The sequence below is a fragment of the Thalassophryne amazonica genome, chromosome 3 (genome assembly GCF_902500255.1).
Source record: "Thalassophryne amazonica chromosome 3, fThaAma1.1, whole genome shotgun sequence".
Classification (NCBI taxonomy): domain Eukaryota; kingdom Metazoa; phylum Chordata; class Actinopteri; order Batrachoidiformes; family Batrachoididae; genus Thalassophryne; species Thalassophryne amazonica.
Window position 1 is genome coordinate 83,300,177 of NC_047105.1, and position 134,381 is coordinate 83,434,557.

General features: G+C 42.2%; 3 protein-coding genes and 2 long non-coding RNA genes across 5 annotated transcripts; 2 read left to right on the forward strand and 3 right to left on the reverse strand.

Annotated features, from left to right (window-relative positions):
- Positions 1-1,763: 1,763 nt before the first annotated feature.
- b3galt6 (UDP-Gal:betaGal beta 1,3-galactosyltransferase polypeptide 6) lies at positions 1,764-4,537 on the reverse strand. Its single transcript, XM_034166989.1, has 2 exons — positions 4,279-4,537; positions 1,764-3,317 (listed from the first exon to the last, which is right to left on the reverse strand). The coding sequence occupies exon 2, from the start codon at positions 3,305-3,307 to the stop codon at positions 2,288-2,290; it is 1,020 nt and encodes a 339-aa protein (XP_034022880.1). The 5' UTR covers positions 3,308-3,317; positions 4,279-4,537; the 3' UTR covers positions 1,764-2,287.
- Positions 4,538-7,743: 3,206 nt separating this feature from the next.
- On the forward strand, positions 7,744-62,547 carry LOC117507177 (dnaJ homolog subfamily C member 16-like). The gene is made up of 15 exons (XM_034166988.1): positions 7,744-8,132; positions 10,995-11,061; positions 11,209-11,354; positions 16,345-16,514; positions 16,659-16,843; positions 18,537-18,641; positions 20,386-20,544; positions 24,059-24,189; positions 30,508-30,685; positions 33,528-33,710; positions 33,942-34,018; positions 35,494-35,574; positions 35,805-35,894; positions 49,189-49,359; positions 61,773-62,547. Exons 1-15 carry the CDS (start codon positions 7,951-7,953, stop codon positions 62,242-62,244), a joined length of 2,397 nt encoding a protein of 798 aa, XP_034022879.1. The 5' UTR covers positions 7,744-7,950; the 3' UTR covers positions 62,245-62,547.
- Positions 62,548-65,211: 2,664 nt separating this feature from the next.
- Positions 65,212-76,719, reverse strand: LOC117507179 (cytidine deaminase-like). Its single transcript, XM_034166990.1, has 5 exons — positions 76,596-76,719; positions 76,168-76,486; positions 75,797-75,908; positions 72,143-72,200; positions 65,212-65,790 (listed from the first exon to the last, which is right to left on the reverse strand). The coding sequence occupies exons 1-5, from the start codon at positions 76,599-76,601 to the stop codon at positions 65,674-65,676; spliced, it is 612 nt and encodes a 203-aa protein (XP_034022881.1). The 5' UTR covers positions 76,602-76,719; the 3' UTR covers positions 65,212-65,673.
- A 24,878-nt stretch (positions 76,720-101,597) lies between these two features.
- Positions 101,598-112,514, forward strand: LOC117507181. Its single transcript, XR_004559639.1, has 4 exons — positions 101,598-102,360; positions 107,536-107,540; positions 108,411-108,414; positions 112,504-112,514. It is a non-coding gene; the product is annotated as an uncharacterized LOC117507181 (long non-coding RNA).
- Positions 102,243-128,983, reverse strand: LOC117507180. Its single transcript, XR_004559638.1, has 4 exons — positions 128,973-128,983; positions 126,499-126,505; positions 103,624-103,630; positions 102,243-102,362 (listed from the first exon to the last, which is right to left on the reverse strand). It is a non-coding gene; the product is annotated as an uncharacterized LOC117507180 (long non-coding RNA).
- Between the last annotated feature and the right edge of the window lie 5,398 nt (positions 128,984-134,381).

Below are 134,381 nucleotides of genomic sequence, written 5' to 3' on the forward strand. Positions count from 1 at the left end.
CGCTTTTTATGCTTCCAAAAGCGATCGTGGCGTTAAACTCAAATTCAGCTTGTTAGCAGTTGCAAATGTATCAGAGACAATACTGCAATTTATCGGTTATCTGTAACTTCCGATACATTTTTGGGTGGTTCATCGGTTTATCTTTATCAAAGATAACTTCTCAGTTACCTGATTATCTGTTATTGAAGTAAATTTTTGGGTTATCTGTGCCCACCAATGGCTGTGACATATTTGACATACTTGAACCGGACAGCACACACCATGCGCCTATTTTATTTGTACAGATGACATTGCTGGCTTTGTTATTATTTCATCTTTGCCTCTTGTAATAAATAATGTCCACTTGAATGTGGATTGGGCAGCAAGTTATTTTAATTATGCCAGGATATAATCTAAAACTAAAATACAATGCAGATCATGTTATTTGGAAGTGGGTGCAGCTGTCAGTGTTTATGTGTGGGCGATTCAAAGACTCACTGTCTACTGACATCTTTAAGCCTCCTCTGGAAACATAATGTCTCCCTTTCTGTTCACACTCCACACTTCAAGTTCTGGTCACAGTCCTGCCACCGACAGAAGTTTTCAGATGACTCTGCCATTGTGGGCTGCATCGGCAGTGACCAGGAGGCTGAGTACAGGAGTGTGGTGGACAGGTTTGTGGAGTGGTGTGGACTCAACCATCTGCAGCTCAATGTATCTATGATGAAGGAGCTGGTGATGGATGCCAGAAGATGAAAAACCCATCTAAACCCAGTTACCATTAATAGAACTGAGGTGGACATTGTGAATTACTACAAGTACCTGGGTGTCCACATTGACAACAAAGTGGACTGGACTGTAAACAGATGCTGTGCATAAGAAAGGTCAGAGCTGACTGTACTTCCTCAGGAGGCTCAGATCTTTCAATGTCTGCAGAAATATGCTGCAGATGTTTTATCGGGTCTCCAGCATGATCTTCTATGCTGTAGTGTGCTGAGCAAGCAGGCTGAAGGCAGCTGACATGAACAAACTCAATAAGCTCATCAGGAGAGCTGGTTCTGCCCTGGGGGTGGAGCTGGAGTCTGTGGTGGAGGTGTTGGTGAAGAGGATGTTGAGAAACCTGCTCACCATCTGGGACAACACCTTCCATCCCCTACATGCCACACTGATGTCCTGTCAGAGCACCTTCAGCCAAAGACTGAGGCCACTGAGGTGTACCATAGAACACCACAGGAGGTCCTTCCTACCTGTGGCAATCAGACTGTATAACTCCTCCCCCTTCTGCAGGATGAATATATAATGGTTAGGGTTTTCAGTTACTCATAGCTAAGATTAGATTAGATAGAACTTCAGTGATCCCTTGGATGTGCAGTACTGTCAACATCCTTTGCAAGTGTTTTAAGTAATTTTCCAAAACTTGATGTGCTCATTGTTTTCACTGTAAAAAAAAAAGAAAAAAAAAGCAATGTTGACTGTTTAGGTATTCTGGCAAAACAATTTCCTTTGGGATTAATAACGTTCTTTCTTATTCTTAAAATATACACCCATAAGCTTGTGAAAGGTATGCAACACTCTTCAAAAAACATTTTTCAGATGTTGGAAGATACGAGCCTTGTAACATGTTAATATAACCACCAAGACATTAGTACATATGCACACAGCACCACTGTGAGCCGCATTGTGCTGCATTTGATGCCGCTTGTAATCGGCAGTAAACTGGTGATAACTGTATGACACACAACTGTAGACTGCTGTTGTGGACAATCGGAACAGATTACCTTGTATTTGAAATTGGGATGCCAATCGGGGCCACAAGTTGCCAATAGGAGACCAGTCTTACACATTCTGTGGGATTTTAAACACTTGACACCTGACTGTAAACAAACTGGATGAAACATGAGAATTCCTTATTCACACATTCTGTGAATAACATGACATTCATCAATACAAATTCTATTCACAAGCAGCAATGACATCCACTGGGCTTCTGTCCCAACTCAGTATTAGTGTACTGTAATTGCATCTGAATAAATTAAAATAAATAAATATACAAAATAAATTGTGGTCACAAAAAGTAGACATCCCAACAAGTTAAGAATGGGCTGTTTTCACCTGCTGTTTCATTATTCTAGCGTGGCAGAGAATTCTTTCTATACTTTACACATTTCCCGGTGTTTAAAATGTTTTGCAGGAGGTACAGCAGAAGGAGCAGGCCATCAACATGACAGGCTTGTGTTAAAAAGCACTGACATATTCAAGGGTCTGAATTTAGAAGGCCAAAAGAATTCACGGGTCAAAACTTCAAAACTTAAGGGATACCATCCTTCCGCTGGCAACACTGTGAGGGTGGCACACTCCAGTCATACACATAAGACAACCGCAGCTTCACTTCCTCTTTGCAGAGCCTCCCGTCACGCTGTAGAGTCTGGTGTTTTTCCAACATATCCTCCAAACTCTGCTTATGCGTCACCAAATATTTGTTGTTGCAACCTCGTGACTTATACTCTGTGTCAAAACGTGGGTCATGCATACGCCGAACATCAACCGCTGCCAGCCAGGCGCCCAGTGACACATCCTCGCTCTGCCATATCTTCAAGTAGCCTGCATTGAGGTGCACATACCGTACCAAGTCAGCTGATAGGATGTAGCCCCCACCTAGTGCATAGGGAAGGTAGTAGTCACAAAGCTCCCAGGAGCTTTCTCGCCATTTCCCAGCCGTTTTCACTCGCCCTCTGCCTGAGAAAAAGCCCCAATACAGCCGGTGTGGCTCTTTCCCCTTCAACTCCTCTTTAAGAAGATCTAAGCGAGCAAACGTGTCGTCATCTGCCTTTAGGACAAACTTGAAGTCCACATTTTGGTCCAACCAGGAGTACATGTGCAGCAGCTTGAGCGTTAAGTTCTCATACGAGTCTCGCAACTCGGGCAGTAAGAGCAGGTCCTTGTGCCGGCCTTGCTCTGTCTTAAGGTTCTGCAGATCCTCACTAGAAAGTCCCAGAGTGCCAACCACAAACATGGCCAGAACGTCAGACTCACGCTTGGCTAGCCAGGTGCTGCGAATGATACTCCTGCGCTCTGTATACTTGGGCCCAGTTGTGATGAGGACCACCAGGAATGCAGATAAGTCCTTGGATGTGGAAGGTGGGCTATGGTGCATTGGTCGAGACTGCAAAGATTTGGCAAGAGGGGCTAAGCCTGGAGGTTCTGGATGGCCCTGTTTTAAAGTTTCTGAAGTGCATTTGGCCAAGAAGACAAGAACAACAGCAAAGCTGCACACAGTGCCAATGACCACAGCTGTCTTGTGGCGGCACAACAGGCGTAAAAGATTCATGGTGCTGACCCTGTGGTTAAGGGGGAAAAACAAAAACAAACACAATCATGAGAGTAATTCAAAAATGGAGTGGGTATCTTTCTGGTACACTAGAACAATTAGTCTATTTTTCCATCGAAATATTGTGAGCTGGAAGTTATGACGTGACATCAGTTTGACTTCTGCTGGCAGTGCCATCATACCGCGTTGCTGGTGCAGTTTTTCTGTCTTTTAAGTTCGGGTTAGAATATATTGTATAAGTTATACCTTTATTTATTTTTAATGAATTGATCACATGACCACTACAATGTAGACCAATGTATTATTTATATTGTATTAATGTGTACAATATAAATTGTGGACTCCCATAAGTAATAGCCAAGCGGATTTATTGTGACCCATCTGTACAAACTGTTGCTGGTTTCTCATAACTTCAGCCAGTCCAAAAGCACCTATCTGATCCCATACATTAGTATTTCACAATAGTATTTCATAGTCTATTGTGTCACATACTTTTCTTTCTTCTTTTTCTTAATGTCTAAAAATACTCCCACTGTGAAGTTGACACAATAAAGCATGTATTTCCATTGTGGCCCTTGCAATGCAACTAATTGTCAAAACAGCTAATAGTTTCCTCAATGACTTTCTTGTGTTATGCAGATTTTTAAAATTGTACTACTGTTTTGTAGATTTATCATTTATCATATAAATAAAATCTAACCTACCAATGAGCAGTTTAGCTAACCGCTCAGGATGAACTGGATTTTACCGAAAACCCAAAGTTTCCTTCTGCTTGCAGACAACGGAGTTTTCACTGAACTTGCTTTTTGAAACAGACCTGATAAATTTGATGTTTACATTTTGTACACAAACAAGACTGTTACAAAAATGCTGCGTATTTATCATCCACACTCAGTAAATGACCTCTAGACCACGTTCATGTACTACATCAATGCCGTAAATAATCAGGTTTTGATAGTTAGTTCTCTTACCTTTATTTCAGGAAAAGTTTGTGAATGGTTGAAAGAAGCAGAGCTGCAGTATGGCTTATGTTAGTTGCTATCGCTAGCTATCAGGATAAGGCCTTCGGCGCACTTTGTAAACTCACTAAAGCGAACGCAAAAACATGCAGAATGTTCATATTGACCACAATAAAAATGAGAAACGTGCACCAACAAATCGCTGCCTCTAATCAGTAACTTAAATTGTACACTGCGCGAACATTTTGATGCTGCGGCTTCGTCTTCTTCTTCTTTCATATTCCATGGCGGACGGCACCACCTTAAGGTGCATTTACCGCCATCTACCGGGCTGGCAAGTGATCGCTGAGAGTTTACAAAATTTTAGCCACACTGCCTGTCTGTGCTGTGCGCAGTAGCGAGCGGTGGAGGATGAATTTAAGCTCCTGGTAGCTATAGTCATTTGTTCAGATGCGATGAAACAACAAAATGCCCCTTGGATATTTAAATAATGCTGTTTTTTGATGCTGCATGTTTTGTCTCTTCTTCTTTTTTAAGTTATTGGCCGCTTATTGCATGATTATTGATTATTATTATTATTATTATTATTATTATTATTATTATTATTATTGATGATGATGATGATGATTATTATTATTATTATTGCATTACCCTCTCTCAAAAATTCTTGAAAGGGTAGTTGTAAAACAGCTAACTGATCATCTGCAGAGGAATGGTCTATTTGAAGAGTTTCAGTCAGGTTTTAGAATTCATCATAGTACAGAAACAGCATTAGTGAAGGTTACAAATGATCTTCTTATGGCCTCAGACAGTGGACTCATCTCTGTGCTTGTTCTGTTAGACCTCAGTACTGCTTTTGATACTGTTGACCATAAAATTTTATTACAGAGATTAGAGCATGCCATAGGTATTAAAGGCACTGCACTGCGGTGGTTTGAATCATATTTATCTAATAGATTACAATTTGTTCATGTAAATGGGGAATCTTCTTCACAGACTAAGGTTAATTATGGAGTTCCACAAGGTTCTGTGCTAGGACCAATTTTATTCACTTATACATGCTTCCCTTAGGCAGTATTATTAGACGGCATTGCTTAAATTTTCATTGTTACGCAGATGATACCCAGCTTTACCTATCCATGAAGCCAGAGGACACACACCAATTAGCGTTCAACTGCAGGATTGTCTTACAGACATAAAGACATGGATGACCTCTAATTTCCTGCTTTTAAACTCAGATAAAACTGAAGTTATTGTACTTGGCCCCACAAATCTTAGAAACATGGTGTCTAACCAGATCCTTACTCTGGATGGCATTACCCTGACCTCTAGTAATACTGTGAGAAATCTTGGAGTCATTTTTGATCAGGATATGTCATTCAAAGCGCATATTAAACAAATATGTAGGACTGCTTTTTTTGCATTTACGCAATATCTCTAAAATTAGAAAGGTCTTGTCTCAGAGTGATGCTGAAAAACTAATTCATGCATTTATTTCCTCTAGGCGGACTATTGTAATTCATTATTATCAGGTTGTCCTAAAAGTTCCCTGAAAAGCCTTCAGTTAATTCAAAATGCTGCAGCTAGAGTACTAACGGGGACTAGAAAGAGAGAGCATATCTCACCCATATTGGCCTCTCTTCATTGGCTTCCTGTTAATTCTAGAATAGAATTTAAGATTCTTCTTCTTACTTATAAGGTTTTGAATAATCAGGTCCCATCTTATCTTAGGGACCTCATAGTACCATATCATCCCAATAGAGCGCTTCGCTCTCAGACTGCAGGCTTACTTGTAGTTCCTAGGGTTTGTAAGAGTAGAATGGGAGGCAGAGCCTTCAGCTTTCAGGCTCCTCTCCTGTGGAACCATCTCCCAATTCAGATCAGGGAGACAGACACCCTCTCTACTTTTAAGATTAGGCTTAAAACTTTCCTTTTTGCTAAAGCTTATAGTTAGGGCTGGATCAGGTGACCCTGAACCATCCCTTAGTTATGCTGCTATAGACTTAGACTGCTGGGGGGTCCCATGATGCACTGAGTGTTTCTTTCTCTTTTTGCTCTGTATGCACCACTCTGCATTAATCATTAGTGATTGATCTCTGCTCCCCTCCACAGCATGTCTTTTTCCTGGTTCTCTCCCTCAGCCCCAACCAGTCCCAGCAGAAGACTGCCCCTCCCTGAGCCTGGTTCTGCTGGAAGTTTCTTCCTGTTAAAAGGGAGTTTTTCCTTCCCACTGTCGCCAAGTGCTTGCTCACAGGGGGTCGTTTTGACCGTTGGGGTTTTTCTGTAATTATTGTATGGCCTTGCCTTACAATATAAAGCGCCTTGGGGCAACTGTTTGTTGTGATTTGGTGCTATATAAATACAATTGATTGATTGATTGATTACCGCCACCTGCAGTATTAAATACATGCAGTCTGTTTCTGTCGATTTCTATGACCTTGTTTATTGAGGACCATAACTATTTGGATAGTGACTTTGTTATTGTTATTATTTTTTATTTTGCCTCTGTACACCACGGCAATTAGATTATTTGTTCAAAAGGCATGTCGAAACTGGACAACTTTAAGAAAAAAAAAAAGATTCCACCTCACAACTGCATAAAAATCATGGCTCCCATCTCTGACCTTCAGTGCACAATTACTGAAAACCCAAGACATATATATATATAAGCTATGTGTAGCAGCTTGCTCTGCAGTATGTTGTTTTTGATTTCTCTTACTGGCTCCTCTCAGGGTGCAAACTCACAATATGGGAGGTAAGGCCGCAATCAATTGGCCTCTGTTTACATTTCCTTGCTCAAGTAATTAAAAATTAGTGTTTGCTTTGGATAGGGAGAACTTTTACTTCACGATCTATAGAGGACTCGGGACAATGAACCTGGCACCGTTTAAAGCTGTTTGGTAGTGTTGAAAGCATCGAGAGATCTCACAGTGGGACAAACTTGGCATGAAGGTACCCATTTACAGATGGGCATGAAAGACTCAGACAGAAGAGCAGGATTCAAACCTCAGTCTACATTTTGCAAGCTGAGCTGCGTGCGCTACACTTTTTAAAACCCACATTAACACTTACTAAGCAGCAAAGAATTCCCCTCACTAAATCTGTCCTTCCCTTGACTGGAACTGTAATTATGCTTTTTGACGGTCAAACTCAAACTTTGTTTAAATCACTTTTATTTTCAATACCCTAAACGATCTAATTTTTTTCTTTTTTTTTTTTTTGCTCAATGCAGTATTGGAGTTATGGAGTTTCCTCTCAAAAGCTTCATTCAAGTGATACACCTGCTGCTCAAACAGGCCTTTCACGCTGGGTATAAGCCTCAATATTCTAGTCTTCAATGACCTCAGGACACAAAATTATCATCCAAGTCCGTGCTTTTTTTGTTTTTGGCGTCTCAGAAAAACGTGAGCACGGACCGATTTCGTCACCCCTCCCCCCAAAACATACAGGCATCGACACTTCGCTTCAGACGAGGTTAACACACGTTTCGAAGGCTCATTCGAAGCGAAACCGGTTGGAAATATTGCGGCTGTCCGCAATTAGTTCGGAACATAGTGGCTACAATATGTCGTATTCAGACTTAATATTTAATAGCTCAGCAGACCTTAATGTGTGAGTTTTTATCGTTACGGCATTACTTTGTCGGCATTTACAGTGTGTTTGCTAGCTGACGTTGGGCTAGCCATGAGCAGAAGCAGTCGACAATCTCGGATAAACTCAGCTCTGCTCGCCATTTTCCTGCTTATTTTGGGTAAGCTGTTGGTTGAAGCAACATCTGAAAATAACCCCTATAGAATCCTGGGTGTCAGGAGGAGTGCCACCCATGCTGAAATTAAAAGGGCATACAAGAACCTTGCCAAAGAATGGTGAGTGGACCGACATCAAGCCACGACGTTAAAGAGACCTTATCTGTATTTGTTTACTTTGTTTTTAATGCTGGAGGTAATTAATAACATGCATTTCAGTTCAAAACGTAGTACTCCTGATTGGTCAAACAAAGTCACGTGATTACCTTTCGCTTTTGTTTTTTATTTGTTGGTAGGGCCGAAATTAAAATTTGAAGTGACTATCTTAAACACGTTAGCTGGTTCCAAAGTATTTGTAATTGTCTATGTTTATGATAAATGTCGTAAATGCATTTTAAACTTGACCTACAAAAAATAACCTTTAACACAAATGAGATTCGAACTTGGATCTCTAGCTTAGAAGTGTAACACTCTACTGCTTACACCACAGTGTGTCACACTCAGAGTTTGAAGTCATCATACATGTCAGGGAAGAAATCCTATTCTTAACCATAACATACAGCTACGCTATGTATGAACAGAATTTTGTAGTATTAATGTAGCTATGGGCAGCATGGTGAGTTCGTGTTTAGCACTGTTGCCTCACAGCAAGAAGGTCATGGGATTGATTCTCACCTATGGTCTTTCTGTGTGAAGTTTGCATGTTGTCCCCATCTTTGTGTGAGTTCCGTCTTCCTCCCCCATCCAAAGACATGTAGGTTAGGTGGATTGGAAACTTAAAATTTTCTGTAGGTATGCGTTCAGGTGTGAATGTGTTTTGTTTGTCTGTATGTGACATTTAGGTTCCAACTGCCCTGAACTACTGAATGAACCTTTTATCTTTTCAACTTTTTTTAAAATCATTTAATCACGTACAGCAACACTTTCAGGTACAGGTGCTTTCAAAATAAATATAAATATAGTTAAGCTATCAAATTTACATAATTTACAATACAATAATTTACAGTTTATGATCACTTATTTAATTAACTTAAAGCCTGATTTATGCAGCTGCAGCTCTGTAACTGTGTCATTCAATGACGTGCGTGACAGTTTTAAAGTTCTCCGTCTCTGCATTAAGCTTTATTCTGGACTAATTTGACCCTCAACAAGCTTTTCTTTCTACAATTATCACCTCCAATTCAAAGGTAAGCTGTACAATTTCCTCTTTACCGACTTTGTGCTTTAAATGTGCAGACTTTTCTGATCCATTTGTAATCAGCATGGGCACTGCAGAAACTAACTGCGAAGCAGTGAAAGCAGAAAAGTGTCAAATCACAGCCTTTTGTGTCTGATTTAACAGGGGCGCGTCAGGCTGCCGGTCTGAGTCTGAGCACAGTGTGAAAAAAATAAACTGTTGGTCTTTTAATCACAGAAATGTCCCACTTTACTCAAATTGGCGAGTGTCAGAGCACTGAACTTTAATTTGTACATCTGTTACTATGCAAGACCTTGTGTCTATTTGTGCCTCCAGATGCACAGCAATCCAGCATTTTCAGTGAATGAATAAATAAAATAGCTGGATTTACATGCAGACAGATTAGCAGTGAACGCTATATTGAACCCAAGATGGCACCAGGAGTCACGTGACGTTACTTATTATTATTTTTTTGTTTTTCGACTTGTCATGTCGTTACTCTCTCAATCAAGGACTGGCAACTTGTCCAGGGTGTACTCCGCCTCACGCCCTATGACTGCTGGGATAGGCTCGAGTCCCCCGTGACCCGTAATTGGAGTAAGCGGTTGAAGATAAGTGAGTAATGCAGCTATGTATAGATAGCTACTTAAGAGCGTCTTTGCAACCCGTGTGGTAATTCATTTTATATTTAATATACCAGTAACATTAAATGGAAAATTCACTCAGAAAACTGTCGTTGGGGGCTTCCAGCTTAATAAAATTAAACACAGTGTGTCCCAAACACAGTGTGTCCCAAACTGTAGGGAATTGCTCAGTCCTCTTGATGTTGTGGTATGCTGTGATATGTTGTTGCACCATCACTTTGTCATGATGTCTTAGGTGGGTCCTGCTGATGAAGTTATATTTTTGTGACAGCATCTTGCAGAGTTGTGTTTTCTTGATGATACCTTGGGGTATCACCTCTTCTACATCTTGGGGCAGCACAATGGCTTAGTGGTTAGCACTGTTGCCTCACAACAAGAAGACAATGGGTTTGATTCTCAACTGTGGCCTTTTTGTGTGGAGTTTGCATGTTCTTCCCGTGTTTGCATGGATTTCCTCTGGGTGCTCTGGATTCCTCCCACATTTAAAGACATGCAGGTTAGGTGAACTGGAAACCTTATACTGTAATTGTCAAGGTCTCCCTTTCTCGATTTCAATGGGACTAACCTGGTTAAATAAAGATTAAATTAAATACCCAAGGAAAAAAAAATTGGTGATGAACCATCAAGGAGCTGTGACAAAAGCAAGGCGAATCCCACCATTTAAGACACAGACAAGAATGTAGTCATTGAAAAATTTGGAACCAGTTCCAGTTGAGATCTGGTTCCAAATTTTTGAATCTATCAGAATTGTATGTTGCGAATGTTATCGGTTCTTCTTATCAGTGCTGGCCTGTTTTTCTGACAGTCTTTGCAAAATTCATGCATCATGGTGTCAGATGTGATGTCATGAAGTGAACCTTGTAATGTCACCAAAACCGGTATCAAGAAAAACTGCCACATTAATACTGCAGAACTGTGTAAGTCTACATTTTCCATACAGAAAATTGATCAGGAATAATGAGGAAATTGAAGAAAGAATGAGACCAATATAAGCAGGATCGATAATTGCATCAGTATAGGTAAAAATGTTGTCAACTGCCATCCCTACTAGCTTAACCATCTCACCCTCTATTGCTGTTCAGGATTTTTCCCTATTACGTTGGTTTACACAGCAGAAATTTATAATGACCTGTATACAATTTTACTTTATTTATTTTAAAGGCATCCAGATAAGAACAAAGACCCTATGGCTGAAGAAATGTTCATCAAGATTACAAAGTCGTATGAGGTGAGTGACAGCAAATGAAGTGTCATCACATTTGCATTGCTGCAAGGCTCTAGTTGATGGCACTGGTACAGTTTCACTTTTTGTTTCACAGTCTTTCCCTCTAAAGTGAAAAGTCATCTCACCTGTTTGTTTCTGTGTGGCACACAGATTCTGTCAAACCAGGAGCGCAGGACTAAGTTTGATCGCTACGGGCACATGGAAGACAACCAGCACTTTACACAGTCGCAGCATCAGGGCTACCGGAGCTTCCACAGTAACTTCTACTTTGAAGAATCTTTTTTCCAGTTCCCCAGGTGCTGTAATGGCTAAATTAACTTTTCAAACACAAAAATAGAGAAAGAATCGCTTTCTGTAAAATAGAAATTTAAAAATAGACTGTTACACAAAGCAAATATCGCCAGTAGTTTTCACCCCACACAGTTCTCATTTTCATGGTCATTGCCCACATTCTTTAAATACCTGTGCTCCTCTGTGCACCTACATGTGTGGACAAAATTGTTGGTACCCCTGTATTTTAGGGACACGTTTTAGTATATGGTCAGAAATAAATGCAAACAAAGAAATTTTGTTTAATCAAAATATTTTTTAAAACGTATAAAGTATTTTGGCAACAAGAACAAAACAAAATGCTTTCATAAAGCGAAACAAAAATCCTGACATAAAATATGTGCTGGACACCATTATTGGCACCATTTAATGACTTTACAGTAAATCATCACTTTTACAGCCAGTTTTCTGTAGACAAGTCAGGGGATGGATACATGCACATTTCCAAGTCACTGAATATGTCTTGGATGCCATTTCCCTCAATCTTTAAGAAATACAAACAGTACAGTATGGTATGGTAAATCTGTCTGGAGGAGGCAGTTTTCAAAAACTGAGTGATCGAACGAGGAGGAGACTAGTGAGGGAAGGCACCCAAGACAACTCTGAAGAAGTGATGCACTTTTGTGGTTGTGATTAAGGAAATTGTGCGTAATGCAACTTTTGTCTGTTGCACCACTACACATAGCTTCATAGTGAAGTGGAGCAGAAAAGGATCTTGATACAACAAAACAGATCAAATCTAGGCTTGCATCTTTTCGCTACCTGCTGGCAAACTGTAGCTGAAATTTCTTCTTTTTATCTTCTTTTTACACATATTGCATACGATTCCTGCTTCATGCACAGTTCACCACATTCATACTACAACTATGTGTGAAGGAGCCCTTAAGACTGTGTAGTGTTGGAATTAAACCTGTACTCCATTTTTGATGATTTAAGTTCCAACTGTGAATCAGAAAAGGTTATGGTATGGAAAATGCAGATTAAAAACAAACAACAAAAACAAAACAAAATGCTGTGATCTTTACATTTACTTTGAATTCTATTTCATTGCAGACAGTATGAACACAAACCTATTTCATGTTTTGTCTGGTTAACTTTATTTTGTCTGTTAATATGCATCAATTCATGCAATTGCGCATTTCTGGCCTTTTTGGCCTCCCTCTTCTCCTCCTGCCTGGTGGCTCCATCCTCAGCATCCTTCTCCCTATATACATACCCTGGTTCCCTCCTCTGCACAGGTCGAAATTATCTCAATCTTACCTCTCTAACTTTGTGTACAAACTGTCCCACCTGAGCTGTCCCTCTGATATGTTCATTCCTAAGGGCCCCTTCACACATAGTGCAAAGTTTGGTTGACGTCTGGTTAAAAATGGCGAAATAGTACAAAACAGTTCGAATTTGCACACCATGAAACATTGCGCCGATGGGCAGGCGTGCACGAGCTCAATGCGAGAGTTCGTGCACGCGACAGTGTCTTTCGAGCAGGAATAGTGCGAGGTACACCACATGATCGCGCCGCTTATGTGAAATAAAATAAAAAATAAAAACCAGCCGGTACTTGTGAGACCACATCACGGCGCTTATGTGGAATACATAAAAATTAAAACCAGCTGGTACCCGTGGGACCACATCTTGCTACTCGTGGAATTAAAAAAAAAAAGGAAAAAAACATACCACCCATAGGACGCGAAGTCGCGCCTTCCAAAAGCTCTGATTGCCAGTCAGAGACTTTAACACTGAGCTACGGAGCTGTTCTTTGAAAGCTGCAGGAATTTGCCTCATATGAGGAAGGACATGGAAATATTACAAAAAAAAGAAAAGAAAATCACACACCATATAAAAGCACCGCATTTATCAAGTGAGCAATACAAATATGATCCGTTCACTTCCTCTGTAGATGACCCATGGTCACAGACATACAGTCATGAAATTACATGAATGAGAAGCATTGTGCTCTGATGTCCACCATTACTGGACTGGTGTGTCCAGTCGGCTGTGCATGTGTTCTGCCCAACACGTGTGTCTTGTGGACGGCGTGCTACAGCACAGACACTGCATCATGTGGAACAGCGCTCATGTGGGTGACGTGACAGTCAGCTCGCCTGCTGCGTGTTCTGATCTGACGGTCCTTTTCAACCTGGCAGGCTCTCATTGTCCTCTCTCATTGTCTGTGCATGCACTCGCCGCTGCGGCTTGTTGCCATATGTTTTTATTATATCCAGGTAAGTACAGCAATCAGACACTCGCCTCACAGTGGACAGGTGTTAGTCCATGTCCGTCCAAACACAGTCAGTGTTATACAGCTGGGATGTCCAGAATGACAGATCATCATAGCCACTTCTGTCATAGCCACACCTCCTGTCAGTTCTCAGCGCACATACCAAAACCAAACTCGTGTGGAACTTACACAAACTTCTCTGCGAGTATGACAGTGGTCGCCTGCAGTCTGCTGTTGTATGAAAAGTGTGACTGGCCACACATTTCTAAGTGCCAAGCGAGCGGTCTTAGATGTTCGTGCGGGTCACCTGGAATGTGGCTGACACCTGCCGCGAGAGGTGCAATGGGTTTGCACAGGCACACTTTGTCATTCAGCTGCTGGTGTGTGCAAATAGTTGTATTAGCAGGTGTACGAGGCGTTAAAGACAGGGACAATTTCACACGGTTTGCACATGATTCCTGCGTCATGCACACTGAGTGCGCACTTTGTCCAAACTTCACACTATGTGTGAAGCGGCCCTAATCTTGTCCATCTCGTCACTCAGAGAATCGCAACATCTTCAGCTCTGCCACCTCCAGCTCTGCCTCCTGTCTTTTTGTTAGTGCCACCATCTGTAACTCATACAACATAGCTGGTCTCACTACTGTTTTGTAAACTTTCTAGTTTAGACTAGTCTCGCAGTTTCTGACACTAAAAAAACATCCCTATAGCATGATGCTGCCACCACCATGCTTCACTGTAGGGGTGGTGTCTGATTTCCTCCAAACATGATGCCTGGCATTCACACCACAGAGTTCAATCTTTGTCTTGTCAGACCAGAAAAGTTAGTTTCAGATGGTCTGAGAGTTCTTTAGGTCCTTTTTGCCAAACTCCAGGTGGGCTGCCATGTGCCTTTTACTGAGTGCCTTCCGTCTGGCCACTCTACCTTACAGGCCTGATTAGTGGATTGCTGCAGAGATGGTTGTTCTTCTGGAAGGTTCTCCTCTCTCCACAGAGGAATGCTGGAGCTCTAACAGAGTGACCATCAGATTCTTGGTCACCTCCCTGACTAAGGCCCTTCTCCCCTATTGCTCAGAGGCCACTGTGCTCATTCGGACCTTCATAGCAGCAGAAATGTTTGTGTACCCTTCCCCAGATTTGTGCCTTGAGACAGTCCTGTCTCAGAGGTCTACAGACAATTCCTTTGACTTCATGCTTGATTTGTACTCTGATGTGCACTGTCAGTTGTGGGACCTTCCATGTAGACAGGTGTGTGTCTTTCCAAATTATGTCCAATCATCTGAATTTACCCCAGGTGGACTCCAGTTAAGCTGTAGAAACATCTCAAGGATGATCAGTGGGAAACAGGATGTACCTGAGCTCAATTTGAGCTTCATGGCAAAGGCTGTGAATACTTATGCACACGTGATTCTTAGAATTTTAAATACAATCTTTAAAAACAACAACAACAAACAAAGCATTTTCTTCACATTGTCATTATGGGGTGTTGTGTGTGGAAATTTGAGGTGAAAAATGAATTTCATGTATTTTGGAATAAGACTTTAACAATGTGGAAAAAGTGGAGTGGATGCACTGTACTTGTTGAAAATGGTAAATGGACTGCATTTATATAGCACTTTTCCATCTGCATCAGAAGCTCAATTTACAATGCCTCACATTCACCCATTTACACAGATAGCCACACCGATGTCAGAGTGCTGCCAAGCAAGGCGCTCACTACACACTGGGAGCAACTTGGGGATTAAGGACTTGCCCAAGGGCCCTTTGTGATTTTCCGGTCAGGCTGGGGTTTGAACCAAGGATCCTCTGGTCTCAAGCTCAACGTTTAACCACTCGACCATCACCTGGATGGTCTAAAATGGATTTTAAAGTAATAGATGTGACTCGGTCAATACATAGGCCCCAGAATCAGTCTAAGTGTAGCGTGAACTGGTTGATGGATCAATTGTAACATTGAGTGTTTTGAATTAACCTTCTTTGCTGCTGCTTCATGTCTTCAAACTCTTGTAAAAGGTGAAAGGTTGGTGAGATGCTCTTCGGAGATTGTTCACAGGCACATGAATTTTATTTTTTGTTAAAACAAGCTCACCATGTCTGATGGTGATAGACTTTATAAATGTACTCCTTTGAACTTTACGTTCACCTCACAGCTTGTTAATAGTATTGTACCATGTCGGTACAGAATGGGAAAGGTATGATGTGCTCAAAACAACTGGCTTCTTCTTCTGGGCTTCTTTTGCACCTTTTGCTGTTAGATGTAGCACTGCTTCAGTGGTGAACAGAAGGTGAGCAGTAATTTTCTGCAGCACAGTAGCAAAAACCTGAAGAATATTCCTGTTTTTTGTGAAGTATGTATTTGAAGATAATCAATGCCACTTTTGTTTTTTTTTCTGATTTACCCTTGAAAGTAAATGTTGATATTAAACAAAGAATTGTATTTAATTGCATAGAATCAATTTGTTTCATAATAAAAACTGTAGTTTCTGAATAGTATGGTAGCCCAAGTATCTGGGTGTGTACTACGTATTTTATAAGGGAGAGAGATTCACAGCCTTAGTAATTATTACAGGAAAATATCAACGTAATTTCAAAGAATTATAAATGCCTTATCACCTGGATTTTTCACATATAATGCCAAAAGATGTTTTCCTTTAGATTTAATATTTGGCAGTACCCTGTCCTGTGGAGTTGGTCTTACAAAAGTTTACTCTCTTTCTTCTGGTCTTCTCCTCAACCAGACATTTTGCAGATAGCAAGTACCTACTTCACCATTCTCAGTTTAACAGTGAGGTGCTACCAGACAGCCACAAGAGGCCCTATCTCATCAAAGTGACCTCTGAATGGTGCTTTGCATGCATCCACATTGAGCCGGTGTGGAAGGAGGTGGTGCAAGAGCTGGAGCCACTGGGTAAGGCTGCGGTGGGGACTGGTTTGATTTTATCAGCTAAATTCTACAAAATAAAGCTGCAATTGCATTTTATGTTATTGCAAAACAGCCTAACAGCCTGTGTTGTCTTCTCAGATACATTAATTTGTTGTTGCCATTTAACAGGTGTGGGTATTGGAATTGTAAACCTTGGGTATGAGCGTCCACTGGCGAACCAACTGGGTGCTTACCGTGCTCCCTCCATCATCGGGTTGATGAATGGCAGGGTGACATTCTTCCATCAGGCGGTGGTTCGAGATCATCTGCGGCAATTTATTGAAGATCTTCTGCCCCAGATGCTGGTTGAAAAGGTAACTGTAAGTGGCATACTGTTGTAGGTATGCTGTGGACAACTGAATTAATCAAATTTTGCAATATGAGACAAATCTCTGGTTTGATTTGGTCTTAAAACTTATGTTCTAATGTAATATTTATGGAATTATATTTTTTATAAAGACTTTTAATAATATAGTTTTTCAGTTTAACAACAAAAGTGCCATGTGGAAATAGTCTGTCTCTTGTGAGTTTAGAAGTGACCTCGTGTTGCAGGGAGGATTTGTATAGGAGTTTGGCAAACTGGTGAACAGGGTACTCTGAATATCAGCAGGAGATGAACAAAATCTTACCTAGATTTTTTTGTGTGTGTGTGTGTGTGTGTGTGTGAGAGAGAGAGCGCACTTTTTCTGTCACTGCAACTTGTCATTGCAACTCCTCCTGAAACCACACAATGGTGGCACACAATATGAAGATACACATGACGAAAAATAATTCCAATCCTCATCTTCAAGGGGAGATAGTTGGACTTTTGTGTATTTGATGCATTTTATTTATTAAATTTGTAAGTACATCTCCTCCTAAAGCCCCTTTCACACTGGGGCTGCTCCCAGTTGCTTCCTGTTGTGTCATGAAGACGCAGGAATATCTGCGTCAGGTGCGCGCAGCAGGGGGCAGAGAGGAGGTGAGGACGCAGCCTGCAGTTTCTCTGCTCAGAGAACTCAGAGTGCACAGTTTGGCTGCAGACAGTCTGTGCACTCTGATTTCTCTTCTACTTTATATTTGTTCTTGTGCTGAGCTGCAGGTTTGCGCTCTGAGTTCTGTTATAGTTTATCTGTGCGCACGCGAACGAACCGTCCGTGAGCAAATGTGGAGATGTCTGGAGTTCTACCTGATGTTGACATGTCCTGTCTCTGGCAATCAGTCTGTGAGCAGGACTTATGTCCTTTTTGTCCTTTTTCTAACTGTGATGAGAGAGTTTGAGGGGAGAGCAAGGAGCATGCAGCCAGACAGTTTTTTTTCTTTCTTTTAATTGTTCACATGTGCGCGCGTGAACGAATCATCTGTGAGTGGACTGGAGATGTCCGAACTTTTTACTGGATGTGGCATTGTCACAACGACGCAACTGGGAGCAGCCCCGGTGTGAAAGCTAGGGGCTTAAACCAGTTTATGGATTTCAGTGAAAGACTAAATAGTGGAATGCATACCATATGAAATAAAATTTTTGTCTGATGTCATCAAGGGGAGATAATTAGATTTTTTTTTTTCTTCTTACATCATACTTGTCAATTATATGTATAAACAGACCTGTTGGGGTCTTGCAGGTCATTTTACCTCTATATATCACCAGGGCACAGTTGAAGTGGAATAATCAAGATTTATTTGTAGTGTATACTTTCAGATTTAATTCAAGGGATTTAACAGTAATATCACATTGCTGATTTAGAAATGATGGCTGTTTATGTAAAAATAATTAATTAATTAGAAATGATGGGTACAAACAGAAAATGTACACAAGTTTTATTTATTTGTTTGCACTTGTTCATGTTACTAGTTCACAAAGTAGGGTCAGTTGTCACTAACAAAATGTTTTAAACCTAATGTTTTAACCCTAACCCTGTGTTCATTTACATTGAATGTGAACATCATACTGGAATTACGGACATACAAGTTGTCTTTTGTATGCTGTGTTTTGTGCCTAATATTGAATTATTGATATAATTTCTTTAGATCACAAGCAGCAACTACCTGGCTTTTCTGAATAGCTGGTATGTGGAGAACAAACCAAGTATTGTCTTGTTTGATCAAGTTCCTGTTGTTCCATTGTTATACAAGGTAAGACACTAGAATCACACAAATCTAAATTAGATACTTGCTCGATGTTTAAGGTTGACAAGCCAGGCAAGGGCTGTGGACAGCGTTTGGGTCGGTGGTTCGTCTCCAGCTCCCAACCAGTCAAAAACATGCATATTGTAATTGTGTCCTTGAGCAAGACACTTAACCCACCTTGCATGTGTGTTAATGAGGTGGTGGTCAGAGGGGCCGTAGTGACAAAATGGCAGCCACGCTTCCATCAGTTTGCCCCAGGGCAGCTGTGGCTAGCTTGGCACCACCAATGTGTATGAATGAATAATGCAACTTGTAAAGTGCTTTGGGTGTTTTGAAAAGCGCTCTATAAATTCAAGTCATTATTATTATTTGCCGCTTGGCTTATGTATTTTTGGTCAGGGATGAATGCTGTGAAAATGGAAAGTTGATAGGACTAATATTTTTGGAGAAATGAGAAATTTTAGCTAACCAGTAAATAATGGACATTGTGCTGCAATGCACCATGGGAGTTGGGGGATTTTGGGGTTTTAAATGTTAATGTGGCTTATGTTAAACAGTCTTGTTAGTGTTATTGATAGTTTTTAATAATTCAATTGGTTTAGTCATTTTAGTTAAGTCTCATGTTGCCGTTACCATGACTGAAAAGTGTATTGCGTTTGATATGTTCCGCCACCGTCACCAACTTCATTTTATATACACCAATCCCTGCATTTACACCCTGCAGCACATTCCAAAACAAGTCAGGAAGAGGGCAGTTTATTCTAAATATACATAATCATTTTTACAGCCATTTTCTTGAGATAAGTCAGGAGATGGATACATGAACATTTCCAAGTCACTGAATATGTCTTTGAGTTCATTTACATCAGCCATTAAGAAAAACAAACAGCATGGAGCTGTATTATTAACTCTTTGTCAAGTAGGCAATTCTCAAAAATTGAGTGACCAAGAAACTGTGCAGTTATACAACTTCATGATGAAGTGTGTAAAGGTGTTTTTTTTTTTTTTCTTAAATTCACATGCAAAATTTCAATTGCACTTTGCCAGAACATACATTGGGAAACCCAAGCTTTGATTTGATCTATTTTCCTGTTTTATAATCTTTCTCTACTCCACTCTCAACATGAAGCTGTGACTTGGGATGCAACAGGCAAATGTTGAACCATTTCCAGTTACTCCTCTTACATCCATAGAAGCCTATAATTATTTTAGAGCTGTGTTATGTGGGTCTTTGGTGGCTTCTCTCACTCGTCTCCTTCCAGCATGGTCACTCAGTTTTTGTAAACTGACTAGTCTAGTCAGCCTGACCATATAGTAACATACTGTTTGTATTTCTTATAGATGTAAATAAAGTCCAAGATGTATCCATCCCCTGACTTATCTCAAGAAAACTGTTTGTAAAAGTGATCCATTTAGTCCTTACATTTAGAAAAAATTGCACCCGTCTTTTTATAACGTTTTTGTAATGTTGCAGGTCTTAAATGCAGGAATGGATGCATATTAAATGAAATGAAGTTGACCACACTAAACATGAAATATTTTGTTTTCATATCATCTACAATGAAATACAAGTAAATGTAAGAATCATGACATTTTCATTTATTTATTATAGTCACATTTTTCATATCAACCCAACTTTTTCTGGTTTGTGTTTGTAGACATGAGTTTTTACATAGGTATAGAATAGCTTTAACCAGTCTGCTTCTACAACCTCTGCATTTTAAGGTGCTTTTTTTACTTAATTTTCCAGTTAACAGCTTTTGCCTTCAGAAACTATGTGCGTTTTGGCTTTGTGGACCAGGGTGGTACGCATAGCGATGAAATAGTGAAGAAGTTCAACATAAACACATACGCCCCCACCATGCTGTTGTTTAAGGAGGACACCGAGAAACCTGTTGACATCATCCAGGTAACAGTGCACAGCCAACACCAGCAGCACCCTCACATGGTGTGTTACAAATGTGTTCAGCCTTCCTCAGGTACCGAGCAGGACCTTGTTGCCAGTCTGCTGAGCTATGACCATCATTTTACCATTTCCGCAGTAACTGAAACCTGAACATATTCCCACTGCTTTAAACCATGCTGGGTATTTTGTGTCCGGCAGCAATAGTTCATCATTCAACAGTGTATTAAATCTGGTTGTAGACATTCACTAGAAGCTCTGTCAGGGTTTTGTAATTTGTAAGTATCCTACTAGTGTAATGTAACCAAATAATATCATCACTGTGTGTTAACTGCTGGGGCTTGAAATGCGAGTTGTGTAAGCAAAATTTGCAAACCAAATGATGTCAGGAATAGTGTCTGTCATTGTCCTGTGTTATAAGCCAGATACAAAGCTTATGTAGGAGGAATAGAACTGTGACAATACACCCTCAACCTGGAGACTGACCCTGGATGTACATTCATTTATTTGATAATATGTCCATGCACTCCATGTTGTTGCAATCGCTGTTTTGGGGAAAAAGAGATAATTAACCCATCATACACATTCAGCGCTGTAGGTGGAGTTTGGGATTAACCCGTTTCATTCGGCTTCCTGGAGAGTGTTGCGTTCCTGCCACATTAGCCTTTATTTGAACCCATCAAACGGTACTGTTCTTGTTTTATTTTGTGTAGCAGAAAAACGCAAGTTTTTAATGCACAACCCAAAAATAACACCAGACATGGAAAAGCAGAATAAATGCCCTAACTTTGCAGGACTTCCACACCCAACTGACTAGAGTCTGTCTCGGAACCTTCAGCGGTGAGCACAGCTAACCGAAAAAGTTAGTTTTGATAACTACTAATCAGCTAACTGAAAAGGTGACTTTTATAATGCTAAACCATATAAACCAATAAAAAAATCAGCAGAAGCTTCATTTAACTGATAACGGATAACTTTCAGTATTGTCTCCAGTATACTCAACTACTGACAGGTCGGTTTTGAGTTTAAACACCGCCAGTAGATGGCAGTGTGAATGACTGGCATATTAGCACATATAACGCCTGGTTATATCACACAGTTGTTGCTGCCTGGCTGAATCACAACTTAATAAACAGAATTTTAAATTTTTCAAATGCCTTTTTTAACAAATAAAAAAAATGACATATTTTGCAAATACACATTTATTTGTAAAAACCAACACGCACGGATTAGCTTTTCAGATTAGTTTTAAAACCATCATCGGACCAATTGTCTTATGATGAATTTAGTTAGGATAACTTTCAGTCCGCTAACATTTTTGTGCTGGTAAAGTGAGAAAAGGTTAACAGTCAAAAACGTTTGTAAACCTTAAAATCAAACATTTTAATCCCTGTCGTGTGTAGATCAGTGGTTTATAGCAGACTGGCTGTTGCTTGCTGATGACGTGATTGGCCGGTCGACGCAGGCGGGATTGTGGGTAGTGTAGTTTAGGTTCACAAACAGACTAATTTTAACATGATTTTATTTCTTTGTGGCATGGGATAATTTAATCGCCAAGACTCGGTTGGAGAGAGGAGCTCTCATGGCGCAGCTGTGAGGGACTTTTCTTCACCATTTACACACCGTTTTGGATAATCAGGTTGCTTTATGTGGAATATTTTCTTCAGAATTTAATGAATCCCACTGAAACTAACAGGTAAGAATATATATTTACTACGTGTCTTTTACTCTGCCAATCAGTGCATTAATGGACATATTTCGGTTGTTTAGGCTGCAGGGTTCAAAGTGTGTGGAAAAAAGCAGCAGCTTTTAGTTCGTAAATGACGGTGTATATAATACCGAGATAAACTGTGACTTCTAATACTGCGTTTTACTGCTTTTGAAAGATGATGACAGTGTTTGTTTTTTTTTTTTTTTTATTCATTTTTGTGCGTTCTTTTTGCGTTTGTGATCCTTGAATTTACCCAGCAGCCCCTGCGGCGTTTAATGTGAAATGGTTCATCAGAAGCCGACAGTGTAATCTGATGTGGGCGCGTCGAATCAATAGTAAAAGTTTCAGTCATCTGTTATCTGTAATAAAGATACATTTTTTAGCAGTTTACCAGTTTAGTGTCGTAAAAGAAAATTTTTCAGTTATCGGATTAATGGTTATTGAAGCTAACTTTTTGGTTAGCTGTGCCCACCACTGCTTAAAAGCATATTCGCCACCACCTAGCAGACATGCCAGTTTAAAATGGTTTCTGCTGAAAACCCCATCCTCCAAATGGTTTGTGCTGACACTCCCACACTCTGTCCGGGGATTAGTCTTTCCCCACAAACAGCATTACTTCTAATGGAAAAATGGTGTACTGTTTTGTTTTTGACTGCAACCACCAATGTAATCGCAAAAAGTGCAGTTTTTTTTTTTTTCAGTTACCAGTGGAGAAGTGATGACAAGGTAAATGGGAGAGGTTGTGTCAGTAAGTGTTAGCCTACACACCTTGCCAGAGTAGTTGCATTCTCTTTCCTGCACAACCACCTCGGCACGTTTGAGCTCCATTGTCGCCAACCGAACGGTCTCCCCTAAAAATCGGTCTGCCCCGCCTTCACTGCGCATGCATCATTTCGGAACGTCAGCAACAATTCACCAATTATCACCTCATTTCTGCTTAAAACTGCACTCCATTATCCATCTCAGTGACAGATATCTGAAGCTTTTGTACAACAATCATTTCCACGTAAATTCAGCATTATATCATAATAAAACATGGGTAACTGATCAGAGCGCCACAGCAGCATGTCTGAGTTTGATGTGCTGCTGCGCCTACGTCATTTTGGAGCGTCCGTAGTGATTCACTACGATTATGCTATCGTTTCTGCTTAAAACTGACTTCAGTATGATTTTAAGAGGTTTTAATTTGCCATCTGATGGTTAATAATCACATTATTCCCTTTGATTGCTTTGGGTTTAGAGACTCGGACTGAGATGCAGTCTCAGACGTAAGCGCAGTGAAGGCACAATGAAGGCAGAGCGGACCAATCTTTAGGGTGGACCATTTGGTCGGCAACACCGGGGATCAAAAACAAACCACAACACATGTCCAGTTTTCATCGCATCATCACTTTTTCTTTGCATTTGCATGTAATTTGGCCACAAACTCAGACAAAGTGGCATGTTTCTGACGAGGGCTGTCCCCGGATGTGGAAAAATTTGCATCATATGCGTCTTATTTTACCCCTTTAGCGGCCGCCCTCAAACAAGACGGTGGTGCCCAGTAGTAATATTGTACAAGAATGGGTCTTGATTAACAAACCTAGACACTGCTAGTTTCATGAGTTGGTATCTGCATTCTGAAATCAACTAATCGCATACCTTGAAATGTTATCAGAATGTAGCAAGCACTGATACCAAAGCAGCATTTGCCAGTGGGGGATATTGTGCTCTCAGCATTACTGTTTGTTTATTAATCAGTGTTACCATATCCACTCCCTTTAAAACTTTTTTTTGTCTTTTACCACTGTCTTGTCTTTTCTCTCTTAGGCCAGAGGAATGAAACGACAGATTATGTGGGAATTTGTCTCTAGCAACAAGTTCCTGAAAGTGCCACGGCTGGTCAACCAGCAGCTGTTTGAAGAGCTGTGTCCTGTCAAACGGATCCACCAGCGGAGGAAGTACGATATTTTGACTGTGAAATTTAACTTCAGCTGTACAACCATATTCATTTCTTGCATTCAATCAATCAATCAATTTTTTTTATATAGCGCCAAATCACAACAAACAGTTGCCCCAAGGCGCTTTATATTGTAAGGCAAGGCCATACAATAATTATGTAAAACCCCAACGGTCAAAACGACCCCCTGTGAGCAAGCACTTGGCTACAGTGGGAAGGAAAAACTCCCTTTTAACAGGAAGAAACCTCCAGCAGAACCAGGCTCAGGGAGGGGCAGTCTTCTGCTGGGACTGGTTGGGCCCCCCACATAGTTCATGCTTGAAGCAATATGTTATTGAGTACTGTACACACATGCTGATGTGGCCACTTTTATTGTGCAGTTCAGGTGGCCTTAATAGAGGGGGCCACTGTATTTTGCATCACACTGGAAATTTAATCCAAACTGCCTTCCTGAAGAAGGATCTATTTTCCTTATGGACTAGGTGTATAGCGGATAGAGTAGGATTCCTGGAAGAGGCATAACCGAATAGCCATTAGACCAACTTTAACGGAAATCCTACAGTGGACAGACACTCCCTTTCACAGGAAATCTGTCATTGATTGGATTATGAGACCTATTGTTTACTTTGGAACCACATTCATGACAGTGCTTCACTTAACAAATATTTAAAATCGATAGATGTTAACTGTAGTCCAAAGGAACCATCAAATACCTTTCATCTTTATTCCTATAATCCTTTTCACTTTAGATTCTCTTTTAAGATGCATCACTGCTTAGTCACTGAGGTGCTTCACACTTTATCTGAACATTTATGGTATGTGTTCCTCAGCAACACATTAAATAATTCATCCATCCGCTTTCTATACCCGCTTACTCCAGTTAAGGGTCCGGTGGGTGGGTGGGTGGGGCGGGCGCCCATCCCAGCAGTCTTGGGGCATGAGGCACATTAAAATCATCTCTGAATTAAATTATAGCCTATGAGAAACTATCTATGTAGGCCACATTTACATATGATGGCATTTTTCCCACATACACAGACCTCTAAACATGCAATGTTTACACAGTAAGACTGAAATACACCTCTAGATCAATCCATTCAATTCTGTAAATTACACTCAAATCTGATTTGCACACGAAATCAGAAATGGACTTGACACTTATAACGACAGCTGTGTCATTTATCTGAATGATGGTGCCCTCTCACATCTTTGTCATATATTCTGACATGTTTTTATTTGCAAGGAAAAGCTATAAATGTGGGACACTGGAAAATGCATGTAATGGAAATAACTTGGAGCTTACAGTTTGCAGCAGTAAGTCAGTGACACTGTGCACATAGGCAGTGGTGGGCACAGATAACCAAAAAATTAACTTCGATAACAGATAATAAGATAACTGAAAAGTTATCTTTGATAAAGATAAACCAATAAACCACCCAAAAATGTATCAGGAAGTTACAGATAATCGATAAATTCGGTGTTACACGGTCCGGTTTTACAGTTACTAAAGAGCTGAATTGATTTTTAACACGATCGCTTTTGAAAGCATCAAAGCGGTTAAAAGACCTAAAGAATAAGCAAGAATGTTTGACCATGCTGCTCCCTGCAGGAAGCAGCACAGACAAATCCTGAGAGCACCACGAAATCAACTCTTTACTAATCATAATTATTTTTCTTTCAACATTCTGCCCCTGTGGAAGCTCTTGTTTATAACAGCGCTCCCACCACAGAGGCACACCAAGAGCAGCCATAAGGCCAACTCTTATCAATTTCAACACTCCGGTCAGGCGGAGGTCTTGAAAAATAAAGTCATTACTAACTTATGGTTTTTGAAAATACTGATAGAATAACTCTATTAATGTCAATTCTGTCATTTGTACAAAGATAAAATATAATATCTATTATCTTAATATTATATTATCTCTTATAATATATCTTTAAATGTTGAATAAGGCACTAATTCTGAGGTTTTGTAACAAACAGACCGCAAATCATTCTGGGTAAAAGTGCTAAACAGTGATTGGTTCAGTAATCCATTATGTAAACCAATACGTTAATGTGACGTGTGTCGTGTATTGGTTTAAAGATAAATGTGCTTTTGTAAAATATTCCATTTTTATTTGTAAAAACAGGCATTTTTACAGAGCCCTGGAAGTGTCATCGCAATTGCATGTTTTAAAACTTTTATGATGTTGTAAACGTGCACTCAATATTAGTAAGTAAGTAAATTTATTTATATAGTGCCTTTCACAGACATAAGGCCATGTACACACGTTGTCGGGTATTTGTAAACCGAATATCTTACCCTTTCAGTTAGGGGAAAAAACTTCATCCACACTACGTCATTTAAAAAAAAAAATCCATCCACATCGAACCGTATAAATGTGTTGTAATTAGTCTGCCAAACCTTTGGGTGGCGGTACTGATTAAAATTCTATCCAATCAGATCAGCCTTATTCTCTTGTTGTCACTTCCACAAAAACTAAAAACATGGCGCCAACCTCGTTCGTGTGGACCGATGAGTCGGAATTACTTCTAACCGTAGTTTTAGAATACAAAGTTAACATATATGCACACAAAAAGCGCCTGGACAATGGACAATACCAACACTTTGAGAGCAGCCATGTACCCAGACGTTTAATACTGCCATGGACACTCCTGGCCAGTAGATGGCAGTAGCGGCCTTGAAAAAATGTCAAACAAATTCCAGATAATCCGTGTCTGCTACATTTAAGATGCGTGGAATTTAACAAACGCAAATACACTAACGTCAATCAATCAATCAATCAATTTTATTTATATAGCGCCAAATCACAACAAACAGTTGCCCCAAGGCGCTTTATATTGTAAGGCACGTAAAAACCCCAACGGTCAAAACGACCCCCTGTGAGCAAGCACTTGGCGACAGTGGGAAGGAAAAACTCCCTTTTAACAGGAAGAAACCTCCAGCAGAACCAGGCCCAGGGAGGGGCAGTCTTCTGCTGGGACTGGTTGGGGCTGAGGGAGAGAACCAGGAAAAAGACATGCTGTGGAAGAGAGCAGAGATCAGTCACCAATGATTAAAAGCAGAGTGGTGCATACAGAGCAAAAAGAGGTGAATAAAAAGAAACACTGGGTGCATCATGGGAACCCCCCAGCAGTCTAAGTCTATAGCAGCATAACTAAGGGATGGTTCAGGGTCACCTGATCCAGCCCTAACTATAAGCTTTAGCAAAAAGGAAAGTTTTAAGCCTAATCTTAAAAGTAGAGAGGGTGTCTGTCTCCCTGATCTGAATTGGGAGCTGGTTCCACAGGAGAGGAGCCTGAAAGCTGAAGGCTCTGCCTCCCATTCTACTCTTACAAACCCTAGGAACTACAAGTAAGCCTGCAGTCTGAGAGCGAAGCGCTCTATTGGGGTGATATGGTACTATGAGGTCCCTAAGATAAGATGGGACCTGATTATTCAAAACCTTATAAGTAAGAAGAAGAATTTTAAATTCTATTCTAGAATTAACAGGAAGCCAATGAAGAGAGGCCAATATGGGTGCGATATGCTCTCTCCTTCTGCAACCCCTGGCAAAAATTATGGAATCACCGGCCTCAGAGGATGTTCATTCAGTTGTTTCATTTTGTAGAAAAAAAGCAGATCACAGACATGATACAAAACTAGAGTCATTTCAAATGGCAACTTTCTGGCTTTAAGAAACACTATAAGAAATCAAGAAAAAAAGATTGTGGCAGTCAGTAACGGTTACTTTTTTAGACCAAGCAGAGGAAAAAATTATGAAATCACCCTGTAAATTTTCATCCCCCAAATTAACACCTGCGTCAAATCAGATCTGCTCATTGACATTGACCCTATGCCATGACATTGACCCTATGTGTCTTTTTGCAAGGAATGTTTTTGCAGTTTTTGCTCTATGGCAAGATGCATTATCATCTTGAAAAATGATTTCATCATCCCCAAACATCCTTTCAATTGTCCAAAATATCAACATAACCTTGTGCATTTATTGATGATGTAATGACAGCCATCTCCCCAGTGCCTTTACCTGACATGCAGCCCCATATCATCAATGACTGTGGAAATTTACATGTTCTCATCAGGCAGTCATCTTTATAAATCTCATTGGAAAGGCACCAAACAAAAGTTCCAGCATCATCACCTTGCCCAATGCAGATTCGAGATTCATCACTGAATATGACTTTCATCCAGTCATCCACAGTCCACAATTGCTTTTCCTTAGCCCATTGTAACCTTGTTTTTTTCTGTTTAGGTGTTAATGATGCCTTTCGTTTAGCTTTTCTGTATGTAAATCCCATTTCCTTTAGGCGGTTTCTTACAGTTCGGTCACAGACGTTGACTCCAGTTTCCTCCCATTCGTTCCTCATTTGTTTTGTTGTACATTTTTCGAATTTTGAGACATATTGCTTTAAGTTTTCTGTCTTGACGCTTTGATGTCTTCCTTGGTCTACCAGTATGTTTGCCTTTAACAACCTTCCCATGTTGTTTGTATTTGGTCCAGAGTTTAGACACAGCTGACTGTGAACAACCAACATCTTTTGCAACATTGCGTGATGATTTACTCTCTTTTAAGAGTTTGATAATCCTCTCCTTTGTTTCAATTGACATCTCTCGTGTTGGAGCCATGATTCATGTCAGTCCACTTGGTGCAACAGCTCTCCAAGGTGTGTTCACTCCTTTTTAGATGCAGACTAACGAGCAGATCTGATATGATGCAGGTGTTAGTTTTGGGGATGAAAATTTACAGGGTGATTCCATAATTTTTTCCTCAGAATTGAGTGATTCCATATTTTTTTCCTGTGCTTGGTCTAAAAAAGTAACCGTTACTGACTGCCACAGTCTTTTTTTCTTGATTTCTTATAGTGTTTCTTAAAGCCAGAAAGTTGCCATTTGAAATGACTTTAGTTTTGTCATGTCTGTGATCTGCTTTTTTTTCTACAAAATTAAACAACTGAATGAACATCCTCCGAGGCCGGTGATTCCATAATTTTTGCCAGGGGTTGTAGTCCCCGTTAGTACTCTAGCTGCAGCATTTTGAATTAACTGAAGGCTTTTCAGGGAACTTTTAGGACAACCTGATAATAATGAATTACAATAGTCCAGCCTAGAGGAAATAAATGCATGAATTAGTTTTTCAGCATCACTCTGAGACAAGACCTTTCTAATTTTAGAGATATTGCGTAAATGCAAAAAAGCAGTCCTACATATTTGTTTAATATGCGCTTTGAATGACATATCCTGATCAAAAATGACTCCAAGATTTCTCACAGTATTACTATAGGTCAGGGTAATGCCATCCAGAGTAAGGATCTGGTTAGACACCATGTTTCTAAGATTTGTGGGGCCAAGTACAATAACTTCAGTTTTATCTGAGTTTAAAAGCAGGAAATTAGAGGTCATCCATGTCTTTATGTCTGTAAGACAATCCTGCAGTTTAGCTAATTGGTGTGTGTCCTCTGGCTTCATGGATAGATAAAGCTGGGTATCATCTGCGTAACAATGAGATTCTATCTTCTATCTGTCTATAAACCCAGAGAATATATTCACGAGAGTTTTAGGCACTAGAGTTTAATGCTGTTATCTGTGGACCCTGAACAGAGTGTCTGAAATGCATTTGTCCTGTCGTGAACGTCTGAGATTACCTTATGCTACCCATAATGCATTGCTGCCTGGCACAGCATGTGCTCACAAAACCTTAAAAATTAGCACATTACTTTAAAACAAAAACATATATCTGATATTTTCACTTCATAAACTTCAGACATGACAATAATTTTAAATAACTTGTCTAAAATGAGTGGTTAAAATTTGAACCATAAGTTAAACATGTATGCCTCTGGATGACTTGGTGACATTGCGATTATATTAGTATGGTGTTAAAGGAAATGATTTTTTTTTTTTGGTCACCAGTTCTCCTTTGCTTACAGACGATAGAGTGGTTTAGAGTGGGTAGAACAACATGCTTATTAGGAAACTTTTAACAGGTAGGCCTCAACAGCTTTAACAGTTTTAAAAATGTTTTTCACTGTTCAGCTTAGTTTAGTACGTTATCGGTCTAAAAGTTATCGGACGGTAATTCATCGGAAGATAATTAGTCCGATGATGGTTTTTAAATTTATCTAAAAAGATAATCCGATAATGAAAACATTATCTTCGATAATTATCTGTTATCGGATTATCAGAAGTGTGCCCACCACTGCACATAGGGTATTATCATAGTTGTCAAAATGAACTGAAAAGCATCTGGCAGAAAAAAAAAACTTGAAAATGAAATTGTGGCTTTAAAGTGAATTAACTGAATAAATTACATTTCAGGTACTGTGTGCTGCTGATCACAGGTGATGATCAGGTTTTTCATCCTGGTAATAAAGCCTTCCTGGACTTTGCTTCAGCAAACACAAAAGACGTGCTACGGTTTGTATACATCAACCAACGCCAACAGCAGCCATTCTGTCAGGCGCTATGCCACAACCAGACTGCACAGTCTGCTCAGGTCAGTCTCTTGCTCTCTCACTCACTTGTGTGTGCGTAAAAATAACAGCAATTTCTTGTGTGGTTTAAATAACATTTTTTTACAGTGAGTAGTCTGTTAAAATCAGCTTGTTTTTCAATAACTTGTAGGTATTGAAGAGGTGTGATGATAATGAAAAATGATGAATAATTATCATTTCCATGTCAGCAAGAGTGGCAGTACGATAGGTTCTAAAGCTCTTAGTCGCTATCGAGAATGCTACACTTGCTACAGTCCTGGGGTCTTAGTACCACTCTTGACACACGAGAGTCCAAGGAAATGACATTAAGAACTGAGGAAATGGATGAGCAGCCTTTCTTCTCAGGTGTTATCTGAAGTGTTGTCCTTGTCTGATGATAGCAGCAGATCTGGTTCAGCTGTCTTGTTAATAAACTGTTCTCCCTCACGTAACTATTCTCCAGGCACTTAATAGTTAACACTGGAGTAATATTCATTTTGATGATTTCCTGTCACATGGAAAAACATTAAGTAAGAACTGGAAAATTACTCTTAAAATTTGCTCAATTGTCTTTTTCCATTTGCAATTAAATGACAGCCCAACTAAAATGAGAACTTCATACACATATGTATATATGTGTGTGTATATGTATATATATATGTATATATATATATATATGTGTGTGTGTTAGAGGATGACATTTTTCGGGAATCCCCGTGGGTCACGTGATTCCTGCGGGATTCCCGTGGGATGGGAGTCAAAATTTTATCAATCCCGTGATTGGGATGGGACGGGAATAAAAATCAACGGGAGCGGGCAGGAGCGGGAATGCCAAAAATAGATGATGATTTTCATCTATTTAAAACAACCAAAACGGGTTCACACCGGGCGCGATCAGACGCTACAAATTTGCAGGGGTTGCTTGGCGACGGACGCGCCTCCTTCGCCCGGTGTGTCGCTCCGCTTTTGCTGCGAAAATTCGCCCATGTGCATCATCAAATAGGAGGAGCTTCCATTCCGCTTGCCGGCTCCGGTTGTCAGTCAAGTTAACATGACAGACCTTGATCACACGGAGCGAGTTGTTGTGGAAAGCTCCCAATACACAGAGTATCATTATTTGCTGCAGGAGCTGCGTCTGGATGACGGCCGCTTTCAGCGGTCCTTCCACCTCTGCAGGACCCAGTTTGAGGACCTCCTGTCCTGTTCACGCACGCATATGTAAACAATAAAAAAAAAAGAAACTCTGCTGCCTGCTATGGGACTGTAGATTGCTCTTCCCCCCAAAACTCTGTCATAATTGTATTTAGAAACCAGTTACCATTTGTTTTATTATACATCTGTGTAGTTAATTAATAAAATATTCTCAACAGGCGATTTGCTCTCGCGCGAACGTAAAAAAAAAAAAAAAAACTCTGCTGCTTGCTGCTCCTCGCTCTTTCCCAAAAACGTCTGTCATAATTGTGTTTAGAAACCAGTCACCATTTGTTTTATTATACATCTGTGTAGTTAATAAGTAAAATAATCTCCATGGACGATTCGCTCGCGCACGTAAAATGAAAAGAAAAAGAAACTCCGCTCCCACTGCTGGTGCTGCTGCTCGCTCCAAAAACTCTCTCATAATTATGAAATAAAGGACAAAAGAGACATAAGTCCTGCTCACAGGCTGCTACCAGATACAGGACATGTTCACATCTTCAGTCAAACTCCAGACATCTCCACGTCACTACATATTCAGTCCCTGATTGATCATCACGGCGCGAGACATACGGGAGTGGCATGGGAGTGGGACTGATTTTGAGTGGGAGCGGGATGGGATTGGGAGTCATCTTTACAGGAGTGGGACGGGATGAGATTTATTTTTTTACTGCAGTCTAGGATTGGGACAGGATGGGATTTTTTTTTTCTGGGAGCGGGATGGGACGGGAGTGAAAATCCACTCCCGTGTCATGCTCTAGTGTGTGTGTGTGTGTGTGTGTGTGTGTGAGAGAGAGAGAGAGAGAGAATTGAGGCAGGAAATCCAATGCAATTGGATTATTATGCATATATTTGTCCTATTGACTGTACAACCAGTGACACAGCACCCTTTTGGCGCATTTACCGGAATAGAACTGATCGGAATATTACAGAAGACAAAGAATTTTTACTTGACAGTTTGAAGTAAGTTTTCTTTGTTTCAGAGGGCTTCATACCTATTAAAATTCACTAGAATATACAAAATACTGGGGGAGATGCCCAAGACCCCCCATAATCAATAATGTGTTTTTACTTGACAGTTTGAAGTGAGTTTTCTTTGTTTCAGAGGTCTTCAAACCCATTAAAAATCACCAGAATATACAAAATTTGACTTGCTCTTTTAAAAAAAATTTCTGGGTGAGCACCCCCAGACCCCCATAATCAATACTGTGTTTTTACTTGACAGTTTGAAGTGAGTTTTTGTTGTTTCAGTGGACTTCATATCCATTAAAATTCACCAGAATATACAAAATTTGACTTGCTCTTTTAAAAATTTTCTGGGGAAGCACCCCCAGATCCTCCAGAATCAAGACTACACCCCACCCCCACCACCCTTTCATGTACCTTTTTGCTTTGTTTGTCTCTCTCTCTCTCTCCTTAGAGGCTATTTAAAATAGACTTGTATACTGTATAATGTGTTTATTGTATTTATTGAGGAAAAAACAGTGTGTACCCCCACTACGCCATATTTTAGGGAATTGCTGGCATTGATTTTTGCCAGGAAAAAAAATTTCAGTCAGATGGAAATTTATTGCTTTAACCCATGAAATCATTTCTAATTGATGCATACAGGGTTTGACTGTCAGAATGGATTAAATAAAAATAAACCATCTTGCCACTAATCACGGATAGGTGGTGATCCTCGAAAGGAAGAGCCAGACTGGTAAGGTCCTCTACCACTTTGTGAGTGGTGGCTGGAATGGCAATGAAGAAGATAAGTACCACCTCCATGAACACCTAGAGCTTCTGCAGAAAGACCCCAACTATCTGAGCTCTGATGCCACACTGCCAGACCTCAACAATGAAATGGCCCCTGTAAGAAACAACACACTCACACTTTGCATCTTTGTGAAAACATAGGGCAGGTTGGACATATAGTAGCAAGGGCATGTTAAAATGTCTACATTGCCCCTGTATTACAATTCCATTTATTTTGGGATCCCTCATGCAGACACACACCCATAAGTATGAGGTTGAAGTTTTACAAAGTGAAAGTTTTTATTGTTGTTTTTAAACTATCGTTTGTCTTGTTGAATTTTTCTCTAGATTTTTCTTGTTCATTGGATGAATGTTGCCCATGATTATATCCTTCAAATATATGATGACCTTCTCTACTCCAACTGGTAAGCAGACATGTATTAGGAACTCTACAGCCATTTGTTTAAACATCTAAACTAATTGGTGCAAAACGATGAAACAAAAAATCTGAGTTGTGTTTTTAGGAAAATGACGATCTGTAATTCTACACCAAGATACTGCTGCAGTCCCCTTCCAAAGTGTTGGAACACTAGGGCTAATTCAGTTGTTGTTACTCTACAATGAGGATATTTGGGATGGGAAAAACAGCAAACAAACAAATAAAAAAAACTGAATATGAGGAGAAAGAATTTCAACTTTTATTTCCCACCATTTACATCTCAATGTATTAAACAACATAGTTTCCATGTTGTATCAGACTGTTCAGTTTAGTGTACAGTTAACGAAATTAATCAGCTTGGTTGTTCCATTATGTGTGTGTGAGGGATCTACACAAAACTTTATAACATCTCATTGTCACTGTGAAGCATCTCATGAAATGATCACAAATGTAACTGTAACTGTTCTGTGTGGGCTGATTTGTTTTCTGTACGCTTAATTATTTGCACACTGACTGTTAGTAATATTTCATGAATGCAAAATGTCTACCTGGGCCCGGCTTCATAAAGCAGTCAAATGTTATTTAGTCAACTAAACTCATTTAGTTGACTGTTTTGACACTAGCCGCTGCACAAAATGCTTTGTCGGCTAAAGTTTTGCATTAGCCGACTAAAGATTTTAGCCTATTTTAGTCGACAGAACTTCAGTGTCTTACCTCAAAAAATGATAGCTATCATGTACTGCCACTTGATGGAGTAGGAAGGAAGAGAGTCTTGAGGCGGGAGCGGATGTTGTTTGGACCAGAATAATCCACTGGAGATGTTTTCGGATGCCAAGGCTGAGAGCACTTCTCCTCAGGGCCTGTTTCCGGCCATAGTTATAGCAGACGACCAACCCAGAAATATTCGCATTGGAGGCGTTTCTTGTTAACTCATGAGGCCGCTATGCCCGTGAAAATTGTCGACTAACATTAGATGGCTAATCTACAAGTTTAGCTGTTGATGTGAAATAGAGATTAGACAGCTAATGTTGGGGGACTAATCTTAGTCGACTAAATAAGTTTAGTAGACTAAAAGACCGCTTTATGAAACCGGGCCCTGATGATCTGCCACACTCCCATCCAGTGTTGTGGTGATGGTATTTCAACACAGTAAAATCACCAGTGTACAACTAACATTAACAGTGTTAAATTAACACTGACAGTGAACATATGGTCCCACTCTGACCAGAGTGGGAACATATGGTCCCACTCTGACCAGAGTGGGACCATATGTACACTGGCAGTGTTAATTTTGCTGTGATTTTACTGTGAGCTTGCAACACAACAAAGAGGGGGAAAAAAAAAAAAAAATCAAAATCTCACTTCAAAAGCCACTGGTTTTGTGATATAACTCTTTCATCTCTTTTCCTTATTATTGTGACTTAAACAGTAATGTTACATTTGAACATGTTTGTCTTAAAGGCGAGAGATGATGCCCATCCTGTTGTTGCTCTTTTCTGCACTCTTCATTTTCTTCGGGACAGTCATCATCCAAGCCTTCAGGTGAGAAAGGCATTGATCTTTTCAAGACTCCTAAATTCTCATTATATCCTTATTTGTAATTAATGATGCTGTCAAGTTGCAGTTGAAATTTGTTGATTTCAACTGTCTTAATATTTATTCCTGGGATTGACTGCAGGTATGGTACTTCAAATTTTGAGTGGCTAGTGCTGCCCAGAAGATGTCAGAACTGTTGGTGGTGCACTGATTTGCTTTTTGTTATCTGTGCTCAGCGAGCCAAATGAAGGTGAATTCCAGAAACCAAAGTCAAAGGAGCCACCACAAACTGAAGAGGATGATTTGCATAAAGCCAGTACCTCAAGGTAATACAGTGATATGAAATGATGAATTCTGACAAGGTCTTCCTTAATGATGGCTATTGGATTGTATTCATTTTCTTCCGCTTTATCCGGAGTCGGGTCGCTGGGGCAGCAGCTCAAGCAAAGCCTCCCAGATCTTCCGATCCACACACACACACCTCCCCCAGCTCTTCCAGGGAACACCAAGGCGTTCCCAAGCCAGCCGAGAGATGTAGTCCCTCCAGCGTGTCCTGGGTCTTCCCCGGGGCCTCCTCCCAATGGGACGTGCCCGGAACGCCTCTCCAGCGAGGCGTCCAGGGGGCATCCGGAAAAGATGCCTGAGCCACCTTAACTGACTCCTTTCGATGTGGAGGAGAAGCTGCTCGACTCCGAGCTCCTCCCGAGTGACAGAGCTCCTCACCCTATCTCTAAGGGAGCGCCCAGCCACCCTGCGGAGGAAACTCATCTCGGCCGCTTGTACTCGCGATCTCGTTCTTTCGGTCATGAGCCAAATCTCATGACCACAGGTGAGGATCGGAACATAGATCGATCGGTAAATCGAGAGCTTTGCCCCCCTACTCAGCTCTCTCTTCACCACGACGGTCCGATACAGCGACCGCATCACTGCAGATGCTGCACCGATCCGTCTGTCGATCTCACGCTCCATCCGTCCCTCACTCGTGAACAAGACCCCAAGATACTTAAACTCCTCCACTTGAGGTAAGGACACTCCACCGACCTGAAGAGGGCAAAGCACCTTTTTCCAGTCGAGAACCATGGCCTCGGATTTGGAGGTGCTGATTTTCATCCCGGACGCTTCACAGTCGGCTGCAAACTGCCCCAGTGCATGCTGAAGGTCCTGATTTGACGAAGCCAACAGAACCACATCATCCGCAAACAGCAGAGACGAGATTCTGTGGTTCCCAAACCAGACCCCCTCTACACCCTGGCTGCGCCTAGAAATTCTGTCCATAAAAATAATGAACAGAACCGGTGACAAAGGGCAGCCCTGGCGGAGGCCAACGTGCACTGGAAACAGGTTTGACTAACTACCGGCAATGCGAACTAAGCTCCTGCTGTGGTCGTACAGGGACCGGATAGCCCTTAGCAAAGGACCCCGGACCCCGTACTCCCAGAGCACTCCCCACAGGGCGCCCCGAGGGACATGGTCAAACGCCTTCTCCAGATCCACAAAACACATGTGGACTGGTTGGGCAAACTCCCATGAACCCTCGAGCACCCGATGGAGCATGTAGACCTGGACCAGTGTGCCGCGACCAGGACGAAAACCACACTGCTCCTCCTGAATCCGAGGTTCGACCATCGGTCGAATTCTCCTCTCCAGTACTCTGGAATAGACCTTACCGGGGAGGCTGAGGAGTGTGATCCCCCAATAGTTGGAACACACCCTCCGGTCCCCCTTCTTAAACAGAGGGACCACCACCCCGGTCTGCCAATCCAGAGGCACTGTCCCCGATCGCCACGCAATGTTGCAGAGGCGTGTCAGCCAAGACAGTCCCACAACATCCAGAGACTTAAGGTACTCAGGACGGATTTCATCCACCCCAGGAGCCTTGCCACCGAGGAGCTTTCTAACCACCTCGGTGACTTCGGCCTGGGTAATGGATGAGTCCACCTCTGAGTCCCCAGTCTCTGCTTCCTCTTCGGAAGACGTGACAGTGGGATTGAGGAGATCCTCGAAGTACTCCTTCCACCGCCCGACAACATCACCAGTCACGGTCAACAGCTCCCTATCCGCACCGTAAACAATGCTGGTGGAGAGCTGCTTCCGCCTCCTGAGGCGTTTGGACGGTTTGCCAGAATCTCTTCAAGGCTGACCGATAGTCCTCCTCCATAGCTTCCCCGAACTCCTCTCAGACCCGAGTTTTTGCAGCATGCTTGGCCTGCCGGTACCTGTCGGCTGCCTCTGGGGTCCCACCTACCAACAAAGATAAGTAGGACTCCTTCTTCAGCTTGACGGCATCCCTTACTTCCGGTGTCCACCACCGGGTTCGGGGACCGTGACCGGCACCAGAGACCTTGTGACCACAGCTATGAGCGGCCGCATCGACAGTGGAGGTGGAGAACATGGTCCACTCGGACTCCGTGTCTCCAACCTCCCCCGGGATCTGGGAGAAGCTCTCCCGGAGGTGGAAGTTGAAGACCTCGCTGACAGAGGGTTCCGTCAGTCGTTCCCAGCAGACCCTCACGATACGTTTGGGCCTGCCAGGTCTGACCGGCTTCCTCCCCTCCCAGCGGATCCAACTCACCACCAGGTGGTGATCAGTCGACAGCTCTGCCCTTCTCTTCACCCGAGTGTCCGAGACACGAGGCCGAAGGTCAGATGATACAAGTACAAAGTTTATCATCGACCTCCAGCTCAGGGTGTCCTGGTGCCACGTGCACTTATGGACACCCTTGTGCTCGAACATGGTGTTCGTGATGGACAAACTGTGACTAGCACAGAAGTCCAACAACTGAACACCACTCGGGTTCAGATCGGGGAGGCCGTGCTTCCCGATCACCCCCATCCAGGTCTCACTGTCACGGCCCACGTGGGCGTTGAAATCCCCCAGGAGAACAATGGAGTCCCCAGTCGGAGCGCTATCTAGTACCCCTCCGAGACTATAGGAAGGTCGGGTACTCTGCACTGCTGCTCGGCCGGTAGGCAGAGACAACGATGAGAGACCTGTCCCCGACCCGAAGGCAGAGGGACGCAACCCTCTCGTTTATCGGAGTGAACTCCAACACATGGCGACTGAGCTGGGGAGCAATAAGCAATGCGACCCCAGCTCTCCGCCTCTCCCCGTGGGCAACCCTTCTCCAGGAGTTGGGTACCAGAGCCCAAGCTATGCGTGGAGGTGAGCCCGACTATCTCTAGTCGGTATCTCTCAACCTCCCGCACAAGCTCAGGCTCCTTCCCCCTAGCGAGGTGACATTCCACGTCCCAACAGCCAGAGGCTGTGAGCATGGACCGGGCCGCCGGGCCACCCGCCCTCGACCGCCACCCAATCCTCTCTGCACCCGACCCCCATGGCCCCCTCTGCAGGTGTTGAACCCACAGGAGGGTGGGCCCACGTCGCTCTTTTGGGCTGAGCCCGGCTGGGCCCCATGGGCTAAGGCCCAACCACCAGGCGCTCGCGCACGAGCCCCAACCCCAGGCCTGGCTCCAGGGTGGGGCCCCCGCTCCGCCATACCGGGCGATGTCTCGGTCCTTGATTTTTTTTACTGGTCATGGAGGTTCTGAACTGCTCTTAGTCTGACCCGTCACCTAGGACCTGTTTGCCTTGGGAGACCCTACAGGGAGCACAAAGCCCCCGACAACATAGCTCCTAGAATCATCCGGGTACGCAAACTCCCCCACCACTATAAGGTGGCAGCTAGAGGGGGAGCTATTGGATTGTATTGTATTCTTAATAATAAGACCAGCATACATCATTTATTTGCTGGGTTGCTTGTTCTTTTGAAGACTATGTACCTGTGGGGCTATTCCATTATTTGATTACTTTATTCTGTCTGTACACTCCATGCTGACACGACTATGATATTCTCATTAAAGGGGAGATGCAATGAGGGTAAATATGTCAAAATGGGAGAGCTTGTACATTAAATATACGAACTCTCCCATCAATTTTTTTTCATTGATGTGAGAATGTGTGCAACAAAAATGTAAACTCATATGTTCACATTTTCATGTATTAAATATTCACACACTTAAACTATTAATTTGAAGTCAAGGGGGGAAAATACAAGAGCTTATATTAAAAAAAAATCTGACCTTGTAAGCTGCCATTTTCAGTGGTACAAATTCTTCACAAACCCATGAGAAAATATTTTATTTTATTATTTTTTTATTTTTCTAATAATTGCATAAACATAATGACAGCTGAAAACTAGTAATCCACGATTTACTCATGTATTATTTGTTCTTGAATGCGTTGTGACCCTTAATTCTCCCTGCCTCATCTGGTCAGGTTAGACCTTTCCTGTGTGAAGCACCTTGAGGCAGCATTGTTGTGATTTGGTGCTATATAAATATATATAGAGCCTATCCCAGCAGTCATAGGATATGAGGCAGGGTAGACCCTGAGCAGGACACCAGTCTGATGCAGGGCCACATACAGACAAACAAACACATTCACATCTGCACACACACACCGATGGATAATTTAAATTTTCCAGTCCACCTAACCTGCATGTCTTTGGATGTGGGAGGAAACTGGAGCACCTGGAGAGAACCCACGCAAACACAGGGAGAACATGGAAATACCACACAGAAAGGCAACAGGTGGGATTTGATCCCATGACCTTTTTGCTGCAAGATAACAGTGCCAAACACTAAGCCACTGTGCTGCCATTATCAGAATTTTTATTATTAATATTGCATGTTATTATTCTATTTTGTCAGTTGATTGTTAAATGGACCTCAATGGAAATAAGTGTATTTTATCACATTTACAATTATGTTATGCAGCTACATTTAACTTACTAAATAAAATCACGCATGCGGGTACTCACACACTCATGCTTTTAATATAAAGATGATTTACCGCCCCCCGCTGAAATGGCGTGTTAGTACAGAATGTAATTAGCAACGTTAGACAATACCTGTAGGTTATCCAAAAATATTAGTCCTATCAACATTCTGTTGTTGTGCCATTCATCCTTGACCCAAAATAGATAAGCATACCAAACGGCAAATTTCAGCTGTCTTCAGTCGCACGCACGCACGCACGCACGCAGAGCTTTTTGTTTTTTCAGCATTCTGCTGCAAGTAGGTGCTTTTAATTTTTACACACCAGGGCTCAACATAGCCATTTGCCCCCCTGGTTCAGTCCCGATTTGGCCCGCTTTCAGGCCACTACGGGCCAGTACAATTTATCAAGTGATGGCTTGCTCGGGCCACTACAAAAATACACAAAATTCTAGTTATTTTACCACATTTTGCGGCAGCAAAGTCAAATTTCTTCACATCTCAGTGTCATCAAACTTCACAGAGTCCGCCATGTTTGTTTGGTCTCGCACCACGGACCACATCTCGGGTTGGGTATCGTTAAGAAATTATTCGATCTACCGATATCAGTAATCTTTTTGCTTAACGATTCCCTTATCGGTCCGTCAGAGCGGCCGTTGTTTTTGAGGGTCTTTGTCGGGAAAATTATCATTTCTCTACGTTGATTGCAGACCCTGCAGTGGGTCTGTAATCAAAAGCTTCTGCAGAGCGACTGCACTTTGAAGCGTAAACCAATGAAGCAATGGTTCGATCCGCTGAGTCGTTGCACTTTATCTTAGTTTCTTAGTTTTTTGTATACCCTTTTATGTTAAACCAACCTGTTATGGTCTTCTGAAACAGTTGATAGATGTATTTTATAACTTAAAAACGGGACCGATGCTAACGTGTTAGCATGTCTATGGCCTTTTCAATGTAAAAGTTAGCATTAGCTGTTGGCATTTCAGCCCGTTTGTATGCATTTGTTTTCTGTATAATAATTAATGGCTCAGCGCTTGTTGTTGTAAAAGAGTCAAATGTATTAAAGTGTAATATTTTTTAATTATATTAATGATAATAATAGCAACAACAACAGCAATAATAGTAATAATAACTCTTCAGAAGCAGCAAGTCTGCTTCTTAACTCCTCTCAAAGCCATTAAAATGTGTCAGTCGTGACTGTGAGTCACTTTTGTGCAGATTAAAGTCGCAAAGTGGGATCTTGCCTTGTGGCAGTCAAGAAATGAGAATGGTCCTCCGTTCCGTTGGCACAGCTCCAAACGCTGCACGGCTCTCTGCCGAGACTTATAATAATAACTTCAAAACGAACTGCCGCTTTAAATAAAATGACACCTCTTTCCAAATGCTGTAATACAGAAAATAAACTACAATAGACTAAAACGTTTTTTTCTTCCCAAAATGAGACGTCCTGCATTCTTTGAAGTAAACTGATGCTGACATGAAGCACAGCCAGCTGCAAGAGGTATGGAAAGACATTCATGCCAGTGATGTCTGAAAGGAAATGCTTTTGACAAAAACTACAGATTTTGCTTATTTCTATTTATATTCAGAGATCAAGGAGCCACCATGTAGAGTTTATTTAGGTCCAGAGTTTAAGGATCCAGTGACCAATTTCATATTTATTTACTTTAAGACTCAGTAAAATGTTGTTGACATAGAAAACCTTTAAAGCCTACTTTGAGTACACAGAAAATTCCCAAGCGGTATCGATAAGGGAATTGATAAGGAATCGGATCGATAAGCGGAATCAATAATGGTATTGATATTGATAAAATCTTCTCAGTACCCATCCCTCACCACGTTCCATGCTCCCGCAGAATCTTGCGCATATTGAAATGTATGTTGTTGATGCGTGGAGTATGCGTTTGGCCGTTTCTGTCACTGATCTTCGACAGTATTCTTTATCATCTTTAAATGCGCGGGATGCTGCAGGAAATGAAAACGAACAAGACGCAGATCTAACAGAAGGCATTGAAATATGTTTAAACGACATCCACCCAAACCCGGACAACAACCAGGAAAGAGTTTTGCTAAAGGAATTGGAAGAGGAAGAGGAAGCTTAGTGATGATGAGTTAAGGGAGAGAGACAGTGTATATCAAATCAAATCAATTTTATTTATATAGCACCAAATCACAACAACAGTTGCCCCAAGGCGCTTTGTATTGCAAGGCAAAAGCCATACAATAATTACAGAAAAACCCCAACGGTCAAAACGACCCCCTATGAGCAAGCACTTGGCGACAGTGGGAAGGAAAAACTCACTTTTAACAGGAAGAAACCTCCAGCAGAACCAGGCTCAGGGAGGGCAGTCTTCTGCTGGGACTGGTTGGGGCTGAGGGGAGAGAAACAGGAAAAAGACATGCTATGGAAGAGAGCAGAGATCAATCACTAATGATTAAATGCAGAGTGGTGCATACAGAGCAAAAAGAGAAATAAACACTCAGTGCATCATAGGAAACCCCCCAGCAGTCTAAGTCTATAGCAGCATAACTAAAGGATGGTTCAGGGTCACGTGATCCAGCCCTAACTATAACCTTTAGCAAAAAGGAAAGTTTTAAGCCTAATCTTAAAAGTAGAGAGGGTGTCTGTCTCCCTGATCCGAATTGGGAGCTGGTTCCACAGGAGAGGAGCCTGAAAGCTGAAGGCTCTGCCTCCCATTCTACTCTTACAAACCCTAGGAACTACAAGTAAGCCTGCAGTCTGAGAGCGAAGCACTCTATTGGGGTGATATGGTACTAAGAGGTCCCTGAAATAAGATGGTACCTGATTATTCAAAACCTTATAAGAAGAAGAATTTTAAATTCTAATCTAGAATTAACAGGAAGCCAATGAAGAGAGGCCAATATGGGTGAGATATGCTCTCTCCTTCTAGTCCCCGTCAGTACTCTAGCTGCAGCATTTTGAATTAACTGAAGGCTTTTCAGGGAACTTTTAGGACAACCTGATAATAATGAATTACAGTAGTCCAGCCTAGAGGAAATAAATGCATGAATTAGTTTTTCAGCATCACTCTGAGACAAGACCGTTCTAATTTTAGAGATATTGCGCAAATGCAAAAAAGCAGTCCTACATATTTGCTTAATATGCGCATTGAAGGACATATCCTGATCAAAAATGACTCCAAGATTTCTCACAGTATTACTGGAGGTCAGGGTAATGCCATCCAGAGTAAGGATCTGGTTAGACACCATGTTTCTAAGATTTGTGGGGCCAAGTACAATAACTTCAGTTTTATCTGAATTTAAAAGCAGGAAATTAGAGGTCATCCATGTCTTTATGTCTGTAAGACATTCCTGCAGTTTAACTAATTGGTGTGTGTCCTCTGGCTTCATGGATAGATAAAGCTGGGTATCATCTGCGTAACAATGAAAATTTAAGCAATGCTTTCTAATAATACTGCCTAAAGGAAGCATGTATAAAGTGAATAAAATTGGTCCTAGCACAGAACCTTGTGGAACTCCATAATTAACCTTAGTCTGTGAAGAAGACTCCCCATTTACATGAACAAATTGTAATCTATTAGATAATTATGATTCAAACCACCGCAGCGCAGTGCCTTTAATACCTATGGCATGCTCTAATCTCTGTAATAAAATTTTATGGTCAACAGTATCAAAAGCAGCACTGAGGTCTAACAGAACAAGCACAGAGATGAGTCCACTGTCTGAGGCCATAAGAAGATCATTTGTAACCTTCACTAATGCTGTTTCTGTACTATGATGAATTCTAAAACCTGACTGAAACTCTTCAAATAGACCATTCCTCTGCAGATGATCAGTTAGCTGTTTTACAACTACCCTTTCAAGAATTTTTGAGAGAAAAGGAAGGTTGGAGATTGGCCTATAATTAGCTAAGATAGCTGGGTCAAGTGATGGCTTTTTAAGTAATGGTTTAATTACTGCCACCTTAAAAGCCTGTGGTACATAGCCAACTAATAAAGATAGATTGATCATATTTAAGATCGAAGCATTAATTAATGGTAGGGCTTCCTTGAGCAGCCTGGTAGGAATGGGGTCTAATAGACATGTTGATGGTTTGGAGGAAGTAACTAATGAAAATAACTCACACAGAACAATCGGAGAGAAAGAGTCTAACCAAATACCAGCATTACTGAAAGCAGCCAAAGATAACGATATGTCTTTGGAATGGTTATGAGTAATCTTTTCTCTAATAGTTAAAATTTTATTAGCAAAGAAAGTCATGAAGTCATTACTAGTTAAAGTTAAAGAAATACTCGGCTCAGTAGAGCTCTGACTCTTTGTCAGCCTGGCTACAGTGCTGAAAAGAAACCTGGGGTTGTTCTTATTTTCTTCAGTTAGTGATGAATAGTAAGATGTCCTAGCTTTACGGAGGACTTTTTAATAGAGCAACAAACTCTTTTTCCAGGCTAAGTGAAGATCTTCTAAATTAGTGAGACGCCATTTCCTCTCCAACTTATGGGTTATCTGCTTTAAGCTGCGAGTTTGTGAGTTATACCACGGAGTCAGGCACTTGTGATTTAAGGCTCTCTTTTTCAGAGGAGCTACAGCATCCAAAGTTGTGCTCAATGAGGATGTAAAACTATTGACGAGATAATCTATATCACTCACGGAGTTTAGGTAGTTACTCTGCACTGTGTTGGTATATGGCATTGGAGAACATAACAAAGAAGGAATCATATCCTTAAACCTACTTACAGCGCTTTCCGAAAGACTTCTACTGTAATGAAACTTATTCCCCACTGCTGGGTAGTCCATTAAAGTAAATGTAAATGTTATTAAGAAATTATCAGACAGAAGGGGGTTTTCAGGGAATACTGTTAAGTCTTCAATTTCCATACCATAAGTCAAAACAAGATCTAAGGTATGATTAAAGTGGTGAGTGGACTCATTTACATTTTGAGCAAAGCCAATTGAGTCTAATAATAGATTAAATGCAGTGTTGAGGCTGTCATTCTCAGCATCTTGTTGTGTGGGCTGCCAGAAGAGGAGGTACTGCTGGCCCACCACCAGAGGGCGCCCTGCCTGAAGTGCGGGCTTCAGGCACGAGAGGGCGCTGCCGCCACGGACACAGCCGGGAGTGACAGCTGTTACTCATTATTTCCTGACAGCTGTCACTCATTCTTCATCATCTCACTCCATAAAACCCAGAGGTCATCTCCACCTCATCGCCGAGATATCGTACTTCAATGGAGGTAATATCCTCAGCCATTTGTGTTTACCTATAATCTGTACATTGTGAGTGTTTGCAGGCGTACCGGTCCCTTGTTTTGTGGAGGCTGAGTGAGTGCAGGACGGCACTCTTTTCCTCTGAGGGATCACTGCAAACTCATCAGCATATTGAGTGAGAGGTGGAGGTGGCATTCCCACCGTTGTTGTTACTGGGTGTACACACACCCACACTTGACTGTCTTTGTTCTTTGCCGGCAGTACCAGATCCGACAGTCAGGGACGGTGATCACCTGGGAATTCGGGACTTGGCGGCTCCAGTATTCACCAAGTTCGGTGGTGGCGGAAATCGTGTGGTTCTGGCTCTTCTCAGGACAGACGTCTTCTATCCTCGAGCCTGCCCACACGTCACCTTTGTGGATTGACTGTAATCATATTCTGAGATTGTCTGTGTATTCGTTGTGCACCTTCACAACATTAAATTGTTACTTTTTGGCTCATCTATTGACCGTTCATTTGCGCCCCCTGTTGTGGGTCCGTGTCACTACACTTTCACAACACATCTATGTGGATGTTAAATCGCCCACTATAATTATCTTATCTGAGCTAAGCACTAAGTCAGACAAAAGGTCTGAAAATTCACAGAGAAACTCAATAACGACCAGGTGGACGATAGATAACAAATAAAACTGGTTTTTGGGACTTCCAATTTGGATGGACAAGACTAAGAGTCAAGCTTTCAAATGAATTAAAGCTCTGTCTGGGTCTTTGATTAATTAATAAGCTGGAGTGGAAGATTGCTGCTATTCCTCCCCCTCGGCCCGTGCTACGAGCATTCTGACAGTTAGTGTGACTCGGGGGTGTTGACTCATTTAAACTAACATATTCATCCTGCTGTAACCAGGTTTCTGTAAGGCAGAATAAATCAATATGTTGATCAATTATTATATAATTTACTAACAGGGACTTAGAAGAGAGAGACCTAATGTTTAATAAACCACATTTAACTGTTTTAGTCTGTGGTGCAGTTGAAGGTGCTATATTATTTTTTTATTTTTGAATTTTTATGCTTAAATAGATTTTTACTGGTTATTAGTGGTCTGGGTATATGAAAGAAACAAGAGGAAGAGAGGTTTTGTCCTGACCTGGCCACAGAAATGGCCATGGCTTGTTCATGACCAAGAGAAGAATGAGGTTTTCTGCCAAATCTGTGGGGCCTATCTGTTGTATGCTGACAAGTAAGTAAAGTATACAACCCCTGGCAAAAATTATGGAATCACCGGCCTCGGAGGATGTTCATTCAGTTATTTAATTTTGTAGAAAAAAAGCAGATCACAGACATGACACAAAACTAAAGTCATTTCAAATGGCAACTTTCTGGCTTTAAGAAACACTATAAGAAATCAGGAAAAAAATTGTGGCAGTCAGTAACGGTTACTTTTTTAGACCAAGCAGAGGGAAAAAATATGGAATCACTCAATTCTGAGGAAAAAATTATGGAATCATGAACAACAAAAGAACGCTCCAACACATCACTAGTATTTTGTTGCACCACCTCTGGCTTTTATAACAACTTGCAGTCTCTGAGGCATTGACTTAATGAGTGACAAACAGTACTCTTCATCAGTCTGGCTCCAACTTTCTCTGATTGCTGTTGCCAGATCAGCTTTGCAGGTTGGAGCCTTGTCATGGACCATTTTCTTCAACTTCCACCAAAGATTTTCTATTGGATTAAGATCCGGACTATTTGCAGGCCATGACATTGACCCTATGTGTCTTTTTGCAAGGAATGTTTTCACAGTTTTTGCTCTATGGCAAGATGCATTATCATCTTGAAAAATGATTTCATCATCCCCAAACATCCTTTCAATTGATGGGATAAGAAAAGTGTCCAAAATATCAACGTAGAGTTGTGCATTTATTGATGATGTAATGACAGCCATCTCCCCAGTGCCTTTACCTGACATGCAGCCCCATATCATCAGACTGTGGAAATTTACATGTTGTCTTCAGGCAGTCATCTTTATAAATCTCATTGGAACGGCACCAAACAAAAGTTCCAGCATCATCACCTTGCCCAATGCAGATTCGAGATTCATCACTGAATATGACTTTCATCCAGTCATCCACAGTCCACGATTGCTTTTCCTTAGCCCATTGTAACCATGTTTTTTTCTCTTTAGGTGTTAATGATGGCTTGCGTTTAGCTTCTCGGTATGTAAGTCCCATTTCCTTTAGGCGGTTTCTTACAGTGCGGTCACAGACGTTGACTCCAGTTTCCTCCCATTCGTTCATTTGTTTTGTTGTGCATTTTTGATTTTTGAGACATATTGCTTTAAGTTTTCTGTCTTGACGCTTTGATGTCTTCCTTGGTCTACCAGTATGTTTGCCTTTAACAACCTTCCCATGTTGTTTGTATTTGGTCCAGAGTTTAGACAGAGCTGACTGTGAACAACCAACATCTTTTGCAACATTGCGTGATGACTTACCCTCTTTTAAGAGTTTGATAATCCTCTCCTTTGTTTCAATTGACATCTCTCGTGTTGGAGCCATGATTCATGTCAGTCCACTTGGTGCAACAGCTCTCCAAGGTGTGATCACTCCTTTTTAGATGCAGACTAACAAGCAGATCTGATTTGATGCAGGTGTTAGTTTTGGGGATGAAAATTTACAGGGTGATTCCATAATTTATTCCTCAGAATTGAGTGAGTCCATATTTTTTTCCCTCTGCTTGGTCTAAAAAAGTAACCATTACTGACTGCCACAATTTTTTTTTCCTGATTTCTTATCGTGTTTCTTAAAGCCAGAAAGTTGCCATTTGAAATGACTTTAGTTTTGTGTCATGTCTGTGATCTGCTTTTTTTCTACAAAATTAAACAACTGAATGAACATCCTCCGAAGCCGGTGAGTCCATAATTTTTGCCAGGGGTTGTATGCTTGGTCCTGGTAGACCCTGCCTGTTTCGAAGCTAGTTTAAAAGTCTAACCAACTTGCCTTTGTGGAAACCCCACGGTGACAACATTAGCAAAGGAACCAAGCATTTTAGTTTTCAATTTTTAGATCTGTAACTCCAATCCAGACAAGGCATACTTTTTAGTTTTGATATGGATCTACAGCTTTATTTTACATTTCTGAGTGTGAGTTAGCCAACTCTGAGGGTTGCTTGCAATGCACACAATAAACTCAATTTACCTCACTTATGTGCCTACCTGATAATTTGGTCCAGCCGATATCCGGCCCTGCCAAAGGGATAGACCGATTATCGACCGGGCCGATTATTGGTCTATTCCTATATACTGCTGCATTGTATGTAATTACCGTATTTTCAGAGTATAAGTCACACCATTTTCTGTATTATCAGCTCTTTAAATTGACATTTTTGTGCATTTTTATAGTGTACTTTTCATTATTAGCATTTATTCTTTTAATACTAGTTTATTTTGTCTGTTTTTTTTTATTTTTGTTTTATCTTAGCTGTCTATCTTTGTATGCAGTCCATCCCATATCTGATAAACTGTTGTGAGTGGAAATCAGTTTGTGTGAGAGGGGCCAGACCTAATCTGATAGAGCAAACCAAGTGTGACCTCTCAGATGAGTATGTTTCCCAGGCTTTCTATCCATGCTTATTACTTTACCTTCTTTTGTCACTCATTCATGCAGTCATCTTCCTAAGAAGGACTTTGTGGAAGTGACGGAGCTGACAGATGACTCATACACCAGTAACCTGGTCAAGCTGAGACCCGGCCACATCAATATAGTGCTGGTGCTCACCAGCACTTCCAAGAATATCCTACTCAAGAAATTTGCCAAAGAGGTTTTCCCTTTCTCAAGGTAAGAATATCAACCACCATAGTCAAGGGTTTTGTTTATTTACTTTGAATTTGTTGATTATTCTTTCACAAATATTGTAAGTAAAATTATCAGTATTTTGATAGGGTAAAACTTAATTGTTGACAAAAAGTTACATAATTTATTTTGTATTGAAGTGTAGTTCTTGTAAAGTGCCTTTATTTTTGTTGTATTTCACATAATTGCAGCTAATTTTATAGTTGGTAAAGTATTTATTTTGGGGATTCCATTGGCAACTATAGGCTGTGTCTCTGGTCTATTGAGACCACAGCGGGTGAACCATCCATTCTCTGAACAAAGACGGTCTAGCGCACAGAGCATTTTGCAATTGCATCATTATCTTATCCTGCCCTTACATCTGTCACCAAGCAACCGTCAAGCTAGTATAGTGGGCCTAACCCGTAGATTTGTTGTCATTTTTTTAGTGTTTATTTTGGTGGTGGGCCGTTATCGGCGTTAACGTGCTGCGATAATGTGAGACTCTTATCTGGTGATATAAAAAATATCGCCGTTAATCTATTCTCAAAGTTGGGCTGGGAGCTGGGTCTGTGCCTCGAAGCTTCGTTTAACGTTGTAGTACATATGCCAGGCCTGTGTGTACCTCTGTAATGTCCCTAGAAAAACAAACAGAAGAAGAAGTAGAGCAAGCGCTAATCAAATTAGCACAAAAGCTACAGCTTTCCAATGCAACAAACAGGGAAATAAAGCCTTTTAGGAAAAAGGCGGTCCACTCTGATCATCTAAAATATCTTACTGTCCATTTAAAGCAAAGCAGTGTGTTTTGTTTTTGTTTTTTTTTTAACACGGTTTCGTCCGCTGACTGCTCTACTCGCAGCGGCCGGCTGCTGCCTCTCTCTGCCCGGTGTGAGCAGCTCAGCACTGCCAGCTCCGTCCCGGCCACAGACAGTTTCTGGAAGAAGTCCACTCTTTCTTCTGGGTGACAGTCATTACTTAGGTAGCACGCATATTCTGAATGAGCCATTTTAATCTAGATTAATTTCAAGATTTCAGTGAGATTAATCTAGATTTAAAAAAAAATCTATGCCCACCTCTAGTTTATTTATACTTTGTTTCATAACATTACTTATTTATAATTACCTCCACCTATGAAGTTGGTCAAAGATTATGTTAAGATTATGATATATTGGCCAGCCGATATTATCGGCCGATATAAGCCCTTTTCAAAGTACTCACTATCGCCCGAAATTTTGCAGATAGAACGCCGATAACTTCTCATGAACAGAACAGTTACTGAAATAATGTTTGTGTTGGCAATGTAAAATGTCCTTGCACCGTTTGTCCAGTAGATGGAGCTCTGACTCCATTCAACTGAGAGCTGCTTACACCCCTGCTTAAATGTGTTCATCACCGGCCCCCATAGTTTGCCGTCACACTGTACTGATCGGTTGACAAAAGCATACAAGTAAGTTTATAAGAATCTATATCCTTATCCTGAACGTATATCTAAGTTGCAGCAACAAGAGGTACAAGATCAGATGTATTTCACAACTCTTTTTAAGGATATGTATTTGCTAATTTCACAAAGGTTTAATTCTTGCTTGCATTTTTTTGAACTTGAAAATTCTTCTTTGTTATAAAGTTAATCAATATGAGGACAAAGCTTCAGCTTTTAGCTCATACCTTTTTGTTAAGGATCCAAAAAAGAACATTTTATTCATTTAAAAAAAATAATAATAATATCGGATATTTATTAGCTATCGGCAAATCAGCCGATTTATCGATTATCGTCATTTTTTTTTCATCCAAATATTGTTATCGGCATCGGCCTCAAAAAATCAATATCAGTCAGGCTCTAGTCTTTGTGAACAGCCTGTAACTCACAATTTTTCATATATCATTATGAATTTTTTTTTTTACAGGGGATTCATATCCTGATAGGAAAGAACTGATTCATTTTTCAAGGTCGTAGGTCAAAGTCAGGAAAAAGCTTGAAAAATTGGAAAAATCCCTTTACTTTAACATTGAACAGATTTACAAAATTTCATAACTGTCAGAAAAGATCAAATTTCTTTCATATTTGAGAGTGTTTTATATAGGATGGTATCCTTTGACTGACAACGTTTGATCCAGATCTGATTCAGATTACAGATTTTGTGGCCATTTAAATTTAACATTGAAACCCTATTTAATGTATATTTTACATTATATCTTAATCTAATCAAACGTGCCTCAGTCACTCTCTTATTTGAAGGTGATGTGCAGACTGGCACTCACTATCGCCTGACAAAGTTTGATCTGGATCTGATCCGGATTGTGGATTTTGTGGACATTTGAATTTAATACTGAAAAGCTCATTTGGTGTACATTTTGTATGATATTTCAATCAAAAGTGCCTCAATTACTCTCATTTGTGACAATGAGGTGCAAACTGGCACTCTCAGTGAATAGACTAAGTTTGACCCACATCTGATCTGTATTGCAGATTTAGCTGATATTTGATTTTAGCATTGAAAAGCCCTTTTGATCTGTATTTTGTATTATATTTTAGCTTATGAAAAGCCACTTCTAACAGGACTTTGACCTTGAAAGGTTTTCCAGGGTAAAAATTTATGGAACCTCACCCACCAGCATTGGTGGAGGTTTGCACACTATGAGCACTGTGCTCTAGTTGTACATATGGCTGCCAGAATTTTTTAATTTTTTTAACCATACGTTTTGGGTTGTGGGGGGAAAAGTTGCACAATGAAGTCTTGGGATTGTTTGGACTGTGTATATAACAATACACCTGTTCTATCCTTCGTTTTGGGAGAAATAAGGCTGGATTTGTCAGTCGCATTTCAAAGAGCCTTCAAAATGAGAAACACTATGATGCATGCAGCCAAAGAATGCAGGCTTCGAAGGATGTGTCCCCTGAAATGACATCCTCTGTAAGCAGACAACAGAAAGGAGGAACTTCAAAGTTACAGTTTTTTCCAATTGCTAAAACACAATTTTGCAAACTCGGCTGATTTTATCAAAATACCTCATGCCTGGTTCACGCGGCAGGATTTTCAAATTATCTGTAGGTTTCCAATACCCGAGAAACCACACACATGGAGATAAAAAAGTCATAGATCTAACAGTCTTGTTCATACTGTGTGTGGTGTGCAGCCACACGGTAAATACAACACACAGGCTGCGTGCTCGCTTGTGATCAGGGGACACCACACACGCTGGGATATCGGGCCAAGACAATCCAACATGTTAAATATCCACGTTTTGCTGTCTGAGTGGTCCCAATGTCCTTCTGAGCAGACTAGAGCGCGCATAACTCACGACACATGGCAGAAATATCTGATAAGATGCTCTTTAGAGCCATCACGATAGTTGGGGCGTCCTTAAGATTGTCGGAAGTCGAAATCGGCATAATTATCTTGCCATGTGAACTAGGCATAACATAATTCACAAAACTACACACCCAAAATACAAAATACCTCATATATCCTCCAAAAGCACTGCAACCAAAACTACATATGGCCAGTGGTGGGCACAGTTCTTTCTGCAAATCCGCTGCTAATTAGCAAAGCTAACTTTTTTGTTAGTGGATTAGCTTTTCAGCTAACTTCAAAAACCATCAGCAGACCAATTAGCTTCTGCTAAATTTGGTTTCGCTAATTTAGTCAGCTAACATTTTTTGTATACTTGGTAATGGTGAAAAACATTTGTAAATCCTAAAATCATACATGTTGGTTTCTGTCTGCTATGTATTTTGCAGCAGTCAGGCAGCTGAGAGGAGCTGAGCTCAACCCAGCAGAAGGGACCTGGCTGCCAGGCTGCTACAAAAAAATTAAAAAATAAGTCATGTACATTCACAGCATACAGCGATCCAGACGTGAAGCCAAAGTCCTCAAAAGGAAAGCAGGTTTGACTTAGGGTTTTGATTTATAAACTAAAATAATCCAGATAGTTTAACTACATCTGATCCAGTGAGTGACCTCCAACACTCACTGGATCGGTTCGCGGCAGAGTGTGACGCGGTTGGGATGAGGATCAGCACCTCTAAATCTGAGGCCATGGTTCTCAGCAGGAAACCAATGGATTGCGGGTAGGGAATACGGTCCTGCCCCAAGTGAAGGAGTTCAAGTACCTCGGGGTCTTGTTCGCAAGTGAGGGGACGATGGAGCGCAAGATTGGCCGGAGAATCGGCACAGCAGGGGAGGTGTTGCATTCGCTCTACTGTGCTGTTGTGATGAAAAGGGAGCTGAGCCAAAAGGCAAAGCTCTCAATCTACTGGTCAGACTTCATTCCTATTCTCAGCTATGGTCACGAGAGTTGGGTCATGACGGAAAGAACTAGAAAGTACAAGCGGCCAAAATGGGCTTCCTCAGAAGGGTGGCTGGTGTCTCCCTTAGAGATAAGGTGAGAAGTTCAGTCATCCGCGGGGAACTCTGAGTAGAGCAGCTGCTCCTTCACCTTGAAAGGAGCCAGCTGAAGTGGTTCGGGCATCTGGTAAAGATGCCTCCTGGGTGCCTCCCTTGGGAGGTGTTCCAGGCACATCCATCTGGGAGGAGACACTGGAGAAGACCCAGGACTAGGTGGAGAGATTATATCGCCACACTGGCCTGGGAACGCCTCAGGATCCCCCAGTCAGAGGGGGTCAATGTGGCACGGGAAAGGGAAATCTGGGGTTCCCTGCTAGAGCTGTTGCCCCCGAGACCTGATCCTGGCTAAGCGCTTGAAGATGAGTGATGAGTGAATTTAACTACATTAATGTCAACTCTGTCATTTGTACAAAGTGAAAATATAACACATATCTTTTAATTTTAAAATAATGCACTAATTCTGAAGTTTTGAACATTAACACACAGATGCCAAAAGGCATTATGGGTAAACTTAGCCTCCACTCATCACTGATTGGTTGATTTATTATATGTAAAAACCAACACACAAGTTAGCATGTTTGTTGGTTTTTACAATTAAATGTGTATTTGTAAAATATGTTACTTTTTCATTTGTAAAGTCATTTGCAAAACTGAAAATACTGTTTTAAGTTGTGATTCAGCAACAACCATGTGATATATCCAGGCGCCATTCACACTGCCATCCAGTAGATGGGTCAAAATGCATAGAACACTGCCAACTACTGGATGACAGTGTGAATGACTAGATGGGGAGGAAGTTGTGTATACAACTCTTTTCAAGTTGGACAAAATCTGTCTTCATATGACACCAACTTCTGTGCTGTATGAGTTTTCTGTCTAAAACTGGAGAGGAGGAAAAGACTCAAGCCTAACACCACTGAAATGAAAACAAAAACCCTTGATGCCCCCAAATTTGCTTCATTTTATACAACTATGTCATAACAGTCCCTAGTTGCAAAAGCATTTCACAACTTGTATCTCTATTACATACAATATTTTATGATGGCACAATCACATTATAACACAAGTATATTATTAATGTCTTTAAACAAAAATATGGTAAATGGACTCCATTTATATAGCGCTTTTCCATCTGCAACAGACGCTCAAAGCGCTTTGCAATAATGCCTCACATTCACCCCAATGTCAGGGTGCTGCCACACAGGGTGCTCACTACACACTGGGAGCAATTGGGGATTAAAGACCTTGCCCAAGGGCTCTTAGTGATTTTCCAGTCAGGCTGGGATTTGAACCGAGGATCTTCTGGTCTCAAGCACAATGCCTTAACCACTTTTGTTTAAATGAAAATATAGTCAAAATTTCAGGATGCACATAGAACTTTTATTATTAAACATACATAACAGTGCCTGTTTAATTGTTCCATACAAGTGCTATGTTAAAGATTGGCCAGCAGATGTCGCCATATTTAATTGTATCAAATGCTTCAAACACTGAACCATTTCAACACAATTGCTTAATATTGATTCAATCAATCAACATTTATTTATAAAGCACTTCACAGCACCAACTGGTGTCCAAAGTGCTTAACATTAAAAACACAAATTCACAAAAGTAAAACACATATAGAATAAAATTTTAAAACAGCACATAAAAAAATTCAGTGGCTCAAAAGGCTTTGGTTTCTCCGTCACTAATAATTATCAATAAAATACTTCAGCAACCACACATTTTCAGCGCATGTGCATAGATAGACTTACAATCATGAATACTTGCTAACCAGGACATTAAATAAAGTATGACATGTCCTTTAAATTACCTAGTTTGCAACTAGTTAAAGTCTGTAGCTTACTGTGTCAACTGATTAGACTACATAGTGACAACCCAATTTTATTAGACAATAGATTATTTGATTTGTTAGGCTGTTTTACTGGCTTACCTTTGTCAAAAGTGACCAACTCAGAAACAAGCGCCGACGCTTTGCTCGAACTCTCTCTGAGCTCTTCACGCGCAGCTGAGGTATCAGCTGAAAGGTTTTCAGCGAATCGGCAATGACAGAATACTGCAGTCAGAACCTTGTCAGCAGATGTTAACAGCTGTTTCGGGTGTGTGCCTTAAACTCTTCTCCTTTCATTAAGAAGCAATCTACCATGGTCTGGTCTGGTCTAATCTGGTCATCATCAGAAAATTAACAGGAGACATTTTTATTTTGGCGTGACATTTCTTGCTTGTGTGTGTGAGCGTGAGAATGATGCTGAAAGCGTGACTGTCACGCCAGATGCGTGAGAGTTGGCAACCCTGTGACATCAGTCATTCATGAAGTAAACAGGTGTCACTCAAGTGATACACTATGACATGGGGGATACTACATAGTGTGAAAGAAGTTATGGTTACATACCTGTACTCCAGTCTAAATGTCCGGATGACAGAGGCAACAGTAAACGGCTCAAGTTGGGCTGCACTGTCTGTCCAGCCTCTCGCATTGCCAGCCCCTGGTTGATGACATGATCAACTAAGGTTGCTCTGATTTCATTTGAAAGTTGTTGTCTTCTTTGCACATGAACTCCTCTACCAGCTCTACCCATATCTCTCACTCTTCCTCCCCCTCCCTCTTCCTCTCTCTGCAACATCTTCCATTGTTATAAAAACAAGGTGCTCATCTGTGGTCTTTTTATTCACCTTATTCAGCCCCGCCCACTTTTACAACAGATGCATTTCCGTTTTGTCTTAGGACTTCCGTTGAGCGGTGTTTTCAATATAGAACAACGGAAGATATTTCATGGGTAGTCTAGGGATAATTCAGGGGTCTCCAGTGACCTCGCTCTCCCCTGTCTCGCCTATCCTGCACGTCCGTTGATTTGAAAGAAGGTTTTGACCAGTTATTTAAGTTTGAACATAATTACTCTGATGGCTGGACCACCACTCAGAGATTTATTTAACAGAATTTAAATGTCACAGAATTTAACAGAATGCAAGTTTTACAGAATGAGTGAGACAAACAAAACCATACCCAGAGGTTCTGAGGGTCCCCGAAACTGAGAGCCTCCAACCCGCCGTCTCATGTTCCAGCAAGCTCTCAGCAAAGAGGAACCCCGAACAGTGGGCTGGGCTCTGTTTTTATACTCCTCTGTTTTCCTATGCTAATACAATGATTCATGCTAATCTTAGGCATTGTCCTTCATCTGAGTGGTCTTCATCCCTCTTCTTCGTGGCATTGGTCCTGCCCCCACGCGCCGTGGAGTGTTCTTGCTGCCTCTCTCCTAAAGTGACACCTGTGCCTAAACTGATAGGAAATTGTTTTGGGCCAGAAAACTGCAAACTGAAAGACTGTCAGTAAGTCTCATCACGTGGTTATACCACAAGAATATTACCACATCTCAAAATTGTACAATATTCTAACAAACAAGTCTAATCATAACCGTGTATCAAGTTTAGTCTCTTGATCTTACTGTGGTCAGTACTGACATCCTGTTCCATATGCTGTTTGCAACATGTGGATGTTTCTCAATGTATCTCTCTGGGCCTCACCGAAACAGGGACACATCACATTTATAGCACTTATATAAGTAAATCATCTTTATAACAGCATGCTAAGAAACTGAACTAAAGCAAAAGCAAATCTTGAAACAAAAACAAATATAATCATAAACATAACATACCTTTAATTTGGTACACACAACAGTTCAAAACCATACAAACATATATTTCAAAAGTGTTTGAATATATAGATATGTAATTAACCTTAGTTGAATATATAGATATCATGTAATTAACCTTAGCTATTGATTACGTGTTTAATAAGCATTGATAGATATTGATCACTATGAGCATATGAGTAATATATTCTTCAACAGCACAAGTTGTATTAATATATAAATGATCACTTCCAAACATTAGAACACACTCATAAATGTAACAATATATTCTTGGCTCAATAAAAGATAAATAATATTATAATGATTCTGAATGGGGGGAAAAAAGCACAAATGATTAATGCATATTTAAGCACATTTTGGATATATTCCTTCAGTAGAAACAAAAACCTTTTTGAAAAGCTCAAAGAGAATGACTGGCTCACTCACGGGCCATAACAGAGTGGGAAGATGACATGAAAAAGTGGCCCTTGATTATTTTTAACTACTTTGTGTTGTCACTCGGTGTGGACGGTTTGGCTATGAGGAACTACGAGCTTTGCGCCACACAGCGCCGCTGAAGCCCGTATAAAAGCACAATCAAGTTAAAATACTACTCGACAAGTAGTACCACCGTAATGCCAAGATTACGTAACGTTAATATACGTATGGTGATATTTCATGCAGTGCTTGGTTGTATCAAACGCCAGAAAATAAGTAAATTAGATAGCAGCTAATGCTACAAACACAGCTTACCCATTTGTCTCATTAGCATCCGCCGTTGCTTCTTCAACGGAGCATTATAATCCAATCATTTCTCTGGGTAAAGATCCAGTGGTGTGGGTTTTTTCTCCATGAAATAAAAAGAACAGACATAGGGACATTTGGGTGGATTTTTCAAATTCAGCACCTTTAGCCAGCACAGGAGATCCTCGTCTTTCAATAGAGGAGGGAACAAGTTAAATGCTGGTCCACAGCACTCAGATCTTTCCATGTTCAGAACTTCTTCCAGTTGTTGTGGCACTCACAAACTGAACGATTAATGCTGCTCATGTTCGGACACTTCTAGCGTACTGTGTTCCCACGTAGCTAATCATTAGACGCAGTGGCAAACCGGAAGTTGCTTGACAAAATGGAGCTGCCCACCCTGGCTTCCTGAATAAGGTGAATAGCACTTGCTTCCTGATTGAAGTGGTAGCAATTAACCATTGAGGTGTTTGGCCAGGTGGCACATATATTGGCCAAGTAGTTCATGTAGTGTCCTTTTGAATGCCAATGTTTTTAAATGGCAGACATGTGACTTTGTCAAATTGTTGTGTCTTATGCAGAGAACCGTGTTCAATGCATTTAAAAAGTGTCATTTTGAATTACAAAATGAGTGTAAAGCAGAAAATGTGTTTAGAGTTTGGGAGACTTGAGAAGAGGTTTTGCTCTCTGTGTGTCAGTTTAAATAGTATCCTTTGACTCTGGTATGCTGGGAAACTAATTTACACATTGTGTCATGGGGTCTTGTCACAGTTTTTACCCATATGGTTCAGAAAAGACTGATTGTGATCATATTCATGACACAAGATTATGAATCCTTTATTTGAATACTATGGAACAAAATTAGTCAAAGATTTTTTTTTCTCTCCCTCTATCCCCCACTTCCTGTCACTACTCTAATTTACTTTGAAATAATAATAATAAAAAAACATTAAAATGGTAAACTAACGAATTCTGCAAAACACAGCAACTCTAAAGGAAATGTCATGAAATTAAATGTGCCACCACAAGCCAGTGCAGACTCAGAACTGTATCAACCCTAACCCTAACCCAGTACCTGATTGCTAGACACTTATTGCAAACCTAATATGCCCTTTGAGCATAACACAGATGTATCACTGCTATTATAAATCTAGGATTGTGGTTTTTTGCCTTGCTCAGAGTAAAAGAAAAAAAGGTTCTTATCATGATCATGTCTGTCTGTCTGTGGTGATATCTTAAAACACAAAGCATAATTTCAAACAAACTTTGTGCATGAACTCAGTGAATTACACTATGTAACACAATTTTTGTTCCTGGCTTCTAAGTGTTATATTTCAACTGCTTATGTCTATAGTCTATGAAAAAATGATTACATTCAGCACAAACTTTGATTTGATTTTTTTTTACGTTCTAGAAAGTTCTAAAATTTTCTTGAAATTTCTAGATAATTCTGGAAAGAATATTCTAGAAGACTACTCAGTAGTAGTGAAGGCGAATCGAGAATATTCTTGAAAACAGACAAATTTCAAAATATCATTGTCCTGATAACAGAAGCAAAGTTTCTGTGGAATAACAGCTATTTTTTATTTATTTAAGGCATAACAGGTTAGGAAAACACACTGTGTACCCAGGAACAAAACAAAAATAAAAATTTTTTACATAGTGTTATCCTCTTGCATCATGTCAAGGTTTACGGCCACGGTCAGATCAGTGGTCTTCTATAACCCCAATTCCAGTGAAGTTGGGATGTTGTGTAAAATGTAAATGAAAACAGAATACAATGATTTGCAAATCCTCTTCAACCAATATTCAGTTGAATACACCACAAAGACAAGATATTTTATGTTCAAACTGATAGACTTTATTGTTTTTGTGCAAATATTTGCTCATTTTGAAATGGATGCCTGCATCACGTATCAAACAAGCTGAGACAGTGATATATTTACCATTGTGTTACATCACTTTTCCTTCTAACAACACTCAATAAGCGTTTGGGAGCTGATGACACTAATTGTTAAAGCTTTGTAGGTGGAATTCTTTCCCATTCTTGTTTGATGTATGACTTCAGTTGTTCAACAGTCTGGGATCTCCGTTGTTGTATTTTGCTCTTCATAATGCGCCATACATTTTCAGTGGGTGACAGGTCTGGACTGCAGGCAGGCCAGTCTAGTGTCTAGCAGAATGTGGCTTGGCATAGTCTTGCTGAAATAAGCAGGGACGTCCCTGAAAAAGACATTGCTTGGATGTCAGCATGTGTTGCTCCATAACCTGGATGTACATTTCAGCATTGATGGTGCCATCACAGATGTGTAAGTTGCCCATGCCATGGGCACTAACACACCCCCATACCATCACAGTTGCTGGCTTTTGAACTTAGTGCTGGTAACAATCTAGGTGGTCTTTTTCCTCTTTTGTCCAGAGGACACGACGTCCATGATTTCCAAAAACAAATCGAAATGTGGACTCATCAGACCACAGCACACTTTTCCACTTTGCGTCTGTCCATTTCAAATGAGCTTGGGCCCAGAGAAGGCGGCGGCATTTCTGGATGTTGTTTATGTATGGCTTCGCTTTGCATGGTAGTTTTAACTTGCACTTTTAAATGTAGTGACGAACTGTGTTAACTGACAATGGTTTTCTGAAATGTTCTTGAGCCCATGCGGTAAAATCCTTATCACAATGATGTTGGTTTTTAATGCAGTGCCGCCTGAGGGATCGAAGGTCACAGGCATTCAATGTTGGTTTTCGGCCTTGCCGCTTACATGTAGAAAGTTCTCCAGATTCTCTGAATTTTCTGATTATATTGTGTACTGTAGATGATGGAATCCCTAAATTCCTTGCAGTTGAATGTTGAGAAACATTGTTCTTAAACTGTTGGACTATTTCTTCATGCAGTTGTTCACAAAGTGGTGATCTTCACCCCATCTTTGCTTGTGAAACGGCTGAGACTTTTGGGGATGCTCCTTTTATACCCAATCATGAGTGTCCTCAGTTCCAAAACACTTGAGTGTTGTTAGAAGGAAAGGTGACTTAACACAGTGGTAAACATGCCACTGTCCCAGCTTTTTTGAAACATGTTGAAGGCATCCGTTTCAAAATGAGCAATTAATGGCACAAAAACAATAAAGTTTATCAGTTTGAACATTAAATATCTTGTCTTTGTGGTGTATTCAATTGAATATAGGTTGAAAAGGATTTGCAAATCATTGTATTCTGTTTTTATTGACATTTTACACAACATCCCAACTTCATTGGAATTGGGGTTGTAAAATACGTTGATAATGATGAGCATATTTTTAAAATTAGCTGTCTGGATGTCTTTTTTGTTCTTGTGAATGTAGGGGTGAAGCTTCTACATTGTTTTGCATTAATGTGCTATACTAGATGTACTCAGATGTTTTATTGGTATCATGAGGCATAATGGTTTGTAATTTCTTGTTTTGAAAGAACTATGAATAATAATAAAGCTTGTCAAAATATCCTTTATCAAGAGTAAAATATTTAGGGTTATCTTCTGTAAATGATAAAAATATGATGTTTTAAATTTGGTGTCATAAAGTGGCATGTATATTTTTCTCACAGTAGCGCTGATTGTCCTGCTCCACTAGGATGATGTGATGCCATGTTTTATTTTTTTATTTTATTTTCCATTATTTGTTTAAGTTAACTGTAACTCCTTTGACTTAATTCTTGACAGGAGTCCGAACCACCATTATTCCTTCCTCAATGTTGATAAGCACCGCCACTGGATGCCATCTCTGCTTCGTTCAGCCTCTAGTCCAAATGATAGTGTTGTCCAGTCAGTTGAGTATGAGGAGTCTTCAGACTACATTGGTCATGTTCTGGCCCTCAATGGATATAAGAAATACTTATGTCTCTATAGACCCGTCTTTACAGGAGATGATCCCAATGATGCCTCAAGCTCCAGTGACAACAGGAGAAGATCCTGTTCCAGGTCCCACTCTAGATCTAGTTCTAATTCTAGTGAAGATGAGACCGATTTGAAGACAGGCTCTGGTAGACCTACTATCAAAAACCTCTGCCACAAGCTGGACAGGCTGGGAATCTGGATGGAGAGGTTAATGGAAGGCACTCTTCACAGATTTTATGTTCCTGCCTGGCCTGATCTTCATGAAAACAATGACAACACAACACCTCCACAGAACTGAGGTGGAATTTAGACATACAGTGATGGTGCCACCACAATGCAACAAAGCAATGTTGTAGCTTGGCGACGATTAGTTGGAATAATTTTTGCACAGCTACGCTTCATTACTGAACTTCTGCAACCTCTTATCAGAATGTTTTATTTGTAAGTTAGTGAATGACTGTTGATGGCTTAGCAGAAGATGCAACAGTGCCTTCAACATTTTATGTTACAGCCTTATTCAAAAATGGGGTAAATACATTTTTTCCCCTCACAATTCTCACAACACACCATAAGGACAACATGAAAAGTTTTTTTGTTTTGTTTTACTTTTTGCAAATTTATTAAAAATAAAAAACTTCGAAATCACATGTACTACATAAGTATTCACACCCTTTGCTCAGTACTTTGTCGATGCACCTTTGGTAGCAATTACAACCTCAAGTCTTCTTGAATATGATGCCACAAGCCTGGTGCACCTATCTTTGGGCACTTTTGGCCATTTCTCTTTGCAGTACCTCTCAAGCTCCATCAGGTTGGATGGGCAGCGTCGGTGCACAGCCATTTTCAGATCTCTCCTGAGATGTTCAGTCGGATTCAGGTCTGAGCTCTGGCTGGGCCACTCAAGGACATTCACAGTCAGAGTTGTCCTGAAGCCACTCCTTTCGCTGTGTGCTTTGGGTCATTGTCCTGCTGACCATTGCCTCAGTCTGAGGTCAGGAGTGCTCTGGAGCAGGTTTTCATCCAGGATGTCTCTGTACATTCCTGCGTTAATCTTTCCTTCAATCCTGTCTAGTCTCCCAGTTTCTGCTGCTGAAAAACATCCCCACAGCATAATGATGCCACCACCATGCTTCACTGTAGGGATGGTGCCTGGTTTCTTCCAAACATGACGCCTGGCCTTCATGCCACAGAGTTCAGTCTTTGGCTTATCAGACCAGAAATATTTGTTTCTCATGGTCTGAGAGTCCTTCAGGTGCCTTTTGGTAAACTCCAGGTGGGCTGCCATGTGCCTTCTACTAAAGTGTGGCTTCCCTCTGGCCACTCTACCACACAGGCCTGATTGGTGGATTGCTGCACAGATAGTTGCCCTTTTAGAAGGCTTTCCTCTCTCCACAGAGGAATGCTGGAGCTCTGACAGAGTGACCATCGGGTTCTTGGTCACCTCCCTGACTAAGCCCCTTCTCCCCCGAGCTCTAGGAAGAGTCCTGGTGCATCTGAACTTCTTCCATTTACGGATGATGGAGGCCACTTCTCATTGGGACCTTCAAAGCAGTAGAACTGTTTCTGTTCCCTTCCCCAGATTTGTCCCTTGAGACAATCCTGTCTCGGAGGTCTACAGACAATTGCTTTGATTTCATGCTTGGTTTGTGCTCTGACATGCAGTGTCAACTGTGCTACTTTATATGTAGACAGGTGTGTGCCTTTCCAAATCATGTTCACTCAACTGAATTTACCCCAGGTGGACTCGTAATTAAGTTGTAGAAACATCTCAAGGATGATCATTGGGAACAGGATGCACCTGAGCTCAGTTTTGAGCTTCATGGCAAAGGCTGTGAATACTTGTGTAAATGTGATTTATTAGTTTTCTAAATTTGCAAATATCTCAAAAAAGCTTTATTCACATTGTCATTATGGGGTATTGTGTGTAGAAGTTTGAGGGGGAAAAATTTAATTCTCCAGGCTTGACAGAAAGCAGTCACTTTGCCTGTAGCGACGCTGCAGCTGGTGAATCTGGTTGGGGTCAGGGATAAACAGAACACCAGTCTTCCCCTCGCACACTTGGACCCTTGACTTTGGGCACAGCCAGGCTCGGATAGAGGGTGTTGGGGGGGTGGAGGAAAAGAGAAAGGATTATTAAGTGATATTGTTTGTCCTGACGGTACTTGTGTGTGTGTGTGCACGCACATCTCTTTTTTTTTTTCCTCTAGTTCCTTCTTTTCAACATTCTTTCTCCCTTCTTTCTGTTTTTTATTTCTCAAATCACATTCATACGGCATACGCGGTATAACATTTCTCTGTGTCTGTCACATCCACTGTCTCTCGTTTTTGACATAACTTGGCCTTCTGCTTATCCATATTTTATTTTAGTTTGTCCAATTGATTTCTGCTTAAGCTACCTCCTGCTGGGGACCCAAAATCTCTCACCCATATATTTACATGTGAGACAACTGTCCCCATATTTCTCCAGCATTATTCACACAATTGGAGAGCACCAGTTGACTTCATCAGGTTTTTCTTTCCGTTTTGTTCATTTCACAACTCAGTCACCTTTGACCCTCACATCAACTCAGAGAACTTCAAAATAAAACATCTTTTATTTCCTACAACTCAGAGGTCTCTGACCTTGTACACATGGAGTCAGCTCTTTTTTTCTTTTTTTTTCTCTTTCCTCTTTTTTCTCTTTTCTCTCTCTCTCTCTCCCCCCTTCCCTCTTTTTTATGCTGACTTTTACCTCAGAAACTCAGACCACTCATCTTTGAAAGATTCTTACAAGGGCCCACACAGTGTTCATGCGCAAGTTCTCATGAGCTCATCTCCCCAGACTGATCCTGGTAGTTATCTGAAAATGACTTCATCTGACCGAGATGTTTTTGTCTCAAGGCTGCAGTTAGGTGTGATCAGAACTGGGAATCAAAACAGACTCTGTGTCCCCCTGAGTCAGACAAAAACATGTGACTACAAGTATCAGTCGTTTTGCGCAAGCTGCATGAACAGTCTCTGGGTTGAACAAGGACATTTCACAGTGCGTTCCCACAGTGATGAACGTAATATAAAATAAACATGGCGTCACATGAAGACAGTTATTTTGCTTTCACACATCCATCTTGGAATAAGGCTGTAACATAACAAAATGTGGAAAAAGTGAAGCACTGTGAGTACTTCCCGCATGCACTGTAAATGACTTAGACTTGATGTACTTGACTGTTGTCTGTGCATTAAGTAGCTCTTAAATTACTATTATAACTAGTGATTTTGCACTGACCACTAATGTTTCACTCCCTCTTGACATTATAAATGGATAATTTGCTGCTCATCAAATATTTATAGTACAGCATACTTACACTGTTATAAATCCTCTTCCTGTATTGCATTATTTCTGTTCAGCTGTGATAAATTATATACAACTTGTGCAGAAAACCATATTTTACAGGCGTTCTATTTATTAAAATAGGTACATGAATTTGACTGGATATGATGTGATGTTTTCTTTCATGTTTTTAACATAATAAATTTATTATATGCAATAACAGACTTCATTGTGTTAATCTAGTTCAAACAATCACTAATTTAGAGCAAGAAACATTCAAATATTTTTTCCAGGTTAACAGTCTGAGGGTCAACATTATGTGTTTGCTGATATTTTACAATACATATTTGTTTAAATATGTAATTAACATTGAAACTTTGTAATTATTTTGACTTAATTGTATTTAATTGGTAATGTCGGTTACTTTTTCATGGTCAGGTCATCTGGGCCAAACGAGTGTGGCAGCAGTTGGCTCACGCTCATCTTCAGGTATGAGCCATCAGGCTTCGACATGTACACATTCCAACTGGACCCAAACTGTAGGGATAAGTGAAAATGAACAATTCTGACTTCAAGGAGGTCTTCTTGCTGAGTATGCTTCAGTATAACTAGCAGTGCAGTTGTTAATGAGAATCTACAGTGTACTTTATGTGAACTGGGTGCTTGCAATGATTTATCGCAGTTTGAATCAAGGCTTTTCACCATTCTCTCAGAAATAAAAAGATCAGGGCTGTGAAAATCCACAGAATTCCAAGGATTTCATTGTAGAAAAAAATCTTTTTAGTAAATTGTATAATTTTGCAATAAAGATCCGGGGGGGGGGGGGGGTTGTACTCTGCTGATTGCCCGGAATAATGATTGTCACAGAGTTAGGAAAATACCTATTACAAAATGTTCTTTTGTTGCAACATTGTACAACAAGGCATGAATCTTTTTCCATTTCCAGTTTCATTTCATCATTTGCTATCAAGTTTTTAAAAGAAGAATTTTGCAGTATGTCTGTGTCACGGAGGACATCATATAGAGCAGTAGGCAAGACGTCAATAATTACAGACCAATCAGTATCCTCCCTGTAATATCTAAGATCCTTGAGAAAGTGGTAGGGGAACAACTCACCCAACATCTGGAGGATGAGCAGCTATTACATCCCATGCAGTTTGGGTTTCGTGCAAATCACTCGACTGAAACTGCCTACTGCTTGCTCATTGAAACAATAAAATCAAACCTATACAATGGAGGGGTTGTAGGAGCTATTTTTTAGATCTCCGTAAGGCATTTGACATCGTTAGCCACCCCATACTACTGTCGAAACTAACACAATATAAACTGTCTTCAAATACTTTGGCCTGGATTAAGTCCTATCTGTCCGACCGTTCTCTGTGTCCGCATCAATAACATCAGTTCATCTATAGAAAATATCCATTTTGGTTTACCACAGGGCTCTAATATCGGCCCTCTCCTTTTCTCACTCTATATAAACGACCTTCCATCTGTGTGCGAAGATGTACACGTCCAGATGTACGCAGATGACACGGTCGTTTATGCCTGGGGGAAGGATGCAGAACAGGTAGCCAATAAACTCACCGTGGCCATGGAGAAGGTAGCCAGGTGGCCACATGACTGATGCCTCACCCTAAACGCAAAGAAAACTGCTACAATGTATTTCACTAATAAATGCAAAAAGTCACCCTTTCCCAATATTACAGTAAATGGAGAAACAATTCAGAATGTGACAGAGTACAAATATTTAGGTATCATGTTAGACCCCACACTCACCTTCAAAAAACACGTTAAACAACCGTGTCAAAGCCTCAAATACAATATTAAAACTTTTAAATGCATTAGAAACTCACTCACACAAGGAGCGGCACAAATCTTCTTTAATGCCATGATAATGTCCCGTGTTTACTACTGCATAACCTGCTGCTCCCAGACAGGAAAAAACACTCTCAGGCCATTAGAATCACTTCACAAGCAAGCCCTAAAAGTACTGGACAGGAAACCAAGACAATACCATCATTGCCTCAATTTTGACAATATCCAGAGATTTGCCTCAATTCGTCTGGTCTTCAGAATCTTAAATAACTCTGCACCTGCACCACTTAAGGATTTTGTTCACTTCACACCTACAGTCACTACCAGAGCCACACGAGCCTCCACCAGGGGGCAGTGTGCCATCCCAAAGTGCAAAACTTCATTTGCACAAACTGCCTTTTCTTATAATGCCATAAAAGAATGGAATAATCTTCCAAACGAATTAAAACATCACACAAGCTATATCACCTTCACAGCAGAGCTTAAACAGTGGCTAGGGAATAACCAAACCTGCCAGCACTAATATTACTGTGTAGAAGTGGTTATTTGTTATTTATGTCTTGATATAAAATGATAGATATATTAGGTAGGTCATTATGTATTTATTTATTTTTTTAAAGATAAGGACTTGTCTGTAATTGCAATCATTGTTGAAATCGTAATTTATTTTGTATATATGTGTGAAAGTTGGAGCGGTTGTGGGAGTGTGTGTGTGACAGTGTCGGACTGTATGTGTGGTATTGTTTGACTCAGTATTCCTTCACTGTATCTTATTATGCAATGGGGACTGCAGATGGAAACTAGCTATTTAGCTACAATCTGGTACAGATCATCTTTGTTTTATGAGCTTAATGTCTCTGTACATTGTCCCTTTTCAAATAAAGGCGAGTAATAATAATAGTGAGGATGGTGACAAAGACAATATCAAAAGTTGGATAAGGTTAACAGAGTCAAGAATCTGTGGAATTGGGGCGGGCTTGAATTTAAAGTCAGCAATGAATATCTTCATGAACACGTCCAAAAAATAAAAGAACTGGGAAAAGCGTACTGCATCTCTCCCTGGAACACAGACATTGTGCTGTTCAAACAGGATTTCATACAATCAGTGGCGGCTGGCCCATAGGGGGCGCTCGGGCGCTGCCCTAGATGTGGAGGGGAAAAGTCATAATATATATATTTAAAAAGTATTATCAATGTCAGTTTTACTTAATAGTATGTGCCTGCATGTAATATGAATGATTAAAACAACACTTCCTCCAACTGACTCTGATTCAACAGTGCATTTCCACCGACAGAAGCAGAGAACGTATCATTCCTCGTCTTGGGCGGTCATTCAAAGCGCCCTTGAAGTTTAGCGAAATAACCAATTGTATGTAGTTGCTAGGGAAAATTAATAAATATTTGGCAAATCAACATTGCCAAAATTAATGGCTTTGGGGCGCCGGAATTTTAGCCCTTGCTTCAAAAATGCGGAACGTAGATTGCTACAGTCAGTGATACACGTGACGCTGCAGCTGCTGCTGTCAGTCAGTCAGTCAGGAAGAGATGATGGTGACGACGACGTTTGGGTTATATTTATTTATTTTTATTTTGTCTTCGTGTGTTTTGCTGGAGTAAGTTGAACTCTTCAGGTTTAAAACGGGACAAAACTAATCAAATCAATGACACCAAAGTTTGGCGGGGATCCTTATGGAGGTGCGCACATCAGATCTTTCTCGTGGTTTAATGACAGTTGCACATCCCGGTTGGAGGAGAGACGTTTGTCTGACTCGTTATAAACCGTGTCAGGCTTCATTCACACTGTCAGCGTGCACACGTCACGGAGGCTGCTGATCTACACTCTTTACTGCGGGGTGGAAAGGAGCACATCCACCTCTGCCAGCTGCGGACTGACTCCTCTGGATCCACTTCAGCTCAGGTGAGCTGACGAGCTGCTCGGATTTATTCCCGAATGTTGCTCCTGGTGTGGAAACGAGGATGAAAATTTAAGATAAAACGAATGAGTGATGTTTTTTTTTTGTTTTGTTTTTTTGTTTGTTTTAGGGGGTCAAAGCTGTGATCTTTATTGGGACAGCAGAACAGTTATAATGGTAATAGGGGAGACCGGGGCTGTTTATAACAGTGTTCAAAGCTGCAGCCATGCTGGTATTTTGATTTCACTTTACACGTTATGAGGATCAGTTCACAGAAGTGAAATATTCTTTGGAGTATTACACACTCTAAAACAAATTATTTGCTCAGTTTAAAAACAAAACAAAACGCTAAAATAGCAATTTGCATGTTTTTTAAAGAAATTCTAACTCAGCCACTGAGTACACACAAGACACTTATAGTCAGACAAACCCAAGTTTAGCAACGCATTTAATTAAGTGGTTTTGTATACTTCATTTGCTTTGTCCTCTACACTGTTAATTAATTTTAACCAATTTAATTTAAAGGTTTTGGTGTTATTAGTTAGTCAAGTTATTTAATTTAAGTTTTTCAAGCTTCTTTAGTTTGCCTCCATTCCACTCAGTAATGTTCATGCAAAATATTACCTTAATTTTCTCTCGCTCTCTCACACACAGACACACACACATACACTCTCTCTCTCACACTGTCAGTCACACACACACAGACACACACACATACACGCTCTCTCTCACACTCTCACTCACACACACACACACACACGCTCTCTCTCTCTCTCTCTCTCACACACACACACTCACTCTCTCTCTCACACACACGAACACTTTCTCTCACACACACACGAACACTTTCTCTCTCTCTCTGTCTCTCTTAGAAGGTGATGTGAACATTGTAGTATGTACATAATGTTCTTTTGTCAATTGAAGAATTTTTCCATATTTTGAAAGAGTGTAAATTTGGTGATATTTTCTATTTTGTTAAGGTCGGTGTCATTGTGAACCCCAGGATCTGTTTGTCTGAAGATAATGGCAGTGCAGTACAGTTTGGTGTACTATGTGTGTAATTGGTGTCAAATGGTGAAATGTTCTTTGCTCAAGAACTTGAGTGTTGTATTTGATACTGTTCCTTTCCAAAGTAGAAATGGGGCCTAATATAGCTGTAAATGGTTAACTTTATCTGTAAAACTGCTGATTTTGAGGACATGAAATGATTATTGTGGAATTGTAGTAATTTTCCGACTGTTCACTTCAATGCCTGTACTGCACAAGGCAAGGGAATCAATTGGCACAGCAGCCCCACCAAGACTGTTTTTCACCAGCCGCCACTGCATACAATATAAGTGACTTTTTATTCATTTAGACTTTCTTTCATTGGAAAAATGACATTGTGGTTTTTAATGGTTACAGGAATTCACAAAAGAATATGTGACTTTTTTTTTTATCTATAAGGTATGTTATTGATATTTTACCAGGATTTTCAAAATATAGTAAAACAGGCATATAGTAGATTCAGGTGTACCAGCGAATTTTGTCCGTTATAATCGAAATCTGTTAAATGTATAAAATAGACAAAATCCTGAGAGTCCTTCAGGTGCCTTTTGGTGAACTACAGGTGGGCTGCCATGTGCCTTTTACTAAAGTGTGGCTTCCGTCTCGCCACTCTAGCACATAGGCCTGATTGGTGGATTGCTGCAGAGATAGTTGCCCAATGTATGTAACTGATTAGTTACAGTCAGGAGTTACAATCAGGGTCTGCCTCACTTAATGACCGGGTCAAAACTTTGAAAAAAATAAAATAAAATACCTGCTTTAAATAAGCACTGGACATTATATGCATTAAAAAGATTACATTTGGTCAAGTCACTCTTCTTGCTAAGTGCACTGCGGAGTGGTACCTTGAAATCCTAAAGCCTTATATTTGCCTCTGCAGCTCCGTAGCTATGGCCATGCAGTGATATCAGCTTCTGCATGACCCTTTTAAAATCTTTTTCTGGATCAGTTTGTCCCTCAATGAGCTCCACTTCTTTGTGCAATCATCATCCTCCAAACAAATGGTACGGTATGTACAATTTCCCTCTTTTTTGCGGGTCATTTGAGCATCTTTTTCTGATTCCGTGTTGTAAAGTTGGTCATATATGCAGACTTTTCTGCCAAACGTATTTGATCCATGCACTACAAAAACTTTACAAATATGATGGGAGAGGAAGCAGCGAAAACATAAAAGTGACCAATCACAGCCTTTTGTGGTCTCTCTCCATCATTTAACAGGGGCGTGGGTTTGCAGGCTTTGATTCATCACACCCAGGGGTATGTGTGAAACGTAACACCATATTACAGTGCAGGCAACAAGCAGCATTTTGTTAATTATCACCAGCCTTGAATTACGGCCCGCCTTGTTTCGGTCCCGTGTGGGCAAGGTTTGAAAAAAATAAACAGCTTTAAGCTTCAAGTAAATACAGTATCCACTTTCCTTGAATCGGCGAGTGTCAGTGCTGAATTTCATTTCGTACCTCTGTTAGTGGACATGTCCAAACTGCTCTGTCCGGTACATGGGAGGGGCTTTTAATTGAAATACATTACGATGGGATGGAGCATTTTGTCTGATGTGGCTGAAAATTTGTTATATACAGTGTTTATTACATGGAAAACTACACAGAAACATTGGGACTTTTGCTTTTGTCCAGTGAATGCGAATATCCAGTTCATACGATGACTGTTTAGGCGAGTTTTACTTCTACAAGGTTTAGCTGTGGTTTTTAAAATGCTTTAACAATCATTTCAGTCTGTGTAATTGTTCTGAGTTCATGCAGAATTTCATTTACAATTAAAAGAAAACTCATTCCAGGTCCTATTCTGTTATTTTGACATTATCATTGACAATTTAAATGAAATATTGAATGTTGGATGATTTAAATATGCACTTCTTTTGAGATTTTTTTTTTTCTTCCAGGAGATGCTGAAAATGTATCATTAGATACAAAATTAATTTGGCTTCTGGAGGCCTGTGGGCCCCATACCCCCAGCTCCTGGGAGGCAGCACCTCCCAGGCCCCCAGCACATTTTCCTCAGATTTTACAATTTTCATTTCGCAGCCCTGCACTTTTTATAGACAGGAAATGAACAGCTTGTTGAAGTGTGTGTGCTTTGAAAAGCAGAGATTATACCTCTCTCATGAACTGCCTGCAGCCACCACACGGATAGATGAATTGGTCCTTCATGTCACTGTAACATTTGAGAGAAAAAAAATACTACAGTGGACATGTTTACTATGTACTTAAGATACAAAATGTGCAGTAATTGTTAAAGAGAGAGATCTGTCCCAGTGTTTAGAAACTTGACGTTTGCATGTGTGTTTATTTGGAAGTGCATTAAAGCTGTACAGCCTTTAAAAATTCACAAAGCTGGCAAAATTTAGTTCCTGCTGAATAGAAATCCAAGCATTTTGAAATGTGTTGCAAAATTACAGCTCATTTGAATGAAGAGAACATATTTACTTGGGAGGAATACCATAAGGAATCTATACAGTGAGGAAAATAAGTATTTGAACACCCTGCGATTTTGCAGTTCTCCCACTTAGAAATCATGGAGGGGTCTGAAATTTTCATCTTAAGTGCATGTCCACTGTGAGAGACATCTAAAAAAAAAAAAAATCCGGAAATCACAATGTATGATTTTTGAATAATTTATTTGTATGTTACTGCTGCAAATAAGTATTTGAACACCTACCAACCAGCAAGAATTCTGGCTCACATGGACCTGTTAGTTTTTCTTTAAGAAGCCCTCTTATTCTGCACTCTTTACCTGTATTAATTGCACCTGTTTGAACTTGTTACCTGTATAAAAGACACCTGTTCACACACTCAATCAATTACACTCCAACCTGTCCCCCATAGCCAAGACCAAAGAGCTGTCTAAAGACACCAGGGACAAAACTGTAGACCTGCACAAGGCTGGGATGGACTACAGGACAACAGGCAAGCAGCTTGGTAGAAGACAACAACTGTATGATTATTTATTAGAAAGTGGAAGAAACACAAGCTGACTGTCAATCTCCCTCGGTATGGGATTCCATGCAAGATCTCACTTTGTGGGGTAAGGATGATTCTGAGACCTGGTCAATGACCTGAAGAGAGCTGCGACCACAGTCACAAAGATGACATTAGTAACACATGATGCTGTCATGGTTTAAAATCCTGCAGGGCAGCAAGGTCCCCCTGCTCAAGCCAGCACATGTCCAGGCCCGTTAGAAGTTCACCAGTGACCATCTGGATGATCCAGAGGAGGCATGGGAGAAGGTCATGTGGTCGGATGAGACCAGAATAGAGCTTTTTGGAATCAACGCCACTTACCATGTTTAGAGGATGAGAACAACCCCAAGAAAACCATCCCAACCGTGAAGCATGGGGGTGGGAACATCATACTCTGGGGGTGCTCTTCTGCAAAGGGGACAGGACGACTGCACCGTATTGAAGGGAGGATGGATGGGGTCATGTATTGTGAGATTTTGGCAAACAACCTCCTTCCCTCAGTAAGAGCATTGAAGATGGGTCATGGCTGGGTCTTCCAGCATGACAATGACCCCAAACACACAGCCCGGGCAACTAAGGAGGGGCTCCATAAGAAGCATTTCAAGGTCCTGGAGTGGCCTGGCCAGTCTCCAGACCTGAACGCAATAGAAAATCTTTGGAGGGAGCTGAAACTCCAAACCTGAAAGATCTAGACAAGATCTGTATGGAGGAGTGGACCAAAATCCCTGCTGCAGTGTGTGCAAACCTGGTAAAAAACTATAGGAAACGTTTGACCTCTGTAATTGCAAACAAAGGCTACTGTACCAAATATTAACATTGATTTTCACAGTCTTCAAATACTTATTTGCAGCAGTAACATACAAACAAGGTTGGGTAGGATTACTTTGAAATGTAATCCAAAGTAATCATTACAAGTAATCCAAATGTATGTACATAAATACATGTAATCCACATGTATTCTTTCAAAGTAATCCTACCCAACCTTGCATACAAATAAATTATTAAAAAATCATACATTGTGATTTCCGTTTTTTTTTGTTTTGTTTTGTTTTTGTTTTTGTTTTTTTTTAGATTATGTCTCTCACAGTGGACATGCACCTAAGATGAAAATTTCAGACCCCTCCATGATTTCTAAGTGGGAGAACCTGCAATCGCAGGGTGTTCAAATACTTATTTTCCTCACTGTATATATTTTTGTAACACTGTCTGCAGGAGGACGTATGTGTGTGCATGCACAACGTTTTGAAAACTACTGGAAGTTACTTTTGACCTCAGCGTGTAGCTGGGGCATGCATGCTAACATCTCTCTTGTAAATCACTTCAAAGGTGTTATCTGGTTTCAAAAGCAGCGATGTTAGATTTTTAGATGTATTTATTTCTCGCTAACCTTTACAAAAATATATAAGAAACAGATTTATACAGAAATAAGCCATTTCGGAGCATTTTCTGCCATGATGGATTATTTTATTCGAGAGAGCAGCCAGCAGACATCACCATGCATCTCTAATCTGATTGACTGCCACCATGTGCTTCCCAGCATCCCTCACGCAAGTCGGGGAAGCCCCTACATGATCTGTGACATCACTGTCAGACTGCACGAGTCACTACCATAAGTTCTCTGTTCTTTTGAAATTTTGCCCTTCAGGAGAACTATTTTTTTTTTTTTTTTTTTTTTTTTTTTTTAGGCGATGCAAATTTTGATCATATTGGCAATATCATATTATGAATCCCCTATTTAAGGCTAATATATAAAATTATAGTGGTGCCAAAGAAAATTATTTTTATTTCTGTCATCCCTTAGTAGTTGGTTTTGTTGCCTTATTAATACAGCTTACAATGTTATAATAAATTGAAAGTTGTAGAATTTTGAAATTTTATATTTAGTTTTTCCCCCCAAAATCCTTTCACAATGCTAAATAACAACGTAAATGTTCAAAAATAGGTATTAATGCCATGACCACACTCAAAATTGAACACAGAGGCGAGACAGCGAGAATGTGTTTCTATGTAAGTATGGCCCTGCGACAGACTGGCGTCCGGTCCTGGGCGCTCTATTACTGCTGGGATAGGCTCCAGCCCCACTGTGATCCTTGATTGGCATAAGCACATGTAGAAAATGAATGAATAAATTAATTCCATGACCAAAGGACCATCTTTATACAAAATTTAGTCAAAATCTGTCACTATTTTGTATGACATTATAGGAGTGTGGAATAATAATTAACAACCATAGGAGGACCTTCCACAGTGGTACCATTTCTACTTTATCGCATTAGTATCAGTTTGAAATGGCGTCAAGAAGAAGGCACCAGTTCCTTCTAGATTGGTATTACTTTGCACAGACAAGTAAGAGCGACATTTCACAGGGTCATCAGCTCACCAAATTCAGCAGTTATGGCAAAAACTAAATGAAACTATACCACATATCCTTCCCAGGAGCAAGTAAAAGCTGCAGTACCTTGGGACTGTTGTAAAAGTGCAGTATCTGTAGTATCAATCAAGAAAAAACATTGTGTTTTCTTTAACAAAAAAGACAAATGCTGTCATGACCAGCAAACTAACAGCATATTAATCAGAAGGATATTCAGAGGAATGAGAGGTTGGATCAGTTGTGGCAGTTTAGTGCATGATGTTGTGTACTGGTAATCAGGAAGTTAACACCCCATGGATTGAGTAATAGTTGACTACATACTGACGATTGCGAAAGGGTACAACTATGTGATATTGTTGGATTAATGTTTAATGATTAATGTTCCAACTTAAATGACATTACTTCGTACTGGACTTTACCTTGAAATGGCAATTGCCTTGAAAGCTGTGTGGCCTTGTGCCACCGCCGTAGACATTGCATTCCTCTCTGCGCACAGACCCAGGTTGTAACATGCATTTTCCACGTTGCAACCTGCTGAGCAAACAACACTGTCAGGTGTAGTCTTGACCACGATTGGTAGCATTTGACAATTTCAAAAGAATCACCCCAAAGTCAACAGATAATGGGTGTAATTGAAGCAGCTCTTCAAGTTATTGTTTCCCTGTTTAACATAAGACCATGTTATTCCACATCCCAGTTAAATTACTTTCACCCCTCCTCTGACAGTCCACAGCCTAAGTAAAACTGCTAAGCTTGACATAGTTTTATCTTTGAATCATGCACCATGTACCTGTGAACACGTGGTTGTCGAGGGTCAGCAGAGCACATCCTACTCTGAATTTGCTGTAAGAGCAGTAGGAGTACTTCTTTGCCTCTTGGGACTGGTGGATCAGCTCTTGGATGGTTTCCTGGGATAACTCTCCTGAATCCTGCTCTTTAATAGCCATCAGATTGCCTCCTGACTTGACTTGGTCCATGCTTCTTCTTGTGTTGGTTGAGCTCTGTTTGAGGCTGTGAGTGTTTTGACACAGCTTAAAATGAGAAGGGGGCAGGGTGCTATCACAGCCAATCATGTGGGTGTCTATGCTGCAAGCTGTCATGAGCCAATATACTTTTTTTTTTAACTCTCTGCAGAATTGTCCACGGTGATTTCAGTACTGTTACGTAATGATGATGGATTTCACTCCACAACTATTGTTTCGGTTTTTCTTTAAGATTTGTCATGGTTGGTGGGGCATTTTTTTTTCTTTTCCCAGATCAGTGACACACAAAAACAATTTAGGGAAAGAAACAATACTGAACAAAATTATAAATGCAACAGTTTAAATTTTAAAATATTTCAGGAATAGATTCCTAAGTTTTTTTTTCTTTCTGTGTATAGTAGATTGATTCCTATCTATATTATAATATCCTCTGTGTGCGTGTACAACCCCTGGCAAAAATTATGGAATCACCAGCGTCGGATGATGTTCATTCAGTTGTTGAATTTTGTAGAAAAAAAGCAGATCACAGACATGACACAAAACTAAAGTCATTTCAAATGGCAACTTTCTGGCTTTAAGAAACACTATAAGAAATCAGGAAAAATAATTGTGGCAGTCAGTAACGGTTACTTTTTTAGACCAAGCAGAGGGAAAAAAAATATGGAATCACTCAATTCCGAGGAAAAAATTATGGAATCATGAAAAACAAAAGAACGCTCCAACACATCACTAGTATTTTGTTGCACCACCTCTGGCTTTTATAACAGCTTGCAGTCTCTGAGGCATGGACTTAATGAGTGGCAAACAGTACTCTTCATCAATCTGGCTCCAACTTTCTCTGATTGCTGTTGCCAGATCAGCTTTGCAGGTTGGAGCCTTGTCATGGACCATTTTCTTCAACTTCCACCAAAGATTTTCAATTGGATTAAGATCCGGACTATTTGTAGGCCATGACGTTGACCCTATGTGTCTTTTTGCAAGGAATGTTTTCACAGTTTTTGCTCTATGACAAGATGCATTATCATCTTGAGAAATGATTTCATCATCCCCAAACATCCTTTCAATTGATGGGATAAGAAAAGTGTCCAAAATATCAATGTAAACTTGTGCATTTATTGATGATGTAATGACAGCCATCTCCCCAGTGCCTTTACCTGACATGCAGCCCCATATCATCAATGACTGTGGAAATTTACATGTTCTCTTCAGGCAGTCATCTTTATAAATCTCATTGGAACGGCACCAAACAAAAGTTCCAGCATCATCACCTTGCCCAATGCAGATTCGAGATTCATCACTGAATATGACTTTTATCCAGTCATCCACAGTCCACGATTGCTTTTCCTTAGCCCATTGTAACCTTGTTTTTTTTCTGTTTAGGTATTGATGGCTTTCGTTTAGCTTTTCTGTATGTAAATCCCATTTCCTTTAGGCAGTTTCTTACAGTTCGGTCACAGACGTTGACTCCAGTTTCCTCCCATTCGTTCCTCATTTGTTTTGTGGTACATTTTCGATTTTTGAGACATATTGCTTTAAGTTTTCTGTCTTGACGCTTTGATGTCTTCCTTGGTCTACCAGTATGTTTGCCTTTAACAACCTTCCCATGTTGTTTGTATTTGGTCCAGAGTTTAGACACAGCTGACTGTGAACAACCAACATCTTTTGCAACATTGCGTGATGATTTACCCTCTTTTAAGAGTTTGATAATCCTCTCCTTTGTTTCAATTGACATCTCTCGTGTTGGAGCCATGATTCATGTCAGTCCACTTGGTGCAACAGCTCTCCAAGGTGTGATCACTCCTTTTTAGATACAGACTAACGAGCAGATCTGATTTAATGCAGGTGTTAGTTTTGGGGATGAAAATTTACAATTTACAGGGTGATTCCATAATTTTTTCCTCAGAATTGAGTGATTCTGTATTTTTTTCCCTCTGCTTGGTCTAAAAAAGTAACCGTTACTGACTGCCACAATTTTTTTTTCCTGATTTCTTATAGTGTTTCTTAAAGCCAGAAAGTTGCCATTTGAAATGACTTTAGTTTTGTGTCATGTCTGTGATCTGCTTTTTTCTACAAAATTAAACAACTGAATGAACATCCTCCGAGGCCGGTGATTCCATAATTTTTGCCAGGGGTTGTATGTGTGCGTGTGTATAGCATTGATCACAGAGAAACTGGGGAGAGCTGACATTTACTGTTTGTTATGCTTATGTATTTTGGGTTAAGGATGAAAGCTGCAAAAACAGAAAGTTGACAGGACTAATATTTTTTGGCGAAATTAGCTATATTAGCTAACAACAATGAACAATGAACTTTGTGCTACAATGCACCATGGGAGGTAGGGGGTTTTAAATGTTACTGTGGTTCATGAGACACAAAAAACTCATTGAAGAATACAGCAGAACAAATCAGCAGATTGTCAACAACCAAGTGCAGGGTGGGTTCAATGCAACACACTTTATTACGCAACAACGATACCAACAGGTTGTGTGTCAGCAAAGAACCCCAAAATCTGGAAACTCATAGTCTTTATACGGTTCAGTTTAGTTGAGTTGGGGTGTTACCATCTTCTGACTGGTGGCCGGGCCAAGGCCGGGGTGTGACATGAACGGTCTTCAGGAAATTGGGAGGGGAAAGATAGCATATGGAGGTGTGGTGGTGTCTGTAGCTAACTTACTGTCCTCCTAACAGTAAAAAGTTTCAGTTCCAGGGAGTCCACAGAAAAAGATCATATCAAAGTTCAGTCAACAACAATAATACATTTGAACAGTTTATAATGATGAAACATTATTCCAACTACATGATAAATCATTCAGAGCATTTCCAAAATATTATGTGCACATTAGCAAAATATCAGATCCTTAAACATATTATAGCATAAACATCATGCCGGCATCAAATAATGACTTTATTCAAAGTGGTCAATGCCAGGCTTACCTACAGGAAATCAACAACACATGTCAGCAGTTACACATGGTCAATACAATTCATCATAAACACGTATTACAACCTTAATCAATCCATATAATATTGTATCATTTCAAAACCATCATTTATTTTTATTTTATTTATTTATTTTCATTTATATAGCGCCAAATCACAACAGAGTTGCCTCAAAGCGCTTCACACAGGTAAGGTCTAACCTTACCAACCCCAGAGCAACAGTGGTAAGGAAAAACTCCCTCTGAGGAAGAAACCGCAAGAAGACCAGACTCAAAGGGGTGACCCTCTGCGTGGGCCATGCTACAAACATAAATTACAGAACAATTCACAGACGAATATACAAGACATGCTATTGGCGCACAGGACAGGAGGATCGCCAACACGAATACAACTCCCATCTCTGGATGGAGCTGCACCTTAAACAGAGAGAAAAAACAGAATCAGGCATCAGAAAGAAAAATTACTGTGTAATTTGCCAGCATTAAACAACAAGAAAAACAGAGAAATACTAAGGTGATCGCCGGCCACTATCCCTAAACTTCACTAAAAGACCCAGAATTTACGTAAAGTTGAGGCTGCAGCCCGCTCCAATTGTTAATAAATGAATTAAGAGTAAAAAGCGTAAAACAAAACTGCACCAGTATGCTAGCCATATGAAAGGGAAAATAAGTGCGTCTTAAGTCTGGACTTGAAAATCTCCACAGAATCTGACTGTTTTATTGACGCAGGGAGATCATTCCACAGAACAGGGGCACGATAAGAGAAAGCTCTGTGACACGCAGACTTTTTATTCACCTTAGGGACACAAAGTAATCCTGCATCCTGAGAACGTAATGCCCGGGCCGGTACGTAAGGTTTAATTAGGTCAGCTAGGTAGGGAGGTGCCAGTCCATGAATAATTTTATAGATTAGTAGCAGAACCTTAAAATCTGATTTCACTGGGACAGGAAGCCAGTGAAGGGATGCCAAAATGGGTGTAATGTGGTTGTACTTTCTGCTTCGTGTCAAAAGTCTGGCTACAGCATTTTGAACCAATTGGAGACCCCTAATGCTAGACTGTGGTAAACCAGAAAATAGAACATTGCAGTAGTCCAATCTAGAAGAGATAAATGCATGGATCAGGGTCTCAGCATCAGCCATAGACAGGATAGGATGAATCTTTGCTATATTTCGCAGGTGGAAGAAAGCAATCCTAGTAATATTTCTAATGTGGAGGCCAAAGGACAATGAAGGATCAAAAATTACCCCAAGGTTCCTCACTTTGTCAGTGTGATGTATGACACACGAGCCGATGCTGAGTGTTAACTGGTCAAATTGATGCCGATGTCTCACTGAACCAAGAACCATCATTTCAGTCTTATCAGAGTTTAAAAGTAGGAAGTAATGGGTATTACGTTTGGAAAGCATATCCCTCTATGATTTTTATGGACACGTCTACGGAAGCAGGCCACAGTCTCAACTTGTTGAAAATCCCTCCCTGGCAAATAAACTGCACTATCACCATAGTAGATTTTCTGCACGAAATTCCCCGCTAAGCTAATGGATTCCACACCCACATTTGTCATAAGCTTTGCAGGGTCTCTAATCACCTGCTCCGTGGCCTACTGTAGATTCCTAATGTTACCCTCCCTATAGAGCTCTATCTATGTTCGCAGACAAGATGGCGGCGCCTTCCCCGGTAGGGTGGAGGCTGTCCGGCATCAGCAGGCCATGGCGGCCACAGAACGAAGGCCAGTTATCAATAAAGCTAAATCCTTGCTGTCTACAAAACTGCGCCAGCCACCTATTTAACGATGTCAGCCTGCTAAACGCCTCATCAGTACCCCGAGAGGGGAGGGGACCAGAGACTATTAATCGATGCCGACACATCTTTCTGGCAAGGTCACAAGTCCTCTCTATGTCCATTTTTGTGACCTCTGAGTGCTTCATCCTGATATCATTGGTGCCAACGTGAATAACTGTGACTGTATCTCATGTCATGTCCCTTCATCTGTCTTCCCTTCTGCAGCATCAGCACCCTAAGATGAGCTGCAGTGTCAGGAGCTCTGGCCCCAGGAATACATTTAACGTCAGCCGGCATCTGTAACCTGACTTTGCGGGTGATAGAATCCCCTATCACTAAAGTCCGGTGTTTCAGCCTGGAGACAGGAGTGGAAGTCACTTGTGGGCTCAGAGAATTCACATCAGGCAAATCCAAGGTGCCACAACTAAGGCTGTGTTCAAAAGATCGATCCACGATCCAATATCAATTCACGCTCAAAAAATAAGATATCGATCCAAAAATATGTGGATCGATCTTTTCCAGGTGGCTATAGGGACTAGTTTTTGACGCGGAAGGAGCAAAATAAAAAGCGGGTGCCGGCTAAACGAAACCAAAACTTAAAGCAAGATGGCTGAAGCTGCAGAGCTAAAATCACCGCCTGGAATGAAAGCTGATGTTTGGCAATACTTCGGATTCAAACGTTATGAGGACAAAGACGAACTAGACAAAACAAAAGCAGTGTGCAAACTGTGCCAAATAGAGGTAAAATATAGTGGTAATACCACCAATCTCCACAACCACTTATCCAGGCACCATGCCGACACAGCTAAACCTGTCGCGAACCAAACAGCACTGGAAAAGGCATTTGGTGTTCAATTTCCCTTGAATTCTAAGCATGCCTTGAGCATAACCGAGGGTCTCGGAATATTTATTAGTAAAGACCTACGACCCTACAGTGTGGTAGAAAATGCTGGATTCAAACTACTGATCAAGAGATTAGAACCATGCTATGTCCTTCCCAATGACAAACATCTGAGCGAAACGGTAATTCCACAAATATATGTGAAATCAAAAGATACCCTTGCACATTCGCTGAAATCTGCCGAGAGGGTGGCGTTGACCTGCGACTGCTGGACCTCCAGAAATACCGTGTCTTATCTGACTATTACGTGCCATCACATTGACGAGGAATGGAGGCTAGCTTCTAGTGTTCTACAGACCAGAGCAGTTGAAACGAGCCACACTGCAAGTAATCTCGCTGATCTGCTCACCGAAGCCATACAGGAGTGGGGAATCACTGACAAAAACCCCGCAATTGTTACGGATAATGCAGCCAACATCGTGAGAGCGGTGCAATTAATGGGCCATTTTTCACATGGGCTGTTTTGCGCATCTCATCAACTTGGCATCGCAAGCAGGACTAAAAACTCCTGCTATCGCACACTTACTGGGGCGGGTAAGGCGAATTGTGGCGTTTTTTCACCGAAGCCCCACTGCGAGCCACACACTAAAAGAGAAGCAGCAGCTCCTTCAATTGCCACAACACAAACTCATTGTGGACGTCACGACCAGGTGGAACAGCTCCCTGGATATGCTGGGACGTTTCCTCGAGCAGCAGCCAGCCATCTCTGCAGCGCTGCTGTCACCCGACGTCCGCAGGAGGGAAAGCGATATCTGCACTTTAACAGAGACAGACATCACCACTGCAGAGGACATGGTGAAATGCCTAGGGCCAATGAAGACGGCCACGCTCGCCATCTCCGAGGAGGCATCTCCAACTATGTCCATGGTTGCACCACTGCAGTTTCAGCTTCTGAGTCAGATGACGTACTACTGAAGACTGAGCTCAAAACAGCAGTTCATAACAACTTGAGCTCAAGGTATGTTCATTTAACATGGCTGTGTAGTAGTAACACTGAAATGCATTAGTCTATAGTTTTTTTAATATACTTGTCTGATTTTATTCAGATTTTCTTACTTAGAATAGAGCAGTGATTTTAGACTGTACAATTCATACTAGTGTGTTTGCATGACTGTTCCATCTGTATGCATTCACCCTGCTATATACAATGGATGCATGTTTAATCCATCTATCTACTCCCACTGAAAGGGCTGAGGAAGAGGTTGCCACCTACAGGAAAGTACCATCTATTCCTCTTTCTCAAAATCCACTGACATGGTGGCAGGTGCATGCATGGTATTTTCCTCTTCTGGCAGGCCTAGCAAAGCAGTACCTTTGCATACCCGGGACCAGTGTCCCATCTGAGCAAGTCTTCTCAACCGCTGGAGACATCGTTAGTGATCAAAGGAGCTGCCTCACTCCACAGCACGTAGACCAGCTCCTTTTTCTCCAGAAAAATTACACAATTCCTGAAGACTAGGACTCTTATCAGTCAATCATAATTTCTAACATAATTTGCTGTTGTTGCTGAGCTACTGTTTTTTTTATTTATTTAAAATTTCTTTGTGGTCACTGTTGTTATTTCTGGTCATTGTTTTAATCCTGCCATGGGTATGTTATTCAACCAGGAGATGGCCACCAAGTTGACAGTTGGTGGCACCAACCGTCAAGGTTACACTCTGAGACCTATCAGTCAAACATCATTTCTTACACAAATGCTGTGGCTGCTGAACTTTTTTTTTTTCTTTGTGGTCAGAAACCCTGCCATGGGTATGTTATTCAACTAAAAGAGGGCCACCAAATGTCATGGTTTTGATTTAAATTTCAAATAAAACTTGGATTTTTTTTCATTCCAAAATAATTACTTTAAATTCTTGACTCTTCTCTCTGTGTGTCCCTCTTACACATACACAGATACAATCACAAACACACATGGGGCTGTTTTGTCTATGAGACAGTTTTAATTTTAAAGTGACAATCCAGCAGTATGTAAATAGATCGAAATCGAATCGTGGATCGTGACCTTATGAATCGGAATCGAATCGATCCTGGAAATTCGGATCGATTCCCAGCCCTAGCCACAACTGGGCACCAAGCCCTACGGGGGTTCCTCCGCCTAGCCACAATCCGAAAGCTGTCCTCCACTGCCGGCGTTTCTAAGATGATGCTAATGGGCTCGCTAGCCGGCCCAACACTAACCTCATCTGGAGTGCCCGTAACATCTAACTCCACTGAGCTAAGAAGCTGCTCTAACTTACGGACACGGCTCTCTAAGAGAGCCACCCTGTCTGCCAACATCACGCAGGTTTTACGGAGGGTGTAGTGTTGCCAGATGTACGATAATTATCGTATTTGTACGATAGTTTTGCCCTCTGTACGATCAATAATGGGAAAAAATCCAGAATGTACGATAATTTCAGTTGGTTGCCCAAACACGCATTTCTCTCTCACACCCAAGAATCATTTCGCAGGCGTTGCACTCAGACGGCATCAAAGACACACCACACACAGGGCTGCTGCTAGCTTTGGCCAGCCCGGGGACAAAGTCATTTGAAAGCCCGCCCCCTCTCCATACAAAGTAACGAGTTCCCAATTCTCGGCCCTGCCCCTCCCTCCCTGGGCCCGAGACAACTGACCTGTAATGTAGACCGTTTTGGCTGCACATGCGCACATACGTAGCTTAGCCCACCCCCGTCACCATTGGAAATAAAACCCCCCCCCACTAAAATAGCTATGTTGTATGCGTTTTGTTTGTGTACGATAATTTCTCCCAAAATACGATAATTTTGAGGTTTTGGTACGATAGTTGCATATTTCCTATCTGGCAACACTGGGAGGGTGTAAAGTAGAATTAGTAGTGTACCTTGTGCACTAAGAAATTCAAGAATGTAGCCAAGTAAACACGAGCTAACCAACAATGGATAAGCTAACCACTCCTAAGACTCACACAGACGCAAATAAATGAATTAAAATTCACAGCAGTTACACTGAGTAAAAAAAATGAAATGAAAAAATGATGACGGGGGTCCAAAATAGCTAATGCAAGCTAACCGCTAGCGAAAATGCTAGCCGCGCCTAAGATTTTACACAGGAGTAAAATAACTACTTAAAATTCACAGCAGTTCGACTGAAAAAGGAACAGAAGTATTAAACGGGTAAAAAAGAAACAGCTATAAAAAGTAACGACGGGGGAAGGGAGGGGTCGACCTAGCTAGCGAAAGCTAACCGCTAGCGATTCACAACAGGACTGTTGTTAAATAATGTTCAGAGTAGATACAATTAATAACCAGAAGAGTGCTAAACAGAAATAAAAGAAGCATATACAACTGTGTGAAGTTCAGAGTGACGTCACAGCAACAAACAATCCGTCAGAAGCAAGTTGCCAGATCTATGAAAATCAGTAAGCAATCGTAGCATCATAAATCGATTAAACACCCATCAAAGCATAAGCATACACATTCCATTCATTTGGCATCATGATAAATCCCTTAAACACATTATGGCAGAAATATCACACCAGAACCTAAAATCAGCTTTATTCAATCCATCCAGTACCTAATTCATTAGAACCAGATGGTGCACATACTTGTAAACATTTATTACTTTTTCAAAATAATGAACACAAAACATTTTATACAATTTAATAACTTTTAACATTGTTAGCATGCAAAGCTAATTATGAGTCTACAACAGCGAGATACTGATTTTTACAAAACTGAAACAGATGTACACCTACTGTACACCATGGTCTTGAGGGAAAGTCAGTGTCTATCATGGTCTGTTTGTTGTTAACTCACTCACGTGCACATGTCACAATTTTCAATGAGCTGTGTCAATTCTTTGCTAAGACCTGGCCACCATACAGATTGTTTAGCACATTCTCTGTACTTTGTTATGCCTAAGTGGCCTTCATGAAGTTTGTTCAGTATGTCACATCTGAGTGGTTTTGGTATGACAAGCCTACAGCCTAGTAACAACAAACCATTTTGAACAGTCAGTTCACCTGCAAAAGTTAAGTATGGCATGAAAGTCTTTTCTGTTGAAAACTTGTCTGGCCAACCTGTCACACAAAACTGTTTGAGCTGCTGCAAGATGGTGTCCTGGTCCTGGTGTATTTGTATTTCTTTGAGTCTCTTTTCAGTTGCAGGGAGGCGGCTACAACGGTGTCGGCATAGAGGTTGATCTCCTCCTCGTGTAGTCGCTCCTCTGAGCATGTCACTGGTGCTCTCGATAGAACATCAGCTGTTGCAATCTCTGTGCCGGCCACGTGAGATATAGTGAATGAAAATCTCAGCAGACGCATTTTCAGAAGCTGTCTACGTGGAGGCAGTTCATCCAAATTTCTTGACCCTAGCAGTGGGACTAGGGGTTTGTGGTCCTTTTGAATGTGAAAGTCCTTTCCGATCAGAAACTCTGCGAATCTCTCACAAGCCCAGGTTGTGGCTAGTGCTTCTTTCTCGATTTGCGTATAGCGCTGCTCTGTGGCGCTCAGTGCTCTTGAGGCGTATGTCACTGGTTTCCACTCTGTACTATTAGTGTTTTGTAAAAGAACAGCACCAGGTCCATAGGAAGATGAATCAGCTGAGACCAGTGTGTCCTTGGAGGGATCATACAGTGCTGGTCCTGGAGGTGTTAAGTCCTGTTTTATACTTTCAAAAGCCTGCATTTGCTGAGGTCCCCATGAGCACATGTTTGATTTTCTCAACAGATCTCTGAGTGGATGTGTCTTTTCTGCTAAGTGTTACAAAAACTTCCCCAGATGGTTTTCCATTCCCAAGAAACGTTGCACCTCGGGAATGTTGGTTGGCTCTTTCATGGCAGTCACGGCGTTGACTTTATCTGGGTCTGGGCTGACTCTAGATGCCTGAATGATTTGACCTAGAAACTTAATCTTGGTCTTGGAAAATTCACATTCATCATTAAATGTTACACCTGCATCCCACAGACATGTGAGAGCTTTCCTTAGCCTTTCATCATGCTCTTTTTGATCCACACCCAGATGAGAACATCATCCATTTGGCACACGACTCCCTCCAAACCCTCCAGAATATGTTGCATGCGTTTCTGGAAGTGTTCTGGCACTGAACAGAGTCCAAAGCACAGTCGATTTTAGCAATAGTGACCGAAGGGGATGATAAAAGTTGTGAGCAGAGATGATTCTTTAGAGAGAGGAATTTGCCAGAAACCTGAATTCGCATCCAGCTTTGAAAAGACCTTGGCGGCGGAGAGTTGTCCCAGTGCGTTTTCCACTGAAGGTAGCTGGTGTCTCTCTCTTAACACAGATTTGTTAAGTTGTGTGAGGTCAGTACATATTCTCACACAATCTTGTGCGGGTTTGGGAACCACCACCATCGGCGTGCACCATTCTGTAGGCTGCTCCACCTTGGAGATGTCCCCTTGTTGCTCCATGTGCTTTAGTTCCTTTTTAACTTTTGGCAGTAGAGGGAGAGAGATGCGCCGTGGTGTCGAGACAGAAAATGGTTGTGCCCCAGGTTTGAGAACAGTATTGTATTCTCCTTTCATTGTCCCCAGTCTTTTGAAGAGCTCTGGAAATTCTTGTTTCACTCTCTTTAGAGTCCAAAGTGTCCAGTTCAGCTACTAGTTGTAGTGCAGTGGCTGCTTGTCTGCTAAGTAAAGCTGTACTTAGTCCTTCAGCAACGTAAATGTCCTCTCTTATGATTTTACTTTTCTTCTTGAGAGTTGCAGTAAACTTGCCTTTAACTTTTAAAGATGACCTGCCAGGCCCCATCAGCACTTCTCTGGTTTGAGCTAGCTCACCAAACTGTCCTTTTCCATACATGCTTGTTGGGACTGCTGTGTCAATTTTAAACACAGATTTGGAGTTGTCCATTTGTATTTCAGTCATCCACGGGTCTGAGGAATCACTGGATAGCGATTCCAAAAATGCTATTTCCTCAGACGAAGAATCTTCTGTAATTATTTCCTCATTCACTTCATACATTTTTTTTAGACCTGGACACTGTGGCAAAATGTCCTTTCTTTTTTGCAGTTATTGCATGCAACGTCTCTGGCTGAACATTGCTGAAAAGCGTGACCTTTTGTGTCTCCACATCTTGTGCAAGGCTTGGCTTTCATGTATCCTTGTTTGGGCTGCAGTTTGGTTTGTTTGGGTCTGACTCCCCCTTGTGGCTTAGCGCGCACACTGTCAAGGTGAGTATTTACAACATCTCCCTTAAAGTTTGTTTTCAACATTTCTTGTTGTTTCTTGACCATTTCACTTAGTTTTACTGCTTTTTCTAGTGTCAGCTTTGGATCCATTTGTAGTTGTTCGGATAAGCGCTTGTCTCTGAGTCCAACTACTAGTCTGTCTCTGACCATCTCATCGTGTAGTGGGTCATATCCACAGTGTTCAGCTAAACAATGCAGCGCGGTGATAAAGCTGTCGCCCATCTCTTGCTGCCGCTGATTAAACTTAGCTCTTTCAAATATAATGTTTCTTCAAGCTACAAAGTGAGCATCTAGCCTTTGCTTGACTGTATGGTACTCACTTGCCTGTTCTGGACTGAGATGTAGAGAGACTAAAATGTCCTCAGCTTCTTCTCCCATGCTGTAAATCAGTGCATTCACTTGGTTTTCGTCAGCCTGGGTTTCCAATCCTGATGCTATCCGGAACCTTTCAAAGCGTTTTATCCATTTGGTCCAGTCTTCTGCCTTGAATGAAAACCTTTCTGGTGGTTTTACTTGATACTGTGCCATTTTGCTGATCCGTGTTTTTGTTACGGTGCTGCGACGGGCGTATTAGCATTAGCTTAATTAGCTCCAGCCTAACTGTGCTACGCTAGCTGCCGCTGACAGTTTTAAGGCTTTTTTTTTTCTTGCCTTCTGTGCTGGCGATCTACTTTCTTCCAGTCTTCCCTCTCTTTCCAAGTGTATGGCACCACTTCTGACACATCGGTAAATAGAAACCTATGCTACAGCTATGTTCACGTCAAACCGGAACATCTTTATTCCCCCCCCCCGGAACATACAGGGCCAAAGGTTCCTACCCAGCCTATCACTACAAATACAATACCTGCAAGGTCAACAATGCTCTGAGTACTTTGTGTGCAATCAGTCCTCTGATCAAGAAAAAATTTCAGGGCTTGTAACCCCCCTCAATGGGGACATTAGTATACAGGGATTTGATATCCATAGTCACCAAAAAACACTGATCTGAGAGAGTAATAGTAATAATAATTTCAAAAACTCCATCCAATCTTTAATAAAAGATGGAAGAGAAAAAACTAAAGGCTGAAGAAAATGGTCCACAAAGGCCGAAATCTTTTCTGTTAAAGAGCCAATAGCCGATACAATTGGCCGTCCAGTTGGCATATCTATATATTGCTTATGAATCTTAGGAAGAATATACAAAACAGGGGTTACTGGACAGCTCACCGTCATAAAATCAATCAATCAATAAATTTTTTTATATAGCGCCAAATCACAACAAACAGTTGCCCCAAGGCGCTTTATATTGTAAGGCAAGGCCATACAATAATTATGTAAAACCCCAACGGTCAAAACGACCCCCTGTGAGCAAGCACTTGGCTACAGTGGGAAGGAAAAACTCCCTTTTAACAGGAAGAAAATGAATGTTCAAATTTATTAATCTGGTGAATTTCTAACAGATGGTCCAGAAAGTTTGGAATTTTCTCTTTAAATTTGGCTGTAGGATTAGACTGAAGTTTTTTATAAAAAAGCATTATTACTAAGCTGCCTATATATTTCCTGTATGTACCTATCACGGTCCATAATGATCGCTCCCCCTTTATCAGCATTTTTGATGACTATGGAATTATCTTTTTTGAGTGCCTCAGGTTCCATCCTTTGTGCCTCAGTTTATCCACCACATTATATTGTCTTTTAGAAATAAGAAGTTGGGAAACATCAAACTCCACCAATCAACAACAGTAAGTGTCAATAGATGCATTTCTCTTATGTGGAGGTATGAAAGTACTTTTGCCTTTAAAAAAAAAAGATTTTTGTGTACCATCAAATAATTGGTCATTGTGCCCACCAAGGTGCTCCAATAATTGTCTCAGTTCTGGATTTAGTGTCTTGAATAGTGGAGGCGGCAGAATTTACCAATAAATCAGCAGTACCAAAAAACTCCTTAAGACATAAATTACGAAAAAATTTATGAAAATCAACTATAACATCAAAATCCTTGCAGTAAGTGGTGGGTACGAATGATAGTCCTCTATTCAAAGCGACAACACAGGTCTCTGATAATGTTCTGTTTAATAAATTAATTAGTCTGTGACGTGTGGGATAAGTTCCCTCTCGGCGTGTCCTCCTCCCCCTCCTGCATTTTTTCTTCCTCGTACCTGCTCCCGTCGTTGTCGACTCCCCCCTGGTCGATCGTCTAAAAAATTACTGATGTTTTGAGAAGAGGTGCTGGATGCAGAGTCAAAATCAGTTGTTGAATCATCAGAGAAGTTGTTCTGTAATACGGCACGATCTCCCTGGTCGCTATGTGCCACCACAGGTCTGCATCTGCTCCTTTGACGAGGATTTTTCCACGGGTAGATTTTCCCACTGGCGTAGTCCACAGCGTCCCTCTCAAATTTCTTCTTTTTGACTGTCGTAATTTCCTCAAGTAGGTCCTACTTCAGACGTTCACACTCTAGAAGGAGTCGCTGAGCCTGGGAAGAGTCAGCACATTCTCTATTGATTTTATGTTTAATGTCCATGATGTCATTATGGACTCTGACAAGGTTATTCGTCACCTCCTGAATTGTCAGAGCCATCAAATCAAAGGAACACTTATTCAAAACGTCAATCCAACGATCACAAAAAGAGTCATTATCTTTGCCTATAATCAGCTCCTTATTAATTTGTAGGCCTCGTGGAATCCTTTTCACTCTCATATAGTCGCTCAGTGTAACTGCATGCAAATAGAGGCGCATCTCCTTACTTTGAAGGTGCTCCAAAGAACACTGAAGGTCGGGAAGAGAAACCGCCGAAATCCCACCCACGCTGCTGTCACAAAGTGAATCTTTTAAAATAATGCAGGAGTAATCCTTCTCTGTCAGCTCAAATGTTGCTGCAGTGTCCATATCTGCTGTGATACTCATGGCTGTAGGCGTCAGGGAGTTGAAAACGGAGTGCAGCGTCAGAAAATACAGCTAATGCAATGGAGACACGCACATCCAAAACACATAAAGAGGCGTGTTTTAGATGTGCGCGTCTCCATTGCACTTCTCTACATCAGCCACTTGAGATGTTGGTTTTGAATGTTTGGGACAACGCTCAATTGGCCACACTCCAGAAGACCATGTGCTACCACCCCAGCTCAGGATGAGTATATCTGGCTCCCCCAGAAGACTGGTATAATATTCCACAAGTCACAATTGGCGATGTCGTGAGATCCATGTGCAGATGTACCACACCGTCAGATGCAAACAGCGGCCACATAAGAAACTGACTTGTGAGATCCAAATGGACATCTATTGTAAATGCGGAAATGTCTCTAATCTGTGTGAAATTGAACTATAAAGGTATGTTCACTGAATTGGGTAATTTTTTTTAACCCTAAGCATTCAAAATATTTAAAAGTGTCCAATGTTGTGTTTATAATTTTGTTCAGTTTGAGTTAGTACCTCAGTCACGGACTGTGGAAGGGCAGAGGTTATAAAATAACTCCTGCCCTCTTCTCTTTATGGAAAAGTGTCTCAGAAAATTGTTGGTGTATTAAGCAAAATTTGTGTTATACCTCAGAGCTTTTCCTTTTAATATGAAGGGCCCCATCTTATACCCAGTCACTGCAAGTTTCCACCTGATGCAGTTGTCATTTTCACCTCCAATGCCATATTGGTTTTACTTTTGTTCATCTGTGTCCACAGACATGTTGGTATTAAAATAAGACATTAAGTTCAATGCTGATGTATTATTATCGTGAGGCAGCAGAAATTGATGACAGTGTAGCTCACCAAAAACCTGGTCTAAAGTCCAGTGCAAAGTTTTTCTGCTTTATTGATGGTACAGTATTCAGATACACCTTACAAAAGTGTATTCCTGATATGTGTAAACTCTGCTTGTACACACAGGGATGCACATTAGTGCATTAAATTACAAAGAAAATAAACTGATAACAAAATAAATGACTGTCTCTGAGATACGGAGAAGTTCAGGTGGATGGAGCTGAAGGAAGGACAATGAGGCAGAGGCATGTGCTTCATGTGAGTGCCCTTCTGCTTGCTTTTGAGTTAGGAATGAAGATTCCTTTTTGGAAGCAGGTTTTTGTTTTCTCAGTTGGTGGTGGATCCCCACACTGTGACCATGCACAGATTATCATCCTCAGACTGTGATTAACATTAGTACAGTAGTGTTCAGAATAATAGTAGTGCTATGTGACTAAAAAGATTAATCCAGGTTTTGAGTATATTTCTTATTGTTACATGTGAAACAAGGTACCGGTAGATTCAGTAGATTCTCACAAATCCAACACGACCAAGCATTCATGATATGCACACTGTTAAGGCTATGAAATTGGACTATTAGTAAAAAAAAAAGGTAGAAAAGGGGGTGTTCACAATAATAGTAGTGTGGCATTCAGTCAGTGAGTTCGTCAATTTTGTGGAACAAACAGGTGTGAATCAGGTGTCCCCTATTTAAGGATGAAGCCAGCACCTGTTGAACATGTTTTTCTCTTTGAAAGCCTGAGGAAAATGGGACGTTCAAGACATTGTTCAGAAGAACAGCGTAGTTTGATTAAAAAGTTGATTGGAGAGGGGAAAACTTATACGCAGGTGCAAAAAAAATATAGGCTGTTCATCTACAATGATCTCCAATGCTTTAAAATGGACACAAAAAAAACAGACGTGTGGAAGAAAATGGAAAACAACCATCAAAATGGATAGAAGAATAACCAGAATGGCAAAGGCTCACCCATTGATCAGCTCCAGGATGATCAAAGACAGTCTGGAGTTACCTGTAAGTGCTGTGACAGTTAGAAGATGCCTGTGTGAAGCTAATGTAATTGCAAGAATCCCCCGCAAAGTCCCTCTGTTAAATAAAAGACGTGCACAAGAGGTTACAGTTTGCCAAAGAACACATCAACTGGCCTAAAGAGAAATGGAGGAATATTTTGTGGACTGATGAGAGTAAAATTGTTCTTTTTTGGTCCAAGGGCCACAGACAGTTTGTGAGATGACCCCCAAACTCTGAATTCAAGCCACAGTTCACAGTGAAGACAGTGAAGCATGGTGGTGCAAGCATCATATATGGGCATGTTTCTCCTACTATGGTGTTGGGCCTATATATCGCATACCAGGTATCATGGATCAGTTTGGATATGTCAAAATACTTGAAGAGGTCATATTGCCTTATGCTGAAGAGGACATGCCAACAAGACAATGACCCCAAGCACACTAGTAAATGAGCAAAATCTTGGTTCCAAACCAACAAATTAATGTTTTGGAGGGGCCTGCCCAATCCCCAGACCTAAATCCAATTGAGAACTTGTGGGGTGACATCAAAAAAGCTGTTTCTGAAGCAAAACCAAGAAATGTGAATGAATTGTGGAATTCTGTTAAATAATCTTGGAGTGGAATAACAGCTAAAAGGTGCCACAAGTTGGTTGACTCCATGCCTCGCAGATGTGAAGAAATCATGAAAAACTGTGGTTATACAACTAAATACTAGTTTAGTGATTCACAGGATTGTTAAAAAAGCAGCTTGAACATAATAGTTTTGAGTTTGTAGCATCAACAGCAGATGCTACTATTATTGTGAACACCCCCTTTTCTACTTTTTTTTTTTACTAATAGCCCAATTTCATAGCCTTAAGGGTGTGCATATCATGAATGCTTGGTCTCGTTGCATTTGTAAGAATCTACTGGTACCTTGTTTCCCATGTAACAATAAGAAATATACTCAAAACCTGGATTAATCTTTTTAGTCACATAGCACTACTATTATTCTGAACACTACTGTATAATCATATGATGGAAATATTTCAGGTATTATTGTTGATTTATTGATTGAAATGTTTATTTCGAATATCAAGGCACAAAATAAATAACAAGAATATAAAATATAAAGAAAACTATAATCAATGGCTGTTCGAAAAGGAGAGAGAAGAAGTAAAACTTATCTACTTCCACCCCTTGTCCTTAAGTAAATAACATTCAATCCTATCAACATTAAAAAATTAAAAATGTTTGACCTAAGTCTGAGACCCTGCATGTGATAAACTGCCAGGAAAGTGAGTCATGTATTTTTCTGCATTTGCAAAGTTGATGCAATGCACCGGAACAACTGTTCCCAGAGGAGGATGTGGGGAGGAAAATTAGGAAATCCAAGGCTTGAAATGGTGCATTTTCCTGCATTGCAGTACAAAGAAGTGTATTTTTGAGGTTAGCATTGAGATTTATTATACATAAAGATAACTTTACAATAGAAAAATTTGGGATGATGGAAAATGCAAACTTTGCTGAACTTGGAGATGCTGTGACCTCCTCAAGAAAACCTTTAACCCTTTTATGACTCGTAGTGTTCTTATATCTCCTGTTCTAAAAAACAAAATTAGCCCTGCATGTTAACACAAACTTTTTAAAAAAATTTTTTTAACAAAAAACATAAATAATTCACAGTGGTACCTTGCATTTAAGAACATCTTCCAGAAAATGATGGGAATTGGTGAAGTTTTTCCAGCTGAAAAGCAAAATGTCTTCAAGGATCGAACCAAGTCCAGGTGACCTGACTCAAACTGCTTGGATATAATTGCCTGAATGATTAAGAATCTCCACAGATATGAGCATCAAGCAGTTGTGGGAAGCTGTTCACATCGCTTTGTGTGTTCAATTATGGTTTTCTTTATTTGTTTTCCGTACTTGTTCTGGTCTTAAAGTAGTTTTCTTACTTAGGATTGAATTCTTTGTTTTCACTCTTATTACTTTCCTTTGTTCTCTCTGTTGGTATGTGCATGTCGAGCTGGATTTAACCAGTTTTTTTTTTTTTTACCATTTAGGACAAAGAGAGTTAGGTTACATTATAAATCATATATGTTCCGTTACTGCGCAGGTCTCAGGCAAGGGGTAGGACCTCCCTTGAATGCCCACAGGGGCCAATAAGGAAAGGATTTTGGGAAATAAGGTCCGTCTATGTCATGCCTATGAAATGCTTTATAAAAACGGTTTGTGTCCATTGTTCGGGATTCTGTAAGGGCGAATCTCGTCTGTGAGAGAAGTTCTGCAGAATCCAGGTCTGCCTGATATTCTTTTTCCACTGTGACTTTAAAAAAATTTAAAAGTTCTGAATAGTTCAGGTTTATACTTTGTGAAGGACAGTGTTACAGAAAGAACCGGGGGGAAAATAACAGCTTCCAACAAGCAGGTCAAAGGTGCATCCATCACGCAGGTAGATGTTATATATGTTGTAGACATGAACAATTTCTTCAGTCACACCCACAGAAGCTTGTATTTTTCATGGTCACTTAGTTTTTGAGAAGTGTCCGTTCAAGACATAATTACCACACTATTTGTATTTCTAAATGATTGATGTAAATGAAGTCCAAGAATATCCAGTGACTTGAAAATGTTCATGTATCCATCCTGCCTTGTCCAATGAGAAAAAAAAGTGTAAAAGTGATGATTTTTATACTAATTCTTATAATTACCCTGTTGTGATTTTATTACCAGATAAAGTGAGTAATAGTCCAAAACAGGATCAGTACATACATTCCTGAGTGTAGAAGAAATGGGTGGAAAGATCTGTGGTTGAGTCGGGAGGGAGGTGACGGGATGAGGGATTGGAAGAAAACTGGAACAAGGAGCGGAGAAACACAGCAAAAACTGGAGGAATGACAATAATCAAGCAAGCCAGAGACTAAACAGTGACCAATTTAAACAGTAACACAAATAACGAGCAATCACAGATTTCTGACAATCCAGATCCGGATGCTCTCCAAAATTTAATGGAGTCTTCCATGCCCTAATATCTATCTGTGGTGAAACCTTTGTTGAAATCCATGCAGTAGTTTTGACACAATCTTGCTAACAGACAGACCGACAAATAAAATAAACGCCAATGATTTTATTACATCCTTGGCGGACGTAACGAGGAGACGAGTGATGTGTGGTGACTGGAACATGAAACAGCTGTGCACAATAACAGTTGACAGACACACAATGTTGGGAAAGTGTAGTGACACGGACCCACAACAGGGGGCGCAAATGAACGGTCAATAGATGAGCCAAAAGGTAACAATTTAATGTTGTGAATTGTGCACAACGAACATACAGACAATCTCAGAATATCATTACAGTCAATCCACAAAGGTGACGTGTGGGCAGGCTCGAGGATAGAAGACGTCCGTCCTGAGAAGAGCCGGAACCACACGATTTCCGCCGCCACCGAACCTGGTGAATACTGGAGCCGCTAAGTCCCGAATTCCCAGGTGATCACCGTCCCCGACTGTCGGATCTGGTACTGCTGGCGAAGAACAAAGACAGTCAAGTGTGGGTGTGTGTACACCCTGTAACAACAGCGGTGGGAATGCCACCTCCATCTCTCACTCAATATGTTGCAGCGATCCCTCAGAGGAAAAAGAGTGCCGTCTTGCACAGCCTCCACAAAAAGGACCGGTTCTCCTGCAAACACAATAAACAGATTTACAAAAGGCTGAGGATATTACCTCCAATGAAGTATGATATGTCGGCGATGAGGTGGAGATGACGTCTGGGTTTTATGGAGTGAGATGATGAAGAATGAGTGACAGCTGTCAGGAAATAATGAATAACAGCTGTCACTCCCGGCTGAGTCCGTGGCGGCAGCGCCCTCTCGTGCCTGAAGCCCGCACTTCAGGCAGGGCGCCCTCTGGTGGTGGGCCAGCAGTACCTCTTCTGGCGGCCCACACAACAGACAAGCTGGAAGCACAGTGGCATCATGATATTCTCAGAAAGATGCTGACCAGGTGGGATCGGACGGTGGACCAGCTGATGTCTGAGCTGGAATCAGCAGACGAGAGGACAATGGACGCAGAGCGGCTGGCAAAGAGGGCAAAAAACTGATGCTGACAAAAAGCACAAACAACTAATTCAGACTTCAAGAAACTTGAGGTTGACTGTAACCAAACTGGAAGGTGAGTTGGAGCAGCTGAGGAAGTCAAATATCACTCAGCTTCCAACCTCTAGCTCCCTCTGCTGGTGTGGAGCCCGACACCAACAAACTCATCATGTCTCTGAACGACTTTGCTGTTCGACTCATTGCGGAAATAAAAATCAGGAGGAATCGACCAAGATCCTCCAAAAACTCAAAAAAGAGTTTTACTGTTTTTAGCCACCAGTACAAATTCCTCAATGAAAAATACCTGAGAGAGAAGAAAAAGTGGCACATCAAAGAAAGTGGAGATGAGAGCAGCCAGCAGGCACTGAAGATGGACCATCAGTGCAGGGAAAGTCACCATCAGGAATGTGACCAAAAAGAGCAGCTGGTCAACAAACATCGGAAGCAACTGGCTAAAGTCAGAGAGGAGAGAGACATGATGGTCCAGAGGCGTCAGGAGGAGCTGAGAGTGTTACAGGAGAACCTGGACTGGAGACGGCTGAACTCAAAAAGAGCTCAGTGAGCAGAAGGAGGCCCATGACCTTTCACCCACCAGCACTGTGAAAAACCTGCTGGATGATCTCCGATGTCTTCTCTGTTATGTGTCACATTTGTGTTTGGAATGAAATAAGCTGCACAAATGATTAACCAATCACAAATGGTTTTCTATGATCCAGCTTCTTGGGGATCCCACAAATCCTCAGGATGTCCCAGAGAGCAGTCCAATCAACTGAATCAAACTCTTTATGAAAATCAAGATAGACCATAAAGAAGCACTGCCGATACTCACGCTTGCGTTCTGTGAATACCCGCAGGGCTAAAATGCAGTCACCAGTTGACTTCTTGGGTGTGAAGCCAGACCGCTCTGGTTGCTGAGCAGCAAGTAGTCAAAAATTAATCCTATTGAGAATGAGCCTTGCAAGCACCTTCCCTGGCACAGAGAGCAGTGTGATACCCTTGTAGTTGTTACAATGCATGCTATCACCCTTTCTTTTCCAGACTGGGACAACAAAACCTTTCTTGCAATCTGTAGGGATGATACCCTTCTCCCAGATTGAAAAAAAATATATATATTTGCTATGCTTGGGGAAAAGCATCTCCACCCACCTGGAGGAGCTCAGCTCCAATGCCACAAATCCCTGGAGCTTTCCCTGCCCTCACTTGTTTAACAGCCTTTGCAATCTCACCAAAATTTTGTGGTTCAGAATTGACTGACATTCAGCTCCAAGAACCCTGGCACTAGAAATATCCACCATTCCAGCAGGAGGATCAGCCTTCTGATCCGCCTCCTGATCCTTGTGCTGTGAATGGAGCCCGAACCTGGGCCTTGACTGTGAATCTAACCAAGACAAAAATTATGACATTCCATAAAGGACCAAGCCTCCAGCATCACACATACTACAAATTCTTTCTCAATAAAATGGCCCTAGAACAGATAAAGTACACCTACCTTGGCTTAAACATCAGCATCATAGGTAACTTCAACAATGCTGTGAACGACCTGAGAGACAAAGCAAGAAAGGATTTTTTTATGCAATCAAAAAGAACATAAAATTAGAAATATTGGACTCCATTTTAGTACCCATTTCTCTTTATGGTTGTGAAGTCTGAGGCCCACTCACCAACCAAGATTTTGTAAAATGAGACAAACACCAAATTGAGACTCTGCATGCAGAATTCTGCAAGTGATTAACTTTGAGCAGATGGGATGAGTTCATTAGTGAAACCACCTGCTGGAGTCAGTGGCTGCAAAGAAAATCTGCACCCTCTTGGCCCTTTCTGGAATACTTGGAACAACACTGGCCTAAACCAGTTTATAAGAAAACAAAAAGAAAACTGACACACTGGAAAGAATCAACCAAACACCAGAGCAATCTGGAATACTATTTGGTCCTAAACAGAAAATACACTGTGACAGATTCACTAAGAAGGCAAAAAGTTAGATATGATGAGGTTCAGACACAATTAAGAAGGAGGGGAAAATGGTTTGATACAACACAAGTATGTTAGTCATACAAAAGGGAAAACAGATGGTTGTTTAATCTGGATATAAATGACTCCACAGAATCAGACTTTTTATCTCAGCAGGCAGAACACAGCCACATTTGGGATTTTTAAATGTAAGGTTTAATTAGATTGGCTAGATAGAGAGGCACTAGTACATGAAAGATGTTATAGTGTAGTTCCTAGGGTTTGTAAGAGTAGAATGGGAGGCAGAGCCTTCAGCTTTCAGGCTCCTCTCCTGTGGAACCAGCTCCCAATTCAGATCAGGGAGACAGACACCCTCTCTACTTTTAAGATTAGGCTTAAAACTTTCCTTTTTGCTAAAGCTTATAGTTAGGGCTGGATCAGGTGACCCTGAACCATCCCTTAGTTATGCTGCTATAGACGTAGACTGCTGGGGGGTTCCCATGATGCACTGTTTCTTTCTCTTTTTGCTCTGTATGCACCACTCTGCATTTAATCATTAGTGATCGATCTCTGCTCCCCTCCACAGCATGTCTTTTTCTTGGTTCTCTCCCTCAGCCCCAACCAGTCCCAGCAGAAGACTGCCCCTCCCTGAGCCTGGTTCTGCTGGAGGTTTCTTCCTGTTAAAAGGGAGTTTTTCCTTCCCACTGTAGCCAAGTGCTTGCTCACAGGGGGTCGTTTTGACCGTTGGGGTTTTACATAATTATTGTATGGCCTTGCCTTGCAATATAAAGCGCCTTGGGGCAACTGTTTGTTGTGATTTGGCGCTATATAAAAAAATTGATTGATTGATTGATTGATATGTTAATAACAACAAAACCTTAAAATCTGGCCTTGCAGTGACAGGAAGCCAGTGAACGGAGACCACAATCAGGGTAATATGGTCAAACTTTCTGTTCCTCGTCAAAGTTCTAGCAGCAGCATTTTGAACCAGCTCTAATAATGAACTGTGGCAAGTCAGAGAATAGGATATTGCAGGAATCCAGTCTAGAAGAGTCAAAGGCTTGGAGCAGAGTCTCTGTTTCAGCCACAGACAGCATAGGATGAATCTTCACAATATTATGGAGGTGGTAGAAAGAAGTCCTAGTGATTTCCCTAATGTGTAGGTCAAAGGAAAGTGTGGGATCAGAGGTTAACCCGAGGTTTTTCACTTTATCAGTGTAATCTGCATATAATACACACATCTAGGGTGAAACATTATATGGTCAAATGGATGCCTGGTTCTCGCAGGGCCAATGACCATTTTTTCATCCATCATTCATGACTGTAGAGCTGTGATTAGTTGTGATGTCTGGACACATAAATCTGATGTGATCATTTGCAAACAACAGGGTGGACAGACTGCCTCAGAAGATCTGACTTCAGGAAAAAAAAAAAAAAAAATCAGATGTCTGTGGTCTGAACATTGGCATTGAGTAGCTGACTGGAGTCCTCCTCCTCCTCTATGAGGTCATGCTTGCCAAGGACTAGCTGGAGAATGTGACTCCTACAGGAGCACTTTGACAGTAACAAGGTTTTGAGCATGTGTCCTCATGGAAGAGTGAGGAATCAATAATTTTTCCTAAAAGAAAATAATAGCAGGAGAAAATGTGCACTAACATACAGTCAACTGCAGGGGGAGTCAGACACCATCCACTGGTGTATGTGGGTGCTTGTAGCATCATCCTATTTCTGTCTGCCCCCCCATCCCAGATGGGATTAGGTGCAGAAACAGACTACATATTCATATAAGAAGATCATGGGTGAACATTTTAATTTTGAGGAAAAATTCAGTTGTATTTTAAACCTGTTAACTCAAATTTAATTTTCTGTAAGGCCATCTGCACCCTTTACATACCTGTAATATTATCATGGAGTACGAGTACATCTGCTGGTGTCATACCAATTGTGTTAAAAGTGAGTATTTCTCAACCAAGGTCATTTTATAACACAATCTGGTCTTCTACTGCAAATAACAAAGGATGAAATATAAATCCTCATGTTGTACACAGCATATCTAACAGTACTAGCTGAAGTCAATTGGATTTTATTATAAGATCTAAATGGTCCTGATCATGGATCATGTTTTCATTGCCGACACACTTGCATCAGATCAAGTGCATAAAATTGCCCTACTCACATATTTAAAATATAAAAAGATCAGACCTGTGTTACACAGCGGGAAAAACAATTCAGATTTATGTCACTTCAAATGTAAATGAAAACATTATGTCACTCTCTGTCTCATTTATTCTCTAGTTTACTGCCTACTTTGCAAACAGTAAAAATCTGCTCTTTTATAAATAGTGTGACCACACTTAATTTTTTTTTTAAATGTTGATTTGTGCAAATAGACACCCGCCCATATGGCATCATGCTTCTCATTATCATGCCAGCACTCTTATCATGTGACCATGCCAGGCAACACAGGATGTACTTATGGTCATGTGCCCAGTCAGGTGGAAGTAAAAAGCAAAAAGGCCAAAGGTGAAACGTGAGTGCGAGTTCTGGATGCAGCCGCTGTGTTACTGACCAGAAAACTGTCCGTTAATTTCAGTTTTAATTGCAGCTCTAGAGTCATGAATGATGGACGTAAAAATGGTCATTTGCAAGATATAGTCAATTATGTATCTTGACTGGTGAAATGTATTCACCTTACCAAACATGGAATTCTGTACAGATTTTGGACATATACTATGCCCCTCTGTGTAATGATCTCTGACTTGGGAAAATCCTAGATCCACCACTGGTATCTACCTCTTCTTGTTTTAGCCTGTCTGTCACTGCTGCAACCTGTCTGCCTCCACTCCCAGTCCAGTTCCACACAGGAGTCAGAGTCCTGTATGGGATTCCTGCTCCCGTTTCTGAGGTAGCTGTGGACTAGTGTGTGCCAGCTCAGGACCTGTGCCTGTTCCCATCTCCTCTGGATCAACTACTCAGGTTCTGTGCTGGTATCTGTGCTGACCGTCTGTGCACCTGCTCCAGACACCTCTGTGCCACCCGCCACCTCCTCATCAGCATCCTACACCCTCTATTCTGCTCGAACGTCCTGGTTGACATCCTGGTCTTTTGCCATGTCTGAGCTCCAGACTGTACGAAGGGCTCTTTCTGTTCTGCTTGTTTTGGGATGTCAAGGGCCATGATCTTCGTGAGGGTACATTTAGATTTCCAGCTGGCTCCACTTTCCCACTGATTTCAGCATGCCACTCCTATTCCCAGCAACCACAGTTATGCAATCATCAACACCGCTACAAGATGATGAACGCTGCCTTTTGCTGAGTGGGTGCATATTTATGGACTCTGCTGTTCTGTTTCTGCTTTGTCATGGACGTTTTCTCTCCTTTCTATCAGCTCATGTTCCTTCTGCGGGCATACTGAAATTGGTTCATACTCTGCTCATCTGTCTTGAATTGAGGAGTCCTCCTCCCCACCCCGTCTCATAATTGTTCTTTCATGGATAGTTTTTATTTTTGGCTTTGAAACCAGTGGTTCTCCTTTGTATTCTTTTGTTCATTTAATCTTACTCAGTCATGCCTCCTCACATGCATCATGCTTTTGGGTTGTACTCCTTGGACTCCTTGACAAAGTTGAGAGAGGGACTTTAAATTTAACTCGTGTGTTGCCCATGGATGTAAATCCATGGGCTCTAGATTGGGTAGTGTTTATAAAATAGGTAGATGACATTTTTCAAATTGTGGAAAGTTTCTGTATGAGTTGGAATGGCGTGTGAGTCCAGAATGTTTTTAGAACCTTAGACCTCAACAGTTTTTAGAAGAACTCAACCCTTTCTTCCCCTGTTAATTATGTACATTTTTGTTTGTCTGTGATCGAAGTTATACACATGCATGCAGAGCTTTTAATCTTTTCCGCATTCTGCCGCAAGCAGGTGCTTCTAATTTTAGACATGCACAAACAGAGATGGTGGCAGAAGACATCAAATGCAATATACTTTTCACTAAGTTTCACATATATCACTGGGTGTGGCAAGCCAAAGACAACCGCTTTAGATGAGAGCCCTCTGCAGGGCTGTGAACCCGCTCACCTGCTTAACGATGGAGACCGAAAAGGGCTGTGATTTGTCACTTTTCCACTTTCACTTCTTCATCCCAAGTCATATTTTAATAGTTTTTGCAGGGCGCACGCTGATTCCATTTTGATCATGGATCAAATACATTTGGCAAAAAAGTTCACAAATATAACCAACTTTACAACATGAAGTCAGAAAAAGACGCTCAAATGACCCACAGTTCATGGAGAAAAATTGTACATACTGTTGGTTTGGAGGTTGATGATTGTATAAAGAATCAGAGCTCTTTGAGGGACAAATGAATCCAGAAAAAGCTACTTTTCAAGATGAGAACTTTAAAAGGGTCACACGCACGTTGATGTCATTGCATTGCCACGGAGTTACAGAGTTGCAGAAGCATAAATCAGTCTTTAGGATTTTAATGTACCACTCCACAGCGGATTTAGAAAAAGAGTGACTCGCTCAAATGTAATCCTTTTTAATGCACATAATGCCCGGCACTTATCTAAGGCAGGCGTTTATTTTTTTCAGATGACGTTTTGACACAGTGTTGCAGACCGAAAGGTCCGCCTAAAAATTGGTCCACCCTGCCTTCACGGAGCATCCGTCATTTCGGACCACTGCAGCACGTTTCAAACTGAGTCTCTACACCCAAAGCATCAAATGGAATGATGGGATTATTGACCATCAGATGACAATGTAAAACCCCTTAAATCATTGTAAAGTCAGTTTTAAGCAGAAACGAAGCCGTTTAATTAGAAAATGAGGCAATAATCAGTGCATCATTACTGACGCTGTTAGATGTCAGCCTAGTCGGGTTGGTTTTGGGGTTTGGCATGATTTCTCTCTGGGTCCACCTGATCGGGTTTGTCCCCCTTTGGTCTGTGGATGTGTGTGTGTGTTGAACCAGTGTTGAGTCCGGTGTGTGAGTGTGGGTGTGTGTGGATGGATGAATGGATGTGTCCCGTTGCACCTGCCTTCCTGTCCTTATGTGTGCGTGTGCGTGCTCTGGACGTGTGGATGGATGGATTGGTGTGAGTCGTGTAAGTGGGGAATGTGTGTTTCCTCTGGCTCTCCTCCCACACTATACCCATATGTCCTTTCGGTCCTTCCGTCTCTTCCAGGTTTTTTTTCCACATCCTGCATATGTGGGTTTCCCTACGTGTTATCTGTTTCTTTCTGTTGGTGTGTATGTGTGATGTGTCCAGCAGGTGTGCATGGTTCGGTGTTTCCTTCTCATCCTGATGTGTGGGTGTGAAGCGCTGTGTTTCCCTCGTGTTGTCACCTGCTTGTGTCAGGGTTGAGTGGGTGTGTCCTCTACCATCCCAGATCTCTTTGTCCTCACCACCTGTCCTCTGTCCCTACTCAGTCCTTTGATTCTCTGCCACGTGCTTCGCCAAGCGCCCGCTTCGGGGTTGCGTGTGGTGGTGGTTTATGCCTTCTCTTCCTAAGGCTCCGTTCTTCACAGGATGTCAGTTCCTTTGATGTTTGGATTTGTTACTACCATTCTGGGCTTATTGCTTTTCAGTTTTGTACTGTGTTCTCTGTTTTTTTCAGGTTGCACCCATGTCTTTGGTTTCCCTGGTAACATAAGGTTTTGAATAATCAGGTCCCATCTTATCTTAGGGACCTCATAGTACCATATCACCCCAATAGAGCGCTTCGCTCTCAGACTGCAGGCTTACTTGTAGTTCCTAGGGTTTGTAAGAGTAGAATGGGAGGCAGAGCCTTCAGCTTTCAGGCTCCTCTCCTGTGGAACCAGCTCCCAATTCGGATCAGGGAGACAGACACCCTCTCTACTTTTAAGATTAGGCTTAAAACCTTCCTTTTTGCTAAAGCTTATAGTTAGGGCTGGATCAGGTGACCCTGAACCATCCCTTAGTTATGCTGCTATAGACTTAGACTGCTGGGGGGTTCCCATGATGCACTGAGTGTTTCTTTCTCTTTTTGCTCTGGTATGCACCACTCTGCATTTAATCATTAGTGATTGATCTCTGCTCCCCTCCACAGCATGTCTTTTTCCTGGTTCTCTCCCTCAGCCCCAACCAGTCCCAGCAGAAGACTGCCCCTCCCTGAGCCTGGTTCTGCTGGAGGTTTCTTCCTGTTAAAAGGGAGTTTTTCCTTCCCACTGTCGCCAAGTGCTTGCTCACAGGGGGTCGTTTTGACCGTTGGGGTTTTTCCATAATTATTGTATGGCTTTCCCTTACAATATAAAGCGCCTTGGGGCAACTGTTTGTTGTGATTTGGCGCTATATAAATAAAATTGATTTGATTTGATTTGATTATGTCACTGTCATGTTTTACGTTCAGTTCACTATGTAGATAATGATTTGTCGCCCTCTTGTGTTCAGGGTGTGTTACTACATTCATGAGTGAGAGCGCCTGTATTTCATCAGTGTATTTCATTAGTGTCTATTCATGTCACGCCCGTTTGTTTTCCCTTGCCGGTCATTAATGTTTATCTCCCAGTGTTTGCACGTTTCCTGCTCCAACTTTGTATCCATCTGTTCCTGTGATCATCCTGTTGTAAGTTCCTGGTCACTGTCAGTTTTTGTGACAGTTGTTTTTTGTTACTATCGTTTGATAGTTTTTTTTCACTCAGCCTTCCTGTGTCTGGCTACTCTGCATTTTTGGGGTCCTACTGTCCTAGTGGACTAAACCATAACAGACGCTGAAATGACATAGGCACAGCAGCACATCTTGCTGCTGTGGCGCTCTGATCACTTCTGTCTTTTATGATGAAATATTGCTGAATTTATGTGGAAATGATTGTTGTACAAAAGCTTCAGATATCTGTCGCTGAGACAGATGATGACTGGAGTGCAGTTTTAAGCAGAAACGAGGTGATAATCCGTGAATTGCTGCTGACGCTCAGAAATGATGCTGCTGAGCACCAAAATGACGCATGTGAAGTGAAGGCAGGGTGGACCGATTTTTAGGGGGGACTATTCAGTCTGCGACACCGGTCATTAAATGAGGCAGGCCCTTCTTTTAATCAAAGAAATACGTAAGCCCAATTGGTGCTGGGGATTCCCCATAGATCATTCAACACCTCCTGACTGTTTGTCTCTACATCTGGATTTGGTCCCCAGGTGCTGGACTGTGGTTGTCCACTGCTCCAAGTGTTTTGATGTGTTTAACTGTAATTAGGATGAGTTAAATGCAGAGGGCAAATTTCAGTGGATGTACAATGACAATAAAGCCTCTGTTCTTGTTGTGTGGGCCGCCAGAAGAGGAGGTACTGCTGGCCCACCACCAGAGGGCGCCCTGCCTGAAGTGCAGGCTTCAGGCACGAGAGGGCGATGCCGCCACGGACACAACCGGGGGTGACAACTGTCACTCATTGTCTCTTGACAGCTGTCACCCATCTACACTACATCATCTCACTCCATAAAGACCGGACGTCATCTCCACCTCATTGCCGAGATATCATCTACCTGTGAAGGTAATTCTCTGCTGTATCTAAAACTGTGTCATAGTCTGAACTCTTTTGCAGCCATTTTCCTGTGGTGTGCCTTATCTGCTGGATTGGCGTTTGGTGTGAACAGCGACGGCTTCGCTTCACACCCAAACCAGATAAGTGGTTTAACAGGAGCTGCACGAGTGTGTGATTAGAGGTGGAGGTGACTTTCCACCTTCTGACTGTTTTTGTTACTGGGTGTGCACACACCCACATCTCACTGTTTGTGCTCCTCGCCAGCAGTACCAGATCCGACAGTCGGGGACGGTGATCACCTGGGAATTCGGGACTTGGCGGCTCCAGTATTCACCGGGTTCTGTGGCGGTGGAAATCGTGTGGTCCCGGCTCTTCTCAGGACAGATGTCTTCTATCCTCGAGCCTGCCCACACTTCACCTTGGTGTATTGACTGCTATCAGATTCTGTGATTGTCTGTATAATCGTTGTGCACATTCACAACATTAAATTGTTACCTTTTGGCTCATCTGTTGACTGTTCATTTGCGCCCCCTGTTGTGGGTCCGTGTCACTACACTTTCCCCAACAGTTCTATTCTATATATATATATGTGTGTATATATATATATATATATATATATATATATATATATATATATATATATGCCCAACCACAACCGACCAATGATCGCGCTTGTAAGTTCACTTCCGGTTTCAACGCGAGGAGAAACCGGAAGTGAACTTACAAGCGTGCGGAGGGGCTGTGATCTAAAGCGGTTCTGTTTGGCTCATCACACCCAGGGAACTGTGTCAAACTAACACCATCTTACATGCAACAAGCAGCATTTTGTACAGAAAAACTGTTTCGTCGTAGTTAACAGTTGTTTTTGTTTTGTTGTTTTTTGCAGTAATTAAAGACGGTGCCGTTAAATGTGTCAAACATATGCCGCTTTTCACGCCACAATAGAGGCTTAAAAAAGTGGTGTAAAGAACAGTTTTAATGCAAAAAATGTGTCAAATACACGATCACGGTTGGGTGAATAAGGTAAGACATTATATTTATCTGCCCAACGGTTGGGCATGTAATGTTCAGTGTATGACTTATCTGCCCAAACTGAGCAACTGGGGGAGAAGAGGTTTAGTCAGGGAGGTGACCAAGAACCCAATGGTCACTCTGTCAGAGCTCCAGCATTCCTCTCTGGAGAGAGGAGAATCTTCCAGAAGGACACCATCTCTGCAGAAATCCACCAATTAGGCCTGTATGGTTAAGTGGCCAGACGGAATTAAGTCACTCCTTAGTAAAAGGCACATGTCAGCCTGTCTGGACTTTGCCAAAAAGCACTGGAAGGACTCTCAGAACATGAGAAACAAAAGTCTTTGGTCTGATGAGACAAAGATTGAACTTTTTGGCATGAATGCCAGGCGTCATGTTTGGAGGAAACCAGGCACCGTCTCTACAGTGAAGCATCGTGGTGGCAGCATCATGCTGTGGGGATGTTTTTCAGCAGCAGGACTCGGGAGACTAGTCAGGATTGAAGGAAAGATGAATGCAGCAATGAACAGAGACATCCTGGATGAAAACCTGCTCCAGAGTGCTCTTGACTTCAGACTGGGGCGACGGTTCATCTTTCAGCAGGACAGTGACTCTAAACACACAGCCAAGATAACAAAGGAGTGGATTCAGGACAACTCTGTGAATGTCCTTGAGTGGCCTAGCCAGAGCCCAGACCTGAATCCGATTGAACATCTCTGGAGAGATCTGAAAATGGCTGTACACACCATTCGACCTGATGGAGCTTGTGAGGTGCTGCAAAGAGGAATGGGCAAAACTGCACAAAGATAGGTGCACCAAGCTTGAGGCATCATATTCAAGAAGGCACGAGGTTGTAATTGCTACCAAAGGTGCATCAATAAAGTATTGAGCAAAGGATGTGCATACTTACAGTGGGGCCAAAAAGTATTTAATCAGCCCCTGGTTGTGCAAGTTCTCCTACTTAGAAAGATGAGAGAGGTCTGTAATTTTCAACATAGATACACTTCAATTGTGAGAGACAAAATGAGAAAAAATCTAGAAAATCACATTGTAGGCTTTTTAAAGAATTTATTTGTAAATTATGGTGGAAAATAAGTATTTGGTCACCCACAAACAAGCAAGATTTCTGGCTCTCACAGACCTGTAACTTCTTCTTTAAGAAGCTCTTCTGTCCTCCACCTGTTACCTGTATTAATGGCACCTGTTGGAACTCGTTATCTGCATAAAAGACACCTGTCCACAGCCTCAAACAATCAGAATCCAAACTCAACCATGGCCAAGACCAAAGAGCTGTTGAAGGACACCAGGAAGAAAATTGTAGATGTGCACCAGGCTGGGAAGAGTGAATTTACAATAGTCAAGCAGGTTGGTGTGAATAAATCAACTGTGGGAGCAATTGTAAGAAAATGGAAGACATACAAGACCATTGATAATCTCAGTCGATCTGGGGCTCCACACAAGATGTCATCCCGTGGGGTCAAAATGATCATGAAAACGGTGAGCAAAAATCCCAGAACTACACGGAGGGACCTGATGAATGACCTGCAGAGAGCTGGGACTAAAGTAACAAAGACTACACACTATGCAGAGTGGGACTCAAATCCTGCAGTGCCAGGCGTGTCCCCCTGCTTACGCCACTACATGCCCAGGCCTGTCTGAAGTTTGCCAGAGAGCATATGGATGATCCAGAAGGGGATTGGGAGAATATCATGTGGTCAGATGAAACCAAAATAGAACATTTTGGTAAAAACTCGCTGTGTTTGGAGGAAGAAGAATGCTGAGTTGCATTCCAAGAACAACATACCTACTGTGAAGCATGGGGGTGGAAACATCATGCTTTGGGGCTGTTTTTCTGCAAAGGGGACAGGACGACTGATCTGTGTTAAGGGAAGAATGAACGTGGCCATGTATCATGAGATTTTAAGCCAAAACCTCCTTCCATCAGTGAGAGCATTGAAGATGCAATGTGGCTGGGTCTTCCAGCATGACAGTGATCCCAAACACACCACTCGGGCAACAAAGGAGTGGATCCGTAAAAAGCATTTCAAGGTCCTGGAGTGGCCAAGCCAGTCTCCAGACCTCAACCCCATAGAAAATTTGTTGAGGGAGTTGAAAGCCAAAATACCAGCTACAGTGTGTTCAAACCTGGTGAAGACTTATAGCAAATGTTTGGCCTCTGCCTTTGCCAACAAAGATTATGTTAGAAAGTGTTGAGTTGAACTTTTGTTATTGACCAAATACTTATTTTCCATCATAATTTACAAATAAATTCTTTAAAAATCCTACAATGTGATTTCCTTGTTTTTTTTTCTCATTTTGTCTCTCACAGTTGAAGTGTACCTATGTTGAAAATTACAGACCTCTCTCATCTTTCTAAGTAGGAGAACTTGCACAATCAGGGGCTGACTAAATACTTTTTGGCCCCACTGTATGTACATGTGGTTTCTTATTTTTTATTTTTAAGAAATTTGCAACCCCTCCCCCCAAAAAAAACTTTTTTCCTGTTGTCATATGGGGTGTTGTGAGTAGAATTTTGAGGAAAAGCATTAATTTACTCCATTTTGGAATAAGGCTGTAACATAACATGGAAAAAGTGAAGTGCTGTGCAAACTTTCTCGATGCACTGCATCAAGCAGCTCTGTTCTTATAATAAAACATCCATCCATCCATCCATTTTCTTCAGCTTTATCCGGAGTCGGGTCACAGGGGCAGCAGCTCAAGCAAAGCCGCCCAGACCTCCCGATCCACACACACCTCCCCCAGCTCCTCCGGGGGAACCCCAAGGCTTTCCCAAGCCAACCGACAGATGTAATCCCTCCAGCAATGTCCTGGGTCTTCCCTGGGGCCTCCTCCCAGTGGGACGTGCCCGGAACACCTCTCCAGCGAGGCGTCCAGGAGGCATCCGGAAAAGATGCCCGAGCCACCTCAACTGACTCCTTTCGACGTGGAGGAGCAGCGGCTCGACTCCGAACTCCTCCCGAGTGACGAGTCACAGTTTTTTTTATTATCCCTCGGGAGGCGGGATAATAAAACATGAAATAGGTATAATGAATACACAAAGAATCACATATTATGGCATCACTGCATCACATATATAATATAAAGTGTTGAGTGTCCCCTGTATTTAATAATGAAGAAATGTTCAAAGTTGAATTTCATATATGTACGTAACAGCATGAGGTATGTACATTTTCATGATTGGCATTTGATAAAGATAAATCTTTATGAACATACCTGTTTCTCTTTTCTTCCTGACACAAAAGTGTCCATTTTATACCTTCTTGCTTTTCTGTCTAAATAAAAGAAGGTAACTAGAATGTCAATGTCATTTTGTTGTAACAGTATCTTTAACTGTCCTACAACAAATCAAAATCATTAAAATGTTGTTGCAGTGCTGCACTTGCTATGGCTCTTTGCCCTCAAGTGGGAGCCAGCCCCAAGTTTGGGAACCCGTCCTTTGTACTATGCTGTTTGTATTGCTGTCATTGTATAAAGTGTTTGTGCGTTAGAGAAAGCCTGTAGCCTGGAGATACCTGATCGAACAACAAAGGCAAGAAGAGGATAAAGACAGTCGATAGTGGTGCTGTTTCCAATCTTGTTCTCTCCAGGGAATCCCAGTTCAGAGTCTTCCCACCCTCCGCTGTCAGTCCTTCTCCTATAAATAACATTAACACAAAGCTGTGTTCGTTTAGATAGACTGATGAGTCTTGGTACAATAATGAAAAAGCTTGTAGAAATAAACTGAAGAGGTGGGGGTAGGGTGTAGTGATGGCTGCAGTCACCCCCCTCCCCACCTTCCTTGGTGGGGTCATAACTATTTGGGGAAACAGAATTTGTTGTAAAAGTGCAAAAAAAAAAAAAAGTATTTTCAAGTAAATTTCAAGTGCCTATTGCATATGTGTTGTTAATTCACAAATAAATTGGACCACAATGAGTAGGACTAATAATGTTGGGATTTGCCACAAGTTTTCAATTTTTCAATTATCAATATATCACAGAACCAATAACTACATCTCACATAATGTGAGTGATGTGAACTTGCTTGTTTGACCTCAGTGCAATGAATAAACAATATTTCATGAGTGCTCTAGAAACTGGAGGTACTATAGGACTGAACAAGTCTAAGAATAGTAGTAATGGTTTGTAACTGCTCCCCCTCTAGCTGCCACCTTATCGTGGTGGGGGAGTTTGCGTACCCGGATGATCCTAGGAGCTATGTTGTCGGGGGCTTTGTGCTCCCTGTAGGGTCTCCCAAGGCAAACAGGTCCTAGGTGACGGGTCAGACTAAGGGTAGTTCAGAACCTCCATGACCAGTAAAAGATCAAGGACCGTGACGTCGCCCGGTATGGCGGAGCCGGGGTCCCACCCTGGAGCCAGGTCTGGGGTTGGGGCTCGTGCGCGAGCGCCTGGTGGTTGGGCCTTAGCCCATGGGGCCCGGCTGGGCTCAGCCCGAAAGAGTGACGTGGGCCCGCCCTCCTGTGGGGGCCATGGGGATCGGGTGCAGAGAGGATTGGGTGGCGGTCGAGGGCGGGTGGCCCGGCGGCCCGGTCCATGCTCACAGCCCCTGGCTGTTGGGACGTGGAATGTCACCTCGCTAGGGGTGAAGGACCCTGAGCTTGTGCGGGAGGTTGAGAGATACCGACTAGAGATAGTCGGGCTCACCTCCTCGCACAGCTTGGGCTCTGGTACCCAACTCCTGGAGAGGGGCTGGACGCTTCATTTTTCTGGCGTCGCCCATGGGGAGAGGCGGAGAGCTGGGGTCGCATTGCTTATTGCTCCCCAGCTCAGTCGCCAAGTGTTGGAGTTCACTCCGGTGAACGAGAGGGTCGCGTCCCTACGCCTTCGGGTCGGGGACAGGTCTGTCACCGTTGTTTTGGCCTACGGGCCGAGCAGCAGTGCAGAGTACCCGACCTTCCTGGAGTCCCTGGGAGGGGTACTAGATAGCGCTCCGACTGGGGACTCCATTGTTCTCCTGGGGGATTTCAACGCCCACGTGGGCGGCGACAGTGAGACCTGGAGGGGGGTGATCGGGAAGCACGGCCTCCCCGATCTGAACCCGAGTGGTGTTCAGTTGTTGGACTTCTGTGCTAGTCACAGTTTGTCCATCACGAACACCATGTTCGAGCACAAGTGTGTCCATAAGTGCACGTGGCACCAGGACACCCTGAGCCAGAGGTCGATGATCAACTTTGTAGTCGTATCATCTGACCTTCGGCCACGTGTCTCGGACACTCGAGTGAAGAGAGGGGCAGAGCTGTCGACTGATCACCACCTGGTGGTGAGTTGGATCCGCTGGGAGGGTAGGAAGCCAGTCAGACCTGGCAGGCCCAAATGTATCGTGAGGGTCTGCTGGGAACGACTGACGGAACCCTCTGTCAGCAAGGTCTTCAACTCCCACCTCCGGGAGAGCTTCTCCCAGATCCCGGGGGAGGTTGGAGACATGGAGTCCGAGTGGACCATGTTCTCCACCTCCATTGTCGATGCGGCTGCTCGTAGCTGTGGTCGCAAGGTCTCTGGTGCCTGTCGCGGCGGCAATCCCCGAACCCGGTGGTGGACACCGGAAGTAAGGGATGCCATCAAGCTGAAGAAGGAGTCCTACTTATCTTTGTTCGTAGGTGGGACCCCAGAGGCAGCTGACAGGTACCGGCAGGCCAAGAGTGCCGCAGCCCGTGCAGTCGCAGAGGCAAAAACTCGGGTCTGGGAGGAGTTCGGGGAGGCTATGGAGGAGGACTATTGGTCAGCCTCGAAGAGATTCTGGCAAACCGTCCGATGCCTCAGGAGGCGGAAGCAGCTCTCCTCCAGCACTGTTTACGGTGCGGGTGGGGAGCTGTTGACCCAGGCCGAAGTCACTGAGGTGATTAGAAAGCTCCTCGGTGGCAAGGCTCCTGGGGTAGATGAAATCCGTCCTGAGTACCTTAAGTCTCTGGATGTTGGGGGGCTGTCTTGGCTGACACGCCTCTGCAACATTGCGTGGCGATCGGGGACAGTGCCTCTGGATTGGCAGACCGGGGTGGTGGTCCCTCTGTTTAAGAAGGGGGACCGGAGGGTGTGTTCCAACTATAGGAGGATCACACTCCTCAGCCTCCCCGGTAAGGTCTATTCCAGAGTACTGGAGAGGAGAATTCGACCGATGGTCGAACCTCGGATTCAGGAGGAGCAGTGTGGTTTTCGTCCTGGTCGCGGCACACTGGACCAGCTCTACATGCTCCATCGGGTGCTCGAGGGTTCATGGGAGTTTGCCCAACCAGTCCACATGTGTTTTGTGAATCTGGAGAAGGCATTCGACCGTGTCCCTCGGCGCACCCTGTGGGGAGTGCTCCGGGAGTACGGGGTCCGGGGTCCTTTGCTAAGGGCTATCCGGTCCCTGTACGGCCGCAGCAGGAGCTTGCTTCGCATTGCCGGTAGTAAGTCAAACCTGTTTCCAGTGCACGTTGGCCTCCACCAGGGCTGCCCTTTGTCACCGGTTCTGTTCATTATTTTTATGGACAGAATTTCTAGGCGCAGCCATGGTGTAGAGGGGGTCTGGTTTGGGAACCACAGAATCTCGTCTCTGCTGTTTGCGGATGATGTGGTTCTGTTGGCTTCGTCAAATCAGGACCTTCAGCGTGCACTGGGGCGGTTTGCAGCCGAGTGTGAAGCATCCGGGATGAAAGTCAGCACCTCCAAATCCGAGGCCATGGTTCTCGACCGGCAAAAGGTGCTTTTCCCTCTTCAGGTCGGTGGAGTGTCCTTGCCTCGGACCGTTGTGGTGAAGAGAGAGCTGAGTAGGGGGGCAAAGCTCTCGATTTACCGATCGATCTACGTTCCGATCCTCACCTATGGTCATGAGATTTGGCTCATGACCGAAAGAACGAGATCGCGAGTACAAGTGGCCGAGATGAGTTTCCTCCGCAGGGTGGCTGGGCGCTCCCTTAGAGATAGGGTGAGGAGCTCGGTCACTCGGGAGGAACTCGGAGTCGAGCCGCTGCTCCTCCATGTTGAAAGGAGTCAGTTGAGGTGGCTCGGGCATCTTTTCCAGATGCCCCCTGGACGCCTCGCTGGAGAGGTGTTCCGGGCACGTCCCACTGGGAGGAGGCCCCGGGGAAGACCCAGGACACGCTGGAGGGACTACATCTCTCGGCTGGCTTGGGAACGCCTTGGGGTTCCCCCGGAGGAGCTGGAGGAGGTGTGTGTGGATCGGGAGGTCTGGGCGGCTTTGCTTGAGCTGCTGCCCCAGCGATACGACTCCGGATAAAGCGGAAGAAAATGGATGGATGGATGGATGGATGGGTTTGTAACTGACACCAAAAGAAGGATTTTGAATGGCAGTATCAATGTTGTGGTGGGTTGGGACAGGGGTAGTGACTGGAGGGGTGTGGTGGAAGGTCTTGGGCTTTTGTTTTGTGACTGCCTTACAATTTGCTAAAAATGCTGTTAAGGAATAACCTCATCACAGATTGGTGGGTTACAACTTGGTGGTGGTTTTGGACTATTTCCTGTCCTGTGTGACTTTATTTTCAGCCACTTGAACGTGAGCTTTGTGTTGAGCTTGTTTGTGTTAGTATAGAAGTTAGTGAAAAAAATCGTGCATTTTTGAGAAAAAGTGCCAAATTTGGCATGAATGTTCCTTTGTGGGTATGTTTTCATTTTAGATCGGGTACCCAGCTGAACAATGCCCGGAACCAGCTTTTTTAAGATGGTTTCCAAAATGGCTGCCAGAATACTTGTAAAGTCCTCTAACTTCACTTCTAGGCCACATACAGACATGATCTTGGTGTCTAAACCTATGTTTATGGGTATAAGGATGGAGCTGTCACAACACCATCAATGTGTGGAACTTTTGTGGCTTTGCACTCTGTTGTAGCTGGAACCTCTGTGTATGTTTTGGGCAATGGGGACAATGCTCGTTTTCGTGCTAGTGCCTCATTTGGGACAGATGGAAATGTTCTCTTCTCTCCTGGGTGTTCTGGTGTGGGGAATTGCATTAATGTGATAGCTGTGTCATGAAAGGACCCCTGTGCTGTTCTAGAGCTAGGGTTGTGGTCGATGTTATCGACTGCTCCAACTGTAAAGACATTTTTCACCATTGCTGGAGGGCACACTACCTTTTCTGCTTCATATATGCCACAAACTTTGTTTGCCATCTCAGTTGATATGGTCATAACCCTGTCATAGGAGATGCACAGACCAAGACTATAGAGTTTGTCTACAAGTTCTTTCTTTCTGGTTCTAGCATGGACAAGGAGGCCTAGGTAGATGGGAAGTGGCGTTTCTCTCTCTTTGGGATGCCTTTGAGTGCTTGTTTCCTTTGGAGTGTTAGTTTTTTTGTTAAACATCACCATCTGAGACAGGCCCAGAGCAATCTTCTCTTTTGCAGGATTGATTTGTTTATCTTTGATGTTTGGGCCTTCCATAATCATCATCAAAACATTAAGAGCAGGTGGAACTGAATTTGCTTCACACTTCTCATTGAATGATCCATTAAACTCATATTGTTGCTGAAACATTTGTTTTTGAACACACTGAGCAGCCTTCACCAAATGAACTCCTTCATCATCATTTTCACTATCAAGTGCTTTCTTAAGTATGTCACCAATATCTTTGCTGAACATCAGAACAACATCTCTTCCTTGTTGTTCTGCTCTGAGGTCTGGGATCTGTTTCAGAAGTTTGTTTTTCAGGCGGGTGGAGTGCACATGTACTTCATCAACACCTTGGAGTGATGCAAGTCTGCTACTGTAAAGCTTTGAAAGCTTTGATAATTTGAAGTTTGGAACAGCTTCCTTACTTTGACGAGCTTCTTCAATGTATGCAACAAGTTGTCCCAGAACAAGACTTTCATAGGTCTCCTCTTTATTTGTTTTAAACAGCTGTCTTCATTGAGAGATGGTGCGATGTCTAAGGACATTCAGACAATCCAAATGATAGACTGCATCTATCACAACCATATCTCCTGCTGCTAGCTTAGAAAGTAACTTGGAGTCTCTTAATTCTGTTGCATACCCATGCACTGTAGCATCAATTTCTTTGCTTGAAGCTGTGATAAACTTTTCCTTATCATCCGATTCCTCACAAATTAAACACACATTTCCTTTGGCGGTTGGCAGAGAGCGTCTTGTTTTAGCAGGGCTTGGTGCTTCTGAACACAAGGTTTCTGTTTGCTTCCTCTTCTGTGCTCTTAGATTACAACATTTCTGCCAACAAGACTTGTGCCACATGACTTGGTTCTTAATAAGAGTATTTTCAATGCCAGTACCATCATCAAGCCTATGAATGTCTAGAATACCTTCTGGTGTATCGCCCATTTCAAGAAAGGCGTTGAGGTTCCGAGCCAGACTTTCATAGCCACTTTTTCCTTCTTTCTGTGTTTTATTTGCTGGGTTTGCAAGCTTCTCTACCTTCCGCTGCTTATCTCGTTTCTCTCTGTTCTGACAAAGTGCACAAAGTGTCCAGTCAGTTTCATTTGTGGATGAGGATGTCGCCATTTTGGAAAGATTCTATCTACTAGGAAACTCACCACCAAGAGTCTTTGTCGACTTACCTGAAATAGAAAAGAAGCAGACAATAAAAGCTGTTAATATTAATCTAAAGGCATCTAATAGTTCTTTCCACTTCTATAATATCTAACAACAAATATGCTTTTGGGTACAAAACAATCATTATGCTTCTACATTATGTAATGCAGTGGCAATAGTGGCAATCATTTATTGCTTGTGACAGGTATCTCTGTTTTAAATTATAAGCACATTGTGAAGTAAATCATTCCCAGCAAACCAGAAATGTTTTTTAACATTTACATTTGGTTAAAAAAAAAACAACGTTGAAAAACTGTTGAAAGTGAAGCTCTGGTGAACAGCTTTTAAATGGTTTTCCTTTTCAGTCCTTCTCCACAACGTCTTGGGGACCTTTTTAGAGTGTTTTCTGTGAACTTTGCCCCCAAAATAATGTTGTGATTTGGTTCTCTAAAGGTTTAAAACAAACTTTGGAAAAAAAAAACCTACAAAAGCCATTCACTTTCAGTGTTTTTTAAAACGTTTTCCCAACTTAAGGGAAACGTTCCCAAAACGTCACTAAAATGTTTTTTTTTGCTGGGTTGCTCTATTTGGGAACAATGGAAGCTCTTGGTTACCATTCATAAACACATAGCTTGTGAATGCTACCTATTACCACAGGTTTAGGAGATTTCATGTGAAAATTTTCTAGTTTCTATCTTTATTATTTTTCTAAAAGTTAAGTGAAAAAGGTACCTCACAGAGTAACTCGCAGAAATCAATACATATATTACTTTGTCAATCTGTTTTCATAATATATTTCAATCACCACCACTGGGTTCCTAATACCCATTAACATGGGTTTAGAGACCCAGATCATGTCCCTATGTGGCCTAGAAACAAAAACGGAAAGTAAAATTATATTTTGGGAGCCATTTTGAAAAATCCAAGATGGCTGACAATCAGAATATATTTTAATCATCACCATTGGATTCCTTATACTCATAAACATGGGTTTAGGCACCAAGATCATGTCTCTATGTGGCCTAGAAATGAAGTTAGAGGACTTTACAAGTATTCTGGCGGCCATTTTGGAAACCATCTTAAAAAAGCGGGTTCCGGGCATGGTTCAGCTGGGTACCCGATCTAAAATAAAAATATACCCCCAAGGGGACTCCCATGCCAAATCTGGCACTTTTTCTCAGAAGTGCACGATCGGACCCAAAATTGCCGGTTAACATCTATACTATGTTCTGTACTTGTGTTAATAAGTCTGATCCAGGAGACACAAGGGTCTGTCCTTCATGGCTGTCCTCTCTTCTTCCATTTCCTCAGATGTCACTTAGGCACACAGTTCTCATGCGTGTTAAAAACCCCGTCAGATGAATGGACTGGATGGACCAGAGCTCCATTGCATGAAACGTAGGATTCAGACATCTAGGATAAATGACTGTGCTGGGTTCATTGTATCCAAAACAGGAGCATTCAGGCTCAATCGGTTGCACAGAGATCTAGCCAGGATGAGCAGACATGGATACTACAAGCCAGGTGACACCAGTCCTGGATAACTGCGCACAAGCGGATTCCTCAAACAGGCCCCACTATCGATCACAGATTCACTGATGCACCTTGGCAACCAGAGCGGGTGACAAGGACCAAATAAACAAGAAAGGTAACACTGCCACAGTTATAAAACAACAACAGAAAGCTGCTGCCACTGCTAGGGACAGGTGCAGACTGCAGCGTATCATCCACACAGCAGAGAAGGTGATCGACTTAATCTGCCATCACTACAGGTCCTGTACACCTCCAGGGCCCTGAGGTGAGCAAGGAAGATAGTAGCCGATCCCTCTCACCAAGGACACAAACTTTTTGTTACCCTTCCCTCTGGCCTAGCTCTAAATGTGGGACAAGAGGAAGTCAGGCGAGATCCTCTGCCCATGCTGCGGATGATGCTGTCATGCCAGAGGACTGATGATGATGATTATCTGTTAACAAGGACTTATCACTGACATGGATTCTGTGATGGCTGATGATTCACACGCACACAGAAGAATGCGTCTTGCCCGGTTTTGTCTGGGGCGTCTTGACTCACACTTCATAGTCAAATCTCTTCACTGCTACATTCAAGCAGAACTCATAGCCGGCTGCTGAAACATTTCAACTCAGATAAGCTGGGATGTTGACACAGAACAGGGGATGTTGGGATGTTGGCAGAACATGATGATACAGTATAGATGAAGCCACTCGACACAGTACCCTGGGTTTCCATGACAACAGTGCGAGGCCTTTCCACAAGTCAAGAGGGTCAGGAGGTGAAGTGAGGGGGTGATGGGCCTTTTTTGAAGATGGATTTTGTTGTACTTTTTCCTTCTCAATCAATGCTTCACAATGTAATGCTAGTACTATATAAGTAAAAACATTTTTCCAGGAGAAATTGTGTGTTCCAGAAGAAGAGCAGATACTGAGACCAGAGGATACTGGGTGTCCGCTTCAGCGACAAGCTAAGAGTATGTTGTAGGATAACAGCCAGGATGAACCTGCTTTTGTGTTTGTACGCTGTGCTGCTGGACCTCCTCACGGTCAACAGTGAGTTCATATTATGTTAATTTATTGGATATTGTTGCACTTGTAATATCATGTATATATTCACGGTTTTAGAGTATCCCAGAATCCTTTGCGCGCTGGGGAGGGAGGCTTGATGATAACTCAGCTTAATGCTAACTTTAACATTGAGAATGCCATAGCCATGCTAACGCATTAGCATCGGTCCTGTTTTTAAGTTATACATCTATCAACTGTTTCAGAAGACCATAACAGGTCGGTTTAACATAAAAAAGGTAACTACTACTCACAGACATGCTCTTTAGGGTTTTAGCGGGGAAAAATTAAGATTAAGTGAAATAAAACAAAGAACCAACGAAGCAGCAGATCAAGATCAAAGCACTGCTTCATTGGTTCAAGTTTCAAAGCAAAGCTGCACTGGAGAAATGGTTTATTATACAGACCCGCTGCAGGGTCTGTAAGCATTGTAGAGAAATGATCATTTTCTGTCATGATTTGGGGTTTTGCCAGCTTTTATTTCTTGGCTTTGTGTTTTTCAGTTACATTTTGTTTATTCTATTGCTGGGGTTTTTCTGTCTGGGTCTGTCTTTCCTGTCTGTCTCTGCTGGCTCTGGGTGGTGGGTGTTTCCCTCTGTCTGGCCACACCCTCCTTCTGGTATGTTCCATGCGCACCTGTTCTCTATCTGCACCCTATCACCTGGGTGTATTTAAGCTCTTCATTGTACTTTACTCCTTCGCCAGATTGTAGTGCCTTGTGCCTCTTTCCAGCTCCGTTTCTTCTATTTCCTTGCCTTGCTTTGTCTGCCTCATTGTGTTTTTTGACTACCTGCCTGTGTACCTCGACCTCGCCTAAGCATGATGTTTTTGTTACTGTTGCTTACTTTGGACTGCCTTTCCGTGTACCGACTCCAGCCTTAACTCCTGAACTGTGTACCTGCGTACTGCATTTGTGTCCAGCCCATCTTGCCTGTCAAACCTGGTAGTACAATCTGGCCAACTATGGACGCAGCAGACGCAGATGCCTTCCAGCTGGCGGTACGCCACCACAGTCGGCAGCTCGCTCAGCAAGAGGACCAGCTAGCGGCTCTGGACTCAGGGATCAGTGAGTTAACCAAGCGACAGGCTTCCTTCATGGCCTCAGTGAGCTCTCAGATACAGCAACTACTCACGACTATAAAGCATCAGGCTATGACCAGTATGACTCCCGCTGCCACACCACTTCCGGGACCGTCGACTGCCCCGCTGGCTTCTGTACCCGAGGTCTGTAATCAACTCTCCCGGCCTGAGCGTTTTTCCGGAGAGTCTGGGGACGTCAAGCCATTCATTACACAATGTGAACTTCACTTTGAATTAGTGGCATCAATGTTTCCGTCCGAAAGGGTGAAGATAGCATTCGTCATTACTCACCTGACCGGCCGGGCTGCAGCATGGGCCACGACTGAGTGGAGCTGCGGTTCGCCATCTTGCTCCTCCCTGGCAGCCTTCACTCACGCTCTTGAGCAGGTTTTCCAGCACACCTCGCTGGGGCGTGAGGCACCGCGTTCATTGATGAGGCTAAAAAAATGCAGCCGCCGGGTGGCAGATTACGCTATCGATTTTCGCATCCTGGCCATGAAGAGCAAGTGGAACCAGGTGGCGCTCCAAGATGTCTTCTTCCGGGGTTTGAGTGACATCATCCATGATCAGCTGATGGCGATAAACTTGCCGAATGACCTCAACGAACTGATAGCTGATCGTCGGATCAACCATCCACTTCCGGCCGCTCTGGCGGCAATGCTCCGCCCAGCGCTGCAGAGAAGCGTATGCGAGTGGGACCGACACGCCTTTCCCTGGCAGAGTGTGAGCGGCGTCGAGCTGAAGGACTTTGTTTTTATTGTGGTCAGTCAGGTCAGGTTGTAACCCTCTGTCCAGTAAAGGGTGCCCCGGTGCAGCCAAGAACGGTAGTGCAGGTGAGTCAAAGTTCCATTAATACGTCATCTCAGAATGTTTTAACTGCCTCATTTTCATCTGATCATACAACCATAGATTGTCCTGTATTCATTGATTCAGGCTATCTTCTGTTGCCAGGTCCCTCCACCTTAAATTTCATCAGGTTTCACGTCCACTGGTAGTGTGTGCAGTGGACGGCCGTGAATTAGGCCAAATTGCGCCCAATCTGTTCACATGACAATTAACGGCAATCAACTAATTAGCTTTCAAGTACTGGATAATATGACTCACTCTGTGATTCTAGGGCACCCTTGGCTACAACGCCATAGACCTAGTCTAGACTGGACTCAGGGTAAAATTGATGCATGGGGACCTTGTGAAAAGTTTTGCCTGTCTGCACCCGTGGTTCAGTCAAATGCTAGTAACCCTGATGTGGATAGCGTACCTGCATGTTACCATGATCTAGTGCTAGTCTTCAGCAAAGCTAAGGCTAAGTTACTACCTCCGCATCGGGATTATGACTGTGCCATCAACCTTCTTCGCAGGGGAACCCCTCCTCGAGGAAAATTGTTTTCGCTTTCAGCTCCAGAAAGAGCAGCTATGAACACGTACATCCAGGAATCTCTGGATGCTGGGTTGATTCGTCCCATGTCATCCCCCGCTGGAGCAGGGTTCTTTTTCATGGAAAAGATAAGTCACTTCGTCCATGTATCGACTATCGGGGTTTAAATACCATCACAGTAAAGAACAGCTATCCTCTGCCACTGATTTCGTCAGCATTTGAGCTGTTAGAGGGTGCTAAAGTGTTCACGAAATTGGATCTTCGTAATGCCTACCATTTGGTCAGAATTAGAGAGGGAGATGAGTGGAAGACTGCTTTTAACACCCCAACTGGGCACTATGAGTATCTAGTGATGCCTTTCGGGCTCACAAATGCCCCAGCAGTCTTCCAAAACTTAGTAAACGACGTGATGCGCGAGTACCTGAATAAGTTCATTTTTGTTTACTTGGATGACATCCTGATCTTCTCTCCCGACATACATACTCACACCCAGCATGTCCGTTCTGTTTTGCAGACCCTGTTGCATAATGATCTCTTTGTCAAGGCAGAGAAATGTGAATTCCACAGGGCCACGATATCCTTTCTGGGATTCGTCATCTCTGAAGGAGAGATTCAAATGGACCCGAACAAGGTGGCGGCAGTGCGTGAGTGGGCAGTGCCCAACAATCGAAAGGATGTTCAAAGATTTCTAGGATTTGCTAACTTTTATCGCAAATTTATTAGGAATTTCAGTACCATCGCTGCTCCTCTCCATAACGCCACCTCGTCTCTTCAGGCATTCAAGTGGACGCCTGAGTGCGATGAAGCTTTCAGGGTCCTAAAGCAACGCTTTACTGCTGCCCCTGTGCTGCACCTTCCTGACCCTGCACGGCAGTTCGTGGTCAAGGTAGATGCTTCTGACATTGGTGTGGGAGCTATTCTGTCACAAATGAGTCCCGATGACAAGAAATTGCATCCATGTGCCTTGCTGTCCCATAAGTTAACTACAGCAGAGCAAAACTACTCCATTGGTGACCATGAACTGCTGGCGGTTAAAGTGGCCTTGGAGGAGTGGCGTCACTGGCTCGAGGGGACACAGTTGCCTTTTTTAGTGTCTACTGATCATAAAAACCTTGCCTATCTTCACACTGCCAAGCGCTTAAATGCTCGTCAGGCCCGTTGGGCAGTCTTTTTCAGCCGCTTCAATTTTGTCATCTCATACCGGCCCGGTTCAAAAAATGGAAAGCCCGATGCATTGTCCAGACAGTACGATAAGCCCGATAGTCCTTATGACCCCAGCAATATTCTCCCAGCAACATGCTTCATCTCTACTGTTACATGGGAGGTTGAATAGCAGGTTAAGGAAGCCCTCCGTGATGTTAGCATGCCGTCTGACTGTCCACTGGGCAAGGTATTTGTACCCGATGCCCTGGGGGTTGAGTGGGCCCACAATAGTCGGTTTTCTTGTCATCTAGGAATTACAAATTAAAAATGAAAAATTTAATTAAAAATTGGTGGCCACATATGGTTGCAGATGTTACGGAATATGTCAGTCCCTGTCATATCTGTGCTATGCATAAGTCCTCGACACGCCCTCCTGTGGGCTCATTACTGCCTCTCGAACTTCCCAAACAGCCATAGACTCATATCACTATGGACTTTGTCACTGGACTTCCCCTCTCACGTGGCAAGACTGTGATTTTAACTGTGGTGGACAGGTTATCCAAATGTGTCATTTTGTGCCTTTGCCCAAATTGCCTTCTGCCAAAGAAACTGCTGAGATTATGTTAACCCATGTATTTCATCTCCATGGTTTTCTTCAGGATATTGTCTCCGACTGGGGCCCACAGTTTGTTTCCAGATTTTGGAGGGAGTTCTGCTGCTTACTCGGGGCCACCTCCGGTCTCACATCCGGCTATCATCCCCAAGCAAATGGTCAGACTGAACGATTTAATCAAGAGTTAGAAAAAGGTCTTAGAATTCTGTGTTCTCAGCATTCTTCTACCTGGTCCACCCAATTGCCTTGGATTGAACTAGCTCACAACAGTCTGCCCTCTGCTTTTTCTGGTTTTTCCCCTTTTCATGTCATGTTTGGTCACCCCCCCCCCTATTTTCTTCCTCCACCCTTCGGTCTCCAGTCCCATCTGCTCTTAGTCTGGTTGTCAGGTGCCAATGAACCTGGGAGTGGGCACGTCGTGCCGTATGTCGTTCTTCAGCCCAATATAAACTGCTGCGGACCGCAAACGGTCCACGGCTCTGGTCTACGTACCTGGTCAAGCAGTCTGGCTCTCTACGGGGTGTTTCTCGGAAACTGGCTCCCAGGTTCATTGGTCCCTTCCCTGTTTCAAAGATCATTAACCCTGTTTCCATCCGTCTTCGTTTGCCTGGTTCCATGCGTGTTCACTCCACCTTTCATGTCAGTCATGTCAAACCCTTTAAGTCCAGCCCTTTGTGCCCTCTGGCCGTTTCCCTGCCTACCGCCCGGTTTGTGGCGGGGGTGGGGGGGCAGTCTTCTCTGTGTGTCGGCTTCTGGCTTCGTGTCAGAGGGGCCGCGGTTTCCAGTATTTGGTGGACTGGGAGGGGTACGGCCCGAGGAATGGTCTTCAATTCCCTCCCGCTTTATCCTGGACTCCTCTCTCGTTCGGGATTTTCATGCCTCCCACCCTGCCATGCCTGGGCCGTCCGGGGCCGGCCTTGGGGGGGGGGGGGGGGGGGGGGGGTGCACTGTCATGATTTGGGGTTTTGCCAGCTTTTATTTCTTGGCTTTGTGTTTTTCAGTCACATTTTGTTTATTCTATTGCTGGGGTTTTTCTGTCTGGGTCTGTCTTTCCTGTCTGTCTCTGCTGGCTCTGGGTGGTGGGTGTTTCCCTCTGTCTGGCCACACCCTCCTTCTGGTATGTTCCACGCACACCTGTTCTCTGTCTGCACCCCATCACCTGGGTGTATTTAAGCTCCCCATTGTACCTTACTCCTTCTCCAGATTGTAGCGCCTAGTGCCTCTTTCCAGCTTCGTTTCTTGTATTTCCTTGCCTTGCTTCGTCTGCCTCATCGTGTTTTTTGACTACCTGCCTGTGTACCTCGACCTTGCCTAAGCCTGATGTTTTTGTTACTGTTGCTTGTTTTGGACTGCCTTTCTGTGTACCGACTCCAGCCTGTTTACTGAGTAAACGCCTTAACCCCACTGAGCTGTGTACCTGTGTACTGCATTTGTGTCCAGCCCATCTTGCCTGTCAAACCTGATATTTTCCTGACAAACACCCCCAAAAACAACGGCCACTCAATAAAACTCACATTCAAAACTCACGATTATCTGAGTTAAACACCTAAATATATATTTTGGTTGAACTCACCTCCATAACGACGCAATGTTGCAAACAATTTGCTTGTTGCTTGTCCACTCTACCACCCGCAAATGCTTGTTTACACTGACAATGAAATCTCAGCCTCCCCAGCGAGAACGTGATTACGCGCGACATTTGACACCGTAAAGGAGTCTATTAAAAGTGAAAAGTGGCCTCTGTGTACGTGTATGCGTGCGTGTGTGCATATGTGTAACTGGGGATAGCTGCCATTTTGGTATGTTTATGTATTTTGGGTCAAGGATGAACGTCGTGAAAACGGAAAGTTGATAGGACTAATATTTTTGGAGAAATTAGGGATATTAGGTAACAACAGTGAACAATGGACATTGATGTCACCGTGAATCAGACCCTGGTAATGAGACAAGCTCTGAACAAAGGCAATATCTCAACCTTGCCAGTTGTAAAACATGACATTAACTAAATGTGCCAAATAATAAATACTATTATTCACAAAACTTTCTCATTTTAATTTCCTGCACTTTCAGTTAAAATCATTATAGAAATTTGGTAAAATTAATTACTACCTTTGAAAAATGTCAGCTACCTATTTTATAAACACTACCCAATTTAGAGCCTGTAGATCCCCATGGGTAACATGCTAGTATTATTTAAACACATAGAGTTAGATGACTGTATTTAATTTTTTAAGGATTACGAGCTGAGTTGCATGGTTTTGCTTATTAAACAGCAGCCATGAGTTATTTGTCAGCATCAGCAACATATAAAGTACTTTAAAGCCATATGTGTTGTGTGGGCTGCCCGAAGAGGAGGTACTGCTGGCTCACCACCAGAGGGCGTCCTGCCTGTTGTCGGGTTTCAGGCACCAGAGGGCGTAGTTGCCGCAGGAGTCCACCAGGAGCCCGGAGCTGACAGCTGTCACTCATCATATCATCACCACCACCCATAAAAGCCTGGGAGAGACATCAGAACTCTGCCGAGTTATCAGCTTACCCTGAAGGTAAACTTACTCAGCCGTTCTGTGCCGTACGCACACATTTTTGCATCTGAGCTTTTTGCAGTCGTTAACCTTGTTGTACACTTGCAGCTTGTAGCTGAGTTTGTGGAAGTTGGAGGAGTTGGCGTCTCCACTCCTCACTTCAGACTTGATTAAGTGATACATAAGGCACTTCATGTACTTTGTGTTCCTGTGTTTGGAGGTGGAGGTTTTCCCCCAGAAAGGAACTGTATTTTCAGCTGACTTGTTTGCTGGGTGTTCACACACCCACCCCATAACTTGTCTCTTTTCCTGCCAGCAGTACCGGATCTGACAGCTGGAAGCGGTGGCCACCTGGGGACTCAGGACTTGGCGGCTCCGGTGTGTTGCAGGTCTCCGTTGGCAGTGGAACATCGTGGGTCCCGGCTCTTCTCTGGTTAGGCATCTCCTACCCTCGGGCCTGCCCATGCGTCATCTTTGGTTCTATTGATATTGACAGACTAAAAGCATTATTTGACCTGTTGTGCACATTTGCAGCAATAAATTGTATTTATTTGATTCTCTATTGGCTGTTCATTTACACCCCCTGGTGTGGATGCGTGCATTTCACTTTCCCCAACAATATGTTAGTAAAAAAAAAAAAAAAAAAAAAAAATACAACTTAAAAAAAGATTACTCGCATAAAAAGTGAATGTATCTATTACAATTTTAAATAACAAAAGCAACACATGGTAAATGTACACTCAACAAAAATATAAACGCAACACTTTTGGTTTTGCTCCCATTTTGTATGAGATGAACTCAAAGATCTAAAACTTTTCCACATACACAATATCACCATTTCCCTCAAATATTGTTCACAAACCAGTCTAAATTTGTGATAGTGAGCACTTCTCCTTTGCTGAGATAATCCATCCCACCTCACAGGTGTGCCATATCAAGATGCTGATTAGACACCATGATTAGTGCACAGGTGTGCCTTAGACTGCCCACAATAAATGCCCACTCTGAAAGGTGCAGTTTTATCACACAGCACAATGCCACAGATGTCGCAAGATTTGAGGGAGCGTGCAATTGGCATGTTGACAGCAGGAATGTCAACCAGAGCTGTTGCTCTTGTATTGAATGTTCATTTCTCTACCATAAGCCGTCTCCAAAGGCATTTCAGAGAATTTGGCAGTACATCCAACCAGCCTCACAACCGCAGACCACGTGTAACCACACCAGCCCAGGACCTCCACATCCAGCATGTTCACCTCCAAGATCGTCTGAGACCAGCCACTCGGACAGCTGCTGAAACAGTCGGTTTGCATAACCAAAGAATTTCTGCACAAACTGTCAGAAACCGTCTCAGGGAAGCTCATCTGCATGCTCGTCGTCCTCATCGGGGTCTCGACCTGACTCCAGTTCGTCGTCGTAACCGACTTGAGTGGGCAAATGCTCACATTCGCTGGTGTTTGGCACGTTGGAGAGGTGTTCTCTTCACGGATGAATCCCGGTTCACACTGTCCAGGGCAGATGGCAGACAGCGTGTGTGGCGTCGTGTGGGTGAGCGATTTTCTGATGTCAATGTTGTGGATCGAGTGGCCCATGGTGGCGGTGGGGTTATGGTATGGGCAGGCGTCTGTTATCGACGAAGAACACAGGTGCATTTTATTGATGGCATTTTCAATGCACAGAGATACCGTGACGAGATCCTGAGGCCCATTGTTGTGCCATACATCCAAGAACATCACCTCATGTTGCAGCAGGATAATGCACGGCCCCATGTTGCAAGGATCTGTACACAATTCTTGGAAGCTGAAAATGTCCCAGTTCTTGCATGGCCGGCATACTCACTGGATATGTCACCCATTGAGCATGTTTGGGATGCTCTGGACCGGCGTATACGACAGCGTGTACCAGTTCCTGCCAATATCCAGCAACTTCGCACAGCCATTGAAGAGGAGTGGACCAACATTCCACAGGCCACAATTGACAACCTGATCAACTCTATGCGAAGGAGATGTGTTGCACTGCATGAGGCAAATGGTGGTCACACCAGATACTGACTGGTATCCCCCCCAATAAAACAAAACTGCACCTTTCAGAGTGGCCTTTTATTGTGGGCAGTCTAAGGCACACCTGTGCACTAATCATGGTGTCTAATCAGCATCTTGGTATGGCACACCTGTGAGGTGGGATGGATTATCTCAGCAAAGGAGAAGTGCTCACTATCACAGATTTAGACTGGTTTGTGAACAATATTTGAGGGAAATGGTGATATTGTGTATGTGGAAAAAGTTTTAGATCTTTGAGTTCATCTCATACAAAATGGGAGCAAAACCAAAAGTGTTGTGTTTATGTTTTTGTTGAGTGTACTTAACAATCTAAAGTATTTTTTTTTTTACCTTAAATGTACTTAAGTAGTGAAAGGAAAGAGTAAAGATGATTTAGTGAGTTTAAAAAAATACAGCAACAATATTTTTTAAAATGATGACAGTTAGTGTTTAGGGTAGAGCATGTTAATTTGTGGTTAAATTTGTGGTTTGGTGCAAAAGGTTACTGGTTCAAGTCCCAGCATGGGAATTGCATCTAATGACCCCCTTCTGCTCTCCCAGCAGTAAATGCTGCAACCCACATTGTGTCAGTTGGGAGAAGTATATATGTGATCATATATATGATCACAATGTTGCTGTTTTGTCTTTTAGCTGCTCCCAGTTGTTCTGGATCACTACAGCAGATCCAGTACAGATTCACATTTTGAGTTGCCATCATTTTTACACTGGATGTCCTTCTTGATGGCAGCATGGTGGGTTAGTGGTTAGCACTGTTGCCTCACAGCGAGAAGGTCATGGGTTCAATTCCCCTGGCCTTTCTGTGTGGAGTTTGCTTGTTCTCCCCGTGTTTGCATGGGTTTCCTCCAGGTGCTCCGGTTTCCTCCCACATCCAAAGACATGCGGGTTAGGTGGATTGGACTCTTTAAAATTGTCCTTAGGTGTGTGTGTGGGTGTGTCTGTGTTTCTTTGTCTGTTTGTGGCCCTGCGACAGACTGGCATCCTGTCCTGGGTGTACCCCGCCTCACGCCCTATAACTGCTGGGATGGGCTCCAGCCCCCCGCGGCCCTTAATTGGACTAAGCGGTAGAAGATGTATGAATGAATGAATGTGACTTTGAAATGTCCATGTGTTCATCCCCAGATTTGTCAAAAGATGTAAAAGTGATGAATCACTGAAAATGAGTAAAGGCGGGAGATGGAGCATAACCCTGCAGTCACAGGGCGTGAGGTGGCGTACACCCTGGACAGAATGCCACTCTGTTGCAGGGGGTCGCCACAGCAAATCCAAGGTGGATCTGCATGTTGAATTGGCACAGGTTTTACGCCGGATGCCCTTCCTGACACAACTCCACATTACATGGAGAAATGTGGCAGGGGTGGGATTAGAACCCGGAACCTTCTGCACTGAAACCAAGTGCATTAACTACTTGGCCAGCACCCCTGCATATATATATACGAGGTCTGTCCGTAAAGTATAGGTCCTTTTTATTTTTTTCAAAAACTATATGGATTTCATTCATATGTTTTTACGTCAGACATGCTTGAACCCTCGTGCGCATGCGTGAGTTTTTCCACGACTATCGGTGACGTCATTCGCCTGTGAGCACTCCTTGTGGGAGGAGTCGTCCAGCCCCTCGTCGGAATTCCTTTGTCTGAGAAGTTGCTGAGAGACTGGCGCTTTGTTTGATCAAACATTTTTCTAAACCTGTGAGACACATCGAAGTGGACATGGTTCGAAAAATTAAGCTGGTCTTCAGTGAAAATTTTAACAGCTGATGAGAGATTTTGAGGTGATTCTGTCGCTTTAAGGACTTTTCACGGTGCGAGACGTCGCTCAGCGCTCTCAGGCAGCGTCATCAGCCTGTTTCAAGCTGAAAACCTCCACATTTCAGGCTCTGTTGATCCAGGACGTCGTGAGAGAACAGAGAAGTTTCAGAAGAAGTCGGTTTCAGCATTTTATCCGGATATTCCACTGTTAAAGGAGATTTTTTTAATGAAAGACGTGCGGGCGGATTGCAGCGTCGGCTCGCAGCCGCCGCGACGCTCCGTCACAGGAAAAACACCTCTGCTGGAAGCCTTAAGGACAAGTTGGAACATCTCCAGCTGATAAACAATTTCTCATATACTCACTCCACTGAAAGCCATCAAAAGCCAACTGGATTTTAACAAATGGTTATCAACACGGAGGTGTTTTTCCTGTGCCGCCGCGCCGCGTCGGCTGCGTCCCGACGCGCGGACCCGTCCGCACGTCTTTCATTAAAAAAATCTCCTTTAACAGTGGAATATCCGGATAAAATGCTGAAACCGACTTCTTCTGAAACGTCTCTGTTCTCTCACAACGTCCTGGATCAATAGAGCCTGAAATGTGGAGGTTTTAAGCTTGAAACAGGCTGATGACGCTGCCTGAGAGCGCTGCGCGACGTCTCGCACCGTGAAAAGTCCTTAAAGCGACAGAATCACCTCAAAATCTCTCATCAGCTGTTAAAATTTTCACTGAAAACCAGCTTAATTTTTCGAACCATGTCCACTTCGATGTGTCTCACAGGTTTAGAAAAAATTTTGATCAAACAAAGCGCCAGTCTCTCAGCAATTTCTCAGACAAAGGAATTCCGACGAGGCGCTGGACGACTACTCCCACAAGGAGTGCTCACAGGCGAATGACGTCACCGACAGGCGTGGAAAAACTCACGCATGCGCACGAGGGTTCAAGCATGTCTGACGTAAAAACATATGAATGAAATCCATATAGTTTTTGAAAAAAATAAAAAGGACCTATACTTTACGGACAGCCCTCGTATATATATACGAGGTCTATTAGAAAAGAAACTGACCTTTTTATTTTTTTCAAAAACTATATGGATTTGAATCACGTGTGATTGCGTCAGACAAGCTTGAACCCTCATGCGCATGCGTGAGTTTTTTAACGCCTGTCGGTTGCGTCATTCGCCTGTGGGCAGGCTTTGAGTGAGCACTGGTCCACCCCACTCATCGGAATTCCTTTGTCTGACTTCTTCCTGAGAGACTGGCACTTTGCTTGATCAAAATTTTTTCAGAAACTGTAAGGCACATCCAAGTGGACACCATTCGAGAAATTCAGATGGTTTTCGGTGAAAATTTTAAGGGCTGATGAGAGATTATGGAGGGTTACTGTCGCTTTAAGGACTGCCCATGGAGCCGGATGGTGCGCTGCGCCCCGAGCCGCCGTCGTCAGCCTGTTTCGAGCTGAAAACATCCAAATTTAAGCCTCTGTTGACCCAGGACGTCGTGAGAGAACAGAGAAGTTTCAGAAGAGGTCGGGATCAGCAGTTTATCCGGACATTCCACTGTTAAAGGAGATTTTGTAATGAAAGATGTGCGGCCGGATTCACGCGTTGGCACCCAGCCGCTCATGGCGCGGCGCCACAGCAAAACACCTCCGTGTTGATAACCATTCGTAAGATTCAGGCGGTTTTCGATGGCTTTCAGTCGAGTGAGTATCCGAGAAATTGTTTAACAGCTGGGCATGTTCAAACTTGTCCTGTAATGCTTCCAACGGAGGTGTTTTGCTGTGGCGCCGCGCGATGAGCAGCTGGGTGGCGACGTGCGAATCCGTCCGCACGTTTTTCATTACAAAATCTCTTTTAACAGTGGAATGTCCGGATAAACTGCTGATCCCGACCTCTTCTGAAACTTCTCTGTTCTCTCACGACGTCCTGGGTCAACAGAGGCTTAAATTTGGAAGTTTTCAGCTCGAAACAGGGCTGACGATGGCGGCTCGGGGCGCGGCGCGCCGTCCGGTGCCGTGGGCTGTCCTTAAAGCGATAGTAACACTCCTTAATCTCTCATCAGCCGTTGAAATTTTCACCGAAAACCGTCTGAATTTCTCGAATGGTGTCCACTTGGATGTGCCTTACAGTTTCTGAAAAAATTTTGATCAAGCAAAGCGCCAGTCTCTCAGGAAGAAGTCAGACAAAGGAATTCCGACGAGGGGGGCGGACCATTGCTCACTCAAATCCTGCCCACAGGCGAATGACGCAACCGACAGGTGTGAAAAAACTCACGCATGCGCACGAGGGTTCAAGCTTGTCTGACGCAATCACACGTGATTCAAATCCATATAGTTTTTGAAAAAAATAAAAAGGTCAGTTTCTTTTCTAATAGACCTCGTATGTATGTATGTATGTATGTATGTGTATATGTATATATATATATATATATATATATATATATATATATATATAAAATGCCCTATGTATGTTCTTCTAGAGTGGCCATGCTGTTGCAACAGTCAGCAAAGACCTCAAACTGATCACAGCTATAGCAACGGGCTGGTAGAAGATACCCACCAAGGAAGAAACCCAGTGTCTGAGGACTGTGGGCTGCCTACTGGACATGACAGGATTTTCATTCAAATACTAAAAAATGGCCATTTTATTAATTATTATATTACCACCACAACCTGATTCCAGATAAGACGTTGAAGATGAGTGAGTGATTATATTACCAGCAAAACGCAGCCAGAGGTGTCAGCACTCCATCCACCGAGTGGCTGCATGTCTGCCCCATATGTGCCAGGTCATTCTGTGCCAGAATCGAATTGGTCAGTCACCACAGAACACACTGTGCACAGCCACCTACCAACAAAAGATGCCAAGGTCATCTTGGACTACAATGGACAAACAACAACATAGTACCAGTAACTTTTTCAGTTACTTTTTGTCAGTAGTGTGCTTCATTTCAATGCGGAAGGTTCCCACATTTCTCCATGTAATGTGGAGTTGCGTCAGGAAGGGCATCCAACGTAAAAGTGCCATATCAACATGCAAGGTCCACCTTGGATGTGGCAACCCCGAATGAAAACAAGGGGACAGCCAAAAGGACTTGTTAGTTTATGCATTAAAGATGTGTGAGGAAGCTCTCATGTTTTGCTACTCCTTAAAACAGAGACGTCAGATTAATATTCCATTTGAGGGATCCTGTCATCTGGACTAAATCAGTCCAGTCAGTGATTGTGCAAAGCAGAAAAGGCCATTTAGTACTAAATGTATCTGGACCATGCAGTACATGTACTGACATAAATGTAGCAAATCCCTTCTCTGGCAGAATAGACTCCTTGAAGGAAATTGATGTCATTTTTCTCAACATGTGTCTTCCTGTACATATCTCTAAATCAAAAGAAGAGCAGTTGATCGGTTGCGTAATTCTAGATAAGATAAGCCCTCACTTAAATAACTCAAAGCACCACAAGGCCAGGTTATATTGGATTACCTTCATTACACAGCAGCCTCCCAGGTGACACAAAACATTAAGTTTTAGGCTGAGTCAGTGCTGTTGAGGAGGGACTGGGAGGTACTTAGTTTGTGCTTTTGTCACTGAAGGTTTTTCCTTCTATTTTTTTTATTTATTTATTTTTTTTACTGGCCTCTTTCAGTCTAAGCAGAATTTAGGGCTGTTTTTTTATGGGTCGTCTTAGTCACCAAGTTTGAAGGATGAAGTAAACATGACAAATAAAAAGTAAGTTCCTTCGGCTGCTCCCTTGTTTGCACTCAGGGTCGCCACAGCAACTCCAAGGTGGATCCACATGTTGAATAGGTGCAGGTTTTACACCAGATGCCCTTCCTGGTGCAACTCCATATTAAATTTTGTAATGTGTAAAGCCTGGCTTGATGCAAATCTTCATTTTGTAATGGAGAAATGTGGCAGGGGTGGGGTTTGAACCAGGAACATCCCGCATTGAAACCAAGTGCAGTAACCACTTGGCCACCACAATTGCTTAAATAATACAACCATAATATGTCATGAGCAGGAAGGAGAATTATTTTGGTGTTTCAAGACTTCAATGCACTTTTCAGCAGACTGAACTAATTCATTTTCATCATTGTTATCAATGGTTTTCTTACAGGTCATGTGCTCATGCAGAGCCATATCGTAGGTGGTCACACAGCTGCACCCAACTCCATCAAATATACTGTGCCAATGCAGAGCACCAGGGACCAACACTTTTGTGGTGGATCACTGGTTCATAAGTACTGGTTGCTAACAGCTACACACTGCAGCACTGGGTACAAATGCATTTGTCATAACGAATGTGATTCTGCTTTGCTTATTTAAAATCAGGGTTCTATCTTCAA

Coding starts and splice junctions, on each gene's coding strand:
- b3galt6 (XM_034166989.1), bottom strand. CDS start 3,307: ATGAATCTTTTACGCCTGTTGTGCCGCCACAAGACAGCTGTGGTCATT.
- LOC117507177 (XM_034166988.1), top strand. CDS start 7,951: ATGAGCAGAAGCAGTCGACAATCTCGGATAAACTCAGCTCTGCTCGCC. Junction 18,642..20,385: donor TTGTTCCATTGTTATACAAG/GTAAGACACTAG, acceptor TTAATTTTCCAG/TTAACAGCTTTTGCCTTCAG. Junction 20,545..24,058: donor AACCTGTTGACATCATCCAG/GTAACAGTGCAC, acceptor TTTCTCTCTTAG/GCCAGAGGAATGAAACGACA.
- LOC117507179 (XM_034166990.1), bottom strand. Junction 75,909..76,167: donor CGACAACCACGTGTTCACAG/GTACATGGTGCA, acceptor TTTGCTCAGCAG/GTTGCAACGTGGAAAATGCA. Junction 65,791..72,142: donor GCAGGCAGTTCATGAGAGAG/GTATAATCTCTG, acceptor TTATCCCTACAG/TTTGGGTCCAGTTGGAATGT.